The sequence below is a fragment of the Phoca vitulina genome, unplaced genomic scaffold (assembly GCF_004348235.1).
Source record: "Phoca vitulina isolate PV1807 unplaced genomic scaffold, GSC_HSeal_1.0 scaffold41, whole genome shotgun sequence".
In the NCBI taxonomy this organism is placed as follows: domain Eukaryota; kingdom Metazoa; phylum Chordata; class Mammalia; order Carnivora; family Phocidae; genus Phoca; species Phoca vitulina.
In genome coordinates, this window is record NW_022589744.1 from 11172247 (window position 1) to 11309448 (window position 137202).

The following is a 137202-nucleotide window of genomic DNA, read 5'->3' on the forward strand; positions in this document are numbered from 1 at the left end:
AAAAACTCTAGTTCAAAAAGATATAGGCACCCCCTATGTGTATTGCAGCATTATTTATAGCAGTCAAGACTGTAAACAACCCAAGTATCTATTCATAAATGAACGGATAAAGAAGATATGGCATGTATACACAATGGAATTACTCAACTACAGAAGAGTGAACCCTTGCCAGTTGTGACGACATGGGTGGACCTACAGGGTACTGTGCTAAGTGAAATAAGTCATACAGAGAAAGACTAATACCATATGATTTCACTTATATCTAAAAAGCAGAGCAAATAAACAAATAACAACAGCGACACAGAAACAGACTCATAAATACAGAGAATAAACTGGTGGTTGCCAGACGGGATGGTGGTCGAAGAGATGGGTAAAACAGGGGAAGGGGATTAAGAGGTACCAATTTCCAGTTATAAAATAAATAAGTCACAGGACTGAAAAGTACAGCAAAGGGGAAATAATAATATTGAATAAATTTGTATGGTGACACATGGTGGACAACACTTATCGTGGTGGGAATCTCATAATGTATAGAATTGTCCAATACTATATGTTGTACACCTGAGACTAATATAATATTGTATGTCAACTATTCTCAATTAAAAAAACTGAATATTTGTAGTAAGGTTGTCTGATGCACAAGGCAGCTGAAACAACCTGGTTGATGTCCCCTTTTAGGAGACAGCAAAAGACCTAACAGACCTTGCCTAATGGGCTTAGCTGGATATATTTACAAATAAGTTTAGAAGTGCATCTTGTTATTTATGTATTCAGAAGGCATTTCCATTTTTATTTCCAACAAAACTAAAAGTGGGAGAATAAACAGGTAAAAGTTAAGTTGATCAATTTGGAAACCCAAGGAAAGCTTATGATAGTCTCCTCCTGTCAGGGCGTCACCAGCGAACCCTGTTTATACACCTCTAAGGCACGCTGCGTTCTCACCAGCAAACATGAGGGACTAACCACAAGGAGGAAGTCCGGATGAGACACTGGTGGAAGACTCCCAGCGTGTTCGATAACCAGGCACCACTGGACACCCTCTATAGCTTTCCGTTCGGCAAGGAAACCCAGCACTGGCGCATTTCCAGAGCTTCCTGCCTCGGGTTGATCAATGTGTTCCCTCCCTGGAAAAACTCAATTTAACTTGTCATGTCACTGCTCAGAAAGAGAAAATGGACATGGTTTTACGGGAAGATTTTCTAACTACTAATTCTATTCCGTTATTGGGGACAGGAGTAGTCTGGTCTTCTACTTCTTCTTGAATCAGTTGGAGAAATATTTTTCTAGCAGGATGTCCATCTCATCCAAGTTCCCAAATAAATAACAAATGTCATTTGCAAATGATGCTCCTTACATTAGAAAGTAAAAATTAAACATTTATGGTGTAAATTCCCTTCTAAGTGCCCCTCTAAGGGCATTCCAAGTCTTGATTTTTTAAAATCTATTGTTGCATTTTTTTTTTAAAGATTTTATTTATTTATTCATGAGAGACAGAGAGAGAGAGAGGCAGAGGGAGAAGTAGGCTCCCAAGGAGCAGGGAGCCCGATGTGGGACTCGATCCCAGGACCCTGGGATCATGACCTGAGCCGAAGGCAGACGCTTAACCATCTGAGCCACCCAGGTGCCCCAAAATCTATTGTTGCATTTTAAATGTTTTCTCACTTCCATTATTTTCTTCTTTGGCCCATAGATTATTTAAAAGTACATTTATAAGTTTCCAAACATAGGGGTCTTTTTGGTTTATTAATTTCTAGCTTTTAATTATAACACAGACAACTGCCTGTATGACATGAATCCTTTGAAATTTGAGGAAAGGTGCTTTTAAGGCCTAATATGTGGTCAACTTAATCTATATATGTTTGAAAAGAATGTGTATTTGCCAATGTTCTATTGGTCTACTAGGATCAAGCCTGCTAACTGTGAGTTGTTCAAATCTACTGATTTTTAAGTATGTTTTTTCACTTAATGAGAGAATCTATTAACCATTCCTACTACAATGAAGAGTTTGTCAGTTTCTCCTCAGAATTCTGAGTTTTCTCTCAAAAAGACTCAAAAAGACTGCCACTGGGCACACCTGGGCAGCTCCAACGGTTAAGTGTCTGACTCCTGATTTCAGCTCAGGCCGTGATCTCAGGGTCCTGGGATCCGCTCAGCAAGGAGTCTGCTGGAGGATTCTAACCCTTTCCCTCTGCCCCTCCCCCCAATCACACGCGCACTTTCTCTTTCTAAAATAAATCTTTAAACAAAAAAAAAGAAGAGGGGTGCCTGTTTGGCTCAGTCAGTAGATCTTGCGACTGTCAATCTCGGGGTCATGAGTTCGAGCCCCATGTTGGGTGTAGAGATTACTTAAAAAAAGTATAAGAATCACAAGACAAAAATGGACAAAAGGTACTAACAGGCAATTTAAAAATATGGATAGCAGGACACCTGGGTGGCTCAGTCGTTAAGCATCTGCCTTCGGCTCAGGTCATGATCCCAGGGATTGAGCCCAGCATCAGGCTCCCTGCTCGGTGGGAAGCCTGCTTCTCTGTCTCCCACTCCCTCTGCTTGTGTTCCCTCTCTCGCTGTGTCTCTCTCTGTCAAATAAATAAATAAAATCTTTAAAAAATAAATTAAAATGAATTTTTAGAAAAGATTTTTATTTGAGAGAGAGAGAGACAGAGAGAGCACAAGCAGGGGGAAAGGCAGAGGGAGAGGGAAAAGCAGACTCCGCTGAGCTGGGAGCCCAACGCAGGGCTCGATCCCAGGACCTGGAGATCATGACCTGAGCCGAAGGCAGACGCTTAACCATCTGAGCCACCCTGGCACCCCAAATTTGTACAGACTTTTTTTTTTTAAGATTTTATTTACTTATTTGACAGGGAGGGACACAGCAAGAGCAGGAACACAAGCAGGGGGAGTGGGAGAGAGAGAAGCAGGCTTCCCGCGGAGCCCAGAGCCTGATGTGGGGCTCGATCCCAGGACCCTGGATTCATGACCTGAGCCGAAGGCAGATGCTTAACCACTGAGCCACCCAGGCGCCCCTTGTACAGACTTTTCTAAAGGATATTTTGATAGTATGTGTCAACTGTTTGCTTTTTATATGAACCGGCATTTCTACTTCCAGAAATTATCCTAATCAGATAACCAGATATATGTACAAGGGTACTCCTATAAAAATGTTAATCTGTAAATAAAATTGGGACTACCCTAACTGGCCCTTAATAGGGGCTTCGTTATCAAAGCATGTCCATACAACAGAAAGCTGTATACATTAGGGTCAGATTTACCTTCATTAGTAGATGTGAGAAGTTATTCAAAACACAATAAATGAAAAACGTTGGAAAACAAACATAAGGCCAATTATGTTTTACATAAAATGCTGTGTATATGAGATACACTTACCTAGCTGTGTGACCTTGGGAAAACTGCTTAACCTCTCTCTATGCTTTGGTTTTCTCTTTTAGAAGAGGTTCATGGCAGTTGTCTTGTAAGACTATTCTAAGGATATCCTATAGACTGTGCTTAGAACAGAACCTAGAACATAGCCATCATGGCTACTAGCTACTATCATCTGAACTAGACATAAATGCCTGAGAATATATACACACAATGTTATCCAGGGTTTGTGCTCTCAGATGGGGTTTCAGGTGAATTTCAATGTCCTTTTTCATACTTCGTATTTTCCTATATTGCCATTAATCTAAAATTCTTTTTTTTTTTTTAAGATTTTTTTAAAAAGTAATCTCTACACCCAACGTGGGGCTTGAACTCACAACCCCGAGATCAGGAGTCGCAAGCTCCACCAACTGAGCCAGCCAGGAGCCCCAATCTAAAATTCTTTTAAAGGCAGCTTCTGGGTCCCAGAATTCCCTGACAATGTTTCTTTTGACAATACTAGTTTTCCCACTGGCCACGGCATGTGATCATTCGTAGGTACCCATGTCCCCTTGCATCTTGCAACAGAAATCCCGGTCCTCTGCTCCGTCGGGTACAGGTGACACCCTGGCCTGGCCTCCCTACCACCGCCCCTTCGTACCTTGTCCCTGCTACCCACAAGCCAGCAGAAGCCTTGGTTAAGCCCAGGCAGGACTGAAGGAAACATGACTAACTATCAACGGGCCTCTCCACCTTATCTAGTTCTTACCTTCTTCATCAATCCAGTCCAGCCACTTTCTTCACCTTTCCCTGAATAGTTGGTTCATCTCCACTTTGGGGTCTTACTCCCATTCTTACTCAGGCCTAGAGCACTCTCTACCCTTTCCTCAAAGGCTCTTCAAAACCTAGCCCATCTCTTAAACCTCCACCTCCTCCATAAAGTCGATCAGTAAGTACAGAAACCTCCAGAGGCTCAAAGAATATCAGGCAGTACACGGAGGAAAGGGTGGCGGATCCTCTCCTTCTGGTGTAAAGTGCCCGAGAGCAAATGCTTTTGGCCTGTGGGTCATGCGGTCTCTTGCAGTTATTCGGCTCTGCCGTGTAACACAAAGGCAGCCCCAGACAACATGAAAACGAACGAGCGCAGCTCTGTTCAAATAAAACTTTATTTACAGACACTGCATTTGATTTTCATGTAATTTCCACAAGTCAAGAAATGAATCTTTTTTTTTTACAACCATTTATGAATATAAAAATCAGGCATCCGCTGCATTTGGCCCTTGGGTGATAGTTTGCTGGGCTCTGTTCTATCTGGTTCAACAGCCTCACTTTTAATGGCTCAGTTGGTTAAGCGTCCGACTCTTTGTTTCAGCTCAGATCATGATCTCATGGGTTGTGGGACTGAGCCCCATGTCTGGCTCCACGCTCAGCAGGGAGCCGGCTTGAGATTCTCTCTCCCTCTCCGTCTGCCCCTCCTCCCACTCACTTGCTCTCTCGCTCTCTCTCAAATAAATCAATCTTAAAAAAAAAAAGTGTGTCCAGGCATTTTATAAAGATGATTAATTGTAGGTTTGCTTAATTAAACTGTTTAAATCATAATTAAAGGTGTGTTATAAATTCTTAATAGGCTTTCTTTCATGTTAAAGTTTGAAGCAACCAGATTTTTATCCCTCGTTCCCCAAATCAACAAAGACACCTGAAATAAAATCAAAATTAACTTGCTTCATTGTCATCCCCTTCACTCCTTAGAGATTAGAATGATTTTCCTTTCCATCATAATTAAACTCTCATGAATTATTTTAGCAAGATGAAAATCTTCAGAACCCTAGCAGGCTGGGAAGTATTTTTTGGTGTTAAAAAAAGGGGGGGGAAAAAAAAAGATACTAGTACCCAAACACCAGCTTAAAAAGAAAGTCAAAGCTCTGAACACCCAACTTTTTAAAGGTCTGTGTTCCTCCCGCAATAGCAGGGAATACCTACTCCGATGACGTCAGTGTTGTAAAGCCCATTTGTAACAGTGAGACATCCCCAAACAAAGGATTTGGATCATAAGACAGAAATTATTTCAGTTTTATTTTTTAAGATCTTCCTATTCTTTCTGAACTAAACCAGGATTACATATTTGAGACCCAACAAAAATGTGCCCGAGTACTACGGATAGCAATTTTTTTTTTAAATTACTCTTTTTTTTTTCTTCTTTCTTTAAACCCCAGAGTTCGCATGTGATCTTTGCAGATCATCCCCTACCAGACTAAATGTATAATGTGCTTATGGAGCCAGAAGAATGTTACTGCAGAAACAAGTGAAGAATTCGGGTGAGCTTACAGAGGAAGGAGAGATAAGAAGTAAATACAAGGACAAAGCTCCAGTCCTGAGATCACAATATTGGAGGGAAATTGATGACAAAAGGTGAATGAAAACATTTATTCTGCAGAACCAAAAACCCTTCCAGTCTCACATTTCCAATACACATATCAAAAAACTAGCATGAGGAATTCATTTGACCCGGTTACTGAAATTCTTTATGAAGCACTAAACAACACTTAACCCCAAAAGATAAAACCTGATTTTTTACATAATGTGTCAATTTTCACATTCCAGTCACTACAGTCTAAGCAGCAGAAAGTTGACCGCATGGCACAAAAAGAAAAACCAAGGTTCAGTGTGTTCCAGTGTCCTCTGAAAAAAATGATCTCATTGCAAGGATGACAACAGAAGAGGGAGTGACCAGTATTTTCATAGGTCTGTCCTACTGAAGGTCCCCAACCTGCCAGTACCCACCAATTTAGTTTTATAAATCTTTCCCACTCTTTTCTACATTGTGTAAGGGAAAGGAATGAGTTGAAAAGGGATGTCATGTCCAACCTCCCGCCTAAGACTCACTGCTGAGGCCAGCTTTTTGTCCCCAAGTTCTCCAACCCCCGTGAGGCACTATTTCACAGCCGTCTTCTTAGCCCCACAAAATGGCTCCCTTTGTGCCACTTGCCCAGGACCCCAAGGCTGGCCGCACACGACAGCCGGTCTTGATCAGTGAAGAATAGATGCCCAGAAAAAGTGGACCTAAGCTTCCTACAAGCCTTGAGCAGGATCTCAGAAATGCCTGTATCCACCTTAAAAGAACAGTGTGCAATTAGCCGAGACAATGTGGACACCTTCCACCGGTTACAAACCCTTCCACCAAGTCAGGCAAGGGCTTGGAAAAGGGTTCCGGTCCAAACACCCAGTGCCCTCTTCCCCAAATGCAGTAGCCAGACTGGCCAGAAAGGCCCCGGCTTCCCAGGTGGAGATAGTACGGAAGAGACAATGGATGTCTCCGGCCCCGCCCAAGAACAGGAACCCTCCTCCAGCTCGGGAACCCGGGCCAGCGAAGAACTCGTTTGGCAAACGTCAAAGGGGGAAGGGGAAGAGGTGGGAAGCAAAGACCAAGGTCCGAAGGTTTGAGCGCAGAAAACCCACTCGGACTGGCTCACCCCCCCTTTCGTGTTCGGGGGTGGGCGCGGGAGGGGAAGGAGCAGGGGTCTTTCCTTTGTTAGCAAAGGGGAAGCACTTCGCAGAGGGCTGACGGCTGCGTCCTGACGGGCGTGGGGGTCGCGATGACCAGCCCCGACCGACCACAAATAACACCTGCCGGGCGGGCCCCAGTGGGTAGGAGCCCGCAAGACTCGATCGCTGCGGCCGCAAGAGGTGATTGCCGCGCCGGGCGCGGGGCCGCCACCTGCCCCGGGCCAGAGGCAGAAGCGCGTGGCCGGGGGTGGGACAATGGGGCCTGACCAGGGCGCCCCGGGGGCTGCCCGGGCACCTGGGGGCCAAGACCACCGCCCTGCGGCCGGGCCAGCCGCGCCGCAAAGGGAAGGAAGCGAACCCTCTCCGCATGGCCCGACTACCGAAAGCCCGCCGCACTGCGAGGGCGAGCGGCCCCGGCCCTCCCCGGCCGACCCCTCGTTCCGGGGGAGGAATGAATGGGAGAGGAGCGGGAATCGGGCGGGGCCGGCGCGCGGGCTTGCGGGACCGCACAAAGACGGAGCCGACGGCCGAGCCCCGCCGCCTGGCCGGGCACGAGCGCGGCGCCCCGGGCACGTTACCGCCAACGACCGGCCGCCCGGCCCCCGTGGCCCCGCCGGACAGCGGCCCTCCCGCCCCCACCCTCCCGAGCTCCGCGCGGGGCGGGTGCGGCCCCGCAGCCTCACCGGGAGCTATTCCTGCTGTTGGGATCGACTCCCTTGAAGGTGGTGGTGGTGGTCATGGTGCCGAAGAGCGAGGTAGGCTGGAGCGGGAGCAGAGCGCTGAAAGGGTCAGGTCCGAGGGGCGCAGAAGTGCTCCCCACCCGACCACCAGCGACCGCTGCAGGAGCCTCCGCCACCGCCTGCTTCACCGGCCGCAGCCTTTATAAAGCTCGAAAAACACCCGCCCCCACCCTGCCGGTATTGGCCAATTCAAATAGCTTTTTTGTTCCTATTGGCTCCCTGGAGTGCCAAGCATCGTGCGGGCACCTTGATGGGCTGCGGTGGCCCCAGCTCAGCCTAAACCCGCCCCCTTCCTGGTCAGGGTAGGTCTTTGGAAGTTCCCCCTCCCCCACCCCCAAATCTCGGTGATGATTGGACAAAGGACAAACCGGCCCCGCACTGGGCACAAGTTGTGCTCGCTGTCACTTAAGGAAGTTACCTGACCGAGGGAAAAGCTCGCCCTGGGCGAGTTGGAACCCACAAGCCGAGGACAGATTTGTCTTTACCATTCACTTACCATTGCCTTACTCATGGAGAGATATAGTAAGGCATGCTCCTCAAGGGATGAAAATTACTTCCACAAATTGACATTCATTGAATACCTACTGTGTGTCCCATTTGGAAACATGACCGTCTCGAAACAGCAGCACTATGAGTCAGCAACAGAAAGCAAGCCAAGATGATCCCTTTTAAAACGAGTCGAAATTCTTCACATTTTAATGTTATTATTTAGCTGTCATGGGTGGTGCATGTACTAGACCAAAATTACAGTCGTTCCGATTTGAGGGCCTGTTCTAAGGCTGGTTAATGCTCGGTGGTGGGGAACAGTCACATCCCTTGCTAGCAAGACTGTGGAGCAGCCCTGGCCTCTGCAGCTGTTTATAACCCTTAAGTCATGACTCTTCCACCTGTCTGGGTAAATCTATCCCTGCAACAAATGCAGACAACACTTGGAGGGCTCAAGAATGGCTGTTTACAAGATCCTAATAGGAAAGTCTTGAGCAAACAAGGATGGAGGCCTTCCCATGTCGTGCATGTTTCCTCAAGGCAGACCTTTTTCAACATTTCCATAAAAATTAATCAACATTCCTCCTCTTTCCTGGCAGTTGGAAGCTTGTATCCTTGGTTAACCACTCTCCTGGGTTTTCATGAAAAGCCAGAGAGAAGTTCTCTTCTAGAAGGCATGGATGATGTCTTTATGTGCTGACCACTTGTTTGGATTAAAATCTTCCCATTCTTACAGGCTGGGCCTAAATTTCCAAAACTTTTATTTTTAATCATTTTTTTTTTTAAGATTTTATTTATTTATTTGACAGAGAGACAAACTTTTTTTTAAGATTTTATTTATTTTTAATCATTTATTTTTTTTTAAGATTTTATTTATTTATTTGACAGAGAGAGACACAGCGAGAGAGGGAACACAAGCAGGGGGAGTGGGAGAGGGAGAAGCAGGCTTCCCGCGGAGCAGGGAGCCCGATGCGGGGCTCGATCCCAGGAACCTGGGATCGTGACCTGAGCTGAAGGCAGACGCCCAACGACTAAGCCACCCAGGCGCCCCTATCACAAACGTTTTAATAATCTGGGGGCACCTGGGTGGTTCAGTCGGTTAAGCGTCTGCCTTCAGCTCGGGTCATGATCCCAGCTCCTGGGATTGAGCCCCGCGTCTGGCTCCCTGCTCCGCGGGAAGCCTGCTTCTCCCTCTCCCTCTGCCTGTCACTCCCCCTGCTGTGCACGCGCTCTCTCTCTGTCAAATAAATTAAAAAAAATTTTTTTTTAATAATCTGAAATTGTCTTTTATGTGTTAAATGAGGGGTTTGGACAAATCTCCCGGTGGGTCCCTAAGTAGGCTCCACACCCAACATGGGGCTTGAACTTACAACCCTGAGATCAAGAGTCCCTTGCTCTATGGACTGAGCCAACCAGGCACCCCAAGGTGGGTCCCTTTTGGCCTAAATTTTTGAGTTCATACTTGACTTGCCCGATTTCCTCCCTCCCCTGTATTATAAAAGACAGGTTGGTATGGCAATACAGCACTAAACTGGAAATCGAAAAGCCTAGGTTCTGGTTCTGCTCCCATAAAAAACACTTCTCCCATGAAAGACACGTTTGGGTCATTTATGCTTTTTTTTTTTTTTTTCCATTTATGCTCTTGAGCCCAGTTTCCTTATCTGTAAATGGGGTTAACAACACCTATTTTAAATTGTTGAAATGAGATAATTTTAAGAATGTTGTACTTGGTAGGGGCGCCTGGGTGGCTCAGTCAGTACAGCATGTGACCCTTGATCTCAGGGTTGAGTTCCAGCCCCACACTGGGTGTGATTACTTAAAAAAATAAAATCTTAAGGAAAAAAAAAAAAGTTGTACTTGGTAAACTAAAGCTTCCTATTAGAGCTGCCCCATCCTGGCTGCACATCAGAATAAGCTCTGAGCTTATAAGGAATACAAATGAATGCCAGCCCTATCTGAGATATACTGAATTGGAATTTCGGTTCAGGGGGCAGGGCGGGTAGAGTCTAACCAGGGATATCTTTAAGAAGCTAAACAGATCACAAGTGGCTTGGGCTGAGAACCTTTGCTTTAAAGGTAAAGGATCAGTCCCAGGGAACCCTTTTAATCTAATGATTTGTAAAGAAGAATAAATTATGTAAAACAGATACCTGATTAAAGCCATTTTAGGCAGGCCTGTTTCCGAGCATTGTATTTTAATGTAAAATTGCCAGGGGTATCTGGCCGACTCAGTCGGTATGGCAAGTGATTCTGGATCTCAGGGTCATGAGTTCAAGCCCCACACAGAGCTTACTTAAAAATAAAATAGGGGTGCCTGGGTGGCTCAGTCGCTTGGGCGTCTGCCTTTGCGGCTCAGGTCATGATCCCAGGGTCCTGGGATGGAAGCCCTACATCGGGCTCCCTGCTCAGTGGGGAGTCTCCTCTGCCCCTCCCCCCAACTCATGCTCACTCGCTCTTTCTCAAATAAAATCTTTTAAAAAATTGAATAAAAAAGACGGGGCGCCTGGGTGGCTCAGATGGTTAAGCGTCTGCCTTCGGCTCAGGTCATGATCCCAGGGTCCTGGGATTGAGTCCCGCATCGGGCTCCCTGCTAGGCGGGGAGCCTGCTTCTCCCTCTGCCTCTGCCTCTCTCTCTCTCTCTCTCTCTCTCTCTCTGACTCTCATGAATAAATAAATAAAACATTTAAAAAAAAATAAAAAAAATAAAAAAAAAAAGGAATAAAAAAGAATCCTGCCTTAAGGTAAAATTGCCAGAAATTTCCAGAATAACAAGCCTTCCTGTTTACTTGTTCATGTCCTACAACAGTTTTGACTAAAATCACTATACTCCACTTTTTGCTACAAGTTGGAGATTTGGGGTAAAACAGATATGATAATGACCTTTGCTCCAGACGACCAACTCAACTGAAAATGGGACATTAATAAAATTACAGTCTGTTCAAAAGATCAACACAGATCAGATCAGGATCAAAAGATTCAAAAGGATGGCTGCTCTCAAAATGATGAAGGCCCATCATTGATTTGTAAAATACATATTGAGGACTCTAAATCAATACAAAATTTGTTCTGAACCCTTAGGTTGACCTAAAAACCTAATGAAATATTAGACAGATGAAATCTTATGACAAGGAATGATCCAACAGCTATTTCATGACTATAGCAATGTTTTTTGGTTTTTTTTAAGATTTTATTTATTCATTTGACAGAAATAGACACAGCAAGAGCGGGAACACAAGCAGGGGTAGTGGGAGAGGGAGAAGCAGGCTTCCCGCAGAGCGAGGAGCCCGATGCGGGGCTCGATCCCAGGACCCTGGGACCATGACCTGAGCCGAAGGCAGACGCTTAACGACTGAGCCACCCAGGCGCCCCTATAGCAATGTTTTTCAAATGTTTAGGAAGCAGGATCCAAATATATAAACTAGATGAACAGAGCAGCTGTGATTGAAACCAAGCGGAGGGTCCGGAATCCTGGCCCTTTCCGCTTCTCCGTCCCTGGCTGGCCGTCTCTCTACTGTCCTCTTTTGCACAACCCCATGGTTCCCGGCAATTTCAAAACCACTGCCCTATATGTATGTTCCATTTTTCACCTGCTTTTTAAATACAGCGAAGGGGAGCATGAGCAGTTATCCATACTCTGCATAACTTCTCATGTCTTTAAGCAGTAAGTGCCCCCTGATTTCACTTAGTCCCATGCTGCCACTTCCCTACTATATTCCAAGTACTAGTCTTCCATTTGTAATTCAATTCAGAAAGCCTAGTAATCAGCATTCCCAACAGGTTTTTGTAAACCCAGTATTCTCAGAATTTCCTCAGAACACAATGTATTTTCTGAAGCAGGTGGCAAGAAATTACTATTTAAAAAAGGTCAAAAAATGTTTAAAGCCTTAATAATTTTCCTTTAACACGGACAGAAATCCTGTTGGTTTTTAAATTTGTTGCTGGGTATGTGGAGAGTTTTATTCAAGAATGCAATGTACAGGGGCACCTGGGTGGCTCAGTCAGTTAAGCATCTGCCTTCAGCTCAGGTCATGATCCCAGGGTCCTGGGATCGAGCCCCGCATCGGGCTCCCTGCTCGGCGGGAAGCCTCCTTCTCCCTCTCCCACTCCCCCTGCTTGTGTTCCCTCTCTCGCTGTGTCTCTGACAAATAAATAAATCTTTAAAAAAAAAAAAAAAAAAGAATGCAATGTACAACTTACTCAGAATAATCTGGAAGTTGTTCATCTCTTGAAGCCTACTAAGGTAATAATTAAATTTAAACGAAACACAAAAATATGCACTGACATAGCGTCTCTTAGCTCTCAAGCATCTGTTTTTTTGCCTTGAATGTTACCAACTTTTTTCTGAATCTCCCATAATTTCAACCTGCCCCAATTTATTCCAGAATGCCAGAGGTTATGGGCAATCTCCAGGGCCTTATTATTGGGATTTACTCTACCTGGATTATGCAATCGGGTTTGAACCAATTTCTTAGTGTCTCTCATTCTGATCCAGAACACACATACTAGGCTGAACCCATATGAAACTGCAGACATTTGACTATTTCTGACCTACAAGAACAGTAATTGTTTATGTTCAACCATAGTTTAATGCATTTTCTTTCTTTTTTGTTTTCTTACATAATCTCTATGCCCAACGTGAGGCTCGAACTCATGACCCTGAGATCAAGAGTTGCGTGCTCCACAGATTGAGCCAGCCAGGCACCCCAATACATTTTAATATTTTCTATTCCTTCTACTGTTAAAATGCTGCTCTTGTGCTTTTGAACTTCACTAAGTAACTGAATTAATAAATGACTCACTGACAAGTATTTCTAACAAGCTTTTCAACCCCAGGACTGCAGGGTGCCCCATGTCACTTCTGTGTGACTTAACCATACATATTTACACATACATTCTGTATCCATCACTCCTAAGCCAAATTTAGTATGCATCTGTCCATTCTTTTCTTAGCTGTATCCTCACACAAAGAAAGGCAAATCAATGGCACAGAGAGACAACTGAAGGCATTTATTTTTTCTTGAAACTCATTTGCCGTAAAACAAACAAACCACCTGAGATAAGGAAAATGGTGGTCATGTTTTGCCTTCTCTTTGTCGAAGGTAAACAAAATGGCACCTACTCCCTACTAGGTCTGACATGCCACTCTCACATCCTTTTTAATCACTGGATTGTGGAGGGAGAGCATGATTCCTATCTCTCCATTCTTTTCCCCTTCTCTCAGACTGAGCTGAATAAAATGATGTGGATTAAGTTTGTTTGCTTTCCCCAATCCCATGCTACTATTTCTATATTTAATAAACAAGCAAAAAACTCCCCTAACTCACCTGTCCTGCTCTCCTAGAGATGAATTTGGCCTCCTTTGCAAAAATAATTGCTAAAATTACAAACATCAAATAATTTTAAACAGCATGCCCTGAAAAATGTGAGAAAATTCTTCCCTTAATATTCCAAATTCTGTAACTTGTGGCAAAGTTAGCCACATAATATGCCTTAAAAATACGAATTGCAAGAAAGCAAACACTACATGACAATTCTGAGACTTTAAACGGTTTCATAAAGGCCCCAGGGGTATAGGAAATCTTAAAATGATCTCATACATAGTCACATGTCACTGCTTACAGGGAAATGACACTCCACATTCCAAATAGATTAAATTCCTAACCTGTTTATATGCTCTATTCTAATTATGTTCCACTCTGAGGAACTCTTTTCTTTAGCTAACCACCTTACAGACTAAAGTCTCACTATAAAGCACATGTGTGTCCTACTACATGGAGGATCACCCCTCAAATCACCACCTACATAATCAGAATGCTGAAGCATGTTGTGGATGGGTCTTCTGGTTTTTAGAATATTGGAGAATCATTAAAATCCTGAGGACTGTTTTTCCTTAAAGACTCATTAGGGCACAATTTAGCATTAAACATTTATTAAAAAGCCTAACAAGACAAAGATTGAATTGTTTTAGAAATGAATAGAAAATTCTTGGCCTTTTTCATATATGTTAAGTACGAGGCATCGTCACAGATTATGGAATTCTGTTGAAGCCTCAGCATCCTATGGCAGAGCCTTTACTGCATGCTGAAAATAATAACTTTTATTTAAAGAGTTCCGTACGTGGGAGGCATTGTGCTAGGTGGCTGAAACATTTATTATCTCATGTAATCTTCACCATCCATAGGTGCTTATTAACTCTTAATAGTGGTGATGATGCATCCCAGAATTGCTTCTCATTCCATTGCTTTCAAAATACATTTCTAGGGGTAGGACTCAGGCATTGGTATGTTTTTAAAAGCTCACCAGAGGATTCTAATGCAAAACCACAATCCAGAATCACTGTTAGTCGGATTTAAAAGCAGCAGTATCTTAATTCAAAAATAACCCTCAGCAGCACAGCTGGCCCTCTCCGATACACCATAACCCCCACAAGGACGTTGGGAAGACTCTCCAACAGGCTTCCCTCATATCCAGGGATTCCACCTTCTGTTGACCTCCTGCTGGCACAATCTCCTCCAGAACTACATGCTATGACCATAGCCTCCCATTTCTCCTCAAACTATGCTACTCCTCACCATCTTCCATTCCACATTATCCCCTTTTGGGAGAATATAAACTGGGTGTTACAGCGCAACTAATGAATCATTGAACACTACATCAGAAACTAATGATGTACTATATGTTGGCTAATCGAATTTAAATAAATACAAAATAAAAAAATAAACTGATCATCAGGTTAAAATAATTTCCACAAAAACACGAACAAGCAAAAAAATGAACCAAACGACTTGACACTCCTATTTCTGAAAAGTTGCTAATACCTTTTGTTTTGGCCTCAAGCAGTGTGGATGAATAGGAAGGGTGCTTTGGAGTAAAAATTCTCTCATTTCCTTGTACAAAACAATGTTCACTTAGATACTATTTGCTGCTTTCAGGATATAAATATGTGGGGTATTAATGTGATGAGAGCAGCCAGAAAGAGTTTAGCTAAATTGTTCCAACAATTACTCAAAATGGCAGTATAACTCCCATCATTTGAACCTCCCCTCCAAAGGCAAAAAATTAAAATGCAAATATTACTTTCAGTATTTTCAACAATTCACTTATTTTCAAAGTGTTCTTTTAAAAGTGCACCTTAGGGGCACCTGGGTGGCTCAGTTGGTTAAGCCTCTGCCTCCGGCTCAGGTCATGATCCCAGGGTCCTGGGATCGAGCCCCCGCATCGGGCTTACTGCTCAGCGGGGAGCCTGCTTCTCCCTCTCCTGCTCCCGCTCCCCCTGCTTGTGCTGTCAAATAAATATAATCTTTAAAAATTTTTTTAAATAAATAATAAAGTGCTCCTTAGGGATGCCTGGCTGGCTTAGTTGGGAGAGGGGGCAATTCTTGATCTTGGAGTCATGAGTTCAAGCGCCACGTTGGGTACAGAGATTACTTAAAAAAAAAAAAACTCCATAAATTTTTGCATAGAAAAGGTCTTTATGATAGCAACGTATGTGAAATAGGGGGAGAACAATGAAGAACAGTTTATTTAACAGTGGTAGTTATACACTGACCCAACTATCAATAAGCTACACCACCATATTACCAAACAGTGCCCTTTCCACGCTCTTCCCTCTGGCTTTTAAAATTCCATCCAGTTTTTCTACTACCAAGTTTATATTCCCCCCAACATGGCAAAAGCTCAGACATTAGTAATTCCTAATTAAACAAGAACCCAATTCAAGATCCTTTATATAATAAAGTTCTCTGGCTTGAATTTCAATCCTAATTTTTAGGGCACCACCAAATTCCACCATTCAACAGTACCTAGTGCAACAACTCAAGAGATACACACTTACCTGATCTAAGATTTTTGGGGGGCAGGCTTCCCTCAGTTTCACAATATAAATTGTAAACAGAGATTGGTAACATACAGGAATAAAAGTCATTGGTTCAATATTAACTCATATATAGAGTGAAAAAACTATGGAACAGGCATGCCTGGTTGGCTGTCAGAAGAGCATGCGACTCTTGATCTTAGGTCATGAGTTCGAGCCCCACATTGGGTGTAGAGATTAAATAAATAAAACTTAAAAAACCTACAGAAAACCTGTCTGGGGAAGCTCATTCACCATAAAAATGGGGGATGTAAAAAAAAAAAGACCATATGCAACAGAATGAACTAAGTGAATGACAAGGCATGATAGTACATGGGGACTTGATCCCAAAAGGCCACATTGGTGAATAAGAGGAGTGGAAATTCAGTTTCTTGAGAACCAATATGGAAGAACTGAATTAACAGGGATCAGACCTATTCTCTAGTCCTAGTTTCATAATCCTCTAGCTGTGTGACAAGTAACAACCCTCAGGAACTCAGCTTCCTCATCTCTAAAACAGGGGTTAGAATTAGGTAATCTAAATCTCTCCAGCTCTAATATTCTGTTTACTAGTTCTAGAGCTGTTACCCTTCCCCACACATTTGAATTTAAAAACTGTGGTGCCCTGCATATTTAAGGCTGTCTAAGAGTGGAGATATGTGGATAAATATTTTCTGTCCTTCAACATCCTCAAGGAACGAAGACTCTATTTTGGGTTAGGGAATATTTATTCATCAAAGGAGGCTAGAATGGTTGAGTGATTTATCAGCAGAGTTAGCAAACTCAACTTTCTCTTAGCTGCATGTACTAACCCATTCTGCCAGGCAGTGGTTACAGAGAATACTTGGGAGTAAATCCACAACATTATGACCCAATTTTTGCTAGTAAAGTTGCGTATTTGGAACTGCCTAAACTGTTTAAACAAAGAGGCTGAAACATCAGTTGCTAGTCATTTATAAACTTTGTTATTCTTTGTTTTGTATCAGTCTGTCAGGAATGCAGTGTAGCTTTATTTCTTCCTTGAAATGTTACTTCTAGCAGCCTACTCATTTCATGGTTTTTTCTAAGCTTCTCAATATTCTTCAGAATAAAGAAAACAGCTCATTTTAAACAAGAAGTTTATTTAAACAACAAGACGCTTGACTTGAAGGGAAAACTATCTAGGATTCATTTCTTTTAGAGTAATTTATCCCTACTTAAAGACAGATTGCCCTACATGTAACAGCTACGTACAAAAAAGTTATAAAATTGTCCTTGGTTTTACAATGATAAATGAAAAACATTAAAATTCTCCAATCGAACAAGGTATGCAAGGATTTTTATGTTGTTCTTTTTTTGTTAAACAGTGAGAGCAAAATAACTTACTGGAATATAAAGATAAGAGCTGACTGAGCATGCCACTAATGGAGAGAGGGGGTATTTTCACAGAAGCAGTATTTTCCCCCATCCCATCTCCATTTGATGTCGATCAAAACATACCATTGGCCATTTAGTTAAAAAAAAAAAATGCAATATGCTTGTGCACATACACAGTTACTTTATGTACAATAAAGGAATGGGGAAGGGGAAAATGAAAGAATAGAGAAAACTATACTGTAGTAGTCAGGATGTGGTGGAACCAAATTGCGGCTTTCTAATTGAGAATGTCTTCTTGGTCTGGAGGAACAGAGTTCTGGAGTAAAGTAGCAGGTTCCCTTTTTAGTAGACACCTCCTGTCTGCTGCTGGAACACATCAATTGTATCTTCATCCTCCATTTCCAACTGGCATACGAGAGAAGAAAAACAAATGGAAGGCCACTGATTATCAGCTCTTAAGATCTGTAACTCTCAAGTACCCCGAAAACTGCACAAGTTCCACCCAATTTCAGTGTTCATTATTATGGACATCCCATAGCTTAATGTAGCACCAGTCTTAAATTAATTTTTCACTTGGTCTTCCTTATATGAAGATTATAGAAAACTTAGTTTTTAAGTGAAAAAGCTGGGGAGCACCTGGGTGGCTCAGTTGGTTAAGCATCTGCCTTCGGCTTGGATCATGATCCCAGTATCCTGGGATCAAGGTCCACATCGGGCTCTCTGCTCAGCAGGGAATCTTCTTCTCCCTCTCCTTCTGTCCCTCTTCCCTGCTTGTGCCACCCCCTCTCAAATAAATAAAATCTTAAAAAATAAGAATTTTAAGGGGCGCCTGGGTGGCTCAGTTGGTTAAGCGACTGCCTTCAGCTCAGGTCATGATCCCAGGGTCCTGGGATCGAGCCCCACATCAGGCTCTCTGCTCAGCGGGAAGCCTGCTTCTCCCTCTCCCACTCCCCGTGCTTGTGTTCCCTCTCATGCTGTCTCTCTCTCTCTCCCTGTCAATTAAATAAATAAAGAAAGAAAGAAAGAATTTTAAGTGAAAAAGCTGAATATGTGCACGAGTTAAACTGCCTCACTTTTAATTACTGAAAATAAAAATGTTATAAAAATGATAAATTTATCACTTATCATAATGATAAAAATAAAAAATTATATAAAAGGGCGCCTGGGTGGCTCAGTCGTTAAGCATCTGCCTTCAGCTCGGGTCATGATCCCAGGGTCCTGGGATCGAGCCCTGAATTAGGCTCCCTGCTCAGCAGGAAGCCTGCTTCTCCCTCTCCCACTCTCCCTGCTTGTGTTCCTGCTCTCGCTGTCTCTGTCTCTGTCAAATAAATAAATAAAATCTTAAAAAAAAAAAAAAAAAAGACATAAAAAACAAAATAAATGGAACTAAGAATATGTGTAAAGGTTCTCACTGCAATGTTGTTTAGATGAGCAAAAGACTGGAAATAACCTAAATATCAATAAAAACTCAAAGAAATGTGGTACACTCTTAACATGAAATACCACACAGATTTACATGTGTAGAAATGGAACTATCCCTAAGATATAATATTAGGCTAAAAACAAACTTAAAAACTAGGTAGCGGAGTGCCTGGGTGGCTCAGTCAGTTGGGCGTCCGACTCTTGATTTCAGCTTGGGTCATGATCTCAGGGTGGTGAGATCCAGCCCTGAGCTGGGCTCCGGGCTCAGCAGTCTGCCTGGGATCCTCTCTCCCCCTTTTCCCTCTCCCCTTCCCTCTGCTCATGCTCAATAAATAAATATATAAAATCTTAAAAACCAAAACCAAAAAAACAAACGAGATGGCAAAAGTGTTTACAATATGACTATATTTGTATTTCTAAAAGTGTGTTTGTGTATGCGCACGCAGGCATAGCATGAATGCATCCTGGCATGTGCAGGAAGCATTGCAGTTAGCTCTGTGCAGTAAGGGAAGGAATATGTGTAAGGACAGATTTATTAAAAAACTACTTTAAATTTTAAACTGTAACTCACAAACTAAGTTTGCAAGGCTCACTACCCACACATTATACATAAAAGAACCATCCTTCCTACCACAGTAGAAAAATCTTGGTACATATGGCAATCCTATGAAATAAATAACCTTTGTAACAGTTTATTATGCTGAGGGCGCCTGGGTGGCTCAGTTGTTAAGCGGCTGCCTTCGGCTCGGGTCATGATCCCAGGGTACTGGGATCAAGCCCCGCATCGGGCTCCCTGCTCCGCGGGAAGCCTGCTTCTCCCTCTCCCACTCCCCCTGCTTGTGTTCCCTCTCTCGCTGTGTCTGTCAAATAAATAAATAAAATCTTAAAAAACAAACAAACAAACAAAACCCCACAGTTTATTATGCTGATAATTACCCTCAAAAAACACATTCTAAAAACTGGTAATTTGGGGGGAGAAAAACAAAAACAAAAACCAAGAACCCTGGATACCTAAAGACAAGAAAGGGAATCATTTCTAACGAAGTTCAAATACACTAAAGTAGGACTGTGGCATTAAAATGTTAATGACTAAGTCTCAATTCCCTCTTTTGTAAATTGAAATAGCATTCAGTTATAAGAATTAAATGAGTCGAAGAGAATATTTAAAGAACGGTGGGCACTTAATTATATTACTATTAAAACTGGTCATTAAGATGTTCTTTTTTTTTTTTTTAAGATTTAATTTTTTTTTTTGACAGAGAGAGACACAGCGAGAGAGGGAACACAAGCAGGGGGAATGGGAGAGGGAGAAGCAGGCTTCCCGCCGAGCAGGGAGCCTGATGCGGGGCTCGATCCCAGGACCTGGGATCATGACCTGAGCCGAAGGCAGACGCTTAACGACTGAGCCACCCAGGCGCCCCAAGATGTTGTTCTAATTTATACTTCTATTTAATAAACATTGGGAGAATAATTCTAAAATGAATCAATTTCATTCTACAGTTAAATTCAATTTCAAATACTCAAAGGAGTTCGATTCCACATTCAATGTAAAGTTTTTTTTGTTTTTTTGTTTTTTTTAAAGATTTTATTTATTTATTTGATAGAGACACAGCGAGAGAGGGAACACAATCAGGGGGAGTGGGAGAGAGAGAAGCAGGCTTCCCGCTGAGCGGGGAGCCCGATGTGGGGCTCGATCCCAGGACCCTGGGACCATGACCTGAGCCGAAGGCAGACGCTTAACAACTGAGCCACCCAGGCGCCCCATCAATGTAAAGATTTTATAATGCAGTTCTGAACAAATCCTCCTCACAGTTTAATATTTGCAGCCGGCAATGTAGAGACAAGAACTTGTTTTTGGTGGTGGGTGAGAGCATCAAAAGACAGCAAATACATTCTAAACATCCAGGTTTAGCATAATAGGTTTTTATTCTTTTTAAACCATCAAAACATGTCTTCAGCCTATCTACTAAAATAAAACCCCCAGGATGTTACATTTATAGTGAAACTTGAAATGCCTTCAAAGGATAGAAGAGTTTTTCCTGTCTCTCATTCACCAAGAGAATTCAGCTCCTCCTTGTGGCTACCTACTATAACTGCTTCTTAGAGACTCATCACAGGAAATTACTTCAAAATATTCTTCCCTCAATTACAAACCAGACATTTAAAAAAAAAACTTTTTTTTTAAAGATTTTATTTATTTGACAGAGAGAGACACAGCAAGAGAGGGAACACAAGCAGGGGGAGTGAGAGAGGGAGAAGCAGGCCTCCCGCAGAGCAGGGAGCCCAATACGGGGCTGGATCCCAGGACCCCGGGATCATGACCTGAGCCGAAAGCAGACGCTTAACGGCTGAGCCACCCAGGTGCCCCAACATTTCAAATTTTTGAAGGTTATCAACAAAACCACAACCAGGGTAGGCTGCTTCACTCCTACCATATTTACCACTTTCTAGTTTTTATGGACTGATAAATTTAAAAGTAGAAAGGCTCCAATTTAAACTTCTATCAAAATATTTTTTCCCTAAACTAGAAGTCTTGAGTGGAACCCGAGAGGGTAAAAAGAAACAAAGACAAAGAGCTTCTGCCATAGAAGACCGCCCAGCTGGTATCTTACAAAGTGACATGTGAAGAGATAAAGGGATCAGACACAGCGTCACCTTTTGCAGAGGCTTTGGAAAGCCACCTATTATCAAGAACCCTACTGATCGAGCAAAACCATCAAGATACTTCCAGTTAGAGCCCCAAGATCCCTTTAGTTCACAAGGACAACTAAAAGAGATTTCAGCATGAGAAGTAAAAAGACTCAGGATCAACAGCCAACCAATCACCTGTGGGGGAACCCGGAGTATGATCAAGAGCTATAGCAACAAAAACAGCATTCTGAATTATTTTTCTCCAAATAATGCTGGCAATAGGAAAGAATGGATTAAATTAAATGACCTGTCAGCTTTACAAAATGATAACTGGATATTTAAAAACCAGTGACATATCCTGAAGAAATACTAATATTCATGATATTTTAGAGTTTTGCACTTGGGTGAAAAACTGTATTCCAATATCTAAAAGTTTACAAATAAAAACAAGGCTGTTGAGAAAATTACAAAACACTGACTTTTCTAGTTAGCACAAAGAGATTTTTACCTGTGCAGGTGTGTCTGTTTCATTGATTGGCTGCCCATCAAATCGGAATCTGATCTGCCTCATTGACAAACCCTACAAGAGAGTTTAAAAGCAGTAAAATGCAAAGAAACAGTAAGAACTAAAATTATATGCATACTTAGCCATAAATATATTAAAAGAGAAACCTAAATAAACAATCATCAACATGTTAACATTTCTGTGTGGATAAAAAGATTTGGCATGACTTTCACTTTCTTTGAACTATGTTTGAACTTCTTTGGAAAAATGATTTTTTATTTTTTATTTTTTTAAAGATTTTATTTATTTATTTGACAGAGAGAGACACAGCGAGAGAGAGAACACAAGCAGGGGGAGTGGGAGAGGGAGGAGCAGGCTTCCTGCGGAGCAGGGAGCCCGATGCGGGGCTCGATCCCAGGATCCTGGGATCACGGCCTGAGCCGAAGGCAGCCGCTTAACGACTGAGCCACCCAGGCGCCCCGAAAAATGGTTTTTTAAAAAGATTTTATTTATTTGAGAGAGAGAGAGAGAACAAGCTGGGGGAGGAGCAGAGGGAGAGAGAAAAGCAGATTCCCCACTGAGCAGGCTGACTTGGGGCTTGATCCCGGGATTCCAGGATCATGACCTAAGCCAAAGGCAGACGCTTAAACGACTGACAACCCGGGTGCCCCAAAAATGATTTTTTTAAAAAAAGGTCTTTTTACGGGCACCTGGGTGGCTCAGTTGGTTAAGCAGCCAACTCTTGATTTTGGCTCAGATCACGATCTCAGGGTCGTGAGATGGAGCCCCAAGTCAGGCTCTGTGCTCAGCACAGACTCTACTCGAGATTCTCTCTCCCTCTCCCGGTGCCCCTCCCTCAACTCCCACTCCCACTCTCTCAAATAAATAAATCTTAAAAAAAGGTCGTTTAAAAAAGCTGTAATACTTTGAGACCACAGCTACTCCAAGCTTGAATAGATTATAGCTTCAAACTACATTTATTTTTTTTTTTAAAGATTTTATTTATTCATGAGAGACAGAGGCAGAGGGAGAAGCAGACTTCCCGTGAAGCAGAAAGCCCGATGTGGGACTTGATCCCAGGACTCTGGGATCATGACCTGAGCCAAAGGCAGACGCTTAACAACTGAGCCACCCAGGCGCCCCAGTCAAACTGCATTTAAGTGAGTTAGAAAGATACTGAAATTTAAAGTAACATATTTGCACAGCGACATTCTTCTGTGCGTTTAAAGAGCTCTCCAAAAAGGGGGAAAAAACCCACCCTTAATAATGAAAACTGTAAGTCACCTAAATAAATGTAATGATTAAAATTTTGCCTTAAAGCTACTTAACCTTCATTTCTATCCAAACAATTCCTTTCACCAAGCAAGAGTAACCTATGTCAAAACCCAGCACAATGTTAGGCACACCACAAGAATTCAACAAGTTCTTACCCTTCGGTAATCAACATTTCCACCGTAACTGTCCTAAAACCATCCATAAGCACACAAGCTTAAAACTGTGGAATACCTCAAAAGAACCACCTGCTTTTTAAATTCCTTCTCAGTACTTACCCAGACCAGCAATGATTATTTGTCAACCTCTCACTAAAAAGCACGCTCCAGGAGGGACAAGAACCTAAGACTGTCGTGGTTATACTGCATTCCTTGCACACAGTAGGTGCTCATGGGTATGCTACTGATGGAATAAAATGGATGAAAAGCAGTATCTACCTTACCATGCTTCATTTTATTTAAAAATAAATCTAAAGCTACTAAGTTGAGGAGCAGCTTTATTACAAAAAGGGAATTTTAAAATTACATTACTAGAGTTTAGCTTCAAGAAATTTTTATATTTAAGGAGATAAATGAGCCTAAGTATGCCCCTTCTGCAAAACAGATTCCGAAGTTTTACTAATCATTACCTACCTGGGTGGGGAAAAGGGGAAAGGAACAAAGTAGCAAAGCTGGTAACTGCAGCCAAATGAAGACAAGAGAGGAAAAGAAAGTATCTTTGGAGATATGCTGTGAATATATTAACTGGAAAAAGAGCTTTTAAGGAAGCATCCTACAAAAAAAAAAATCACTCCTGTATCATACTCAAATCACCAGCTATAATTACTGTTACACAAATCCCTGCTTCAACTTAACTGAGTTCCTAGGACTAGAATACTGAAACAAAGTGCTCAATACTTATATGACACCTGTATTCCTTTATTTAACATGGATTCATTAAGTCTGTCTTTAAAACTACCTTTAACATGAAGATCCTATTACCTTCCTTTAAAACTCTAGTCTGTGACACGTAACACTTTCAGACTAGCCTTTGTCTTGAGGAATACAAGCAATTCCCAGACCAGATAGGGGACATCCACAACCTTAATTCATTCCTCATGACATCCAAATTTAATTTGTGATTATGCAAAGCAACCATGAATTAAATGCCAAGCCATTAACTACTAACTATACATTTGCAAACACTCCATTGAAGACCCATTGCTGTAACAAAATACTAAGCCATATGCTGGGTTCTTCCTCTACTATGTCCACTAGGAAGGTCCTAAGGTCAATGGCATGGCCGTTCAAAACAAGAGGGGAAAAAAACACAAGCCCAGAACACGCATCGTATTCCTTTATTACTACCTGTTTGCATGCTTTTCCTTAACAATAAAATGTTTTATTTTGCTACAGATCAAAAGTCCAAAATTCAGGAGACTTGCCTTTCAGATTCCATGAATCCTGTAAATTCAAACAATGAATTTACATTAAACCAGTATTTGGGTTCCACTTCTGAGTAAATTTTCTCTCTGAGCTTTAGCTTCAGAGTTGTACCACAGAAGAGCTCTGTGAGGTTATCTCTTTGGATCCCTATTTCTTCATTTCACAAAAATGAACGGGACTAAACCAATGAATCAGCCTGGGCTCTCTGAAGCCACTTAACATTCCATGAAAGAATCTGTTATAGTAAATGCACACTAGAGTGGAATAGTATGCCCTCAGCCAAAAGCTATACAGCTGACAAAGTGGGCAAACTCAATTCTACATGTGAATAGAAAATTTATTTACAAACCAACCTCTGGAGGCTGTTTGAACGTTCTCTATCACTTTATAAGCATTTATTGAACACACTCTATATGTCAGGTAGTGGTTTAAGCTCTAGAGAAATAGTGAACAAAAAGGCCCTATGCTCATGTAGCTTACATTTTAATGGAGAGACAAATACAGACAGTGATCAATACAAGAAAACAAAAACAGTGAGAGGACCGAGTGATGGGAGCAGAAGCACTCTGAATTAATCAGGAAAGTCTCTGAAGTTAGTAATCAACCAAGAGTGGAATAAAATGGTTGAGGGCTCAGCACTATCCAAGAGAAATATGTGAGCTACATATATAATTTTAATTTTTCTAATTGCCACATTAAAAGCAGATAAAATTTTAAATGTTGTAAATCAATATATTAAAAATCCTTTTGTTTTAACATGTAATTAACATTTGAAAAATTAAGATATTTTACTTTTCCCACTATGAGTTTTCAAAATCTGGCATATATTGTACACTTTCCAGCACATATTAATTTGGACTAGCCATGTTTCAGGAGGTAAACAGTCACACGTGGCTTGTGGCTTACTGTTTTGAACAGTACAGGTTTAAGGAGAGAACAGAATTTGTTGATGGATTTTATAGGAGTTATAAAGTATCAAAGATGATCCCAAGATTCTGACCTCCCAACTAAATGTAACCTAGTGCTATTTACTGAGAGGGGACACCAGAGAAAAAGATTTCTAGGAGTAGAATCAAGAGTCTTTTGCACATTTGGGGATGCCTGGGTGGCTCAGTCGTTAAGCGTCTGCCTTCGGCTCAGGTCATGATCCCAGGGTCCTGGGATCGAGTCCCACATCGGGCTCCCTGCTCGGCGGGAAGCCTGCTTCTCCCTCCCACTCCCCCAGCTTGTGTTCCCTCTCTCGCTATCTCTCTCTCTCAAATAAATAAATAAAATCTTAAAAAAAAAAAAGTCTTTTGCACATTCAATTTGAGATGCCTATTAGACATCTACTGGAACTCCTCCAAAGATCCAATGCCAACTGAGTTCATTAGAAAGTAAATATGAGCATTCAATTAATCTTGATATGAAATCCTTAGTCAAGAATCCTGAACTGTCAAAAAACCCCACAAAAAACCACCTTTAGCTATGCAAATTAGATTGGATAAATATTTTAGACTTTTGGGGCGCCTAGGTGGCTCAGTCGTTAAGCGTCTGCCTTCGGCTCAGGTCATGATCCCAGGGTCCTGGGATCGAGCCCCGCATCGGGCTCCCTGCTCGGCGGGAGGCCTGCTTCTCCCTCTCCCACTCCCCGCTTGTGTTCCCTCTCTCACTGTGTCTCTCTCTGTCAAATAAATAAAATCTTAAAAAAATTTTTTTTTAGAATTTTGAAAGGCGTTATACCTACATTTAAAAAGCAGGGATCAGCCCAATTAGGTGACACTTCAACTCCCTCTTCCTTAGAATGAGAGAAGTAAACATTTGAAAAGTAAACAGGGATCTTGTTTCATCAAAACTCTGAGGTTATTCCCAATTTAAAAAGAAAATGGGAACTAATCTTTCCAAATTTTCCTGAATCTTATCTTCAAATTCTATTTGCATTCCAAGTGATATGCAGTGGAATTATATTTTTTATGGATTACCAATACTTTTTCCCCTAGTGCAAATTAAGAGTGGTCCCAAGTTTAGTCAACTTAAACCTAACAAAAAATTTAAGAAAAACTTTATTTACATGAGTAATGCACTAAAAAAAATTTTTTTTTGACAGAGAGAGAGACAGTGAGAGCAGGAACACAAGCAGGGGGAGTGGGAGAGGGAGAAGCAGGCCACCTGCGAAGCAGGGAGCCCGATGCAGGGCTCCATCCCAGGACCCTGGGATCATGACCTGAGCCGAAGGCAGATGCTCAACGACTGAGCCACCCAGGCGCCCCAATACACTACATTTTAATATACCAGGAAAATCGCCGAATTCTTGATTGACCTACTAACTCAATCTTACAGAACAATCTCATAAAGACAATCTGCAATATGGGATGTGCTATGTGTCTTTGTTTTTCTGGCATATGGTATAAAGCCCCAGCACATGGTAGGCATCTGATAAATATCAGATAAGTAAAAAGTTCCTTTGGGTCCCCTACAAGAAATACAGGAAGTCTTAAATATGAACAGTCTAGGATTAATAGAGATTATCAATAGATATGTATAATAAAATGTTAATGGTTAAACTAGGTAGTAAGCACGTGGGTATTCAATGAAAAGTTTTTCAACTTTGCATTACAGTTGAGTTTCCATATTAAGTTTTGAAAAATAGGACTGTTTAAAAAATGTATGATCATCTAAAATCTAAAACTTAGTAACGAGAAAAGACAGGCAGAGAATTTTGTTGAAAACCACTAAATCTAGGGCGCCTGGGTGGCTCAGTTGTTGAGCGTCTGCCTTCGGCTCAGGTCACGATCTCGGGGTCCTGGGATCGAGCCCCACATCGGGCTCCCTGCTCCTCGGGAAGCCTGCTTCTCCCTCTCCCATTCCCCCTGCTTGTGTTCCTGCTCTCGCTACGTCTCTCTGTCAAATAACTAAATATTAAAAAAAAAAAAAAAAACAAAAACACTAAATCTAAGCATGAGTTTCTACTTTGTAAAAGGTATGCTATGTAAAAGTTCTACAAGATTACCTTTTAAAATTCCCCTGTAACCTGAAGGGGCACTAGTGTTCAAATATGGAAGACGCTAGAGTAAAAATTCTTTAGCACAAGTAGGAAGTACATATTTATTAGTGTGTAGAGGGATTTCACCAAAATTCTTCAAATAAGAGTACACTGAAAATCATTATCTTTTAAAGAACTATAGGGGCGCCTGGGTGGCTCAGTCATTAAGCATCTGCCTTTGGCTCAGGTCATGGTCCCAGGGCCCTGGGATGGAGCCCCACATCGGGCTCCCTCCTCTGTGGGAAGCCTGCTTCTCCCTCTCCCCCTGCTTGTGTTCCTGCTCTATCTCTGTCAAACAAATAAATGAAATCTTTAAAAAAAAAAAAAAAAGAACTTTATGATTAGTTTACATATGAAGATAAAAATCATATAAGCACAGTATTCTATTATAAATAAATTAGGCATAAAACAAAGTTTCAATCTCAAAATGAAGTTTATCCTCAGTTTCTTCCAAATGCCCTTAGAGCTCATGCAGGAAGTCCAAATATCAGCTCAAACTCAATCTCCCAACTTCTATAGGTTTAAGTCTTACTCTATTTGGAGCCTATTTTTAGGACAATTTGCAATGCAGACAACTTGTTTTTGTCTAAAAGAATGACTTTCCCAACTTTTATATGTTATACATTCAAAGTTGAATAAAAAAAATACTTCTGCCAGGTTACTATTGAATTAACTAATAAAGGTATCAGAGTTTTTGTTATACTTGCAAAAGTCATCTTTAAAGTTGCCTCTGTATTGTTACAGATTCAACCTCACAAAAGGAAGCTTCTTTGTCTTAAACTCTGCACTCACCTCCCAGCATCTATTCATCTCTACTTCCTCTTCTTGCTGTCCATTTACTAATTTCTGAGTAAAATGCAAATGTCCCTATAACACAGGAATGTTTCTGCCTGACTCAGGAGGTTAAATTTCTTGACATCTACCATTATTTAAGAAAATATTACAATTTTACATGCTTCAGGAAAATTGCAGTGTTGTTAAACTCACAATTTAATTTCCAAATTTGTTTAAATGCTCAAAATAAAATGTTTTGATGTGACACAAATTTTAAATGGATTAAAAAAAAAAAAAGAGCCTAACAAGAAATTTTATCAAGATCATTCTTATTCTCTTATAAAAGTAAAATCTCATCCCCTGAGGAACAAATTTTGTGTTGTGGCTATAATTTGATGAATTCTGGCATAGGACTAGAATCATATAGAATATTAACCAAACCATCCTCAGGACTTTCATGAAGCATCAACATACCAAGTGTAGGATAGAACTGATATGTCAAGTATATAAGTGCATTCATTCAACCAAAAGATAATTATAATATTATGCCAGCCTAGTTTCTATTCTCAAAAAAATAAGGTTTGTTTTCTCTTAATAAGTTTTATTGGAAGTGCGTATGTCAGTTCCTCACCTGTCGTTCACAATAGGCTTTCATTAGTTTACTAAGTGGTGTATGCCTCTTAATCTTAAACTGCACCACAGAACCATCCTGCCCCGCCACCTTCAAATTAATATGATCGTTGTTCTCAGTCTTGACTCCTTCCTGTTGAAAGAAAAATAAAAGTATAATTTGGAAAATGTGAAAAACAAACACCTTTTAAAGTAGCAGCAGCCCAACTTGCTTCAGAAATCAACAGGTTTCTCATTCTGTATGATAAAAGAGTATACAGCTGTTTTCAGCCGCTGAAATCAATCTGAAAGATGAAAAATCCTGGAGCAATGATATTAAATAGCTGTCACAGAAACGGAAAAGTAGCCTACATGCAATACCATCAGCGAAAACCATTGACTTTTATCGATGGGTCCCACTCAATTCACTGAAAGGCACTCCTGCATCTGAATTTTCTAAAATGGCATATTTTATCCCTCAAAATGTGTCATTTCCCTTAAAAAGATTAAAAATAACCATCCTTTCTCTTTATAAAGCGCTTTAAGTACAGAATGCAAGGATAAAAATCTAAAACTTGCAACCGAAAACTCATTACAACCGTCTTGTTAAAAAGTTACTAAACTCAATTTAATAACTTATATCTCAACTACATTTAAAAAAAACCTAACTGAGGAATATCCCTCGATTCTCTCTGAAGCAGCGGTAGTAACTTAGAACCACTATTCATGTTCGACTCTATTAGCAGCCTCACTTTTGTTTATTTTCAGTTAAGAGCTCTTATTCTCCCCTCCCCTTTGTTGTCATGGGTCAAATGCAGTTTTCTTCCAAGTCTTCCTTGTAGATTTCCACCCAACCTGAAGTTCACCAAAATCAAGGGCTGATGTAATTCTGTAGCCCCCAAGTCACTTCAGAAAGGAAAGGGGAGGGGGTGTCACAGAAGAAACCCTACGAAAGTCCCGTGTGCCAGGATTAGAAGTGTGTGCCTTAGTCCTCACGGGAAGAGCCTCCCGGTGCCTCAAAACCCGCGTTAAAAAGTTAAGCCCTACCAAGTCTTTCTGCTCGCACCTCTGCCTCCAACTTCTCGAAACCGCATGGTCTCCGCAGGTTAGGGGTGATCTGGCACCCAGGCAAAAGCCCCTGCCCAGCCCCCTGGGGACCCCGAAGCCGGGAAAGTGGGAAATACTCCCCGGGAATCCCCGAACCCCCGGCCCCTCACGACGGCCCGATGGGGAACCCATCGGCAGCCCATTGATTCTCCTCGAGCCCTCTCCAGGCCAGCGCGGCGCGGGGCAGGGGTCCCCAGATGCCCGCAGCCCCCCATCCCTGAGGGGGGAAGCCCGGGGTGGAGGGAACTCCCCGCCACCGCGGAGGCGGCAACACCCGCCGCGGCCAGGCGCGGGGTCCGCGGAGGGTGGGGACACCGCGCGCCCTAACGCCCCTCCGCACGCGCGCCCGGCCGGCCGGGCCGGAGGAGCTCCGCTCGCGGCCGGTGGGCCCGCGGGCGTCCGCGATTCGCCCGCCCTACTCGCGCCCGGCGCGCACTCCGAGGCGGTCGGGGGCGGGGGAGGGCGGCGGGGCCTCCTCCGGCGCGGGAGGGAGGAAGAGGGGAGGGAGGAAAATGGCGCGGAGCGCCCGGGCCTGAACCGCGGCCGGCCCCGTGGGGGGCCCAGGAAGGCGCGGGGAGCCCGGGGCTGGCTTGGGCCGGACCCCGGCCCGCGCCGTGACCCCGACCGCGCGGCGAGCCGAGGAAGCCAGCGCCGAGCTCACCTTGGGCTTTTCGTCGGCCATGGCGAGCGCCGGAGTCTCCTCAGCTGCCGCTTCACAAAAGAGGTACCAGGTCCGCACCGAACGAGCACACAAGCAGCACCAGGAGCGGCAGAAGAAGGAGGCGGCAGCGGTGGAGGAGGGAGAGGGCGCGCGCACGTCGTGCGCTCCCTCCCCCCACCCTGCGTGCGCGAGCACGAGTCGCCGGGGCTTCCCATTGGTTGCCGCCTCGCGGGAGCGCGCAACGCTTACATAACCACCCCCACCCCCCGCCTCGCACCGCCCTGGCCTGGGCCCGGCGCCCGCCAGGCCGGCGGGAAGAGGCGCGGACACGCGCACCCGGCCCGCCGCGGGGGCGCGCCTGGCTCTGGGCGGGGCTGTATTGTCCTCCTTCTGTGGGGGAGCTTAATCAAAATGGCTTCCAGCTGGTCCTCGGTGGGGACGAGGAGGCTTGAGGCCTAGACGTGAGACTCAGGCCGGGGAAGGCAGACTGAGTAGAGGAGGAAGGGGGAGCCTAAGTAAAAGCCCCAGCAGGAGGATCTGGGAAAAAACCATCTTGTTTGGTGACCCAAATGCAGCTTTCCACACGGTTGGAGGTACATCACACTCACTCAGCCTCTCATCTTTTGAATTTTAAAGCTTCAGCTTCAACCCGCTTCCCACCGGGCTCTTGCTTCAGTGCGGTGCCTCCTTGCTTCTTGCTGGTAAGCCCGTACTTTGCTAGCTGAGGAGAAATTTTCATCCTACAAACTCCTTACTCATGGCCTGGCTCCCAACCTCCAAGAGGAAACAGGATCTGTAAGAGTGAACCACTCAATATCCAGCTTCCAAACCAATCGGTCAGGGTAAAAAATAGAAGTAGGTCCCTCCTGTCTTAGGAACAATCCTGACTTCAATGCAGTGGATTCCTCCCGCTACTCTCGGTAGGTTTTATTATTTCCTTCGTCCTATGCTTTCTTCCACTCCTCCCTTAGCATAGAAAAAGACTCTTGATTCTGTTTCCTTCTTCTATCTAACTCCATTCTTGGCCAAACATCTTGAAAAACTGTCCATGCCAGCTGCCTCCACTCCCTCACCTCCCACTCACTCCTCAATCCACGCAATCTGGTGCTGTCCCTGGAGCTCCGCTAAAACTGCTCTCTGCAAGGTCACCACAGGCTTCTGTGCTGAATCCAGTGCGCCTCCCCGTTCCTCACTCCTCTGAACTCCCGCCCTGTGACTTGGGGCTGTTGACTCGGGCCGGTCCTTGATCCCTTTGCAATTCTTTTCCTCCTCAGCCCTTCCCTTAAATGTTCCTTGCATTCTGTTTTAGATCCTTTTCTCTTATCATTCTGTTCCCTCTCCTGGATGATTTCACCCACCTTCTATTACCACCTATTAGCTAATGATTCTCAAATATGTATTTCTAAACTAGAGCTTGCTCTGATCTTCCAGCCCATAAATCCAACTGACCTGTGAACATCTCCACCCGGATGTCCCAGAGGCACCACAAACTCAGCAAATTTCAACTAAAATTCCTCACTTCACCTTCCGGGAACTGCCCTTCTCCTTTGAGTTCTTGGTTCACTGAGTGGCACACCATGACAACTATTTCTCCTCCAAGCCGGAGAGCTAGGGGGCGTCCTTGACTTCCTGCTCTTTTTCACCCTCGCCGGTCCCCAAGCAAAGGATCTTTGAGTCTAGTCTATTCCACCTTCTAAATACCTACCAAATCTAGCTACTTCTCTTCAGCCTCTGTCTGGTCTCTGGGCTAGTCTCATTTGCTGGGCTTCCAGCTGATCCTTCATGGGGAAAAGGAGGCTTAAGGCGCTAGGTGTAAGACAGGCCAAGGAAGGCAGATTGATCAGGGCAGGCAGGTGAATGAAGCCTGAATTCAAGTCGGCTTACCCCAAGGCTACTGCAATAGCCTCCTGTTTTGTTATTATTTTTGTAAGGTATGTCCCTCTTGTGCCTATATATTTGAGTGGATCAGAATCATCTGGGGTACCATTTTTTGTTTGTTTTTGTTTGTTTTGTTTTGTTTTAAGCAAGCTCTACTCCCAACATGGGGCTTGAACTCACCTCCCTGAGATCAAGAGGTGCATGCTCTACCACCTGAGGCAGATGGGTGCCCCTAGGGTACCAGTTTAAATGCATATTCTTAGGGGCGCCTGGGTGGCTCAGTCGTTAAGCGTCTGCCTTCGGCTCAGGTCATGATCCCAGAGTCCTGGGATCGAGTCCCGCATCGGGCTCCCTGCTCTGCGGGAAGCCTGCTTCTCCCTCTCCCACTCCCCCTGCTTGTGTTCCTGCTCTCGCTATGTCTCTCTCTGTCAAAAAAATAAATAAAATCTTTAAAAAAAAAAAAAAATAAATAAATAAATGCATATTCTTAGAAAAATAAAATAAATGCATATTCTTGGGCAATGTGGCTCTGGAATCCCCCATTTTTAACAAGCTTGCCTGGTGATTCTTGCACACACTGGTCTGAGAACCACAAACCATTCTTTTTTTTTTTTTTTTAAGAATTTTTATTTATTTGACAGAGAGAGAGAGCACAAGCAGAGGAGTGGCAGGTAGAGGGAGAGGGAGAAGCAGGCTCCCCGATGAGCAAGGAGCCAGATGCAGGGCTCGATCCCAGGGTCCTGGGATCATGACCTGAGCCGAAGGCAGACACTTAACCGACTGAGCCACCCAGGCGCCCCACAAACCATTCTAAAGTAAAAACAAGGGCGCCTGGATGGCTCAGTTGGTTAAGCGACTGCCTTCGGCTCAGGTCATGATCCTGGAGTCCCAGGATGGAGTCCCGCATCCGGCTCCCTGCTCAGCAGGGAGTCAGCTTCTTCCTCTGACCATCCCCCCTCTCATGCTCTCTCTCATTCTCTCTCTCAAATAAATAAAATATTTTTTTATTTTAAATTATTTATTTTTTTAAAGATTTTTATTTATTTATTTGACAGAGAGAGACACAACGAGATAGGGAACACAAGCGGGGAGTGGGAGAGGGAGAAGCAGGCCTCCCTTGAAGCAAGGAGCCCGATGCGGGGCTTGATCCCAGGACCCTGGGATCATGACCTGAGCAGAAGGCAAACGCTTAACGACTAAGCCACCCGGGCAGCCCAATAAATAAAACTTTAAAACAAAATAATAATAATAATAAAAATAAAGTGAAAACAAGTTTTTGCCACTCCTTGGTTCAGTGGCAGTCCTCTGCCTTGAAGGGTAAAGTCCAAAATTCTTATAAGACCTACAGAGCCCATTGAGAGCTAATCCAGGCTAACCATTCTAGCTCTTTCTCATCATTTCCTCCTGGAAATGTCTGCTTCGGTCATATTTAATTACTTGGGGTTCCTGAATGTGCCAGCTCTCTATCAACTCTAAGCTTTTGTCCATTGTAGGTACTCAAAGATTCACTGAATGAATAAATAAATTGAAGCTATCCCTATGTGTAAGGTCATATGCTAGGCACTGGGCAAAGTCCCTGACTCAAATAACTTATAATCAGGCTGGGGGTGGGTTGGAAATACACAAGAAGTGAAAGGGGAAGAGAACCAACTGCCCTGCGTCAGGCACTGAGTGGGGCATTACTAATATTAGCTCATTTTCTCCTTACACAAACCCTTCCAAGTAGGTGTAGTATATATTTGCTACTGAGGGTCAAAGGAGTTAAGTAACTTGCCCAAAATCACACAGCTGGCAAGTAGTGTTGATTGAGCTTCTACTGTATGCCAGGGAATGAACAAGCTGGGTGCTATGCCAGGTACTATAGAGAAAGAGAGATGCTATCCTTGCTCTCCTGAACCTAGGTCTTCTTTTGCCATCACGTACCTTCCCAGCCTGATAAGACTGGAGAACCATCAAAAAGGAATATGTCATGTTAAACTTACCCTTATTAATATATGAGGGCCTCCAATAATCAAATGGTTGTTTAGTCATTAGCTTTTGGGCGACAGGTGTGTCTTACAATATCCTTCCTCTCCAAAGTTATGCTAAATTACAAAATCACCTTCAGGCAAAGGAGGAGCTCCTATAAAAAGTAGTTAAGCATATTCAAATGTGTGAGCATATATATTCCAATGGCAGCGGTGCCTGGGTGGCTCAGTTGGTTAAGCGTCTGCTTTCAGCTCAGGTCATAATCCCAGGGTCCTGGGATTGAGCCCTGCATCAGGATCCTCGCACAGCGGGGAGTCTGCTTCTCCCTCTCCTGCTCCCCCTGCTTGTGCGCTCTCTTTCTCTCTCTCTCTCCCTCCCTCTCAAATAAATAAATAAAATCTTTAAAAAAAAAAGAAAAAATATTTTCCAATGGCAGACCAGAATTCTGTGAGTTGAACCTAGGGAATCTACTAAAGTTGTATACTGAGAGTCTCTTTCCAATTTCCAAGGGGGAAAAATGTGAAAAGATAGAAATTTCCCAACATAAAATTTCTCCCTTCATCATTTTTATAGGGGTGGGAAGGGGGTGGCTGTGCACTGGAAGAGGGTGCTTTAGAATAAGAAAGTAGAGGGGCGCCTGGGTGGCTCAGATGGTTAAGCGTCTGCCTTCAGCTCAGGGCATGATCTCAGGGTCCTGGATCGAGCCCCTTATCAGGCTCCTGGCTCGGCGAGGAGTTTGCTTCTCCCTCTCCCTCTGCCTCTCTCCCCTGCTCATATTCCCTCTCTCTCTCTATCTCTCTCTCTGTCACATGAATAAAAAAAAAATTTTTTTTTAAAATAATAAGAAAGTAGAAGGGGTAGCAAATACAGAAAAGAACAATGGCAGATGTTCATCGAGTGATTATTATCTGGGGATTCTATGCTAAGCCCTTGATCCTCACAAAACCTCTATTATTGTCCCCATTTTACAGATGAAGAAAATGAGACAGAATGGTTGGGCAACTTGGTCACCCACCTTGAAGTAGCAGAGACAGAATCCTATGCAGTTCAGGCTTTCCAACTCAGAGCCCAGCGCTTAGTTATTGTAGGACCGCATATAGATCCATATGGAAGGAAGAGAAAAAACAGGCAGAAAAAAATCCTAGAATAGTGCCAGGAGCACCAGTTAAGTTGTTTTGACTTAAATTTTTGTTTGGTTGTCTCTCAGCAAAATGAAAATTCCATGAAAGCAGAGACCTGTCTGTCTCCTTTGCAGTTTTATCCCTAACACCTTGCATAGTTCCTGGGTGCTGAAGGATGAGAGAAGTGGTAAGTGAGGAGGGAGCTGTGTGGTGAGTAGGAACTTGGGCAAGAAAGGTCTCATTCCTCTGGAAATCTAATTAAATATCAATAATTGGCATAAGAAGGTAAGTAAGGGTAGGGTGAACCTGCCAGAAGGTACTCCTCAGGGCCAGCTGCCAAAGAAAAAACAATATTCCTACAAGTAGTAGGAAAACAAGAATCACAGAGTCTTGTTTAGAGCTTTAAGTCTTTGCCAAAAACCCCAAGAAACACATAACTGAATTTATAACACGGACAACTGAAGCGTGTAGTTTATAACATCAAATTTCCTTCACATTCTTTTTTTTTAATTTTTTAATTTTATTTTTTTAAAGATTTTATTTATTTATTTGAGAGAGAGAGAATGAGAGAGAGCACATGAGAGGGGGGAGGGGCAGAGGGAGAAGCAGACTCCCTGCCGAGCAGGGAGCCCGATGTGGGACTCGATCCAGGGACTCCAGGATCATGACCTGAGCCGAAGGCAGTCGCTCAACCAACTGAGCCACCCAGGCGCCCCTTCCTTCACATTCTAACAAAGGTTAGTTGAGTACTTGAGCTATCTCTGTGAACACTATAAGAACACTGAATACTGAATGCCTAAATACTGCAGGAAATCTGGAGGATTTCTGGAATGGTGATATAGAAAACTTCCAACTTTCTATCTTTGAGTCATGGCAAAGATAGGACTCGAGAAAAGTGCCAACAGTCAAAGCCAAGAGGCTGCTATATTACACTTTAAATGTGTCAGCTGGGGTATAACTATAGGGAAATATTGTCCCAAATCACAATACCATACATCACTGTCTAGTAATATATATACTGCACACACATAACTTAGAGGATGGCCCTGTAAGGGCCTTTTTGAGGGTGGGTATCATTGCTATTCACCTTTGTAGTCTCTGCAAGTAACAAAGTCCTGAGACCCAGTGATCAATAAATATTTACTGACATAGCGGGGTACCTGGGTGGCTCAGTCGGTTAAGCGTCTGCCTTCGGCTCAGGTCATGATCCCAGGGTCCTGGGATCGAGTCCCGCATCGGGCTCCCTGCTCTGTGGGAAGCCTGCTTCTCCCTCTCCCACTCCCCGTGCGTGTGTTCCCTCTCTCACTGTGTCTCTCTCTGTCAAATAAATAAATAAAATCTTAAAAAAGAAATTTACTGACATAGCAATAGTAACATAGTTCTCGTCATGAGAATACCAAAAATGCCTACAGTGGGTTTCCTGAATGCAGCTTCTACACTGGAATGACAATTTCTTCTAATCCCATTAACGCTCCAGTCCTACTTCTCTGTCCATTACTGGACTCAAGCAGGGCCCATTGATGTGAGGCTGTTTGTCTCATAAAATGAACAGATATTGAGCAAATCTCATATTTCACAGTTGTGCCAAATATAGATAATATCTACACACTTCAAGCTCCTGTTAGTGAGTGATTACTCTCACCCTGAGCTGGAGAACAGAACTGGGAGAATGGTTCTCAAAAGGTGGTCCCCTGGGCAACCACGTCACCTATACTTGTGAATCTGGTAGAAGTGCAAATACCTGGGCACCACCCTAGACCCACTGAATAAGAAACTCTGGTGATAGAGTCCATGAGTCAGTGGTTTAACAAGCACTCTAGATAATTCTGAAGCTCACTGAAATTTGAGAGCCACAGGGCTAGAACAGCTTTTACTCCTCCAATAGAGAATTTGTCACATTTATAATTTTATTTCTCAACTTGAAGTCTTACAAGGAGCTATAGAGCAAGTTTTCACAGATAAGGCCTTATTTGTGTATGTGCACATATGTATGTATCAATATATGTGTATATGTATGTGTTTAAAACATTTATCAGGAAATTATTTTTATTTTTTATTTTATTTATTTTTTTAAAAAGATTTTTTGTTTATTTGACAGAGAGAGAGAGAGTAAGCACACAAGCAAGGGGAGCAGCAGAGGGAAAGAGAGAAGCAGGCTCTCCACTGAGCAGGGAGCCCGACGCGGGGCTCGATCCCAGGACCCTGGGATCATGACCTGAGCAGAAGGCAGACGCTTAACCGACTGAGCCACCCAGGCGTCCCTTTATTTATTTTTTTTAAGATTTTTTATTTATTTATTTGACAGAGAGAGACAGTGAGAGAGGGAACACAAGCAGGGGAAGTGGGAGAGGGAGAAGCAAGCCTCCTGCTGAGCAGGGAGCCCCCTGCGGGGCTAGATGCAGGGCTGGATGCGGGGCTGGATGCAGGGCTCCATGAGGGGCTCAATGAGGGGCCTGATCCCAGGACCCTGGGATCATGACCTGAGCCGAAGGCAGACACTTAATGATTGAGCCACTCAGGCACCCCAACTTTTGAATTTAAAATTATCTGGTAAACATGCTAAAAGATGACTTTTTCTTCTTTCTAAAGTTTTTATTTTAATTCCAGTTAGTGTTATATTAGTTTCATGTGTGCTATATAGTAATTCAAAAGTTCCATATAGGGCACCTGGGTGGCTCAGTCGTTAAGTGTCTGCCTTAGGCTCAGGTCATGATCCCAGGGTCCTGAGATGGAGTTCCACATCAGGCTCCCTGCTCAGCGGGAAGCCTGCCTCTCCCTCTCCCACTCCCCCTGGTTGTGTTCCTGTTCTTGCTCTCTCTCTTTCTGTCAAATAAATAAATAAATAAAATCTTTAAAAAAAAGTTCCATATAAAAGATGACTTTTTTTGATGATAAGGTAATAATACTCCTGCTAGTCTTTTTTTTTTTTTAAGATTTTATTTATTTATTTGACAGAGAGAGACACAGCGAGAGAGGGAACACAAGCAGGGGGAGTGGGAGAGGGAGAAGCAGACTCTCCACGGAGCAGGGAGCCCTATGCAGGGCTCGATCCCAGGACCCTGAGATTATGACCTGAGCCGAAGGCAGACGCTTAACGACAGCCACCCAGGTGCCCCTCTTTTTTTTTTTTTTAAGATTCTGTTTTTAAGTAATCTCTACAACCAAAGTGGGGCTCAGACTCAAGATCCTGAGACCAAGAGTCACATGCTCTATCAACTTAGCCAGCCAGGCACCCTTCTCTGCTAGTCTTTTTTTCTACATAAATATTGATAGATACCTTTTATTTTTACAAAATTTTACTTTTATCTTCATAAAATTTTGGTACAGTTACCTTTTAATGATTGCATAAGGCTTTTCTGTGAGACATTTAGATTATTTCCTTTTTATTTTTGTCGTTATTCAAAATGTCCTTGATTATTTCCTGGAAGTCCAATCATAGGGACAGAGGCACCTGGGTGGCTCAGTCGTTAAGTGTCTGCCTTCGGCTCAGGTCAAGATCCCAGGGTCCTAGGATCGAGCCCCGCAGTGGGCTCCCTGCTCGGCGGGAAGCCTGCTTCTCCCTCTCCCACTCCCCCTGCTTGTGTTCCCTCTCTCGCTCTCTCTCCCTGTCAAATAAGTAAATAAAATTTAAAAAATAAAAAAGTATAACCCTTTCCATTAAAAAAAACCCAATTATGGGGACAAAAAAGGTGAACATTTTAAAACATCTTGAGAGACTTTTCCATGTTCTTCATAGTTCTTCGAAATAGCCGGGCAATTTCATTGCTGTTATACTTACTTAGTTGTTCCTCTGTTCCTCTAAGGTTGAACATTGATACCAGCAATTCTTAACAGAGGTGATTTTGTCCCCTACAGAACACTGGGAATATTTAGAGACATTTTCAGTTGTTACAATTGTTGAGGGGTATTATTGGCATCTAGTGGGTAGAAGCCAGGGATTCTGCTAAACATCCTGCAATGTACAGGACAGCTCTCACAACATAGAATTTTCTGGTCCAAAATGTCAATAGTGTGGAGACTGATAAATTTTTTTTTTAATTTTTTTATTGTTATGTTAATCCCCATACATTACATCATTAGTTTTAGATATAGTGTTCCATGATTCATTGTTTGTGCATAACACCCAGTGCTCCATGCAGAACGTGCCCTCCTCAATACCCATCACCAGGCTAACCCATCCTCCCAACCCCCTCCCCTCTAGAACCCTCAGTTTGTTTTTCAGAGTCCATTGTCTCTCATGGTTCTTCTGAGACTGATAAATTTTTATTGTTGTGTTATACATAGCACATACCAAAATATACCGTTTTTGTTTTGAAGTTATCTGAAATAAATTTTCTTTTTTTTTTAAGATTTTAGTAAATTTATTTATTTGAGAGAGGGCAGAGTGAGAGTGAGAGCACAAGCAGGGGGAGTTGCAGAAGCAGATTCCCTGCTGAGCAGGGAGTGGGGCTGGATCCCAGGACTCTGGGATCATGACCTGAGCCAAAGGCAGACACTTAAATGACTGAGCCACTCAGGCGCCCCTGAAATAAATTTTCAAGAGAGGACTTACAGGGTCAAAGTACATAAATATTTGTATGCTTCTCTCAATCTCTCTCTCTCTCTTTTTTTTTAGGGAGAAAGAGTGTGTGCTCAAGTGGGGGGAAGGGCAGAGGGAGAATGTTAAGCAGGCTCCATGCTCCAGGAGATCATGACCTGAGCTGAAATCAAGAGCTGGGCGCTCAACCAACTGAGCCACCCAGGCACCCCTCTATGTTTCTTGGTAATAGATTTCTTTCTTTTTTTTTTTTTCAAGATTCTATTTATTTATTTAACAGAGAGAGAGAGTACAAGTAGGCAGAGTGGCAGGGAGAGGGAGAAGCAGGCGCCTGCTGAGCAGAGAGCCCGACGTGGGGCTCAATTCCAGGACACTGGGATCATGACCTGAGCCACCCAGGCGCCCCTCTTGATTATAGATTTCTACCTTGTTTCCAAAATAGTTATGTTGCTTGATATATGTATTTATTTCTCTGCAGGCTAGGGAGATTTGATTTTACTAGGATGCATTAAATGCATCCACTTAGCACTTTATCTAGGCCACATCTAGAGATGTGCTAGAGCACAATTCTTCTGGCTTGATCTGAGAATGATTCTTAGTTTGACTTTGGAGTGACTGAAAGTGATTTCTGGTTTGACTTTTGGGCAATAATTATGTTTTGTTTTAGGAGATTTTTGATTCCAGAAGTATTTTATTCTGTCTTCCTTAGGTTCTGATATACCTCAGGTTGAAATTTCTCTTGCATAATTGAAGACTCTTCAGTATAGATACAGGAATTCAGGAGTTAAACCAACCAATATAAGGAGAGGAGGAGCCTATGGAGGAAAAAGAAGACAAAAAGATTTGTATACTGATTATTTGTTTTTCCAAAAGTATTCATTTATGATTATATGTAAGAAAAAGAGGATTTATAAACTATGTAATTGAAACCTCATTCTTGGAAGTATATCAAGAGGGACTAGAAGGAAGAAAAAGGTCCATAGATAGAATAATAATAACTCTATTAGCTTTAGTTTTCTTTTAAAAAAAAGTAAACGTATTCGAACAATTATGTAAAGTTGCTGGTGTGTAGTGCTCTTAGACCAAAATATGTTTCTTTTTTTTTTTAAGATTTTATTTATTCATTTGAGAGAGAGAGAGAGAGAGAGAGCACTCAAGAGCAGGGGGGGAGGGGCAGAGGGAGAGAGAGAGAAGCAGACTCCCCACCTAGCAGGGAGCCTGACATGGGGCTGGATCCCAGGACCCTGAGATCATGATCTGAACTGAAAGCAGATGCCCAACTAACTGAGCCACCAAGGCGCCCCCAAAATATGTTTCTAATACTTTTTCCTAGTATTCCCAGAATACTTATTCCCAGACCTAGTATTACCTAGTCCTAGGTCAGACAATTTCAATGCTTCTTCAAATGAGGGTCTTTTTTTTTTTTTATCTTTAAGTAATCACTACACCCAACATGGGGCTTGAACTCACAACCCCAAGATCAAGAGCCACATGTTCTACTGACTGAGCCAGCCAGACGCCCTTCAAATGAGTTTTAAAATATCAAGAAACTGGGGCACCTGGGTGGCTCAGTCGTTAAGCATCTGCCTTCGGCTCAGGTCATGATCCCAGGGTCCTGGGATGGAGCCCCGCAGCGGGCTCCCTGCTCGGTGGGAAGCCTGCTTCTCCCTCTCCCACTCCCCCTGCTTGTGTTACCTCTCTCGCTGTGTCTCTGTCAAATAAATAAATAAAATCTTAAAAAAAAAAAGTATGTTCTTTTATTTATTTATTTTTTTTAAAGATTTTATTTGACAGAGAGAGACAGCGAGAGAGGAAACACAAGCAGGGGGAGTGGGAGAGGGAGAAGCAGGCTTCCCGCGGAGCAGGGAGCCCGACGTGGGGCTCCATCCCAGGACCCTGGGATCGTGACCTGAGCCGAAGGCAGATGCTTAACGACTGAGCCACCCAGGTGCCCCAGAAGTATGTTCTTTTAAAAAAAAATAAAATATCAAGAAACTGTAGTACTAAAATTTTCCAAGGTCTTTTGTCATTCAAATAGTTTTTTTCTCAGGTCTCCCTTTGAGAAAGGTGGTTTTTCTTTTTGGTCTTTCATCCTGTTTTAAGATTTTATTTATTTATTTGAGACAGAGAGAGACAGAGAGAGAGAGCATGAGCAGTGCAGGGGAAGGATAGAGGAAGAGGGACAAGCAGACTCCCAGCTGAGCAGGGAGCCTGACTTGGGGCTCGATCTCAGGACCCTGGGATCATGACCGAAGCCGAAGGCAGACACTTAACCGACTGAGCCACCCAGGTGCCCCTTTATTATTATTATTATTATTATTATTATTATTTTTGAAGATTTTATTTATTTATTTATTAGAAAGCGAGCGAGAGAGAAACAGCATGAGAGGGGAGAGGGTCAGAGGGAGAAGCAGGCTCTCCGCTGAGCCGGGAGCCCGATGCGGGGCTCGATCCCAGGACTCCGGGATCATGACCTGAGCCAAAGACAGTCGCTTAACCAACTGAGCCACCCAGGCGCCCCCCTTTATTATTATTTTTAATTAATTTTATTTTTTGAGAGTGAGAGAGTGGCTGGGGGGAGACAGAGGGAGAGGGAGAGAATCTTTTTTTTAATTTTTTTATTGTTATGTTAATCCCCATACATTATTACATCATTAGTTTTAGATACAGTGTTCCATGATTCATTGTTTGTGCATAACACCCAGTGCTCCATGCAGAACGTGCCCTCTTTAATACCCATCACCAGGCTAACCCATCCTCCCACCCCCCTCCCTTCTAGAACCCTCAGTTTGTTTTTCAGAGTCCATCATCTCTCATGGTTTGTGAGGGAGAGAATCTTAAGCAGGCTCCATGCTAAGTGCAGAGCCCCACTTGGGGCTTGATCTCAAGACCCAGATCATGACCTGAGCCAAAATCAAGAGTCGGGCGCTTAACCCACTGCCACCCAGGCACCCCAAGATTTTATTTATTTATTTATTTATTTATTTATTTTAAGATTTTTTTATTTATTTGAGAGAGAGAATGAGATAGAGAGAGCATGCGAGGGGGGAGGGTCAGAGGGAGAAGCAGACTCCCCGCTGAGCAGGGAGCCCGATGTGGAACTCGATCCCAGGTCTCCAGGATCATGACCTGAGCCGAAGGCAGTCGCCTAACCAACTGAACCACCCAGGCGCCCCCAAAGATTTTATTTTTAAGTAATCTCTATACCCAATGTGATCAAGAGTCACATGCTCAAAAAAAAAAAAAAAAAAGGGTTGCATGCTTTACTGACTGAGCCAGCCAGTCACCCCCTGAATGTTCATTTTACTTTCAGAAAATATTAGGCCTCTTTTTACTCCCTGGAAAATGGACATGAATGCTTTCCTCATACTTCATAGCCACACCACTGGTATTAGAAACGCTCAGATCAGTGAAACTGTGAAACATTTGGAAAATGCATTAAGACGTAGATGGGGGCGCCTGGGTGGCTCAGTTGGTTGGGCGACTGCCTTCGGCTCAGGTCATGATCCTGGAGTCCCTGGATCGAGTCCCGCATCGGGCTCCCTGCTCAGCGGGGAGTCTGCTTCTCCCTCTGACCCTCCCCCCTCTCATGTACTCGCTCTCTCTCATTCTCTCTCTAAAATAAATAAATAAAATCTTTAAAAAAAAAAAAAAGACGTAGATGGTAGAACAGTGTGGAATTTTGTGCAAAACTGCATTAAAGTTCATCCTATGGATGGCTGTCTTCAGAGACAAAGATTTGGATGAAATTGTGATAGCCACAAGAATTTTTCTTCCTTTGCTTAACAATCTGTACCTCAAAAGAACGAACTATTGGGGTGACAGGATTTTCCTAACCACTCCAAGTCATCTTTTTCTAGCAATTCAAACAGGCCGTTCAGAAGAACCTCAGGGAAGGGGGAGTTTTGAAATTATGTCTTGTTTCCAGATCAAATTTCTTTTCTAAATGAAAGAAGCTGCTACACTTTCAGGCAGTATTTCCTAAGACTTATCTTTAAATTTCAAATTATCTTCAATTCGTTCGAGAAGTTGCTTATTTGTTAATTTAGAAACAGTCCTCTATTTTCTTCCCTGTATGCGTATGTATTTGTAAATATGGCATTTACAAAATAAATTACTCCTTTAAGTTATTGGAACACTTCTCAGTTTTCCATAACAAGGTCTGGGATTCCCTGATTTAAGTCCCCTTTTCTGCTTTGCTTTGGTGAGATAACAAACTAGTATTTGTATTTAATGAAGCAAGCCCAGCTGTCTCGATTTCACAGTTGTTTCAGCCGCTTTAATTTTGTCTGCGTGCCTTTTGAGCGTTTTGGGGTGGGAGGGGCGGCGACCGACGGGGCTTGGGCAAAGCCTGGATACCGCTCAGAGAAGCAGCTGCGACGACGTTAACTTGCAGACCACACAGGAGCGAGAACGGCCAGAGTCCGGAGACACCACGAGCTCGCTCACCCCGGGGCCAGACCCTGCACTCGCCTCGGAGCAGCCGCCCCATCTCGCGCACGCGCAACCGCACCGCCGCGGCTCCCGCCGTCTCCGGGGGCCTTTTCCCTGGCCGGCGCGGAGCTGTCCGCGGCGGCGCCTGACCCGGTTGAAGGGTTATTGTGAGGACAGGCTGCCCTGGCTCTGTTTTCCCTGTCGTGTTGTCGCCGGCCAGGAAGGAGGGACATGATAGAGTGTCGCAGAGGGAGGATCGTGGCCGAGAGCAGAGGCCCCTGTAGCGATGGGCGTTTGGGCCTGCAGGCAGTGCAGGAGGCGCTCCGAAGGGGGTCTTCTCTGGCAGCCGGCTGTGAGCGGGAGGCCTGAGCCCGGAGCCTTGGCGGCCGTGCAAGTTCCAGGGGACTGAGGCGAGGCGGTATGGAGGAGCTCGACGGCGAGCCGACCGTCACTGTAAGGGCACCCGCAACAGTCTTGCCTTCGCGGTCCGATGATTGTGTCTGCGTAGTCACTGTAGGCTTGTCTACCTCCCGCGAGGCTCCTGGCTCCCTCCCCAGCTCAGTTGCCACGGTTCGGAGGTCCCATTAGCTAGGTGCCCGTGTTTGGGTCGCAGTAGTGGTCGCTAGGTTTCTACTCTTTTTTGTATATTCAGAAATGCCTGGCTCGGAGGCCTCCCTCCTCACTCCATCCCTCACCCTTTCTTGTCTTCCCGACTTTCCCATCCCACTTCCCTCGCTTTTCCTGTTGGACTAGTGCTCTAGTGAGCGGGCTCCGACCGAGCAGAGGTCGAAGGAGCTTTTGTCTTCCGCAGATCTAAGCTTCATATCGCAACACCGTGAGCTTGGGTTCTGCTCCTTGTGCCGTGCTGGCCCAAGATTTACTAAAAGTATTCTCGGAGACTTCTTGTTCTTATTGCTCTGTTTGCTTTCAGTTCTGTCTGGACTTTCAAGAGAGTGTCAAATGTGAATGATCTATAATGTTCGTAAAGAGATTCGTGGCTTTTAGATACGAGATACCTACCGATCCTCCTACCTGGAAAACTCTTTTTCTCTCCGGTTTATCTCCTCATTTTTCAAATGCAAGAACCACACCCTCTTTCTCAGGAAAGCTTTCCCTTACCTCCCTGACTAGGGCAAATATTTCTGTCCATTATTGGCTTGTTCTGCACCTCCCAGCTCTTAGTAAGTTGTAAGCTTCACTAAACTGCAGGTTGCCTGATCGTATATTTATTGCTTTTGAGAAAGTTGAGATGCCTGCAGTTTTCAGCTAAATCCATCAGATGGAAAAGCAGTGTTTGACAAAAGCAGAGATTAAAGATGAGGGTCATTTCAAAGCCAACTGGACAAAATGAGACACGAGATCGTAAATAGTTAATGTGGGTTGTTACTCTATAAAACTTACTACTGTAGAGTGTTAATTTTTTAAGACTTGTGAGTTACTTTAAATATTATGTATCAAGGACTGTGTCAGTGTCAGTGAGAAGAAAAATTAGAATATCAGAATCACTGGAACTTTTTCAAACTACACATCATCTTGCCTTTCCCTCCTTCATTTATGTCAGAATCTTTCGATGGGGGCATCTTTCCAGTAACCTGCACAACCCTGGGGAGTCACTACTTTGATATTGAGCCATAAAATCTTTAAAAAAAAAATTAAAAAATAATATTTTTTGAAGAACAGAAGTTTAATTTTGATGAAGTCCCAATTTATAAATTGTTCTGTAGTTTGTGCTTTTTGTGTCCTATCTTTGCTTACATTAAGATCAAAAAGATTTTCTACTATGCTTTTCAAATTTTACAGCTTTTTCTCTACATTTGTGTCTAAGTTTTATATTGTCTATGGTGTGAGGTTTATTTTCTGCTTATGGATACCCATTTGCTTCAGTACCACTGTGTATAACACTTCCCCCTTGTGTGGCCTATTCATCCATTAAGAGTCTGCTAAAACATCCTCTTTTGTGTTTATCTCTGCCTTAGCATTTCTCCACTTTTTTTTTTTTTTTAAAGATTTTATTTATTTATTTGACAGACAGAGATAAGGAGAGCAGGAACACAAGCAGGGGGAGTGGGAGAGGGAGAAGCAGGCCTCCCACCGAGCAGGGAGCCCAATGCGGGGCTCGATCCCAGGACCCTGGGATCGTGACCTGAGCCGAAGGCAGACGCCCAATGACTGAGCCACCCAGGCACCCCTCCACTTTTCTTACTGCCTTTTTTTTATTGGACTTCCTCAGTAGACTGCTAGCTTTTGGAGGGCAGAAACTGTATCATACATTGTTGTATTTCTAGAGCACAGTACAGAAAAAGGCTTACTAGACATTGCTTAGTAGTTAAATGACTGCATTAGCCCTTCCTAAGAACTGACTGCACTTGTCTTGAGACCAGATTACTTCCAGCCAAATTTATTCTCTGCCAAAAATATTTATGGAGTGCCAACTTTGTGCCAGGGTCTCTTCTAGGCAGTGAATGAGAATCCCGGAATCCCCTGCCCTTGTGAGCTTTTATCTATTTACAGGGCAAGGTAATAACCATGTAGGAGAGTCATTTCAGGCACTGAGAAATGCTGTTGCAGTCATATGAGAGTTGGTGGCTTGGGTTAGACTGGTAGACATGTAAGTGGTTGGATTCAGGCTTATTTAAGAGTAGAACAGGATTTACTGATTGGACAAAGGTGGTAAGGGAAAGAGAAGAATCAAAAGATTACTCCTAACAGTTGGGGAAGGCTTTATCCCAGTGGGGGAATGGAATGAGACTTGGAGATGAGCATCAAGAGTCCTTTTTTGGTTCTGATGTTATGGATATAGCTCTAGAGGTTAGGTAACCTATAAAGGTGTGGATTAGGTAGTTGGATATATGAGGCTGAGGCTCAAAGGGGTTGATCTGAGTTGGAGAGAAAAATTGAGAGTCCTCATCAGAGATGGGACAGAAGCCATGGTATTGGAGGGCTCCTTTTAGTAAGTAACAGTTCATTTTATTTTTTATTTATTTATTTATTTTAAGATTTTATTTATTTGACAGAGAGACACAGCGAGAAAGGGAACACAAGCAGGGGGAGTGGGAGAGGGAGAAGCAGGCTTCCCACCAAGCAGGGAGCCCGATGCGGGGCTCCATCCCAGGACCCTGGGATCATGACCTGAGCCGAAGGCAGACGCTTAACGACTGAGCCACCCAGTGCCCCAACAGTTCATTTTTTTTAAAGATATATTTATTTATTCATGAGAGAGAGAGGCAGAGGCAGAGAGAGAACCGATTTGGTGGAACTCGATTCCAGGACCCCGGGATCACAACCTGAGCTGAAGGCAGACGCTTAACCAACTAAGCCAACCAGGCACCCCAGACAGTTCGATTTCTTTTCTATTTTTTAAAAATTCCCTTTTTCTGAACTATAGATCGTTAAATTACAATATAGTAATTGATTAAGGATACCTCTCCTTTTTATCAACACTTGCAAAGTGGCAGGCTGAGTTGAGGTGCCCAGGAAAGCTCGCTTGCTTATTCAGGGTTTAACAGACTGGGCTGACCTCAGCCACACTCAGCTGTATACATAGATTAGCACTTAACTTTCATGGCCACTTATTTCTAGGGTTCTACTTGGAAATCATTTGAAAGCAAAGCCTTTAGTAAAAATAACAGTGTCTGTGCCCTTTTTAAAAAAAATTTTTTTAACTAGTTGATTCCAGGAGTGAATTCAAAGAAGCAAATGTGTTTTGACTGGGGTCCAGGGGAGATGCTGGTGTGTGAAACCTCCTTCAACAAAAAAGGTAGGTTTTTATTTTATTTTTTTTCTTCCAGGTTATCCATCTTGGCACATTTGGTTGTTTTTCTCCTTTATTCTCTCAGATTTAACTAACTGAGGCAAGAAAGAGTTGAACTTACTTTGTACCATTTTCATTTTTGAACCTTTAGCTGTTTAATATTTTCATTAATTTATGGGATCTGGAAGATGTTGAATCCAGGAAAAAAATTAATAATCTTTGTGGTGTTCCTTTGTATTTAAAAATTTCAGGTTTTTTCCCTTTCTTGTCCAGAATGACTAAATTCCCTTCACAGCAGCCCCCTTACCTTGAAACTGCAGCTCTCATAGCCCTTACTTTTGTAGTATTATGAACTTGATGAATTCTGTTAGCTGTTGATATAAAGCACAAAAGATCTGGAGAGGGAAATGACTCTTCCTTTTTTTCTAAGCTCCTTCAGGTTTTGGACATGGATCTTTTCTTTCTGTTACAGACTCCTCTAGTAGCAAGATAAAACTAAATTTTGACATTTGATTTTGCTTTCTCCATTTCAAGAGGAGTCTCAGGAAATGTTGAAGATATTTTCTTGCAAATCTTTGATAGGTTCTTTATCCAAATGTGGAGGTTTTCCTCTTTTATAAAGAGGGGATTGCTCTAATGGAAGTCTTATAATTTTGGCAAATCATGTGGTGTGCAGTTCATGCAATTTTGAAGTGATGTAGTTAAAAATTTTTTTTCAATGTAGTTTTTCTTGATTTTATCATTAACAATTGTACCTGATGTTGCCAAAAGTTTATGGGATATTTTAGTATTAAAGATCTCAAGCTTGGGGTGCCTGGGTGGCTCAGTCAGTTAAGCATCTGCCTTCAGCTCAGGTCCTGATCCCAGGGTCCTGGGATTGAGTCCCGCATCAGGCTTCCTGCTTCAAGGGGGGGGGAGCCTGCTTCTCTTTCTGCCACTGCCTCTCTGTCTCTGTCTCTCATGAATAAATAAATAAAATCTTAAAAAAAAAAAAAGATCTCAAGCTTGGCAGAGCTCTAGAAGCTGCCAAAGGGACAATTGCTTAGAAGAGAACTTTCTTTGAATATGTCTGCCCTCTTTTCATACTTAATGGGAAAGCTTATCAGGATTTTTAGTTTGTCCTTGATTGTTGGAAACATGAGATTTTCTGTTTGTTTATGTCTATTGAAATCTCATTAGAGACAAGCCATTGAACATCATCACAGCTTGTTCAAGAAGCTGTTATATAAGAAATTTCCACAAGTTGCTGGTTTATAATTTATCATTATAGAGCCTTTTTATCACTGTTGCAAAATAGTTTAGGCAACTCTTGATTCTTTGTTTTAGGGGTAATGGCAGTACAAAGTAATATAGAAATATTATTTATTTGAATTTGAGGTTATATAAAATTTTGGCTGTAGGTTTCTTTTTTCTTTTAGATTATTTATTTATTTATTTATTTTTTAAAGGTTTTATTTATATGAGAGAGAGAGTGCGAGAGCACGCATAAGCAGGGGAGGGGCAAAGGAAAGAGGGAGAAGCGGGCTTCCCGCTGAGCAGGGAGCCCGATGCAGGGCTCGATCCCAGGACCCTGGGATCATGACCTGAGCTGAAGGCAGACGCTTAACGACTGAGCCACCCAGGCGTCCCAGATTATTTATTTATTAGAGAGCGAGAGTGTGCGTGCACCAGCAGGGGGCAGGGGCCAAGGGAGAGGGAGAAGCAGACTCCCTACTGAGCAGGGAGCCCAACATAGGGCTCTATCCCAAGACTCTGAGATCATGACCTGAGCTGAAGGCAGACGCTTAACTGACTGAACCACCCAGGAGGCCCTCAGCTGTAGGTTTATCTTATGTATTGAGTTATACATAGGCTAATATTGACTTTAATGTTTTTCAGCATATTTCAGTTGATGGAATCAAAAGGTAGTTCCAAAATAAGATCAAGTCACATGTTGGGCCTAGAGCTTTTATTTTTTTAAAAGATTTTATTTTTAAGTAATAGCTACACCCAATGTGGGGCTCAAACTCACATCCCTGTGGTAAAGAGTTGCAGTCTCTACCCATTGAGCCAGCCAGGCACCCCAGACCTAGAGCTTACTTTAAAAAAATAAAAGAAAAAGTAAATTAATTTTAAAAAATAAATGATAATTCATACTTTTTTTTTTTTTTGGATAGAGAGCAGGCACGCGAGTGGGGAGTTGGGGGCAGAGGGAGAGGGAGAGAGAAAATCTTAAGCAGGCTCCATGCCCAGTGTAGAGGCTTACGCGGGGCTTGATCTCATGACTCTGAGATCATGACCTGAGCCAAAATCAAGAGTTGGACGCTTGGGCGCCCGGGTGGCTGAGTTGTTAAGCGTCTGCCTTTGGCTCAGGTCATGATCCCAGGGTCCTGGGAGCTAGTCCCACATCGGGCTCTCTGCTCTGTGGGAAGCCTGCTTCTCCCTCTCCCACTCCCCCTGCTTGTGTTCCCTCTCTTGCTGTGTCTCTCTCTGTCAAATAAATAAAATCTTAAAAAAAAAAAAAAAGTTTAGGGTGCCTGGGTGGCTCAGTCGGTTAAGTGTCTGCCTTTGGTTCAGGTCATGATCCCAGGATCCTGGGATCAAGTCCCGAATTGGGCTTCCTGCTCAGCAGGGAGTCCGCTTCTCCCTCTGCTGTTCCCCCTGCTTGTGATCTCTCTCTCTCTCTCTCTCTCTCTCTCTCGAATAAATAAATAAAATCTTAAAAAAAGTTTAAAGTGAGTTCTTGTATGAGGGTAGTGGTGATTGATGTTAAATTTTTTCTGTTTTAGAAAAATCAGAGACCGAGCCAGGCTGCCCCTTTATCTATATCATCCGAAAGGATATAGATGTTTACTCTCAGATCTTGAGAAAACTCTTCAATGAATCCCATGGAATCTTTGTGGGCCTCCAGAGAATTGAAGAAGAGTTGACTGGAAAATCCAGAAAAGCTCAGTAAGTAGGCTGCTGATAGGTGCTGAAGTCCACAAGTAAATTGTGAAAACCAAATGAAATGCATTGTTGTCCTTTTTTTTTCCTTAAGATTTTATTTATTTATTTGGGGAGGGGGAGTGAGCACAGGGGTGGGGGGGAGGGGTAGAGGGAGAGGGAGAAGGGGACTCCCTGCTGAGCAGGGAACCCAATGTGATGCGGCGCAGGGCTCCATTTCAGTACCCTAGGATCCTGACCTGAGCTGAAGACAGACGCTTAGCCAACTATGCCACGCAGGCGCCCCTAGAACTGTTTTTCTTGCTAAAGATTACGTCTTAGTAACTAAACAAATTGCTTTCTTGTGGGTATTTGTTTAGTTTCGTCATTTCCTTATTTATTTATTTATTTATTTATTTGAGAGAGAGAGAGAGAGAGAGAGAGAAACAGCATGAGAGGGGAGAGGGTCAGAGGGAGAAGCAGGTTCCCCGCTGAGCTGGGAGCCCGATGTGGGACTCGATCCCAGGACCCCGGGATCATGACCTGAGCCCAAGGCAGTCGCTTAACCAACTGAGCCACCCAGGCGCCCCTCGTCATTTCCTTTTTTAAAGACTTTATTTTGAACTAATTTTGGACTTAAGGAAAAGGTACAAAAATAATAGATTCCTGCACATTCCTCACCCAGCTTTGTTACGTTAATATCTACATAACCATGTTATTGTTACTTAAACCAGGAAACTTACATCAATACATTATGATTCAAGACTTCATTTGAATTTCACCAGTTGAAAAACTAAGGTCCTTTTTTCTCCTCTACAACTCAGGTTGCATTTACTCTTTAATGACTTTGACACTTTTGAAAAATATTGACCAATTATTTTGGTGACTATCCGTCCATTTGGGTTTCTCTGATGTTTTCTCATGATTGGAGAAAAGTTACATTTTTTTTTTTTTTAAGTTTTTTTTAAAGATTTTATTTATTTATTTGAGAGAGAGAGAATGAGAGACAGAGAGCATGAGCGGGAGGAGGGTCAGAGGGAGAAGCAGACTCCCTGCTGAGCAGGGAGCCCGATGCGGGACTCGATCCTGGGACTCCAGGATCATGACCTGAGCCGAAGGCAGTCGCTTAACCAACTGAGCCACCCAGGCGCCCAAAGTTACATTTTTTTTAAGGTTATTCATTTTTAGTAAGAATACCACAGAACTGGTATGATGTGTCCTCAGTACGTCATATGGGGTTCATGATGTTGATGTTTTATACTGGTTTTGTTGACCTTGATCACTTGGTTAATGTGGTTTCTATTGGGTTTCTTCACTATAAAGTTACTGTCTTTCCCTTTGTAACTAGTAAGTATTTGGAGCAGAAACTTTGAGATTATGCAAATCCTATTTCTCCTTAAATTTTCAACCACTAGTTTTAGTGTCCATCAGTGGATCTCATCTGCAACAATTAATATCAGTATGGATTCATGGATATTTATTTTACCCCCTGGGTTATCTCATGTGTTACTTATTTTGATGCTCAAGTTGTTCCAGCTTTGGCTGTTAGGAACTCCTTCAGGTTGGTTCCTGTCTTTGAGCAAGCTCCTATCTTCTATTGAGAACTTCCTTGCTTTTTGTCACCACAAGATGCAGCAGGCTTATCTTGTATGTCATTTCATTTTTTGTAGATTGGTCCGAGTGAGTAAGAACTACCGATCAGTCATAAGGGCATGTATGGAGGAAATGCACCAGGTTGCAAGTAAGGATTTTATGTGTGTACATGTGATAGTAATTGAAATGTTTATCTGGCTGTAAATACTGCAAGGTAGAATCTATTTGACTTTCCAGTTTAAAACTCTTACTTCCTGTCTTACATAATTCTTTTTTTTTTTACAAATTCTTTTTTTTTTTTTTTTTTTATTTTTTTTTTTTTTTTTTTTATAAAGGAGTTACTGCAAACAAGGGAACACAAGCAGGGGGTAGTGGGAGAAGGAGAAGCAGGCGTCCCGCAGAGCAGGGAGCCCGATGCGGGGCTCGATCCCAGAACCCTGGGATCATGACCTGAGCTGAAGGCAGACGCTTAACGACTGAGCCACCCAGGCGCCCCTGTCTTACATAATTCTTAATTTTTTGGCAGTTTTCTTTTTTTTTTAAAGATTTTGTTTATTTGACAGAGAGACAGCCAGAGAGGGAGCACAAGCAGGGGGAGTGGAAGAGGGAGAAGCAGGCTTCCCACCGAGCAGGGAGCCCGATGTCGGGCTTGATCCCAGGACCCTGGGATCATGACCTGAGCCGAAGGCAGACGCTTAACGACTGAGCCACCCAGGCGCTTCTTTTGGCAGTTTTCTTGAGTACATTTTTCTTTTTTCTTTTTTTTTAAGATTTTATTTATTTGACAGAGAGAGACACAGCGAGAGAGGGAACACAAGAGGGGGGAGTGGGAGAGGGAGAAGCACGCTTCCCGCGGAGCAGGGAGCCTGATGTGGGGCTCGATCCCAGGACCCTGGGACCATGACCTGAGCCGAAGGCAGACGCTTAACGACTGAGCCACCCAGGCACCCCTTGAGTACATTTTTCAAGTTAGAGCGTATTGAGTCGACAGGTGTGAGACTAAGGGCCAAATTAACAATCTTTGAAAATCACATTCTTGGTTCTTTAACCTTGGTGATTTCTCTTTTCTTTCTTTCTTTCTTTCTTTCTTTCTTTCTTTCTTTCTTTCTTTCTTTCTTTGTTTCTTTCTTTCTTTCATTTATTTAGAGAGAGCATGTGTGAGTATTGAGGGAGGGGCAGAGGGAGAGAGAGTCTTAGACTCTGTGCTGATCGCAGAGCCTGACTTGGAGCCTGAACTAAAGATCCTGAGATCATGACCTGAGCTGAAACCAAGAGTTGTTCACTTAACCAACTGTGCCACCCAAGCACCCCTAACCTTGGTGATTTAAAGTCACTATAACCATGAGAGCCCCGTGACTCCTGGATGCTGAGTAGAGTCTTTTATAACCTGATGGTCTCTGTTTGCAGTTTGCAGTTGAAAGTGTCACTTGTAACTTGAGGGTGTTGGGTTTGCAAATCATTTATCTGCAACAAAGAGATATTAAGCATTTTTAAAAAAATCTATAGTGAAGGGGTGCCTGGGTGGCTCAGTCAGTTAAGCATCTGACTCTTGGTTTCGGCTCAGGTCATGATCTCAGGGTTGTGAGATTAAGCCTTACATCGGGCTGAGTGTGAGCCTGCTTAAGATTCTCTCTTCCTCTGCTCCCAACCCCGCCCCCCCCACCATATACGCTCTTAAAAAATAAAAATCTGTAGTGAAAATGGGTGGTCATTAGCGGAAACAAAGGCATAAGCCAAAGAACCTGGTATATGAAGGTATAACTATGAGACTAAAAGTTTCATTCCTCATTTAAAATGTTTGTGTGTTGTTAGTTGCTGCTAAAGATCCAGCCAGTGGTCGCCAGTTCAGCAGCCAGGTAAGGGGGGCCACCTTTGTTGTCCAGCTGGCACCATTATGTCCTTCTGCGTCCTTAGCACCCACCTAGGGTGACTTTGCAATCATTATTTTTGTTGTTGTTTGTTTTGTTTTTTAAAGATTTGAGAGAGAGAGAGAGAGAGTCTGAGCAGGGGGAGGGGAAGGGGGAGGAGGGGAGAGAGAGAATCTCCAGCAGGCTCCCAGCTGAACAGTGAGCCCGATGAGCTAGATGCAGGGCTTGATCCCACGACTCTAATATCATGACCTGATCTGAAATCAAGAGTCGGACACAACCTACCTGAGCCACCCAGCTGCCCCACAATCATTGTTTTTGCAGAAGTCTTTTCTTTCCAGCTAGATAGACAACTCTTTGGGGGTGGTAAGGATCATCTTGAACTTCCTGGTGCCCCCTTCAAGGCCATAGCACATGGAAGACAAGGGTGTGCTTGATAAGTACTTGTATGAGTTTCTAGTTTCTTTTTTTTTTTTCTATTTTATTTATTTATTTGAGAGAGAGATCGAGAGAGCACAAGCAGGGGGAGGGGCAGAAGGAGAAATGGACTCCCCGCTGAGTAGGAAGTCTGATACGGGGCTCGATCCCAGGACCCTGGGATCGTGACCTGAGCCGAAGGCAGATGCTTAACCGACAGAGCCACGCGGGTGCCCTGAGTTTCCAGTTCTTATGGGAAATGTCAATCCTAACCACATAGTGTCACCTGAGATAGTGAGCTGAGCTTTTGGAATCACTAATTATTTTTATAAACTGTACTCAGCTCATGAACCCAGTATTTTTACTGAGTTGTTTACTTTAGTTGGAGCTGGAAGATGAGTGAAAGAATTCTCTCTATTCGGTAGAATGTTGACAGTGTTCAGACTCCGTAGTGAATAGGGCCTAGTGCACTGTGTCTGTTGCGGTCTAGTGCACAGTCAGCAAAGCATTTGTTTTCCCTTATGAATAAGGTAGTCTGTGTTTGTGTATGAAAGGATGATGGGGAAGAGGAGACTGCATGTTCCTAAGGGCAGGGTCCAGACCTGATGTATTTTTGGGTCTTATATTGGGTTTGACTTTTAATAGACTTTCTTAAACTTTAGTCCCTTGAATATCAACTTCACAGTTTTTTCTGTATCTGTAGAATTTTTAATATTATTTACTGAATATTTTTCTAAGAATCATCTCCCATTTACTTAGAGCCTCTTTCTAAATCAAAATATTCATGAAGACCTTGGGCGTGATGAGCTAATTATATTCTTCTATAATGTACATTAAACTAAAACAAGAACCATTAAAATAAAAAAAAATGTTAGTCTGCCTACCACCCCCTAAAATTCACTCACTGGCTTCCCTGTGGGAAACCCTGCCATAGGAATATTCAGTAATTGTTGAGTTAATAATGAGTGAATGTCATATGATTCAAGCCCTGCTTCTTCATTCCTTTGCTCTAAGAGAAATGTCAGGAATGTTTTCAGTTAAAACTTTGTCTCCGTTTCTTCCTTAGGTCTCCATTTTGTCAGCAATGGAGCTCATTTGGAACCTTTGTGAGATTCTTTTTATTGAAGTAGCCCCAGGTGAGCATGGAATCACCCCTTCACAACATCAAAGGCGTCCCCCTGCCCTTTCCTTTGTCTTTCCTGCGTGTTGTGATGAGCGAGCGCTTTATTGCCAAGGATGCTCTTTTCCTCACTTTTCATCAGTGTAATCAGTAGAAAGCTGTACATAACACCAAGGAAGTCTGCCGTTTTGTCAGATACTACAAAAAATAGTGAGAAAGAATGTCTTCTGAAAACCTAAGATGTTGGTCAGGTGACCCCTGAAAAACACCAGGAAAGCATACTGGACTAGTGTGTGACAGGGGTGGTCAAGATTCATATGGTGGACTGGTCAAGCTTAAGAGTTTTTGGAAAGTCAGGGGAGAGGCATGGAATGGGTTCTCCCTCCCAGCCTCAAAGAACCAACTCTGTCCACTCCTTGATCTCAGACTTCAGGCCTCCAGAAATGTGCAATAATAAATGTTGGTTGTTTAGAATTAAAAATAAAAATTAAAAGAAAGGAAAAATGTTTTAGGGATGTGAGGAGGGATTAGATGGTGGGAGGCAAAGTCACTGGGAGAATTCTGTCTACAGTGATTGGGGAGGGGGCAGCCCTACATGTGAACTGTCCACTCTGAATTATTCCATGTTCTTGAACTAAATTGTGGTCGGTATGGTATCCTGGCATGAGTGGGCTCTCTGTGGACGTGCTGCAGGCTTTTTTTCATTCTCTTGATGGTTTATGTTTGCTGTTATCCATAAATGAGTGTTAATAATCTCTGTGCAGTCATAGGTTTTTACTCATACTCCCGCTAAAGCCCTAAGCAATGTGAAATTAAAATTAGTTGTTTCTATGTTTACCTCCTCCAGTATATTTTGAGGGCTGTTGCTATGTTTTTAGCATACCTAGCACCTAGTCAGTAGCAATCCCTAAGTGGCCATTCCTTACATAGCCATAGAGTACTGCATAGTCATGAAGAATTGGGGGTGGAGGGGGAGGGGAGATTCAGCCCTTTCAAAAATTCATGAAAGGTGGAGCTGCCTGGCTCAGAGGAACTATTCGTAAAGGTCCATTTGCTAGTCCAGTCGTTTATCTAGGACCATATGGGTGCCCACCTAAGTGGGATAAACTACTTCCTATATAGCCATCTTGTTTGCCCTACATTTTCTGTCTGTACATTGGGAAAGTGGAATTTGCTGCAGATGAAACTGAGGTTTTTGTGTGTAACAAGAGTCTTTCCTCCCAGCCGGCCCTCTCCTTCTTCACCTCCTTGACTGGGTCCGACTGCATGTGTGTGAAGTGGACAGTTTGTTGGCAGATGTCCTGGGCAGTGAGAATCCAAGCAAACATGAGAGCTTCTGGAAGTTGGTAAGCATCTCCTGCAGGCCGGGCCTTCCTGCCTTCTACCTCATGGTCTGTTTTTCCCAGTGCTTGCAGGCGGGCCTGAGGATTGCCTGCTGAGCCTGCTCACGCTCGGACTGGCTCCTTGGGTCTGATTATGGAGATGCTCTTAGATCTTTTCTTCCCTGCTCCACAGGAGAGTTTAGAACTAAGTTGTTTTATAAGAAAAGTAATGCTTTGTAGACTTTCCAGTGAGCAGGGACATTTAATTTCTTTGTGAATCTAAGGAAGAGAAGACGTGATAAAACTGTTTGATAGAAGCTGGAGGGGGTAGGAGATTAAATGAGCAGGAGGGGTTTTGAGGTGATAGAAATGTTCTAAAACTGGATTGTAGTGATGGTGCACAACTCTGTAAACTCACTACTTAAATAGATGAATGTTTATAGTGTATAAATTATAGCTCCGTATAGCTATTAAAAACAAAAAGATTGATGATCCTGGAGTCATTTTGGATTATCAGTTTGGAAGTCAGCATGTGTATTGGGGTTGTGACTGTGTGTGGGTGGGTAGATACGTATGTATTCTGTACCTACTGATCTGTGACCCAATTGGTAGGGACTGGGGAGAAGAGTGCTAGTTGACCTGAATAATGGAAAGTTGATTAGACTATAAAATCTGGAATTCCAGTAAAGAATTATAGCCTTTGATGCTATTTCTGGGCGTTGCTGGGAGATCTGTGCAAGTGAGGGGAGAGTCTTTGTTCAGGAAGTATTGGGCCCAGATTTTGAGTCTCTGATTCATTCACTGAGTATTTATCGAGTGCTCCTGTTTGCAAGGCAGTGAGGAAACAACCATGACCAAAGTGGGCAAAGATTACTGCCCTTAGGAAGTTTACATCCTGGGTGGGGAGACAGGAAATAAACGCAGCAACAAGTAAAATATGTAGCATGCCTAACAGGGAGGCACTGTGGTATGGAGAGCAGTAAAGCCAAGCTGGGGAATTGGCAATTCTAGAGCTGGGGAATCAAGGAAGGCCTCCCTCATGAGGTGATGTGGGGGGAGGGGCACTGGGCCAAAGGAGGGGAAAGTGTTGTAGACAGTGAGACCTGCAAACGCTCTCACCTGGAGGCTCAGTGGGATCAGGAGCAGCGTGAGCAAGGGCAGGAGTTGGGGAGGTAAGGGCAGAGTCACAGGGTCAGATCGGAGGGGTCCCTGGACTGTCCTAAGGACTTTAACTTTGAGAGAGGCGGTAGAGCAGAGTGGTGAGACATGGTCTGCAGTGCCAGACTGCCAGAGTTAGCATCCCAGTTCTGCCTCTTTCTAGCTGTGGGGCCTTAAATGTGTTACTTAACAGCCTTTAGTTTCTTTTTCTGTATAGTGCAGATAATAATAAGATTATGTTTAAAATTATGATTAGGGCGCTTGGGTGGCTCAGTCAGTTAAGCCCGATTTCAGCTCAGGTCATGATCTGGGGGTCCTGGAATTAAGTCTCACGTCAGGTCTCCCCACTCGTGCTCCTCCCTCTCCCTCTCCTTCTGCCCCTCGCCCCACTCGTGCTCTCTCTCAAATAAATGAAATCTTGAAAAAAAATTGTTATGATTAAAGGACATATATGTGTGTAAGCTAGTTGATGGACACAACCCCTGAGTCATATGGGGTGAGGGGGCATTAGAGAGCTGAGTATTCCCACTGTGATTGGATGTAGGTGTTCAAGGCTCTCTGGCTGCCCTACAAAGGATGGAGCAAGGGTGGAAGCAGAGACCAGTCTAGAGGCTATGGTACTAAACCAGGCAAAGATGGTGGTGACTTGGACAAGGATGGGTGCCGAACAGAGGAGGTGGTGAAAAGTGATTAGATTCTGGATGCAGTTTATGGATACCGTTGATGGGATTTGCTAATAGATTAGATGTGTGTTTGTAAGAAATAGGAGAATGTGGGAAGATCAGGTTGGTGAGTTGGAGGCAGCCGGGTGTTTACTTTTAGACATGCTACGTTTAAGATGCCCATGAGGTCCAAGTGGAGACACTGTGTCGGCAGTAAGGTATACAAGTCTGGAATCCAGAGAAGGAAGTGCAGGCTAGGGAGAAGTTGGGGATTTGTCAGCATATATATCTTTGGCTTTTTTGAGCATGACTTAGTACGGGAAAATGTTACTTTGTATGTTTTACGTATTTGTTAGTGTGTATATACTGTTGGTTGTCATTATTCATGACCGTTAAGGTCTATAAAGTTGTCTGGAACATTGTTATTACTGGTTACTGTAATACAGGATTCTTCCAGCCTCTGATCCCATTTTTGTCAGGCGATCAGTATATAACTTTGTTTTATGTATGGTTTTGCTTAGAGACACCTTATTTAGTATATACTATTGACTCATTAACATTGATCTGATGGCCAACAACACTGTAGTGCATGCCTGAATGAAGCTTATCTAACACACATTTTCTCCCTGTGGGCCATCATCCCTTCTTAGCACTTAGCACTTAGTATAGCACTTCAGCACTATGCTTGGGGCTCAGCAAAAAGCACCACAATACAAAAAAAGTGGCACTAGGTAGATCCTTAGAAAGACACTTGTTTAGTGTGAGAGTTGATACGAGAAGGTAGAGTGCCCCACCTTGTTCAACCTCAGCTGGGAACGTGCACATCAAGTGACTCAGTTTTTGCCACTCTGCACATGTCCACAAGTAATGAAAGTACCTCACGTATTGATTTTGGGGTTACAAATGTTAACAAGTAGGCAAATTCACAAATATGGAATCTCTGAATAAAGAGGGTTGACTATTTATATTGAGTGTATGTGTGTGTATGTATATTTATTTGAACTGAACCAATCTTTACTTGATGTACTATGTCATTTTCTGTTTTCTATTTCATTCATTCATTCATTCATTCCGTAAATTCTACATCCAGTGTGGGGCTTGAACTCATGACCCTGAGATTAAGAGTTGCATGCTCTACCGACTGATCTAGCCAGGCGTCCACATTTCATTTATTTTTTAAAAAGTTGGTTGCAATCTGTAATGGGTTACAACATGCAGTTTGAAAAGCATGGTCCAGGTTAAAACCCTTAGACTAGGTGACTTAGATTACTGCTGGAGGGAGGGAACCATCACACTTCCATAAGGCTAGGAAGCCCAAGTGTGGATTGAAGAGACTGGCTTCCGGACCTCCGTGAATTTCATGCTCTTGTGTGTCCTCCCAGGTGACCATCTTGGTACTACAGGGCCGGCTGGACGAGGCTCGGCAGATGCTCTCCAAGGAAGCCGACGCCAGCCCCTCCTCTGCAGGCATGTGCCGAATCCTAGGGGACCTGATGAGGACAATGCCCGTTCTCAGTGTATGTGGGAGCAGCCCTGCTCTGCTGGGTCACAAGAGAGGGGTTCGTTCATTAAGCACAAGGGGTTTCTATGGCGATGGCATCTCACTGTGTCTCTCCCCTTAGCCTGGTAACACCCAGACGCTGACAGAGCTGGAGCTGAAGTGGCAGCACTGGCATGAGGAATGTGAGCGTCACCTCCAGGACAGCACGTTTGCTGCCAGTCCTCACCTGGAGTCTCTCTGCAAGGTCTGTGGAAAGGAAGTCTAGGTTGGGGTCCAAGTTGGGGCTGTGACATCCAGCACAGCAACGGCAGGGACATGATCCTCTTTGGACAAGGCTATCCATCAGCTCTGCCAGGAAGGAAGAGCTTTCAGATCAGATGCTCTAGTTGAGATCAGGAGAGATTTTTTGTTTTATTGTTTAGATTTTATTTATTTATTTGAGAGCACGCATAAGAGAGCATGAGTTGGGGGTGGGGGTTGGAGAGAGAGGGAGAAGCAGGCTTCTCGCGGAGCAGAGAGCCTGATGCAGGGCTCGATCCTAGGACCTCAGGATCATGACCTGAGCCAAAGGCAGGCGCTTCACCGACTGAGCCACCCAGGCGCCCTGAGATCAGGAGAGTTAACAGAGAAGTTGGCTCTGGAACTGAGGTAAAAAATCTCTTTCCTTAGATCATGCTGGGAGATGAAGCTGCCTTGTTGGAGCAGAAGGAGCTTCTGAATAACTGGTATCATTTCCTAGTGACCCGGCTCCTGTACTCTCATCCCACAGTAAAACCCATTGACCTGCACCTCTATGCCCAGGTGAGCCTGAACTCCCAAGGGATGGTGGTGGGGAGTAGGAATCCTGTGGGCTAGGTCATTTTCAGTGTGCGGCCTCTTTGAGTTGAACCTCCCTGGAGAACAGGAAGGGTCTTCCCTTTGCCCCTCCCTCCTTCTTTTAAGTTTATTTTTTTTAGTAATCTCTACCCCAAACGTGGGGCTCAAACTCAAGACTCTAGAGATCATGAGTCGCACGTTTTTCCAGCGAGCCAGCCAGGTGCCCTTCCTTTGGCCCTTTTTGAAGGACCCCATCACCCTTCTCCAGGGTTCCCTACACAGCAGCCCTGCCTGCCCCCTTGAGTCTCTGCTTCCGTCTGGGAATTGAGTGGGTCACCACCTTTCCACAGTCCAGCCTTGACCTGTTTTTGGGAGGTGAGAGCAGCCCAGAACCCCTGGACAACATCTTGTTGGCAGCCTTTGAGTTTGACATCCACCAAGTGATCAAGGAATGCAGGTAGGAATTGCTGCGCCACCACCTTTTCTGTCTTTACGTGTGCAGTTCAGTGACACAAAGTATAGTCAGAGTGTTTTGCACCCGTCACCACCATCCTTTCTTAGAATGTCTTCTTCCTTCTTACTGGTGTCTTAACTTTCTTCCCACACACATGCTCCCCTCCTGAGCCACATGGAGGTAGATAATGGCTTCTCTCTGGACAAGCTTGGGGACCTTCCTGAGGCTTGAGGGCTACTGTATTTATAACAGTTTTCATTTCAGGGGTGTTTACTTGAACAACGTTGCAGTAAATTACTTTGATACTTATTTATTTATTTATTAAAGATTTTATTTATTTGAGAGAGAGAATGAGAGAGAGAGCACAAGAGGGGGGAGCGGGAGAGGGAGAAGCAGACTCCCCGCTGAGCAGGGAGCCCGATGTGGGACTCGATCCCCAGACTCCAGGATCATGACCTGAGCCGAAGGCAGTCACTTAACCAACTGAGCCACCCAGGCGCCCTACTTTGATATTTAAAATCCAGAAAAAGCCAGCAAGCCTATTTCTTGGAACTTGATGGCTATGCAGACTGCCTTAAGGTAGAGCACTTCTCAGTAGTCTCACTCTCTAGTGAGCCACGGCCTGCTACCCCAGCAGGCTCCGGGCTGAGTCTCTTTAGAGCAGGGATTCTACACCACCCCTCTCCTCAAAAGGGTGTCTTGTCAGTGCATTGAACCTTCAGCAAGGCGGGAAAGGGAGCGTCAGACATAATGAATCAAAGGTACAGCTTGTCAGGAATTTCCGTATATAGTAAGTCAGACACAGTTTGGCGTCCCTTGTGCAGCCCGGACAAGTGGGTATTGCATTGAAGACTCCTGGAAGGGAGACTGTTGGGAACTACAGCAGACGGCCTTGCTCAGTATCAAATTCACTGACCTCTACTGGATCTTTTTCAGTAGATCTAGGCAATGGGAAGGGATCCCCTCCTGCTATGCTCCTCCTGTTTGAGCCAGCGCAAAACCAGAGCTTGAAGAAAATGGTGCTAGATTTGGAGAAAGAAAACCAGGTTTTGTGTCCATATTCTTTTCACAGATGTGTAGCTGGAGCTGGAAGATGACTTACGGAATCCAGCTGGTGGGGGGTGGGGCACCTACACAGAGTGGTTAGAGTAACTTACAAAGGTGCACACATACATGTTGTTATTTGGCTTTGTCATTATCTCTGCCTATAATTCGAAGTAATGGGCATTCCTAAATACACTGTCTGTTATAGCAGTGGGTTATTTCCACCAGGGCTTCCTTCATAAGCCACATCTGAATTTTTGGAAACAAATCAGATTTGAGCAAAACCAGGAGGAGGGATAACGAAAGGGGAAAGCACACTGTTCTCTGCAGTGACAGTAGAAAAAAGAGAGGGGTGCCAGTGAAGAAGAGTGACTTTCATGAATGCCACAGAAAATGGCATCACCCTCCTGCCAGTCACACATAAGGAAGGATCAGGCTCTCAGTCCCTTAGTCTGGGCATCTCTTTGTCCTGGCAAGCAGGAAAGGGTGTAAAGTATTTCCGTTTCCTGTAAATTTTGGAGCTTGGGTTTTCTTTCTTTCTTTCTTTCTTTCTTTCTTCCTTCCTTCCTTCCTTCCTTCCTTCCTTCCTTTCCTTTTCCTTTTCCTTTTCCTTTTCCTTTTCCTTTTCCTTTTCCTTTTCCTTTTCCTTTTCCTTTTCCTTTTCCTTTTCCTTTCCTTTCCTTTCCTTTCTCCTTTCCTTTCCTTTCTCCTTTCCTTTCCTTTCTCCTTTCCTTTCCCCTTTCCTTTCCCCTTTCCTTTCCTTTCCCCTTTCCTTTCCTTTCCCCTTTCCTTTCCTTTCCCCTTTCCTTTCCTTTCCCCTTTCCTTTCCTTTCTCCTTTCCTTTCTCCTTTCCTTTTTCCTTTCCTTTCCTTCTTTTTTCTTTCCTTTTCTTTCTTTCTTTCTTTCCTTTCTTGATTTTATTTATTTATTTGACAGAGAGAGAGAGCGAGAGCAGGAACACAAGCAGGGGGAGTGGGAGAGGGAGAAGCAGGCTTCCCGCCGAGCAGGGAGCCCGATGGGCTTGATCCCAGGACCCTGGGATCATGACCTGAGCCGAAGGCAGACGCCTAATGACTGAGCCACCCAGGTGCCCCAGAGCTTGGGTTTTCTGATCAGGAAGCTACTTCCTACTCTATTTTGAAAGTGGTACCGTAATGCAAGTCCTGGGACCTTATCTCAGGTATTGGAGGAAAGGCTGAAGTATTTTCAGAGAGAGTAGCAGAGTTTTAGAAATGTGCCCTCCTGGGTGGGGAAGGATTGGATTTGAGGTCTTGTGAGCACTTGGTTTCTCCTGAGTTATACCACTCAGACCCAAGCTGGGTTCCTGGGAAAGTGGTGAACATCTGGAATTGGGCCAGTGGGCTGGTGGTGTAGGGAAGTCTTGCTACTTTCTTTGGGTATGATGTCAGTTGGGTTCATGACTACCTTGTAAAGGGGAACGAGGGGAATACTTTTTAAAGGTGCTACAAGGGAGGTTTTTTGTTTTTTTTTTTTAAGATTTTGTGTATTTGACAGCACAAGCGGGGCAGTGGCAGGTGGGGTGAGAAGCAGGCTCCCCACTGAACAAGGAGCCCAGTGTGGGACTCGATCCCAGGACCACGGGATCATGACCTGAGCCAAAGGCAGAAGCCCAACCCACTGAGCCACCCAGGCGCCCTAGAAGGGAGATTTCTAAATGGGCACCTGGTGATCCCCATGTTAAGTCAGCCAGACCGTTTGGGGCAGAAGGGGCAGTGAAGCGTTCTGAAGTAGAGCATAGGCCATAGTTCATCAGCCCCTGCTGAAGGGCCACATGTTTGCCTGTTATCTCCACAGCTCAAAGGAGAAGTCGGGAATCCAAGTGTTCATCTTACCTGCCCCGCCGCCATCCCCGCAGCTTACAGCTTCCCCTAAAAGCCAGTTCTGTGCTATCTGGCAGAAGGAAACAGGGAGCTGGCACACAGGCACCGAGAGCTGAGCAACATGGCAGTTTTCTGGTGCCCTTGAGGTCCTCCCAAAATAATGAACTAGAAGGAAACAGGCTTCCTTCAAAAACTAAGAAGAGGTCCAGTTTAATGTTTTCCTGAATCTAGAATTTTCTTGCTGGAACTTTGGCCTGGCCCATAACTTTGGCTGCCGCGGGGCGCAGACAGACCTTCACACGCCATCTGCAGAAGGTCCACGGGCGCCCGAGCTCAGCTAGGCAGTGGTTGCTGTAGAGCCACCGAAGCGAGAGAGGAGTTGGGGTGAGGGGGCAGCGGTGGCTCCAGTGCAGGGCAGACAGTCCGTTGGAGAGCTGCAGTCTTCCGGGTAGGACCTTCACCTGGCTGGTGTCCCCAGCTCCAGAGTTCTCTCTTTTCTAGCAGAGGCCATCCCAGAGCTGTTAGTTGAGCCTTCCTCAAACATCTTTGAATGATGGGGCTGTTTGCCTGGCCTACATAGAGCTTGCTTTTGGGGTTCTCCATCATAGTGTGAAGCTCCAAAATTTGTTGAGATTTATCTAGCTCTTCAGGGAGGGCGAATAGGCCTTGTTCAGCATAAGCTTGTCTTGGTCACTCGAGCTGTGTCATTAGCTCTCTGCCTTCGGTGGTTGCTGCCCTGCAGCCTTAGAGGCTGCCGTATCCCCTCAGGGAGGTGCTCGAGGGCTGCCAGACTGGGGCGTGCTGTCACTGGCTGGCTGTCTGGCCGTCACCGTCAGCATCAGTCTGAGTAACAGCAGCTGTGTAGGCCAGATGTTGTGGAACCCCTTAAGAGAGGACCTTACATCAGATTGGAAGGTGAGGGAAAAATTCTTGGAGGAGGCTCCATTCAAGTTGAGTCCTGAAAAGTTCAGCAAAGAAAGTTCAGCAAAGAACATCAGAAAAGATCATTTTAGGCAGAGAGAAAAGCATGGGGAAAGGCACAGGCAGGAAAGAAAGAAGGCCTGTTACCTGCTGAAGGAACTGCCAACGTCTCTTAGAACCGAAAGACTAAGGGAGGGCTTGAGGTGACAGAGATCAGAAAGGAGTCAGATTAACAAGGACCAGAAGCCCGTGTGACTCAAACTATATATCTTACATCTTCTTTATCCACTCATCAGTCGATGGACATTTGGGCTCTTTCCATAGTTTAGCTATTGTAGATAAGGCTGCAATAAACATTGGGGTGCACGTACCCCTTTGAATTAGTATTTTTGTATCCCTTGGGTAAATACTTAGTAGTGCAATTGCTGGGTCATAGGGTAGTTGTATTTTTTTTTTTTTTTTTTAAGATTTTATTTATTTATTTGACAGCGAGAGAGGGAACACAAGCATGGGGAGTGGGAGAGGGAGAAGCAGGCTTCCTGCCGAGCAGAGAGCCCGATGTGGGGTTCGATCCCAGGACCCTGGGATCATGACCTGAGCCAAAGGCAGCCAATTAACAACTGAGCCACCCAGGTGCCCCAGGTAGTTGTATTTTTAACCTTTTTTTTTTTTTTTTTTTTTTTTTGTAAGTAAGCTCTGTACCTGGTGGTGGGCTTGAACTTGAGACCCCGAGATCAAGAGTTGCGCACACTACCAACTAAGCCAGGCGCCCCTTCTATTTTTAACTTTCTGAGAAACATCCATACTGTTTTCCACAGTGGCTGCACCAGTTTGCATCCCCACCAACAGTGCACAAGGGTTCCCCTTTCCCCACATCCTTGCCAACATCTGTTGTTTGTGTTGTTGAGTTTAGCTATTGTGACAGGTGTGAGCTGATAGTTCACTGTGGTTTTGATTTGCCAGTGTTTTCAGTGTTAAACCATATTTTCCTGCTTTCTGTCCCAGCAGCTTCCCCTCACAAGGCCCTAAGTGAGCTGGCCTATGCTTACCTCGAAGTTTGAGTCACACGGGCTTCATTCTGAAGTAGGAACAAGACAGAGTTTCTACTGCAGGGCCTTTACACTGGCTGTTGCCCCTATTTTGGGAGGGCTCCTTTTCCTTGTCTTCCTTTGTCCTCCCCTCCTCCTCCAGCCCTCTGTTCAAATAACTACTCCCTCTGGATTCATTTTCTATATGGAGCTTATTCTAGGAGGGTGGACTGTCCATGTAGTGTATGTGGGAAGGCAACTTGTTTTTATGTCTTGTAGGTTTATTTTCTTTTTTTCTTTTTTTAAAGCTTTTTATTTATTTGAGAGAGAGCAGAGTGAGCGAGAACACAAGTGGAGGGGAGAGGCAGAAGGAGAAACAGGCTCCCTGCTGAGCAGGGAGCCTTATGCGGGGCTCGATCCCAGGACCCTGGGATCATGACCTGAGCCGAAGACAGACGCTTAATTGACTGAGCCATCCAGGCGCCCTATATCTTGAAGGCTTATATTTGCTCACCTCATTTAATATTTTTCCCTAGGACCAGCCATTTTTTTTTAAAGCTTTTCTTTATTAGTTTAAAATGCACGTGCCTGAGAGCGGGGGGGGGGGGGGCGGCAGAGGGAGAAGGAGAGAGAATCTCAAGCAGACTCCTTGCTGAATGTGGAGCCTGATGGGGGGATCAATCCCATGACCCTGAGATCATGACCTGAGCCCAAATCAAGAGTTGGATGCTTAACCAACTGAGCCACCCAGGCACCCCATGGGACTGGCCACTTTTGATTTTATCTGTTACTTTTTTTTTTTTTTAAGATTTTATTTATCTATTGAAGAGAGAGCGCACAAGCAGGCAGAGCAGCAGGCAGAGAGAGAGGGAGAAGCAGGCTCTCCACCGAGCAGAGAGCCCCATGTGGGGCTCCATCCCGGGATCCTGGGATCACCACCAGAGCTGAAGGCAGACACTCAACCGACTGAGCCACCCAGGCGCCACTTATCTGTTGTTTTTGAATTTTTCATAACTTCAGTTTCTAAAGATGGCTTCAGAGTCTCAAAACACGGTACTGGCCATTTTAATTCCTCCACTTTGGCAATGAAGCTAAAGTTAAAACGGTGACTGACCAGTCACTGAGTAGCAGAACTGGATTTGAACCACTTTGCAGTGCTGCTAAAGCAGGTCCATGGTGCTCAGTAAGCAGTTTAGTAGGGGATTAGTTATATGTTAACCTCAATCTCAGATTTACTGATTTTTATATTTATAGAGTGCTATTCAAAGGAATCTTTTTTTGAAGATTTTATTTATCTGAGAGCGTAAGGGAGGGCACAAGTGGTGGGAGCACAAGTTGGGAGGGGCAGTGGAAGAGGGAGAAGCAGACTTCCCTCTTTGTAGGGAGCCCGATGTGGGGCTTGATTCCAGGACCCCGGGATCATGACCTGAGCCGAAGGTAGACGCTTAACCGACTGAGCCACCCAGGTGCCCCTAAAGGAATCTTTTTAAAGCAAATTTTATATCCATTTTCTTATTTTCTTTTTAAAATAGTGCAGCAGCTCCTGGGTGGCTCAGCGCCTGGGATCGAGCCCCATGTTGGGCTCTGTCTGCTCAGCAGGGAGCCTGGTTCTCTCTCTCCCTCTGCGTGCCGCTCTGCCTGCTTGTGTGCTCTCTTTGTCAAATGGATGAATAAAATCTTAATAAATAAATAAATAATAAATAAAACAGTCCAGGTAGGCAAAAGTTAAAATTACTTACATTTTTTAGATGAAGGGGATAGAGAAGTAGGGACTGACTGAAACTGTGGTCTCAAGGACCATTTGTGGTACCTTTTTTGTTAAACCACTGTCTAGTTGGTCATGATCCCAGGACCCTGGGATCGAGTCCCACATCAGGCTCCCTGCTCAGTGGGAAGTCTGCTTCTCCCTCTCCCTCTCCCTCTCCCCCCTGCTTGTGCTCACTCTCTCAAATAAAATCCTTTTTTTTTTTTTTTAAGATTTTTATTTATTTGAGAGACAGTGATAGCAAGAGAGAGCACACGAGTGGGGAGGAGAGGGAGAAGCAGGTTCCCCAGTGAGCAGGGAGCCCGATGTGGGACTTGATCCCAGGGCCCCGGAATTATGACCTGAGCCGAAGGCAGACGCTTAACCGACGGAGCCACCCAGGCGCCCCTCAAAAAGAATCTTTAAAACAAAACACTGTCTAGGTAACCAAATGACAATATTCCATTGAATTACTGATACACAAAGACCTATGATGAAATTAGAATAATTAAGAGCAACAACAGTATCCAGTGAGTTGGGGTTTGTTTAGGGGCCTGCCATAAAGAGATATCCTATTTATAGGGACTAAGGTCAGGAAGTAACAGAGCAGAATTGCAAAATTAGGAAAGCCATAGTTAAAGGAAAACCTGGACCAACGAAGTATCTTTAAAAACCTGAGGGGCGCCTGGGTGGCTCAGTCATTGGGGGTCTGCCTTCGGCTCGGGTTGTGATCCCAGGGTCCTGGGATCAAGCCCCACGTCGGGCTCCCTGCTCTTCAGGAGGCCTGCTTCTCCCTCTCCCACTCCCCCTGCTTGTGTTCCTGCTCTCACTGTCTCTCTCTCTCTCTCTCTCTGTCAAATAAATAAATAAATCTTAAAAACTTGAGCATGATCGACTTTGTGTAGCACATAGTGAATTTACAGAACTCTTAGTATTCGAGGATGTAGAAATACAGGTGTTTTTGAAAATCGGCAGAGATTATTTTTTTATTTTTAAAGATTATTTATTTGAGAGAGTGAGCGAGAGAGAGAACACAAGCAGGGGGAGTGGCAGACTCCCCACTGAGCAGGGAGCCCGACTCTGAGCTCGATCCCAGGACCCTAAGATCATGACCTGAGCTGAAATCAAGAGTCAGACACCTAACCGACTGAGCCACCCAGGTGCCCCAGTTTTCTTTTAAGTAATCTCTGTGCCTAATACAGGGCTTGAACTCATGGCTCTGAGATAAAGAGTCACATGCTCTACCAATTGAGCCAGACAGGCGCCCCAGCATATGTAATTTTTTGAATGTCATAGATACACACAGTTATTAATAAAGTTTGAAAAAGGGATGCCTGGGTGGCTCAGTCGTTGGGCATCTGCCTTCGGCTCAGGTCATGATCCCAGGGTCCTTGGATCGAGCCCCGCCTCGGGCTCCCTGCTCAGCGGGAAGCCTGCTTCTCCCTCTACCCCTGCTTGTGTTCCCTCTGTTGCTGTGTCTCTCTCTGTCAAATAAATAAAATCTTTTTTTTTTTTTTTTTAAGATTTTATTTATTTATTTGAGAGAGAGAGAGTGAGAGAGAGAGCCCAAGAGGGGGTAGGGTCAGAGGGAGAAGCAGACTCCCTGCTGAGCAGGGAGCCCGATGTGGGACTCGATCCCGGGACTCTGGGATCATGACCTGAGCCGAAGGCAGTCGCTTAACCAACTGAGCCACCCAGGTGCCCCAGTCAAATAAATAAAATCTTAAAAAAAAAAAAAAGTTTGAAAAAGCTAATCTTGAAAGTGAATGTTAGAGAAGGCCAACAAGGACATTCCCTAATGGTGGAATCCTGGAACAGATGGAGTATCTGAGGATCCATAGCCCTAAGAACAAGGCAGAAGTTTTATTAAATTTTTTTTAAAGATTTTATTTATTTATTTGACAGAGAGAGACACAGTGAGAGAGGGAACACAAGCAGAGGGAGTGGGAGACGAGAAGCAGGCTTCCCACTGAGCAGGGAGCCCGATGCCGGGCTCGATCCCAGGACCCTGGATCATGACCTGAGCCAAAGGCAGACGCCTAAAGACTGAGCCACCCAGGGGTTGTGAGATCAAGCCCTTACCCTGCCCCCCTCACTCTGTATTCTCATGCTCTCGTTCTCTCTCTAAAATAAATCTTTAAAAAAATAGTCAAGCATTATATACAAACAGGTCTATGCCAAGTAACAAATGGATAATCGGAAATGATGTATGCACACTGACAAGAAGTGCATTGGCATACTTTGTACAAAATGATGCTAGGGAGCTTACATACAACTGATGATGTAAAATAGTGATTTCCAAGGAATTAGACACTAAGGGCCCTAGAAACTGTACTTCATTTTTTTTTTTAACAAGGGTCCCAGAAGATTTTTTTTGTATTTTAAGATTTTATTTATTTGACAGAGTACAGGCAGGGGAGCAGCAGAGGGAGAGGGAGCCCGATGCGTGGCCCAATCCCAGAATCATGACTTGAGCCAAAGGCAGTTACTTAACCAACTGAGCCACCCAGGCGCCGCATGTTTTGTTTTGTTTTTAAGATTTGATTCATCCATTTGACACAGAAAGAGCACAAGCAGGGGGAAGGGCAGGCAGAGGGAGAAGGAGAAGCTGACTCCCTGCAGAGCAGGGAGCCCTACATGGGGCTTGATCCCAGGGCCCTGAGATCATGACCTGAGCCGAAGGTAGATGCTTAACGGACTGTGCCACCCAGGTGCTCCAGATTCTAGGTGTTTTTTGTTTTGTTTTTTTTTTCAGATTCTAGGTTTTGGTTAAAAATATGGTTTGGGGGAGGACTTAATCTTCATTGTGGTCAGATTGTATATACAATAATATTATAAATCTTGTAATTTTTTTTTTAAAGATTTATTTATTTGACACAGAGAGACACAGTGAGAGAGGGAACACAAGCAGGGGGAGTGGGAGAGGGAGAAAGCACGCTTCCTGCGGAGCAGGAAGCCCGATGTGGGGCTTGATCCCAGGATCCTGGGATCATGACCTGAGCCTAAGGCAGACGCTTAACGACTGAGCCACCCAGGCGCCCCTAAATCTTGTAATTTAACAAAGGTTTCTTTATACAAAGCACTCATAGAAACCTAAACAAAAGATGGTTTTTAAATGTTCTATGTTTATAGTCATATTCGTAAAGTAAGTATACTAATCAAAAGCTGTACAACAGAGAAACATTAATAGTGAAGCCGAATGCAAATAAAGATATTCCTCTGAATTCCATTTTTTTTTTTTTAATTTTATTTATTTGAGAGAGAGAGACAGAGATAGTGAGAGAGGGAGCCCGATGTGGGTCTTGATCCCAGGATCCCGGGATTGTGACCTGAGCCAAAGGCAGACGCTTAACTGAGCCACCCAGGCGCCCCTGAATTCCATGTTTCATCAAGCATCAGAAATCACCTATCTTTTAGTCTTTTTCTTTTTTTAATTGCTGTATAGTTGATGTGTTAGTTTCAGGTTTCCAACATTTGATAATTATGTACATTACAAAATGCTCACCACCAGCAGTGCAGTTACCGTGTGTTCCACATAAAATTATATTATTGACTATATTCCCTATGCTATACTTTTCATCCCCATGATCTACTCATTTTATAACTGGAAGTTTGTACCTCTTCACTTAGTTCTCTCATCCCATCCCCCCACCTCCCTCCCCTTCGGCGACTACCAGTTTGTTCTTTGTGTTTATAAGTCTGTTTCTTTTTATTCTTTTTCTTATATATTATTCTGTATCCACATTTTTTGCATCGGATTGGATCCCTGAATTTTATTTTCACTGTGACATTCTCCAGAGATCTAGATCGTTGGCTGCCACTTTGAGGGTTGACCATCCTGGGTATCCACTGTCAGTCCCCACATAGCACAGAGAAACTTCTCACTATGTGCTTCCAGACAGATTTGCACTTGTCACTGTCCCTCCCATCCTTTTATGCAAAGGATATGCAGGGTCCCTGTTCACATGGACCACAGTGTCACCCTGACTCTCCTCCTTGCCCTGGCATTTGAACCCACAGCATTGCTCTAAGCAACTGGTGGTTTGTGGCCCATCTGACAGACCTGCTGGATCACTGCAAGCTCCTCCAGTCGCACAACCTCTAGTAAGTGTGTGGCAGCCATGCCAGCCGTCAGGGGTGGGGCTGCGGGAGGGCCCCGAATGCAGCAGGCCAGGGGTTTTGGTCTCCTGTTATGTTTTATTCCAGCTTCGGATCTAACATGAGAGAGTTCCTCCTGTTGGAATATGCCTCGGGACTGTTTGCTCATCACAGGTAGGAAGGCCCCAAGGGTGTGAGGCGGCAGCACGGTGTTTTTCAGCATGGAAGTACCCCTGGATCTTGGATTATGTTCTTGCTTGTCTGGTTCCCTGAAGGCTACAGGGGTCTAGGGGAGGATTCATCTTGGTACCAGGCCCCAAGCTGCAGGGCAGCACGTGGGCTCACCAGAATCTCCTGTCTGTCCTTGGACGGTTGCAGCCTGTGGCAGCTGGGAGTGGATTACTTTGACTACTGCCCTGAGCTGGGCCGAGTTTCCTTGGAGCTGCACATTGAGCGGATCCCCCTGAGCACTGAGCAGAAAGCCCTTAAGGTGCTGCGGATTTGTGAGCAGCGGCAGATGACTGAGCAAGGTGAGCCCGCCCTCCCCCTGGCATACTTCCTGCTCATGCTGCGTCAGCCGGACTGGAGAGAGGCCGGGCAGTGGGTCCCAAGAGATAAGCCAAAACAGGAAAATTATTGAGGAAGGACAAACAGCTAGGGATCCATCAGGACTTAGAAGCAATGGAGCGCACTGCCTTTTAAAAAGATCCTGACCCACGTCCTCTCTTCTACTTACTCTAGGAAGGTCAGGACTGGGGTCAGCTTGGAATTTACTTCTCGCAGGTGCATTGCTGTTGCCAGCTAAGGCTGGCTCAGTGGGGAAGCAGGACCAGAGGCAGCTCAGGAAGAGCACAGAAAGAAAGCAGTGATATTTGCCCTTTCTCCCTTCACTGTTGAGTGATAAAAACCTAAGTTGTTCTTTCCAGAGGCAGTTGCTTGCTTATGACCATCTCTGAAAGCATAGGGCAATTCAAGACCCAAAGGATGTTTTTTGGCACCTGGACAGATAATGAAGAAGCCGATCTGTGGGGAGCAATAAAATCTTTTTGCCATCCCTGAAATCAAACCCAGTCACAAAGCCAATCCTGTCAGGGTGGGTCCTGGTGTAATAGAGCCAGGAGACAATCTGTAAACCCCCAAGTCCCCGGTGTTGCCAACCAAGTTGTATTTGGAGCCTGTGGAGAGGCTGCACAAAGCTCAGAGGAGGTGGGAAGCCTGCTCCTCTCTGGCAGAGTTCAGAAATGGCCTGATTGGAAGAGTGAAGAGTTCGCCTTTTCTCTTTTTCCCTGCCAAGTTCGCAGCATTTGTAAGATCTTAGCCATGAAAGCTGTCCGCAACAATCGCCTGGGCTCTGCGCTGTCTTGGAGCATCCGAGCCAAAGATGCTGCCTTTGCCACGCTGGTGTCAGACAGGTGGGTTCAACCGCTCCTGGCTTTCTGGGGACTGGCTAGGAAGTTGGGAGGCTGAGGAAGGGGTCCTGGGATCCCTGCTCAGACCTCTGGGCCTGGCCTTGCAGGTTCCTCAAGGATTACTGTGAGCGAGGCTCCTTTTCTGATCTGGATCTCATTGACAACCTAGGGCCAGCCATGATGCTCAGTGATCGACTGACCTTCTTGGGTGAGTCTCTGGGCTCTCAGCCCCGGACCTTTGGCATAGTGGTGGGTTGTGCAGATGGGACGGACTGATCTAGGCTTCTCCAGTGTTCCCTCCTGTTGAGCCCAAACTCCTAGAACCATGTGTGCCAGACTCTGCAAAGCATATTTTCTAACATTTCCCAGTAATTTCAAACTTAAGAGAAAGGTGCAAAAGCAGTATAAGGACTAAGGAACTCCCATGTACACTTTCTCCAAATTTACCATTTTTATTTTGCCTCGTTTATTATTCTGTCAGGTTTTTGGGGAAAAATCTGAAAGTAAGTTGGAGACTTTGTTCCCCTTTCTTCATAAATACTTGAGCATGTGTTTCCTAAGAACAAGAAGATCATCTTAGAGACCCAGCCTCCGAATGTACTACTCTCATCAGATCTGCAGTCCATGTTCTGGTTACATCAGTTGTCCCAGTGGTGTCTTTTATCGTGTCCACACTCACAGATTCAGTTTTCCTGTCTCTTTCGTGACTCTGTCTCTCTCGGTGCTTGTGCACCTTGACTTTTTTTTTAAGATTTTATTTGACAGCGCTCACAAGCAGGGGGAGCGGGAGAGGGAGAAGTAGGCTCCCTGCTGAGCAGAGAGCCCAATGTGGGGCTCGATCCCAGGACCCTGAGATCATGACCTGAGCCGAAGGCAGATGTGTAACTGACCGAGCCACCCAGGCGCCCCTCATCTTGACATTTTTTGAGTCTCTTTTGCTCTCTTATAGAATGTCGTCAGTTTGGGTTTATCTCCTATTTCCTCATGATCAGATTGAGACTTATGGGTTCTTCAATCTGTTACAGTCCAGATCTCTTGTTTGGTTTGATGGTTACATTCTCCCAGGTTTGGCTCTTTGGAGCCCCTTCAAAATGTGTTTTTTTCAATCCTGTTGGTCTCATTGGTCCCTGAGTTTGGAGACAGTTCTGGAACAATCTCCCTGCTTTGGAGTGGCTGGTCTGGGGTGTCTCTTGTCTTGTTTCGGGCCAGAGGTGACCTAGTGCTCTGTTTCTCAATAGGAAAATACCGCGAGTTCCACCGATTTTACGGGGAGAAGCGTCTTACTGATGCAGCTTCTCTTCTCCTGTCACTGATGACTTCCCAGATTGCCCCGCGGTCTTTCTGGGTAATACTACTAATAGACGCCCTGCCCCTTTTGGAAGAGAAAGAGGTACAGTTTGAATTCAGAATGATTTTCTTCTCTGTGTTTTGTAGTCCCTGACTGTGCTTCATTCCATAGCTGTTGTAGATGCACATCCGTAAGTCATCTCCCAAGTAGGGCCCTGCACGTATGTGTGGATTCCCCCATAATGCCCACTCTGGAAATTCAGTATCTACACAAGAAAAGCTACTTAATTTGAAAGGAGGCAGCTGTCTGTTGACAGTATTCAGCCTAGGCCCCTGACGAGACGGGCTGGGAATGAGCATTGGGGCTCTCTGTCCTCCCAGGGTTGCACATACAGAGCCCACTCCTTCAGAGGGCACATACGGAAGGCCATCTCTGAACCTGGGCGCATGTCCGAACCAGTGCAGCCCTTGGCTGGGGAGCAGCTAAGCAAAGCAGCCTCTCTTCTCTCTCCTAGGTGGTTTTTTCAGCAGAGCAAACATATGAGCTGATGAGATGTCTAGAGGACTTCGCCTCAAGAAGGCCAGTGTGGAGAGAGCCTGGTGTTCAGCGACTCCAGGTTATTTTAGCTTTCAGATTGTTGATTCCATAATGGCGATGAGAAAAGGCTCCTTCTATCTTGGACTCCCCTGCTTCCCTCCAGAAACGCTGGCCCCTTACAAACTTGTGCTTCTTGAGTTACTTCTTAACCTGTAATTGACACACCCAACTTCTTTTAGGACGAAGCTGGGCGGTTCTAGGTGTTCTGATCTCTACTTTTCTGGCACTTGGTCGCAGTGGGCCTTTGCATGCGGTTCTCGTATCAACTTGCTGGAAGCTACTACTAAATGTTAAATGCCTTCGGTCTGCATTTGGGTCAGATAGAGCCTTGCAGAGCTTTAAAGAAGGAACACTTCCTGCTGTACCTCATGCTGGTTCTTTGCTTTTAGGAGGATGTTGAGAACACCAAGTTGGAAATGCTGAGACTTGCTCTTGCACGAAATCTTGGCCGGGCCATTATAAAAGAAGGCTCATTGGAAGGCTCCTGAGACCAGCCGAGAGCTGCTTCAACGTGGCACCTTTGTATGGCAATGTTTATATATTTCTGAAAGAATAAATTTTTCCCCCCCAAATAGAAGGCAAGTTCTTAGAGTCCAGCTAGAGAGTTTTCCCTGCCTCTCCTGTGAACTTGAGGTGGTAGAAATTGAGAAAGTGCTTGTTATGTTTTCCTTGGATGGGACCGATTTCCCTGTCTCCCAAGAGAAAAAGCCACTCCTAGAAGTTAGGATGGTGAGTGCAGTGCCCTCCTTTCCATTAGAAATGCAAACAAGAGCGGTCAGTGGTTTACGTATGCTTCTGAAATCTAGCCTTTAGAATCAACTGGAACATTTATCCGTTTTTTCCTTTAGAAAAGGAAAAGGTCCAGGAACCTGTACTTTCATCAACAAAAACCTCAGGTGATGCCAGGATATCTGTCTACATTTGGAATTTGTTAAGTGGCACTTTGCCCACAGTGGGGTGGATGGTGTCTGTATTAGGATTCCAAGTAGGGCAGAAATGATTTTATTTAACATGCAGCAAAACAAGGGCAGCAGAGTTGGTATACTGTATACAGCCATTTGTCACAAAGCAGTGACCTCAGTAGTAACACTCAGATATTTTTAATGTCTAAAGCTTATTATAAAGGTGTATTTCCATATAGTAATCCCACAAACCTTCCCAGGGCTGCAAGCAGCCGGTCTCTGGAAAGCTCTTGGATTTTTTCCCTAAGTAGTGAAACTGATTCACTTTTGACCTGTCCTAATGAAGCAGTGAAACCTGCTTGCTCGAGATGGAGGGGGAAGGGCTAGAGTAAGGAAACCTGGCGAAGTGCAGGGAGGGATTAGGGAGTGTGGCCTATGCCACCTTTCCCCAGAGATGGCTCGGTGCCATCCAGCTGAGGTGAGCTGTGTGCCCTTTCCTCAGCTGGTGATTCTCACTTGCCTGGTGCCCTGTGAGGCCTAGAGTCCCTGGCCCAGTTGTACCTGGTGGATGGAGCAACTGGGACAAGCTTTTTGGAGCTGAGCATTGTCGAAGCAATAGGGTCTGGTGACTCGATTCAGGCATGACCCCTAATCTCACCACCTCCAGACCCCGTATCTCACTGGCCGTGCCCCTCAGCAGCTGGGGATAGTCAAGGTTCCTGGGCAGCAGAAGTCTAGTGCAATCTGCCTGACGCTGGGGCCTCCAGTTCCCGAACATATGCCACACCACAGGCCATCTTGTGGGAAGAGGGGGAGGCCCAAGCAGGAGGACGCAAAGGGTGATGGGAGTTGTTCTCCCCTTCAGAGACTCGAAGGGCAGAAGAGCAGTTTATTTCATGCCAAGCAAGAGGTAGTGAGTAGGATGGCCTGTTCCCAAGGCAGGAGGCACACTTTCCTCAGAAAGCTATGAGTACCTGCTTCCAGAGAAGGGGAAATAATGGTTCTCTTCCATTTTCTTTCATATCCCTAGTTTTGACTGCCACAAGGCCAAGTTCTGTTTCTAACAGGCTAGTTCCCCATCCTGCTGAGATGTCCATAGGACACAGCCTGCCACCACCAGAGACAAGCACACAACTCATCACCCAGCAGCCGTTCCAGGATGCTGCTGCCCACGGAAGGCAGAGTTGGAGATTCAGCAGTACACAAACTTACTCAATGCCCAGGGCTGTTCAGGAGCACTGGGCTTTGCCTACCTCCCTGGAGGTGGGAGCAGGAGCCTGCCAGCAGGGGAAGCAGAGAGTAGTGATGGGGGGCTGAGGCCTCCAGGGGTGTGAGGATGTGGTCCCTGAAGGAGTCCCAAGTCTCTTTAGAGACCTCCCCCCCTCTTACGGCATCAGAATGCCAGCATGAGGGGAAAAGCCTGCTCCCGCCTTGGGTCCATGTTCCCATAGTGCAGAGTCTGGGGCCACTCCCCACCCCTGACAGTACATGGCCAGTTCAAGTCACACAGGTAGACAAAAATCAGGTCCTTTTAGGGGGCCAAAGGAGAGCGCATCACAGCAGAGCTCGGCTCCCAGCAGCGATGCCCACAGCCCCTGTTCCATATCCAAGCTCCAAGCACTGCAGTCAGGACGTGGAGGATGACTGGACCAGGGAGCCCTCCTGTCTTGTGGCAGCCTGCCTGGGCTTCAGTGTGGTGACACGGAGTCCTCTGGGGTCATAGGTTACCCCACTGCTCCACGGGAGGGAACTGGTCCACCTCGCCCACCTCTGTGCTCAGCTGCTCTCCCAGGGCAAAGGTCAGCCTATACCGAAGCCTTGCCTTCTCCTGTGACGGAGGGGGCAGCGTGTTAAGGTGTGGCCCTGGGGCCCTTTCTGTGCCACTACCACCACCCCGTCCGCATTCAGCCGCTCAACCCCAGCAGGGAAGGGACACTGCAAGTGCTGCAGGACCATGGCACCTCCGGCGGGGAGGCCGAGTTCGGAGCCCGGAGCTAGCTCACCTTCAGCGGGTTGGCCAGCAGCATGACCTGGGTGATGGCTGCGGGCGGCTGGACGGGGCTGAATGGAGACAGCTCTGTCCCAGAGGGTGGCTGTAACTTCACCTTCATCGACTGAAGAGAAAGAGAAGCTCCTTTGAAGAGAGATGGCAGGTGCCCCTGAGCGGAAGCCCACTAGAATCACGACGGACACATGCTGCTGCCTGCTGGCCTCGGGGTCCCTCAACACAGTGGGGTTCAAGAGCAGGTGACCTCTGCCTCCAGAGGCCTCAGGAAGCCGGGGGTACCTTTGGCACTGCGGCCTGCAGCACGATGCTCTTGATGGGCAAGGGAGCCGTATTCAGCATGGATACCACCACCACCAGCACGTCAGGCCGTCCAGGCGGACACTCCTTGGCAAAGTGGAAGAGGATGCGGAAGCCGTTTTTATCATAGGCTGTCACAGGAAGGGCGCTGCCTGCAGGAAGAGGCCAGGTGGGTGTGGAGGGAGAAACCCCAGAGCCCGGAGGGGAGGGCGGGGCGACCCTGGGGCCAGCAGGCTCCCTGGAAGAGTGTGGGGATGAATCTGTCGGAACCACCCGTGACTGCACAGTGGCAACTAGCGGAGGCCGAGACAGCAGGAGAGCTGGTCACATTTGGCTCTAGGGACCCGGGCAAGGACAGCCTGGGCCCACCCCTCACTACCCATATCACTGCAAGCTGTGGGCCCCGCCTCGCCCTCCCACCCCAAGCTTCCCACACCTACTAGGCTTGATAGATTCCAGGGGGACGTGGACACTGGCCAGGGAGAGCTCTGGCCCCTTCACGGGGCTGCCCTGGGACTGGAAGGCCGGCGGCTGGAAGAGAGGGCTGCCAGGCCCTGGGGAGAAGGGGAGGAGAGGCCTAGCAGTGGTGCTGGTGGGGATCAGAGGGGAGGTGGTGGCCCCAGGGAAGAAGATGGAAGAGACGGGTTTCACCAGGCCTGAGGTCCTGAGAGGCAGGAAGGAGGACAAGGTAAGTCAGAGATCAGGGATGCTGCTGGGCCAACCCACACGTCCTCCATGGCACGGCTGGTTCTTACTACCACCCCCACCCCAGTTTCCAGATTCTAACATCAGTAGACCAAAAAGGAACACCCCAGGCCCTCCGGAGCTGCCTCCGGTTCTGCCAAGCCCAGGCCCAACCCTCCGCACCCTCACATTTCCCACTCATTACACTCTGGTCTCTTCAAGAAGATGATCAAGGGCATCCAGCTGGTGTAGGGTGCTGTCGCCCAAAGCCGAGCCATGGTACCCGAGGGCTGTGGACTCAGCCTTTGGGGCCGGGGCCGGGGCCAGTCCAGTCGGGAACAAGAAGGAGCCTGCTCTGGGTGCAGGCACGCTGGCTGGAAGCACAGGAGCTGGGAAGGGAGAAGGCGGCGGGGCCTGGGAGCTGCCTGCCGAGGGTGCTGAGGGGCCAAGAGGCCCGTCTGAGGGGCTGCAGGCAGCACTCCCGGGCTTGGGGCTGCAGAAGTCCAGGTCCGACTGCTCGTTCTGTTAGGAGGGGAAAGTGCGAGTGAGCAAAGGGCAGGAAGGAGCTGTTGCAGTCGGTGGGTTTCAGGTCTCCAGCTCTGGCCCCCTTGGCTGGGGGGCCTACTAGGACCCCACTGGACTAGCAGCTCTCTGCCCCGGGCCTGCCGTTGGGTGGGATCTGTGTTCTCGAGCGCACCTGGGGCAGTGCCGGGGCGAGTAAGGACCGCCAAGACCACAGCCAACCGCAGTAGGGAACGAGCTGGGAAAGAGGAAGCCCTTGAAACTGGTCGAGCATTTCAGCGATGCCCCTACCTGGAACACGGGCCACTGGCTGTTCGCAGCTGACTCTGTGGGAGGAGCAGTGGGGGCTGGGTCAGTGAGGCCTGGAGAGAGAGAAGACGACGGTGACGAGAAGGGACTCTGGCCTTGGGCAGCCCCACTGACTCTAGAAGGGTCACATGACGAAAGTCGCTGACGAAAGAGTGACAGGTGGGGACAAGGTATTTTTTCAGGCAGCCTCCAAAGGGAGAGGGGGCAGAACAAGACGCTCAGTCCACCATGTCTGTTCCGGAGCTTATGTGCACACTGCCCTGGGGGCCTGAGGGCACGGAACTTGACTCTCTTTATACCTGAAGTCCCCTTTCCCACCCCTGCTAAGTACGTGGGGCACCCCAGGGCCCTCTTCCCCATTCCACACGCCCTTCTGCTTTGCTGGCCCTACCAGGAGAAGCCCTTCACAGCCTCGCTCCAGGACGCACCCAAGCAGAGCAGCTCCTCGTCCAGCAAGCAGAGGGCGTTGCTTGTGCTGCTGGGTCCTGGGGGGGCCTCAGCCTGGCTGGATGAGTGGCTGCGCCCAGGTCCTGAGGTCTGGGGGGGTGGGGGGAGAATAGGGATGCCAGAGGACGGTGGGGCAGGGGCTGGGGCCAACACTGAGGATGAGCTGCTTGGTGTGTCCAACTCAGCAAGGTCGATGAGAGTGCCTTGGTTCCTAGAGCGGTTTCCTGGATGGGCGAATGGAAGGCGACACGAATGATTAGGGGCCACTCTAGTGGCTGCACAGCAGGAAGCAGAACCCTGAGTACATCGTCCAGCCTAACACTGAAGAAAAGCAAGCAAAGAAAACGCTACCCATAGCTCCTGGTCCCTGGGAAGCTGGAGGAGCACTTGGAAGGGCTTAGAATCCCCTCGGGCCCCGTGGGATGACATGCAGGTCAAGCACTCGGGGCTGGGTGGTGGGGCCTGGGGCTGGTCTAGAAGGGTCCAAAATGGGGAACTAGAACATTTTACCTTCAGCGTCTGGCATGGCTGATGTGGCTACTTCACCATTGATAACTTGTCCTTCAACAATTGTTTTGTAAGAGTTGATGACCCGGGAAAGGTTGTCACTGGCCTGGAGGATGTCCCCTACAGCAGAAAGAGGTACTTCTGACTCCTGGCCATGACACTCCCCCCACCCCCCGGCCAAATCCAAATTCCTGGGTCATCCTTGTCAACTACTCTTTGACTCACCCAAACTATTGTCGTTGTCCTCTGTCTCACTGGCTAGTTTGAATAATGTCCGCCTCTTATTCTCACACCGATCAAACAGCTCCTGAAAGAGTCCCAGACCTAAAAGTGAGAGCTACAAGTCCCCTGCAATGATCTAATTCAGTGTCCACGTCCAGAAAGTCAGGGGCTCCCCCAGTGCCATGGCCACCGGCGGAACGGGGCTCCGAGCACGCCTCTGCCTGCTGCCGCTCCCACCGTGCTGCTGCAGCACCTAGGACGTCAGCTCGGGACGAGGGGAGTAGGTCTCTTCCTGTCCCCGAGGCCAGCACATGCCTCAGAACTCAGAGTATCTGCGTGATCAAGGACTGAGGTGCAGCATCAGGGGCACATGGTGGGTCTCTGCCCAAACGTTCCTGAGGCAGAAGGTGGGGCAGAGAGAAGTGAGCCCCGAGGCTCGGTCTGCAGAGTCCCCCCGACTCGGGCGTACACACAGCTCTTCCTTCCGGGGTGGGTAAGCCATAGCGTGTGTAAAATGGGGGTACCACCCCAGACCTGGTCGCTATGCTGACTAATAAGGAGCAGCAGGTGTGTGGCGAGTTGGCTCTCAGGACAGGTACTGAGCAAAGGCTGCCTCCCTTTCCTGGAGCCCAGCTCTCCTGGGGACGCGCCTACCTTCATGAGCTCTTTATCTGCCTCCGAAGAATCCTCTTTGCTGTAATGAAGCAGCATCTCATTGAGCAGCTTTACGTTGTTATTAACCTCCTCTAAAGTGTGCAGACGCTTGGTCACCTTCTGGATCCGCGCCTCATCCTACATCAATGACGATCAAGGAGAAAAAGCTTAACTAGACTCATCCACTGCCCCCGAACGCCCCACAGCAAGGATCGCACCAGAGAACAGGGGCAGACACTAGTCCCGGTGGAAGCTCCTTTTAATGAGCGGTTCTTGGGAGCTGTAAGGCCTGAGTCCCAATCTAGTTTTTCTTTTAAAATAATGGCCTGCCCCCACGCCTCCACTGGCCCCATCCATGCTTGCTCCTCTGATCCATTCTCCCCCGGAAGCTCCAGTGCGCCTCCCGCTCTCTGGCCTCACGACAGGGGAAGGGACTCTGGCTCTGTGGTCACGGGTTCCTCCGCCCCAAGGCCCTGGGCCCACTTACTTCCTTCACCATGGACTTGATGAGCTTGTTGGCCTCTTGTAGGTCATCCGGGTTTTTGCTTTTCAACAACTTGGCTAAAAGCTGGAAGAGGAGGTACCAAAGGTAAAGGGAAAGGTAGCACCCCACCTGGGGAGACCACGGAGGGCCCGAAGCTCCTGCAGCTCTGAGCGAGCCACCACCTCACCCGAGGACCACTGGCTGGGTGTGCTTTACCTTAGATTTCTCCTCATCATCAAAAACAGGATTCTTGGGACGAGGTGGTGGAGAGGGGATCAGTGTCCTGTCCACAGGGATCAGTGGGTCAGACTGCACGATGCCTGACAGGGAACACAAGGGGGCAGAGCGTTGGCTCACGCTGGGGTCACCTCGATGCCCTTCCTCACACAGCAAGGTGGGGCCCAGCTCTGGGATGAGGGCCTGCAAGGGGTCAGCCCGTCAAACCGCAGCTGAGCCCTTCTCGTCCTCAGGAGGAAGGAAGGGACGGCACATATCCCCTCATTCTTCCCGGCCTTAGCCAGCCTTTGGGGCTGATGTGAGGAGGAGGGAAGGTAAGCACATACCCTGTCTCTTCAACATGTGGTAGGCATCCTTGATCTTGGTTTCTTCTGGCAGGGCCAACGTCCAGCTGTAAAGCAGCTCGATAACCTTGGTCTTCACTTTCTCAGACACCCTGTCCCCCAGGTACTAAGAGGCAAAAGGAAATGAGAAAACCTCATAACTGCCGTCCGGAGGCAGAGACCGTGGGAACGCTCTCTTCACAGCAATGGGAAGTTGCTAGTTAGCTCCAGTCTTCAGGCCTACCCCAAACCAGCAGGTGTTAGGTGTGTGGGACATGGCGCAGGGAGGGGAGGAAACCACCCGTGGCAAAGCTCTCTCCGGGGTACAGTCCATGGTCAGGCAGGGAGCTGGGAGCCTGCCACTGCGTTTCCACGCGCCATCTCCCAGAAACAATGGCATTTTATCTCAAAGGAATGAATGAGAATGTCTTAGATATGAAAAATGGCTCCCTGTGCTTTACGTGGCACCCAGAGCTTAAAAGCCACACCAGTGTGCCACAGAAGCTGAGCAGCTGAGCCTAACTCCTTAGATCCACGTAAGATAGACCCAAGTGACCGCTGTCCGCAGGAGCCTCCCCCGCCCCCGCCCACCTGCTGCCGCATCACCTCTCACATTCAGGCCCGGAGATCGTCAGAGGGCTGCCCGTCCCTGTGGCCTCTGGCCCCCCTGCGGCCCTCAGGGCCTAGTCCCTAAGGACAGGACACAGACAGCTGTCTAAAGACAGTTCTGTGGAGCTGGCAGGTGCACCGTGAAGCCACTGAGACGGGAGAGGGGGAGGAACACAGAGCAGTTCCTAGAATGCGGAGACTGCCCGACTGACCTTCGGAGAGACGACTTTGATTAATTCATTCAAAAACCGGAACTTTCCCACTTCATTATGAAATCTCCTCCCACAGTTCTTCATGCACGCCTCCAGCACCTGCAGCCACATGAAGGGGGGCGCTCAGTGCGGGTGGTCTGGGTCGGAGCCTGCACACAGGTCACGGTGACGATTCACCCGAGGAAGGAACTGCGCAGGAAGCGGTGTGCACGGCCCCCGGGAACGTCGGGGCAACAGGATTACTGACACCTCCTGTCCCTCGAATTGCAAAGCTCTCCCGGGGAAGCTGAACAGGAACTAAAATAAGAAATACTGAGACCCAGATACCAAGACAGTGCGTGTCTGTCCTAGAAGGTGCCTGCCTGCCACCCTCTGCCCTCAGAGGTACAAAGTTTCTCTGACTCGGGTCTGGGGCTCTTTCCACCAGCAGATCCACACTGTGGGGAGACGGGAGATGATGTTTCAACGGTTTTCATTTTTGATGACATGATCTTTTCCCTCCTCCTGCTCCCATTGATTTTCCTTCTGGGGCACACAAAACTGCCTTAAGCTTTCTGTGCTGCCCGTGGCCCTGGTGCCGGGGGTTTACACCGAGGAGCGCTCCACCCCCGTGTTCCCTCCCTTGGCTTCTGACTCTGTCAAGCTGGGTTTTTCAACCGCGCCCCTACTGACATCCCGGGCCACTCCTTCCTTGTTGTGGAAGCCTGTCCTGTGCATGAGAAGATGTCTACAACATCCCTGGCCTCTACCCGCTAGATGCCAGGAGCACCCCACGACGTGACACACGGAAGTGTCTCCAGACCCTGCCAAGTGTCCCCTGGGGAGCAAAAGCACCCCCCGGCTGAGAACCACTGTTTTAAGGCCTTCGCTCTGCAGTGAACACGACAGAGGCGTGCACGTGGGCCACCTGAGCACCCTTCCCATGACCCGGACGAAGTCAGGGGAGACCCCGGGGAGGCCTCTGGACGCGTCTGCGCTCTGAATCCTCGCAGTCTGAATAAACGCTAAGATCCGCCGGTCGGTGTGATGCCTTGAATAGGAACTAGCATTACTTTTAGCTACAGAACAAATTGTACTCGCCACACTTTTCTTTACTTGGCCAACTCTTAACCGGCAAGACAGCCCTGTCAGCATCTCTTCAAGAAGCTGCCTCAGGGCTCCAGCCCGGGCTCAGGGCCCCGGCCTCCGGCTCCCTCGCTCAGCCACTCGGCCTCTCCCATCGGACCGGCGGGGACTGCACTCCGGGCCTCTCTGCAGCCTCGGGGCCTTGCACAAGGGCACACACACTTGTGGGGCAGTTCACGGAACACGTTCCGGACATTTCTGGTATCAAAGGACTTTTAGCTGCCATAGGACGTGGGCCCTGCAAACCTCAGAGAACCCAGTGGGCACATGAGGAAAGGCCCGGGCTCATTAAAATTCGCTGGTCAGAGTGAAACAACCTACCGTCAGGGCCTGGACCGCCTCCCATTCCTGCGGAGACTGGATCTTATGGGCCAGCAATCGGACAGCGATCTGCGGCCTGGGGGACAAGCAGACCACGCTTTCAGGCACTGACCCTGGGGCTACGTGGCTGGCCCTCCTTGGCCAGTTTGGACTTCTCTGCTCAGCTCTCTCCCGCTTGCCCCCCAGTGGCTTTGAGACTCACCCTTCAAGCTCTTTGTTGATCTGATCACAGAAGCCAATTATGTATTCCCAGTCCTCCTGGCGGTTGGAAGGATTGGTGGCCTTATCTTGGGACAGAGCAAAGTGGAGGACAATTGTTATAAAGAGAAAGGAGGACATAATGGAAGGTTTTCCAATAATTTTTTAGGCACTGACGTGAAGCTAAGTTTGTTTCCAAATTTCTTCTCTGATAAACCCTCAACAGATCAGTCTAGTGTTTTGAAAGTCACAAATGAAAGAAAAACAAATTCTCAGCCTTGTGAAGCTTAGAGTAGACCACAATCAATAGGACAAATAATTATAAACACAAACAATAAAAATCTTCAAAGATACCTGTAAAAATGTTTAATATAACCAATAAGTATAAATAACTCTAGTTATATAAAAATAAGCTATTAAGCAAATAGGGATGAGCAAGAAGCGTCTCCTAGACAAACTGAAGCCAGGTGATACTTGATAAAAAAACATATATACTTAAGAAACTTATTTCCTACATACCCTTCAAAAACTTTTTCAAGACGTAACTTTTCTTAATGCTTTAAATGTTATTTTCTTAGCAAGAGTGAGAAGGGGGGGAGGGAGGGAGGAAGGGGCAGGAGGGGGAGAGGGAGTGAGAGAATCCCAGGCAGGCGTCACGCCCAGTGTGGAACCCAATGCAGGGCTCAATTCCAAAACCCCGAGACCATGACCTGAGCCATGAACAAGAGTAGGTCGCTTAACCGACTGAGCCACCTAGGCACCCTCTGCTTTCCATGTTTTTTAAATTGCACATTGTAAGTTAAGCTGATATTTACTGTGCCCCTACTAAGCACCAATCATTGTGCTATCTGTCCACGGGACTGCAGAAACAGACTCTGAATTAAGCATTCGGCACCCTCAAGTTTAAATGGTCTCCTATGATTAAGGACAAAGGCAAGTGTTGGAGAGTTCTCAGAGGATCACTGAGGGATTAAAATCCAGGTGCTAAATGTCAAGGCTCCTAACATTTTGGTGTGGGTCCTCTTTCCCCTGTTATCCCAGAGCCTGTGCTAAAGAGGACGGCCCCCGCTGAGGGTGGTTAAACGTGTTCCCATATCTGATTCACATCTTGGGAGTCTGCCTCTTCCAGAAAGCACTCTCAAGCTGTTTGCTAAATTTAGGGCTTCAGGTTCAGAAGACAAATGGTAGGCTGAAGGCGTAGATCCTTTTTAAATACCCATGCTCCTGCAGATTTCCCCCAGCGCCAAAAGCAGAGCAACAGAAGCTTGAAAAAGCCCCTCCACATAAGGGGTGTTGTAGAAGTTCCTGAATTCTGATTTCTCGTGACTGTGTTTTCTTAACTTCCTTTTTCCTAACATTAAAAATCACTAGCTCCATGAACAAATCCTAACAAGGGCTCCCAGCATCCTCCCTACCCCCACGGGGCTCTGAGGCACAAGGAGTCAGCAGACGCCACCCTGAGGCAGAGGGAAGGCCTGCAGTGTTTCCGCGCCGGGTGCAAGAAGATTCTGACGGTTTAGGTTCATATTTGGAGGAAAAGGAAAAATGTCTGTCCTCAGTCTTGAAAAAAGAATTAGCAGGCCCTTTAAAATGTCAAGCTAGAGGGAAGCAAGATTAATTCTATCAAGAGTGGCTATTTATTGCCACAGTGACCTACAAGCTGTCACCTTCCAGAAGCCCCGTGTTTCTCCCATCAGTTGTCTGGTATCTTCTCAGGTGTTAGCGCAGCTTTGTTACTAATCCCTATCATTTGAGATGCTTAAAGTTCTCACATGACATCAAGAGGCTGAAGGATACAAAACACAGGGTGGTCTGAGGGGCCACACCCCTCCCACTGCTGCTATTACTATTTTGAGAAGAGTCACACACCTCGTGGTATAGGAGTAACACGCTCGCCTGTACTGCACGCAACCGGAAAAGGAGGAAAAGGAGGTTCAGGGGACAGCACGGAGGCGCCTGCCCCCCACACGCACACAAGCAATGGGCGCTCACCGGAAGTGCTCTCCCCAGGCCTCTCCTAATTCTGATAGCACTTCTGCTCCCAGGAATATGCCCACTTCCTTCTCACTTGTGTTCAACTTCTCTAGAGTCCCATCTTGATAGACCTTCCTACTGCAAATCTGCAGGGAGCTCTCTGCCTACACATGGGCACAAAAAGCCTGGTTTCAGCAATGCCCAGTCCCTGTTTTGAGCATCTACTCCAGCTCTCCAGTCCACAAGCACCCTCAGGAACAGGAGGAAAGTTCTGGGGATAATTCCAGGTAACTCCATCTCTCCATCTGCCCATTGCCTCCCTCCTGCAGATGCACACAACCTTCTACCCACTCCACATGCTCCATCACCTGGCACAGAGGGGATACCGCCTCCCCTGTAAGCCCCACCTTCTAGAGCTGGCTCTGGGCTCTACTCTGACTCAAGGTTTCTATTTTCAGGTCTCTCCTGAAAGCCTCATCCTCTTATGTGTCTGTGCCTCTAGATTCCCTCCTCTCATTTTCAGCTTAGTTCCATCATTAGCCTTGACTGTGGTGGGGCCTCAAAAGGTCAAGTAGGGATGCCTCCAGTAGGGGCAGCCCTGGCTACCCAATCCCGACACAGCTCAGACATTTCACAGATGACAGATTCTATGTATCACATGACTTAGAGATGAGCAGAGGCAAGAACACAGGATGGAAAAGAAATCAAGAGTCAGCCTTCGGGGCGCCTGGGTGGCTCAGTCGTTAAGCATCTGCCTTCGGCTCAGGTCATGATCCCAGGGTCCTGGAATCGAGCCCCGCATCGGGCTCCCTGATCCGCGGGAAGCCTGCTTCTCCCTCTCCCACTCCCCCGGCTTGTGTTCCCTCTCTCGCTGTGTCTCTCTCTGTCAAATAAATGAATAAATAAATAAACTTAAAAAAAAAAAAAAAAGAGTCAGCCTTCGGTGCTAGGGTCTTGAATTAAGAGAGACTTTATCACCAAGTCTTTGTTAAGCACCCACAGAAAATTAAGTACACAGGTGAACTATACTGATACTATTCAATCAATAATATAACTAAAAGAAAACGAAGTACACAGCATGCTAGGCCATGGAGGGACTACATAAAGAGTCCAAGACTCAGAGCCTACCCTTGGGGAGCTTATGTTCTTCTGATGCAACTTGTGCGAAATAACCAGAGCAAAAACTTGAGTGTAATTATATAATTTGATACAGAAATGAGTTTAAAAACAAACTCATCACTTCTCTTTCCTGACTTCCCCATTTCTATAAATGGTGCCATCTTTCAAAAGCTCGCTGTGCCCCCACGCCCAGGCATCTGGATTTGAACCCCCATTGCTGACTCCTTCCTTCTCACCCACTTCCAGCAACCCAGGGTCCCTTCCTTCTCAACGTCTTTTTAAATCTCTCCCTTTCTTACCCCTGCCCCCACCCCACCTCCTTACTTCTTCACCTGCTTCCAGAACTTCTGCTTCTTGCCATCCTATATAAAAAAACCCCTATACTAATCCTCCTAAAACACTGACTTCACCAGCTACGGTAAGAACGGGGACCTGATAACTGTTGAAATTTGAACTTCTTGGGCTGTAATTCAAGCTCTTCCAGAATTTAGTTCTAACTTCCCAGCTTTCTCTCCAACCACACTCCTACAGGAGCTCCCTGCCTGAACCAGACAAACACCTGTTCCTGTATGCCCCAAACATGGTTTGCTCTATTTACATCACTGTCCAGTGTTTTCTTTTTTTAAGATTTTATTTATTTATTTGACAGAGACACAGCAAGAGCGGGAACACAAGCAGGGGGAGTGGGAGAGGGAGAAGCAGGCTTCCTGCTGAGCAGGGAGCCCAAGGCGGGGCTCGATTCCAGGACCCTGGGATCACGACCCGAGCCGAAGGCAGACGCATAAATGACTGAGCCACCCGAGTGCCCCTGTCTAGTGTTTTCTTAGCCAATTGTCCCCAGTCTTCTGGGCATTCAAGGCCTGGCTTGACTGCCACCTCCTCACTGAGAGAATCATCTTTCCATTCCACTTACCCCCAATTTCCTAAAGAAATTACAGCTTACAGCTTACAGCTCTCGCCCCGTACCTGTATCTTTTTAAGAATGCTTTATCCACCCCAGCATCATCTTCATCAAACTGAAGGCAAAGACAGCTGGAACTTAATTTTCATAATACCTCATAGAGTAGGTATTTGTTATGGACTGATTGAGATGAGAGGACTTCAGAGAAGGCTGAAGTCATCAAGAGACAGTCTGTGGGCAAGGAAAATCTGGGATGGGTCTTAAAGCATTTAGTTTAGCAAAGGGAAGGAGATTAGTGTGTGCCGGGGGGACAAGAACACCTGACCTGGCACAGCAAGGAGACTCTTGGGAAGCCACAAAGAGGTGGCAGTAGGTGTGCAGCAATGGAACGACCTGATTACACAGAAGAGGACGGAGGGGAGGTGGGGAGACACTTGAGGCACGGGGCCCAGCAAAGGCTTCTATAATAATTCTGGCAAACCATGGAGTGACAAGGACCTAGACTAAGACAATGCTAAACCCCAAACACTGGTTCATTTGATTGATAAGGTCACACCAATAAGTCATAAGAACTGTGAAGGTGAACAAGGGAGAAGAATGGAATCTAAAAAAAAAAAAAAAAAAAGAATGGAAAGAATCTTAACACCGCCCCTAATGTCACTCTAACCAATGGGAAAGATCAAAGGCCAGTCTTAGCTCTATTATCTACAGATACCATCCCATTGCCCCACTCACCGTTTCCACTCTCCCTCAAAAACAGGTCTGTCCCTCTCCTATTTCAAAATATAACTTTAAACCTAGCCAGTTAAACTCAGCTTAGGTCAAATTACTCCAATGTCCCCATTAGTATCTATGAATCAAATCGATTCCAGCGTAGTTATATCTGGTTGGATGGCTCTGGGTAAGTGGTGTGATTAGTCAGTGTGTCCTCTTTTTGTGAAATTGTGACAGTAGTACCTGCTTCGCTAGGATACTTGATAAAGGAATTAAATGAATGTCTTTGGGGTACTCTGAGCTCCCTGGAGAACAATTCCCTGCACACAGAGGACTTTGCGACCTGCCTGCAACTGCAGATTTTGCAAAGGTAACCTAGGTTCAACCACCTGAAGGGGGTTTCTTATTAAGAAAGGTCAGGCCAGGGGCACCTGGGTGGCTCAGATGGTTAAGCATCTGCCTTCGGCTCGGGTCATGATCCCAGGGTCCTGGGATCGAGCCCCATGTCTGGCTCCTGGCTCAGCGGGGAGCCTGCTTCTCCCTCTGCCTCTCCCCCTGCTCGTGCTCTATCTCTGTGCCTCCAATGAATAAACAAAATCTTAAAAGAAAAGAAAAGAAAGGTCAGGCCATTGGAGGAAACAGCCATTACCTCCAACAGCCTGGAGGCTCTAGTAAATAAGAGATCTTGCACAAGGCAGTCTCTAGGCATCCTGTCTTATCACTGTCCAATTTCTGCCTTCACTTAGAGGCCTCCAGGGGCCTCTTCTAAGCCCACAGGAAAGTTAACTTATTAACCTTTCAGCAGAATACTATGTGCTAACAAGGTTAACCCGTATTTCCTTAATAGCAATATAAATTAGCAATTAGAGCAATAGGCCGCTATAACTACAGCACTAGGCTGTGCTCCTCTGCTCTGCTTAGAGTATGTTACCTACGAATGACTCGTTAAGATGTTCAAGTGTGTGTATCTCCAACACGGACATCACCGAGGTTTGGGCACTGCAGGAAAAGGGTAGAGCTGCTCTTTATCCCTTTTTGGATTCTTCTCACTTCAAACATTCTGCCTGCGCGAGGCGGCCACTTCTCAAATACATGGTCGCAATTCTGAAGCTGTGTGTGTATGCTCAGCGGCACCCACCGCTCCCGGAGTTTCAGCCCAAATCCGCAGCTTTTCCCTTCGACTAAGACTGAGGCCAGGGGTCCCGGAGTCACGGCGGCGCGCGGCCCCACCACAATCTCCCCAAATCGCCGATGCCATGCCAGGCGGCAGCACCTGGCTGCCGCTTCCCCGGAGCCCGGGCCGGACCCGAGCTCACGCCGCCGCGCGCAGAAGTGGGAGGAGGCGCCGGTCGGGGGCCCGGGCGCCCTGCTGGGGAAGGGGCGTGATCGCGGAATGCTCGCGGCCAGGGCGAGTCCAGGCGCGGCTGCCAGGCGACGCCGCCGCGGACCCCTGGCAGCGGAGGAGGGCGGGGTGGGGCGGAGAGGGGCGGAGGGGGGCTCTAGGGCAGACAGAAGCGGCCGCGGCTACTCACTCAGCCAGGACTCCAGGCTCTCCCCTTCCGCCTCCGCCATATTGCAGCCGCCCGGGCCGGCCCAGCGGCCTCAAACCTCGCGAGAACCTGTGAGAGACGGGTCGGGGCGGGGCCTGCATGGGGGCCTGAGAAGAGAGAGCGCCGCCGAGGGTGGCGTCAGACTGCGGCGGAAAATGAGACGCCGAATGTTTCCTTTTGACTCTTGCCTTTGGACCTCGGAGTGAGAGACTCTTAACGCCCGGATTAATGGAGTGACGCACAGATTTAGGACCCTGCGGAGCTTTTCCCCCCGTCTCCTGTCACTCGCTCAGGCACGCCGAGGGCAGCCTTCGTGGGGTCCTTGTGGCCAGCCAACATGGCTGCCCCCGCGGTGAAGGCTGCGCGAGGGTGGTCGGTCCTGGCGCTGGGCCTGCGGAGGGCTGTCCCGCGGCTTCCAGGGTGAGAGGGCGGCAGGAAGCTGGGGTGCCGCTTGGGACTTCACGGAGAGACCTGCAGGGAAGGAAAGGGCTATAGGCAGAACGCGCAGGAACCTGGAGAGAACCTGGGGGCCAGGATACCTCGGTCCAAGCCTCTGAATTGGCTGCGTGACTTCGAGCCAGTCTGAAGGCTTAGCGATTGTCCCCAGCCCAGTGGGGTTCTGAGTCGAAGCTGAAAGCGCGGTCTTAACCGAAGAGCTCAGAGCTGGGATTTTCGGGGGGCGGGGGGCGAGATGCTTAGGCGGGGCGCCTATCCTGAGGTTCAGGAACCTCGCCTTACCGTTGGCACTTGACGAGGAGGAGACTTTCCTGGCCTGTTTGGGGGAGGCCCACCCACCTCTTAGGACAAGAGCCAGAATTATTGCGTTCAGGTTTGCCTAGCGGTCTCCGTGCCGCTCTCACTCGTCGGCGGGTTGGCAAACAGGCCCATTGTTAAGTCAAGCCTTTTCACTTGTGGAGTCAGCTTTTGCCGGCCTCTTCCTCTTCCCTCCTCTCAGGCTAACCCAGGTGAGGTGGAGCCGCTATGGTCCTGAATACAGGGATCCACAGATTGACAAGGAGTATTACCGCAAGGCCTTGGCCGAGCTGACTGAGGAGGAGAAGTATGAACAGGAACTCAGGAAGACTCAGCTTATCAAAGCTGCCCCAGCAGCGAAAACAAGCTCTGTGTTTGAAGACCCCGTGATCAGGTTAGATGGAAGCAAACACTTTTGTTCCACGGACTGGGACTGTACCAGGGAGGGTCTACAGTAAGGATTGTGATAGAGCCTGGGAAATCTAAACATTTTGTTTTTCTCCTTGAAGTAAATTCACCAACATGATGATGAAAGGAGGAAACAGAGTACTGGCCAGATCCCTCATGACGCAGGTAACACGTCTCTCCTGTCTCCTTGCTTATGTCTTTGTACGTGGCTCTTTCAGTTTAGCTTAAAAAAAGAACAGCTTCATATATCTGCCATTAGAATTACCTTCCCTGTATGGGGTGCCTGGGTGGTTAAGCGTCCAACTCTTGATCTCACCCCAGGTCTTGGTCTCAGGGTCATGAATTCGAGCGCCATGTCGGGCTCCACGCTGGGCATGGAGCCTACTTAAAACAAAAAAAAATTACCTTCCCTGGGCGCCCTGGGTGGCTCAGTCAGTCAAGTGTCTGCCTCCGGCTCAGGTCATGATCCCAGGGTCCTGGGATTGAGCCCCGCACTGGGCTCCCTGCTCAGCGGGGAGTCTGCTTCTCCCTCTGCCTCTGTCCCTCCACTCATGCTCACTCGCACTGTCTCAAATAAAATTTTTTGGAAAAAAAAAAAAATGACCCCGTGTATATGGGTGGAGGTGGCGGCTGTAATGAAGTCCTACAGGAGTCAGCAACCACCATGCACTCCCCCAATCACAAATCTCCGTCTACTGCCCTAGTCCTCCTCCAGGAAAGAGGAGGCATTTAAGAACTTTGCCTTAGAGGTGCCGAGAGAGGGGCCACACTGTTGTAGAAGAACAGGATGACAGAGGAGGAGAGGGCAAGGTATTAGCTCAGCTGGGGATAAACCCTTTAGGGAGCCTGGGGCAGCATCTTCCAGTGTATCCCTTTGCAGACTCTGGAAGCTGTGAAAAGGAAGCAGTTTGAGAAGTACCATGCTGCTTCTGCCGAGGAACAAGCAACCATCGAGCGCAACCCCTACACCATCTTCCACCAAGCACTGAAAAACTGTGAGCCTGTGATAGGGCTGGTGCCCATTCTCAGAGGCGGCCATTTCTACCAGGTGAGCCCGGAAAGTGGGGCTCCCCACCCATGGAACAAGCTGGTGGTGGTGGGTTGGGGAGCACTTAGGAGTGGGAAGGCCCAGAGTTGGGCCAAGATTGATAGTTTTATCGGGAGCAGGTTCTGTCCACGATGTTGTGTCGTAAGTTGTCAGCTTCTCGTGGTGAGGGACTGTGTATAACTCATCTTTGTACACCAGCGTCTAGAGTAGCACTTGACCCATAACTGGTGTTTCGTTGCCATTTCTTGAACTGAACGAGGTTCTGTCCTAGCATTTAATTCTGTGTTATTGCCATAAGCCAGTGTTCTCGGCTTTTGATTTTTAACGTAAACTTCGTAAGGGTGGAGACTTGTTAATGTCTGTATGCCTAGGGTCTGGCGTGTCCCTAGGTACCTGGCATATAGTGGCGGTCTAGCAAATGATTGTGGACAAGAGGGTCTTGTTTTTAGGCACCCCTGATCTGAGTTGGCTAAGTCACCCCAGCTTGATGGGGCTTTTCCCAGTTGATGCTCATATCAACCTGGCTGAGCTTCCATTTAGAGGTGAGAGAGGTCTCTGCCTAATGAGCTTTTGCTCAATGAATGCCTCTATGTCTGCTACACTGAGGGCACCCAGGGGTGAGGGGGCCTCAAAGAGGAGAAGCCAGGCCCCTCAGGAGTGTTGTCACAGCTGGCCCACAGGGAACCTGTGGCTACTCCTTAGAGCTCAGGGCAGGAGGAGGCTGCCGCCCCGACAAGGTCTTGGACTAACTTGCCCGGGGTCTTGTCCCGTCCAGGTCCCTGTGCCACTTCCCGACCGGCGTCGTCGCTTCTTGGCCATGAAGTGGATGATTACTGAGTGCCGGGAGAAGAAGCACCGGCGGATGCTGATGCCGGAGAAGTTATCACATGAGCTGCTGGAGGCTTTTCACAACCAGGGCCCTGTGATCAAGAAGAAGCATGACATGCACAAGACGGCGGAGGCCAACCGTGCCCTGGCTCACTACCGCTGGTGGTAGAGGGAGGCTGGGGGCTCTCTGCTGCCGGATCGTGGGAGCCACTGTCACAGCGAAAAACCCTTGTGGGTTAATAGTTCCTTTTTAAGGGGGGGAGCAACGTATTTATTGCTTGTTAGTCCTTTCTTTGGGGGCTAGAACTTGCTTTTCCTGTCCCATCTCCTTTAAAGAGGAAACGTATCAATTTGGATTTCCCCCAGGAACTTAGGGTCCATCCAGCCTCTCTTCCTCAATTTGGGGTAGAACTTTGGGGGAGGATATGAAAGGAAGCAGTTTTAATATTGGAAAAGGTTTATTAGAAAATTCTCGCCCTGAACTGGTGTCGCATGTGAGGTGGTACTGCCATTTACTAAAACCGACTGGAAATATGTTTGTTTCCGAAGTGGTCCTTGTATAAAATGTATAAAAAGCAGTTTCTGGTGTGCCCTGTGCTGTGCCCCTCGAGATCCCAAAGTACCCCACCAGTAGCTATGGGGACGGGGGAGCCGAGGCCCCAGGATGGCTGTCGCCCCAGCGGTTACACAGTGCACTGGGTGTTAGAGGCTGCCTTTCTCTGCCTGGCCCAGGCTGGAGGTGCTGGGGGCGAGGTCGATGGGATGGTGTGGGCAGCTCTGTTTGGTGTCTTCCCCGGTCCCTGAGGTCCCTGAATCCGGGAGGGAAGGTGCTCAGGGCAGGACCACTGCGTAAGTGGGAAACCTCTCAGGAGCTGGTGAGGGTCTGGAAGGGATGGTCTTTGGGAGGGGCAGGGAGTTGGGCAGGTAACAGGCCGGTGCTGCTGGTGACGCCGCGTGAGCCGGAGGCCTAGTCGGAGACCTCGCTGTAGTAATACTGGTGGGCAGCCGGGGTCGTCTTCCAGCCGGCTGCCCGAAATTCGATGATCTCCAGCAGCAGCAGCTGGGCCAGGGAGCTGAGGCCACTTGGGAGCAGGAAGCCGTCCCGGATCAGGACAAAGAGCTCATCCATGCGCTGTCGGTTCATCTTCTCCAGCTGCTCCCCCACGCGGTGCAGCTGCAGCACCAGGCAGTCCACCTGCAGGGGGCAGTTGGAGGTGACCCCGGGGCACACAGAGCAGCCATTCAGGGAGCTTGAGCGGCAAGCTCGCTCGGCCCCACACACTTGTTTCCTCCTGACCCGCTCACAGCACCTGGTGGGTGTTCGCCACATCTTAGGTAAAAGGAGACAAGTTCAGGACTTGCCATAGGTCTTGCCGGCCAGGCTGGATGCAGGGCCTGTCTTCAAGCTGCCGCGTAACCCCACCTTCCTCCCCCTCCCGCACCCGGCCTGACCCTGTTTCTGGGCCATGTGTAGCCACAGCTGGGTTCCTATCACAGGTTGGCTTTCCTACTGGGAAGAAAGCCTCTGAGCCTGTAGGTCTTGGCTGCTCTCTGTTCTGAATAAATTCCAAGCCTGGCAGCTTGTCCTGCTCACCAGGCTCCTGCCCTGGGAAGTGATGCTCTCGGATGCTCTTCATGGACAGTGTGCTGGTGTTCTGAGCTGAGCCAGGGACCACCCACCTCCACAGTTGTCTGAACCGGGGTCACCCACCTCCTCCTCCTTGCTCAGACTGTCAGGCTGGGCCAGCCGGAAGAGGCAGTCGTAGACGGGGTTCACGAGGGCCATCATGGGCATGTTGTTCACCTGTGGGGGGACAGCGGGGGCCAGAGCACTGAGTGGCTGAAGGAGACAGGCTGTCTCTGCCGCCCAGGGTGGCTACCGGGGCCTCACCCTCAGGTAGTCAAAGATGTTGCAGATAAAGGTGACATAGCAGACCCAGCCCTGCAGGGACCGGGCTCGCAGCTGCTCCCGAGCCTGGTACTCCTGCTGCAGCCGGTTGAGGAGTCCCCGTCGGAAGACACTCTGGCCTGCTTGTTTGCTCTCAGCCTGTGAGCCAGGGAAAGGATGGTGAGCTGGGGGCGGTGCCATGGCGACCCCCACTCAAGCTTTGGTGGCTGAGGACCCTCCTGTCTGACTCTCCACCTCTTCCCTGCTGGCCAGGCCTCCTGCCCTTTGCCACGGCCTTTCCCAAAGTGTCTCCCCGCTTCTCTACCAGTCCCAGCCCACCTGAATGATGGCATAGCACATGCGTCCTGCTTCTTTGCTGAACACACAGTCCTGCAGAGAATGGTCCACAATCACATTGGCCACCTTTTCCAAGTCCACGGCACCTGGATCTAGGGTAGAGATTGGGGAGTCTAGAGCTGCTGAGTTAGCACATTTGTTTCCATTTGCTTCTAAGGATTTGAGATGTTTCTACAAAAGAGCACTCCCGTGATACACTTATGTTTTAAAAGACCAGAAAATAACCAGGAGAAGTAGCCCTACATCAGAGCAGCTCCACTGGGCGACTGATGGCCAGGACAGGTGGCCGTTAGAGACTAGTCAAAGAATGCTAGTTTTTTAGGGCACATGTTTCTTGGCACTAGGTTGCGGAAGGAGCACTGAATAACGATGTATTTGACAGCAATTTCACAGAAGAAAGTGTTCTTACAATACACACACATGAACACCTGACAAGGCGGGCCAGGCAGGGCCTCCCCAACAGGCTTAGCTTGGCATGTGATGGGCATTACTAATTGTTAGCTGAGTCGAACTTCTGAGTGCTGCGGAAGGCACTGATCCAGGACAATGACTGCATCTTCTCTGCCAAGCAGAATGCTCCATCCTCTGTCCCAAGTCAGCCCTCTCTGCACATGCAAGACCACCTGCCGTGGCAGTACAGAAGCCAGGGCCAATGCAAGGGCTCTGGAGACGATTCTCTGTGCTCCACCCCGCTCTCATGGGTACTTTAAAAAATGGCTTTACTGCCCGAGAGGTGACTCTATGATTCATACTTTCAATTATTGGCCTAAATGTAACTTGTCCTCCAGTCCAAGAGCGATGTTGCTGACTTTTATTCTCAGAAAGCAAAGGGACAGGGTTGGGCATTCCCTGGCTGAGGCTCAGGCCTCCAGGCCTGTCCCCTAGGCCCCTTCTCTGCAGCTCAGGAGGGCTCCCATGCTCACCTTTGAGTGCTGTCTTCAGCAGCTGCTGAGTCTCCGCATCAAAAGACTGAATTTTATACTCCTCTCTACCAGGATCCCCCATGACCATTCAGCCCCGGCAGCTCTTTACTGAGGTGGGACTAATGACAGCACCTGGGGAGGAGGAGAGGCGAAGAGAGAGGCCTCAGGTGTGCAGCGTGGGGTCAGGGTTTCTAGTCCTGCAGGCCCCGGCCAGGGCTGGCCAGCGCTCGGACAGGTGCTCCCAGCCAGTCCATTGCCTTGGGTGGTTGGCTGAGGGCCCAGCAAGCTTGGCTTCTGGTGGAGACTGGGCACCAGCCAGGCACCTGCTGCTCAGTTTAGGAACCCTTGGAGCTTCTGGGATTACACGGGAGTAGAGACGTAAAGGTGAACGTGCCGACCGTCCAGTCTCCATAGTAGGCAGGGATATTCTTCATTGATACTAAGGTTGGGGTGCGATGAGCTGCACTGGGGGTGTGGACAGGGGCATATCAGACACTTGCCCTGCCTATGTAAACCGGCCTGGAAGCTGCTGGCCCAGCACGACTTCAGGCGAGTGACAGGGCTGGGGGCTCCGGAGAAGTCTGTCCCAGCAGGGTTCCAATCCCCTGGCCCCGATCCCTCCCTCGGCTTTAGTCAGAGTCCTTCTAAGTCCCAAAACCCGCCCCCCCCAACCTCTGGCCTGGCCTGTGTGGGCGGGTGCGGGGCCCGAACTGCTCCTGTCCAGGCCAACTTCTCCCCGGGACGGACTGGTTAAACTGGCCTCCCGAGCGGCAGAAACCCGGCCTTGCCCACTCAGACTCCTCTAATTCCTGAGCTCCATTCTGGAGCCTTTCCCTTAAAGAAGAGGGGAGCCGGATGACACGTCGCCCAGAGGCAGCCCCTGCTGGAGTCCCCTCTCCGGACGCCGAGCCCCCCCCGGTCAAAGGACGACCTCGGGGAATCTCCAGAACCAGGCAGCTTCCCCAAGCCCGGAATGCCCTTCCGGGCGGGGCAGGGGAGCCGTCCCGGGTCCCGCGGGCTGGAGAGGCGGTGCGGTGCCCTGCGAGCGCCGGGACCCACCTGCCGGGCCGGCACCGCGCCCGCGTGCCTGGAGGCCGCTCGGCGGGCATGGTGCTCGCGGCCCCCGTCCGCCGCGCTGCAGAGCTGGAGCGACCCGCCGGGCCTCGCCGCCGCTTAGGTCATTTCCGAGCGCGGCGCCGGGGCGGGGCCAGCGCGGAGGGGCGGGGCCGTCTCGCCGGCGCCACCTGCCGGAGTCCCGGCGACGCTCTCCTCGCCGCGCGGGCTCCCGAGGTCCGTGGCGGTCGCGCCGGACCTTCCTCGGCCCGAAGCCCTCGGTCGCCAGCGGTGGCGGCCCCGTCCCGCTCTCACGCCCGGGGCTCGGGTTAAAACGGGATCCAAAGAGGAGACTGGGTGGGGCCGCGCGGCGTGGCTGGAGGGACGGGAACGCATAGGTGGCGGCCGCCTGCCCCCCACTCCTCCCCCCCCCCCCACGCGAGAGAAGGCCGGGGGGCCTGTAAGGGCTGGATCAACCCCCTCTACCCCCTCTCCTACTCCAAGTACAAACGGTACTGGTAAAATAAGTTGAAAATCAATGGGCCAGCTCAAGAATAAGGACCCCCCCGCCCCCCGCCAGCCTGCCACCGCGAGATGCCGGGAGTGACAAGTTGGGCAAGCCCCTGACTTGGTCGTGGCTGCGGCTGGGGAAGAGGCGCGGGCCCAGCAGCTGAGGGCCTTTCCTGACGCCGGCCCTGGGCTGCAGGAGGGCAGCCAGAAGGGGCTGGAAAGGCGCCTCTTCCGGTTGCACAGTCAAATGTCCATGGCGGTTTCCTGTTGCCAGAGTAGTTCTTCTGTCAAAAGGGCTGGCCAAAGTGGTCACCAGCAAATGGATGAGAAAGAGCAGCTGCAGCAAAATAATGAGTAGGAGAGATGAAGAGAACAAAGTTTACTTTATTCCACTAAAGTGGAGTTTCTTAAAAAATACATTCAGGCAGCTTTCCTGCAGCCCCAAGCCCAGTGCCCCAAACTCTGTGGGTGTTGGAGCACCCCCCTACCCACAGCCTGGATGTTCATAACCCGCAGCCGGGAGTAGGGAAGCTTCAGGATTCAGGGTCCCAGACACGTCACAAAGCCCCAGGCCAGAGCCAAAACCACTCTGATGACGGAAGGGGTCCAAGGGCCGTGACACCCACACAGGCCTGCTCCCCGCCCCTGCTCTCCCTCCTCCTCAGTGGGTGCAGAGGCTGGAGCCAGAGCCCAGACTGAGGGCCGGGTGAAGTCCTGCAAGGGGCTCTGCGGCTCCTCCATCCTGGCTCCCCTGAAGGGTCGGGGGGCAGAACTGGGTGGAAAGGGTGGTGATTGTGTTCTGTCGATTTCCTGGTCTCACCCCCTTACTGCAGTTTCTCCTCTGTGCCCAGACGAGTAGCTGTTGTGAGTTCTTGTGCTGACAAGCCCCTGACACCACTGCCCTCGGCAGGCTGGCTGCCCGAACCTTTCCTTCTCCCACCCCCTTCATGAGGCTGCTTCAGAGCTGTGGCCCTCCTGGGGTGACAGAGGATACACGCAGCACCACGCTGATCATGGAGGGGGACGCTGAGCGGGCAGCTGATGCCAACAGGCCCAGCTGTAAGGCTCCCGCCCCCACCCCCCGGAAGAGGAGTGACCCCAGGCAGACTGGGGGAAAAGGCCGCCACCTTTACCCACAGCTCCTCCCCATCAGCACAGCCCCCACTTCTTGTGGGCCGCCGGGATCTGTTTTCCCCAGAGGCCCTCTAGCCACACTCTGTCCCACCCAGGGGAGAGAACAGCCTGAGCGGAACTTCACAGACAGGGGACCTGGGCATGGGGGGCGGGGGCTATAAAGTGACTAATTCTTCCCCTCAGAACCAGAAGCAAAGCTGCATGAGGGATGCAAGTATTGAGAAAAATGGAATCTGAGGAAGCCAAGGGTTCCCTCCCTCATACCCTGTGAGGAGGGACGTGATGTGGAAGGGAAGATGGAGTGAAATAAGGAATGTGCTTGTAGCTTCGGTGTGCGTTAAATTAGCTGGTGGGAGTAAGAGCGCACACGAGAGGACCAGGCCCCCGCGAAGGGCCCAATCCCAGCCCTCAGGCTCCAGCCGTGGCCCCCCACCCCCAGAGCCCGGACAGTTCTGGGCAGAAGGTGCTGAGAAGTGCAGGGGGGTCGCTGCCGCCCTTCCTGCGAGCCAGGACCACACAGAGAAAGCACCTCAAGCTCCTTCTGACCGACATGGCTGTGTCCCCACAGGCCAAGCCCTGCATCCCCCCGAGAAGGCCCCTACCCTTCTAGTGATGCCAGAGCCGCCCGGCAGGCAGGGAGCGGGCAGCAGCTCTCGGTGCAGCAGGAGATGGTAGGGGAGTCTGCCTTCCTTCCGGAGGCCGCCCTTCCTGCCCTGGGGGCTAGCTGTCCGCCTTCTTCATGGGGTGGAAGAAGCTACAGAAGAGCTCATACCAGAAGAACACAAAGCCGGTGGAGAGGGCAGCCTTCAGCAGGCTCGGGGACAGGCCCTTGAAGAGGCCCGTGGGGCCTTCGTCCTGCAGCACCTGCTGGGCACAATCGAGGAGGCCCCTGTAGCTGCGAACCTGGGCAGAGGAAGAGATTAACACTCGGATGCTGGCTCTTTCTTCCGTCAGCCCAGCACCTGGCACATCACAGCTCCCAGTCAACACTGGCTGGACAAGCAACGAAGGCAAAAAGGACAGAGCAGTTAACCTTTTCTTTCTCTTCCAAGTGGACTAATAATTCAGACTGAACAGAGGCCGTGCCTGGAAATCAGCACTGGACAGAGCGCCTACCGACTGGGCCTCTTAAGGGCCCTTTCCCCAGCCCGCCTGGCCCGCCTGGGGCAGCGGATCTGAATCTGGCCCTTGTTCGCTTGGGCCTCTAGTCCGGCCTTCGCAGTTTGCCACACGCCGCCGCCAGACTCGCGTCCCCAAGACCCAACTCCCCTCAGCCCCGCTCTCTCCACATCTCCACTAACTCCCCGTTGTGACGACAATGACATTATAAAGAATCAAGGGGCGCCTGGCTGGCTCGGCTAGTGGAGTGTGGGACTCTTGATCTCGGGGTCGTGAGTTCAAGTCCCACACTGGGCGTAGAGCTTACTTTAAAAAAAAAAAAAAAGGAAAAGGAAAAAGAAAAAAAAAGATCAAATCCAAGCTCCACAGCCTGGTGTTCTTCCCTCCCTGATCTGCCCTCACCCTCCACTGGTCCTCCCAGCAAACTGGCCACAAAATCTGTTAGGAACAAGGCTCTCTCCTCTGTCCTGGGCTCTCAGCAACTCTCCCTGTGCAAATTCAAACCATTCCTTCAGGACAAGTTCGTAAGTGGAAAAAGGAGGTTATAAAATCTTGTATTCCACCCTGTGTTAAAACATACACGTATATGTTTATGCAAAGAAACAAAACTACAACCAGTGGTTCTGCCTGATTATCTCTGCGGGGGGTGGTGTTGGGAGTTACATGTCAGTTTTATCTTTTTGTCTCCAGGACTTCTCTGAATTTCCTACAAAGATGGATTACAACTAACTCAATACTTTCCCCTCCCCCAAGTAAGGAGTGCTCCCTCCCTTCTGTCTCCAGTTGCAGGCCACTCTTTTCTTTTCTTTTTTTTTTTTTTTTTAAATGTTATGTGCTTTTTTTTTTTTTTTTTTTAGGTATTTTTTTTTTTTTTTTTGACAGAGAGAGAGAGAGAGAGAGAGCACGAGCAGGGGGAGTGGCAGGCAGAGGCAGAGAGAGAAGCAGGCTCCCTGCAGAGCAGGGGGAGCCTGATGTGGGACTCGATCCCAGGATCCTGGGATCATGACCTGAGCCGAAGGCAGTCGCTTAACCAACAGCCACCCAGGCGCCCGCAGGCCACTCTTTTCTGACATCTGTCGGGCATGTTTCTTCCTGCGCAGATGTCCCAGGTTCCCAGATTCCAGAGGGGAAAGTGCTGGAGTTACTCCCCCCTTGCTCCACCCCTAGCCCACCACTGGATGGTGCCCCCAAAGCAGCAGGTGAAAATCCAGTTTGCAAAATCCAAGCCGACTAGGAATGACTATTAACATTACAAAATCACCTACAATGGGGGCTTCTGCGAATGACAAAGCTTCTAGTGCCTTTAAAATATAATTTAGAGGGCACCTGGGTGGCTCAGTTGGTTAAGCAACTGCCTTCGGCTCAGGTCATGATTCTGGAGTCCCGGGATCGAGTCCCACATCGGGCTCCCTGCTCAGCAGGGGGTCTGCTTCTCCCTCTGACCCTTCCCCTCTCATGCTCTCTGTCTCCCATTCTCTCTCTCAGATAAATAAATAAAATCTTTAAAAAAATAAAAAATAAAAAATAAAATAAAATAAAATATAATTTAGGGACGCCTGGGTGGCTCAGTTGGTTAAGCGGCTGCCTTCGGCTTGGGTCATGATCCCAGGATCCTGCTCAGCGGGGAACCTGCTTCTCCCTCTGCCTGCTGCTCCCCCTGCTTGTACTCTCACTCTCTCTCTAGCAAATAAATAAATAAAATCTTAAAAAAATTAAAAAAAAAAAAATAATTTAGTTGATCAGATTTCATTCACCCCTCTCCAGGAACGCCTACAGAATAAAGCAAACAACCGCATGCACCAGTGGGAGTCTCCTCAGGGTTCTTTAGTATTTTGGGGACCTATCTCTTCTTAAGACTTATTTGAGAAAGAGAGAGCATGCACTGAAGCTCGAGAGCAGGGGAGGAGCACAGGGAGAGGGACAAGCAGCCTCTACACCAAGCACAAAGCCCAATGTAGGGCTTGACCCACGACCCCGATTTCACGACCTGAGCCCAAACCAGGAGTCAGACGCTCAACCAACTGCACCAAGCAGGCGCCCTGGGGACCTTTCTTATACGATTATATTCTTTGTCCCAAACTGAACTGAACACTTTTCTTTTTTTTTACTTGAAGTAGGCTCCACACCCAGCATGGACCCAACACAGGGCTGGAACTCACGACCCCGAGATCAAGACCTGAGCTGAGATCAAGAGTCAGACGCTTAACCGACTGAGCCCCCCAGGTGCCCTGAACTGAACACTTTTTAAGAGCAAACACTGAACCCTCCTTCGCCTGGATCATCCCACAGTGTCCAACATGCACAGGGCTGTGTGTGGCTTTCCTATGTGTTTGGGGATCCCCAGGGACGGGCTGTGGGGGCTAATGCTGACCAATGGGCAGGTGAGGGGCAAGGCTCGGAGCTCTCTGCAGTGGGACAGCTCACCTGGCCAAAGGTGACTCGGGCCCGTTCAAACCCTCCGACCTGCAGCCGTTTCTTGAAGAGGTCCAGGGGGTATGTGAGGGTCTTGCTGAGGACTCCAGCTCCGCTGCCACAGAGCAGGTTTCTGAGGTTCTCTGAACCAAGTGGGATTGAGGGGGGAAATGAGGAAAGTGCAATCGGGGGAAGACAAGCCTCCACTGTAAAACTAAGACCCACCAGCACCCTGAATCTCCGAGGAGAACCACACACGCCACTCTGGGTCGAATGGCAGTAAGGAGGGAATGGAAGGAGGAGCTTGCAGGCTCTGCGGTGTGACTCGGTTCAAGGCTTGGGAGGAGAATCAATGTTGACAGTGCCACTGCTGGGGTGGCAAGGGCTGAAAGGGTCTGCCAGCTGCTGGCTTGGTTGGTTGGTTCGCAGTGCGACAGAGCAGGGTTCAGAGAACGGGGATGTCCTAGCCTCTGACAGAAGGCCTTAGCTCCTACAAGGATTAGAAAGAGATGCTCTGGCTTGGGGGAGGGGGACAGTGGAAACCCAGATTCTCTTCGTGTGAGGGCTTCTCACCGTTCTTCCTTCCCTCGGCGGGCAGGACCCACTTGTGCATGTGCTTCAAGGCGCTGTAAAAGGAGAACTGGAAGCCGGCGTAGGGGAAGATGGCGATCAAGGTGGGGTTCAAGCCTTTGTAGAAAACCAAGGGGCCTTCAGTCCGGTACATGGTCACCACGGCGTCTCGCAGGGTTTTATACACCTGGACGGCACACGGGAAGCTCAAGTGAGTGCGCGGGGCGGTCTGGCCCTGGATCGCAGCCCATCACATGCACCTCCCCTCGGCCAAAATCCCAGCTGCCAGGAGCATGACTTCTCCTGCCAAGGGCACAAAGAAAATGCTGGACAAAAATCCTAAGGCGGGGTTTTCCAGCAACTCCCCTTCTAGCTATTTACAAGACCAGTATGTCTGCACAAGTGCACGAGAGTACATGTCCGAGGACAGCTGCCACCGTGTCCTGCGGAACAGCAAAGACGCAGCGTCCGCCCTTGGGTGACTGGTTACATACATGATGACACACCCGTTCCGGACACAGAGCAGCCGTGGAAAGAGTATCGCGCCATCTACACAACGGATCGGGACTAATCCCCCAAACACAGAGCTGAATGAGCACAGTGAGAGGCTGAAGAGCAGGTTTAGTGCTTGTGGAGGAACAAACCATGAAGGGATTTACTACCCCCCCCTCCCCGCCCCCAGGGATACATGAGAAATGAGGAAGGGCGAGCGTGACCTCCATGGAGGGAAAGCCGGGGCAGGGGAAGAGGGAGATTTACTCTGACCATTTTACGCTATTTGGATTTTTTTGCCAGGTGCATATATTTAACCTTTTGTAACCTGTCGTCAGGCGATCTCCATGCAGGCAGACCACCGGGCATTGGTTTTTCTTAGTACCCTTCCCTTCGACGCATTCTTTGCAGTGGGCGCGGCGAGGCACCGCAATGACAGGGCGGCTGGGGGAGGCACCCTGCACCGAGAAGGGAGGACGCTGGCTACCTCCTCGCCTCTTGGCTCCCGGACGCTGGCAGCCACACTGAAGGATTTCACCCTGGGGACCTCCAAGAAAGGGCTAGGACTCGGAGAAAGGCCACTGGGCCACAAGCCCGCCACGCACCCACAGTCCCACTCTGCTTCCCTGTGCCCCCTTTAACACCAGGCTGGCAGCCAAGGGTCACCAGACATCTGAGGAAAGCCTTCATAAAAAATGGAGACCAGGGGCGCCTGGGTGGCTCAGTCGTTGAGCATCTGCCTTCGGCTCGGGTCGTGGTCCCAGGGTCCTGGGATCGAGCCCCGCATCGGGCATTCCCTGCTCCGCGGGAAGCCTGCTTCTCCCTCTCCCACTCCCCCTGCTTGTGTTCCTGCTCTTGCTATCTCTCTCTCTCTGTCAAATAAATAAATAAAATCTTTAAAAAAATAAATAAAATAAAAAAGAGGTAAGATTCAGAGAACAAGACAAACTCTTGTTTTGAGGGAAAAAATCTTTGTGAGTTTGGGTTAGGCAGATTTCCTTTTTTTTTTTTAAGATTGTATTTATTTATCTGAGAGACAGAGAGAGAGAGCAAGAGTGGGAGGGAGAGAGAATCTGAGGCAGACTCCACGCTGAGCACAGAGCCCCGTGCAGGGCTCAATCCCATGACTGCGAGATCATGATCTGATGCAATACCAACAGTTGGACACTTAACCCACTGAGCCACCCAGGCGCCCTTAAGCAAAGATTTCTTGGATAAAATACCAAAAGCAAAATGCATAAAAGAACAAATTGATAAATTAGGACTTTTTTGGGGCACCTGGGTGGCTCAGTTGGTGAAGCGTCTGCCTCCAGCTCAGGTCATGAACCCAGATTCCTGGGATCGAGCCCCGCGTCGGGCTCCCTGCTCAGCGGGGAGCCTGCTTCTCCCTCTGCCTCTGCTGCTCCCCCTTCTTGTGCTCTCTCTCTGACAAATAAATAAAATCTTAAAAAAAGAAAATTAAAAACATCTGTTCTTCAAAAAACAGACTATAAGGACGTGAAGACAGCCACAGCCATGGACTCAGAAAAAATGTGTAAAACAAAAACAACAAACCACCAAAATGGGAAAACAATTTGAACAGATTGCTTCAGCAAAGAAGGTACACAGAGGGCAAATAAGCACATGAAAATACATTCAACATCTCTGTGGTAAAATCATGATGAGATACCACTATTCACATCTAGTAGAGTGGCTAAAATTTAAAAGAATAAAATAAAAATAGGGGCGCCTGGGTGGCTGAGTCAGTTAAGCGCCCAACTCTTGGTTTCGGCTCAGGTCATGACTTCAGGGTCATGAGACTGAGCCTTCCATCAGGCTCCATGCTCAGCGGGGAGTCTGCTTGGGATTCTTTCCCTCTGCCCCTCCTCCTGCTCACAAGCACACTCGTTCTCTCTTTCTCTCAAATAAATAAATAAACCTTTAGGGACGCCTGGGTGGCTCAGTTGGTTAAGCGACTGCCTTCGGCTCAGGTCATGATCCTGGAGTCCCGGGATCGAGTCCCGCATCAGGCTCCCTGCTCGGCAGGGAGTCTGCTTCTCCCTCTGACCCTCCTCCCTCTCATGCTCTCTGTCTCTCATTCTCTCTCTCTCAAATAAATAAATAAAATCTTTAAAAAAATAAATAAATAAATAAATAAATAAATAAATAAACCTTTAGAAAAGAATAAAATTGTTGGTGGAACTAGAGGGTATTATACTAAGCGAAATAAGTCAGTCAGAGAAAGACAATTATCATATGATTTCACTCATATGTGGAATTTGAGAAACAAGGCAGAGGACCATAGGGGAAGAGGGGAAAAAAAAATGAAGACGAAACCAGAGAGGGAGGCAAACCATAAGAGACTCTTAATCATAGGAAACAAACTGAGGGCTGCTGGAGGGGAGAGGGGTGGAGGGATGGGGTAACTGGGTGATGGACGTTGGGGAGGGTATGTGCTGTAATGAGCACTGGGTATTATATAAGACTGATGAACCACAGACCTGTATGCCTGAGACAAATAATACATTATATGTTAATTAATTGAATTTAAATTAAAATAAAAATTGAAATAAAAAAAATTTTAAAAAGAATCAAATAAAACCAAAAACCAGATAATACGAAGTATTGTGAGGATAAGGAACAACTGGAAATGCTGGTGGGAATGCAAAACGGCACAGCCATGTAGGAAGCAGGTTGGCTTTTCCTCAAAATTAAACATTTTCACCGTACAACTCAGCAACCCCATGCCTAGGTATTCACCCAAGAGAAACAAAACGTTCACACAATAATCTGTATGTGAATGTTTGTAGTGGTTTTAGTCATAATCACCAAAAAACTGGAGAACAACCGTGACATCTCCCAACTAACAAATCATGGTAGGGCCACACGACAGAATACTATGCAGCAAGAAAAAGGAACCAACCACTCACACATGCGGCATGGATGAATCTCAAATGCAGACGCCAAGTGAAGGGTGCTACTCAAACAACTACGTAAGACCTAATTCCCTGTATCTGACATTCTGAAAAAGGCAGAAGACAGACCAGTGGTTAACAGAGGCTGGCAATGAAGAGGGACTGACTATAAAGGGGCAGGAGGACATTTGGGGGTGATGGAACTTTTGTTTTATATCCTGATTATAGTAGTGGTTATGTGCATTCATCAAAGCTCAGAGGGGCGCCTGGGTGGTTCAGTTGGTTAAGCAACTGCCTTCGGCCCAGGTCATGATCCTGGAGTCCCAGGATCGAGTCCCGCATCGGGCTCCCTGCTCAGCGGGGAGTCTGCTTTTCCCTCTGACCCCCTACCCCGTGTTATCTCATTCTCTTTCTCTCAAATAAATTTAAAAAAAAAAAAAAGTGTCTGACTTGGGCTTGGGTCATGATCTCGGGGCCCCGGGATGGAGCTCCATGTCGGGCTCCAAGCTTAGCAGGGCCCGCTTGTCCCTCTGTCCCTTCCCCCACCCCCTCGACCCCACTCGTGTTCTCTCTCAAATAAATAAATTAAATTAAATCTTAAAAAAAAGTCAAGAGGGGCACCTGCATGGCTCAGTCATTGAGCGTCTGCCTTTGGCTCGGGTCATGATCCCAGGGTCCTGGGATCGAGCCTCACATCGGGCTCCCTGATCAGCGGGAAGCCTGCTTCTCCCTCTCCCACTCGCCCTGCTTGTGTTCCCTCTCTCACTGTGTCTCTGTCAAATAAATGAATAAAATCTTTAAGGAAAAAAATTAGTTCCAGAAGTTTAAAAAAAAAAAAAAGTCAGAGAGGTGTATACTAAAGAGTGAATTTTACTGTGTATGTAAGTGATGTTTCATTAAATTAGACTAAAGCAAACCAAAAAAGTGCTCTTAGGAATTAACATACATTAGCAAGCATTTTTAAAATTCAATAGAGGGCCCCAAATGATAAAAGCAAGGAAACCTCCCAGAAAGTAGGACAGAAAGAGAAAGAGCTAAACAATAGTAGAGAAAAGATAAGTCAACCAGAGGATAGACCCAGGATGTCTAATACCCAACTGACATGAATTACAGAAAGAAAAGAAAAAAATGGAAAATAGCAATTGTGAATAAATCATTCATGACCATTTTCTAGGCATGAGGAACAGGAGTATTCAGACTAAAGGGTCCAGAAGTGCCCATCACAATGAATGAAAGAGACACAGACCAGTGCACATCACTGGTAAATCTCTAGAATGCCAGGAATCAAGGAGGGATCCTGAAAGTTCCCAAGGCAGGAGGGGTGATAGTTTCATATAAAGGATCATTAATTGGAGTGGTTCTGGACTTCTCTACAGCAACACTGAGAGCTACCTAGAATTCTATACCCAAATCATGAGTCAAGTGTAAGTAGGCATTTTCTATCAAGGCTTCTCTAAAGAAGCTGTTATCTCTGGAAATCTCCACCAAAATGAGGGATTAATCAAGAAAAAGAAGACACAGGACCCAACAAGAGAATTCCTAACAGAACAGCTGGTAACAGTCCTAGAGCAAAGAGTCCATAATGATGCCAGAGGGTGACGGCTGCTAGAGCTGGGGGCTCCAGGAGAGGCTCCCTAATAACGTGGGACTGATGACCACAGGCTGACCCTATCAAGACTGTTTGAGGGTAACTTTTTTTTTTTTTTAAGATTTATTTGAGAGAGAGAGAAAGGGAGAGAGAACGAGTATGAGGATGGGCAGAGGGAGAGAGAGAGAGAGAAGGAGGCTCCCCACAGAGCAGGGAGCCCGATGTGGGGCTAGATCCTAAAACCCAGAGATCATGACCTGAGCCAAAGGCAGACGCTTAACGGTCTGAGCCACCCAGGCGCCCCGAGGGTAACTTTGTGATAAGCATGCGAAAAGCTGTTAAATAAAATACAAGGCAATCACTAATTTCAGGTAAGACAAAGATAGAAAATGTAATCATAATGTATTTCAAGGCTCAGCAGTAACATTTACATAATCATAACAGCATAGACACCCAGTATTGATTTAGCCAAAATCTATAAACCAGTCATACTGAAATCAGAGGAAGTGCAAGCACACGTGAGAGTTATGGTAGAAGAGGTAAACTCTCATCTTCCACAGTAGCTATTGATAGCTAATGTCTACAATTTAAAAATTAGAAAGAAAAAGAAAGAGAGAGAACTAGTAGTATAAGCATGTTACTAAGAATTAGGAAGTAAATAATAGAAGAAAGAGCCACCAGTATTAAAAGTGCCTGGGTGGCTCAGTCGGTTAAGCAGCTGTCTTCGGCTCAGGTCATGATCTCAGGGTCCTGGGGTCAAGCCCCACATCGGGCTCCCTGCTCAGTGGGGTTTGCACTCCCCCTCTGTGCACGTTCTCTCTCTCTCTCTCAAATAAATAAAATCTTAAAAAAAAAAAAAAAATCTTAAAAAAAAAAGTGGTTGCCTCTGGGGACTGGAATCGGGGTGGCTGTTAAGTGTTTCTTTGTTATAATTCATGCAGAACCACATGTCTTTTTAACTTTTATACACCTTATAGATCACTCATTAAAAATCACTTTAAAGATTTTATTTATTTATTTAGAGACATAGAGAGAGCGCACACAAGCAGGGGGAGGGACAGAGGGAAAGGGAGAAAGAATCTCAAGCAGCCTCCATTCTGAGGAACCCTGATGCAGGGCTTGATGTCACGACCCTGAGATCATGACCTGAGCCTAAACCAAGAGTTGGATGCTCAACCAACTGAGCCACCAGGCACCCCTAATTAAGAAACATTTTAAAGATTTTTATTTATTTATTTGAGACAGAGACAGCAACAGAGATAGTGAGAGAGAGAGCACAAGTGGGGAGGAGAGAGGGAAGCATGCTCCTGCAAAGCAGGGAGCCCCGATGCGGGGCTTGATCCCAGGACGCCGGGATCATGACCTAAGCTGAAGGCAGACGCTTAACCGACTGAGCCACAGAGGCGCCCCTAAGAAACATTTTAAAGGTGAGGACTGACACCATGGTTGCTACTGATCTACGAAAGGTGGAGGGTCTACAGCTTTTAAACAGATCTCTTTCACTCACTTTTACACACAGATGATTTCCTGATTATTCCAGAATCTAGAATCCCTATCTCAGTCGTCTAAGCCAGAGAGATAATACGTTATTCTCTTTTCTCTTATACCTTTCCTTCTCACAGACCTCTTTTTAAAATTTATTATTGAAGTAGAATTGACATACAGTATTATATTAGTTTCAAATATACCTTCTCATAGATTTTTTTTTTTTTCACTAAGGGCTGGGAAGTCATAGAAGAGGACTCCAGCAGCCCAGAGCAGAGAAGCTGATGGAGCACCACCACTCATTTTTTTTTTCATCCCAGCAGCCACCATGTTGCTGAAAGCTGTCTGTCTTCTCCAACTACAAACACCCTTCCCCCCCATCTCTCTGCTCAGTGCCCAGGGCCCCTCATCTCATTTCACCACCAGGAGAAAACTCTATTTCCCATTGAAGTGCCATACAGAAGGATCTAGCTCTCATGCCCCATTCGTTTGCTTGCAGACTGTTCCCAGGACACTCTGCCCTTTCTAAACCAAAAAAGCCATCAGGATGTCTCCTAAACAAAAGGGCTCCACCAGCCCAGGATCTCCACCCCAGGCAACTGAACTGAACTGAAACCACAGTTATTCTAAAGCACATCAAATTCTTTTTTTTTTTTTTTTTTTTTTTTTTTATTTTTTATTTATTTATTTGAGAGAGAGAGCAAGCACATGAGAGGGGGGAGGGTCAGAGGGAGAAGCAGACTCCCTGCCGAGCAGGGAGCCCGATGCGGGACTCGATCCAGGGACTCCAGGATCATGACCTGAGCCGAAGGCAGTCGCTTAACCAACTGAGCCACCCAGGCGCCCCCTAAAGCACATCAAATTCTTAAGCAGTGTCATTCCCCACAAAAATACCCTAAAGCAGAAGGGAGACAGAAAAATTACTCTTTCTTGGTTGAGCGCGCGCGCGCGCGCGCACGCGCACACACACACACACACACACACACACACACACACACACACACAGCTATTCTTATGTATGTCCAGGAAACAAAGATTATGGTGCAGAGGTCTATTTCAGGATTTAATCCCTCCCTTTCACTCAGTAAGTTCTTCCTGGAATCTGACTCAACTATCCCATTTCCTCTATCCATTCTTTGTGGAAACCAAAAACACTCTCACAACAACCCAGAAATATGATCTCCAGTCTCACTCTCCCGGATGCCTTTACTGTCCACCTACTGTCCATTACTTGTTCTGTTTCCCACCCGTAGGTTCCGCCTCCCTCGTGAGGCTGCGAGCACCTGGCATGGTGCTCAGCACAGTCACGGTCTTACAGATGGACCGACGGAGGGGATGCAGACCCCAGCACGCCTGGGGGTTTTGTTCCCTCTAAAGAAAAGAGCCCCAACTCGTGGAACACCTTCTGTTACGCGGGCACCCCTTCTCTGGCCCGGCCACTCACCTTGGGCTCACCCTGAGCGGCAAAGCGAGTGCGCAGCACGTCCACGGGGTGCACGGCCAGGGTGGCAGCGCTGGCGGACAGGCCTCCACACACAAAGTGCACTGAGAAGTCGCGGGCATCGTACGTGGTGGCTTTGTGCACCAGCTCGGTCAGCAGTTCAAACGACAGAAACTACAAGAGCACGTGACAAAGTAATTGACAAACACCCCCCCAAATACACCACCACGACCCAGGTGGGGCCCGGTTCTATGGACGAGGGAATACTCTCCTTGAGCAGTCACAGAATATAATGAACATATAACTTTGTGCAAAGCGCAGACGGCATTTTATACTCTATTTGAGTAGAGCCAAATACCCAGAGGGTTAAGAAAATAGAGGGGAGGGGCGCCTGAGTGGCTCAGTCTGTTAAGCATCTGCCTTCAGCTCAGGTCATGATCCTGGGGTCCTGGGATCGAGCCCCACGTCGGGCTCCCTGCTCAGTGGAGAGTCTGCTTCTCCTTCTCCCTCTGCCTGCCTCTCTGCCTACTTGTGCTCTCTGTCAAATAAATAAATAAAATCTTAAAAAATAATAATAATAAAATAAAATAAAATAGAGGGGAAAACTTTTATATCAGAAAGCTGTACTCAGGGGCGCCTGGGCGGCTCAGGCAGTTAAGCACCTGCCTTTGGCTCAGGTCATGATCCCAGGGTGCTGGGATCGAGTCCCGCGTTGGGCTCCCTGCTCGGCGGGAAGCCTGCTTCTCCCTCCCCCTGCTGCTCCCCCTGCTTGTGCTGTCTGTCAACCGAATAAATAAAATCTAAGAGGGAAGGGAGGGACGGAGGGAGGGAGAGAGAGAGACAGAGAGAGAGAGAGAGAGAAAGAAAAGAAAAGAAAAGAAAAGAAAAGTTAAGTTCTACTCATTAGCTGCGCGTCCCCGGAGCCGGGAGGGGAGAGCCGCTGTGGTTCGGTGCGGGCCCCCCTCCAGGACAGCGGTGACAGCAGTGTTTCACAGACACTCTCTCGGGACAATTCCACGTGTTCCGTACTGTACGGTACAAAGCCCCCGACGCGGAGCTCTTCTGCGGGCAGCTCGAGACAGCTGGGCGTCCTGCGAGCACGCGGTGGCCACGGAGGGCTGGCCACACGGGCAGGTCAACCCATGAGCGCCTGACCCGAGCCATCGCCGGGCTGTCACAGGACAGGCAGGCAGGGGCTATTCCGGCTCCAGCCGTCCGGGTGGGAATCCTGACCCTGCCGGCTTTCGAGCTGGTGCCTTTGGCTGGCTCATTACCTAGGCTCTCTGCCTCGTCTTGTCGGTAACACGGGAGCGACAACAGAGCCTCCGCCGGGGGACCGCGGTGAGGGAACACACGCCAGGTGCCTGCCGCGGGGCCCGGCTCACCACAAGCACCGCACCCCGGCCGGCAAGTGCCGCGGCGCCGGCGTCCGCCCCACCCACCAGGAAACCAAGTGGTGCCGGGGCGCCGGGGGGGCTCAGTCGGTTCTGCGTCCGACTCTTGGTTGGAGCTCAGGTCATGATCTTGGGATCGTGGCATCGAACCCTGAGTCGGGCTCCGTGCTCAGCGGGGAGTCTGCTTGTCCCTCTCCCTTTGCTCTTCCCCCTGCTTTCGCACAGGCTCTCTTGCTCGCTCTCAAATAAATAAATAAATAAAATCTTCAAAAAAAAAAAAAAAAAGGAGAAATTAACTGGCGCTGAGCGGCATGAACATGCGAACCAAAGTTAAGGAGCCTGCATTCTCATCCTGGTCCCACCACCTCCAGGCTGTGTGGCCTTTGGCAGCTCATTTCCCCTTCTCTGTGACCCACGAAACACCTGTTCTACCTTCCTCACAACGTTGCTGGGAGTTCAGAGGAAGTACAGATGTGAAAATGCTATTCTGAAAAATGAAAGCATTTGTATCACCGTTTGCCAAGCCCACTGGGGGCATGACGTCAGGACAGTCTCCTCGGGACAACATCTAATTAATAATCAGTTGGGGCTAAGTCCCCGCGGTGGGGGGACGCGTGGAAGGGAATGCCCATATGGTACAGCTTGGTCTAACTCTGTCTTCATTTTCAGACTTCGAACTTCATGTAGTTCCCCAGTTAAGACGAGTAGAAGTGTGGTGACCATCTCCCATGGGCCCCACCTTCCCTGTGTTCCCCTGTTGAGCAACACGAACCCAGAGCCCTGGCCCATTCCCCTGCCATCTACCTGGACAGCTCCATAGCCTATAGAGAGAAGCTGCGCTGGGACGTGTCCTTTCCAGAATGCTGTGGGGCCTTCTTCCTGCAAAATCTGTCTCCCAGCCTGTAGGATCCCATGGTATTTTGCAGCGGGGTCGCTGCGAGACAAGCGCTCAATCTGAAGCTAGGAATCAAAATCGAAAAGGTCAGGACAACAGGGACAGGTGTGGGGTGAGAAGAAAAAATTTTGGAAAATGTAACAAGGGCAGCAAAGCGCTTCTCCTTGACAAAACTCCAAGATCTGGAAACTGCTTTAACAAGAAAGAGAGAACTTGTCCTCCAGCCCATTACATGGGGAAAAAAGGGGGAAAGGGCACCTGGAAACGGATCTTGATGACATCCAAGGGGCTGATCATCACCCGAGTGACAAGTCCAGACACAGACCCAGCCGCAGCCACCTCAAAACTGGAGATATTCCTGCCATCAGCTTTGGGGTCATAGCCAACCATCCCTGCCTCTGGCCCATACAACGTCCATCAGTTTCAATCTAAAAGGAAGAGACACGGAGTTAACACCAGAGCAAGTTCTTAGGGTCTCTGCTCACAACCACCTCCTCAGAGCAGCCCTCCCTGACCACCCCATCTAAAACAGCACCCACATCCCCTTTTATCCCCTTGCCCTGCTTTATTCTTCTGCATAGCATTAATATACTGGACATTTACTCTGGACATCTGTTTCTTGCCACTTTCCCCCACTAGAATGCGAACTTGTGAAAACACGGCCTTGCTCTCATTTGCCCATCCCTTTATTTCCAGTGCCTGGAACAGAGCCCAGCGTGGTGAGTGCTCACATTTGTTGACTGAATGAACCAACAGCCTTGGTAGGAAATCGTTCACTTTCAGAGATCAGCTTGCTTTCCAAGACACCTGGTTTTATGGCAAACTCCTGCCTGAGGTAAAGTCCCAGTGTGGGAGCAGAGCCCACTGCAGCTGAGCACCAAGGGCGACGTCCGACATGCAGGCTCCAGGAGCACTCCATGGGATTCCCCAACAAGCCCACATGATCCAAAGGAAGAACCCAGCAACTCCTGGGCCCTCCTGCATCCTCTCCCCACTGTTTGCACACCTCAGGCCCAGCTGCAGCCATGGAGCTGTGCTATGCTTTGAAACGATGTTCCCTGGCCCACCTGATCCCCACCGACCTCTTCAACCACTTCAACTACGGTGGGCTCTGCTCCTGACCAGTTCCTAGAAAACACTGCTTGAGGTCCTATCTGCCAACCTTAATTCTGCACCTACTATTCCCCATGTCTGAAATGCAGGGGCTCTCCCTCCCCCCCAACTCCCCACCCCCCCGCCCCATATAGCCCACTCACTCTTCCCCAGGCTAGCCCCTCCCATGCACCAGGGCTCAGCTAAAGAGCACCTCCCCTCCAGGGGTCATCCTTATGTCCTCTCTAGCATTCACAGCACTTGCTCCTGGTTGGGAACCACTGTTCTAGAGAAACACTACCATGGATGTGTAAAATGTCATGGATTATTATGTCACTGTTTGTAAAACTGGATTATCACACAAATGCTTATCAATAGAGCATTTGATTAGTGTATTTATCCTCCATCAGGATAAATACACTAAGTCACATCCAAGCAATGGAATCCTATGCAGCCATTAAAAAGAACAAGCCAGAGCGATACACACACTTGAAAAGATGTCCACAATACACTGAAACGTGGGAAAAACGTTTCAGGAACAGTATGTCTAGTATAACCCCATTTTTGCACAAGAAAAACAGCAATATCTATATACACTCCATACGGTAGTAGAAAGCATAGGGGAAAAGTCTGTTATCAGCACACACACCGACAAGTTGGTAAAATTACCTCTGGGGAAAGGGTTGGCAACTAAAGCACCCCAAAACAACTAAAACTAAATATAAAATGATTTTAGAAGGGGCTGCAGAGTTAACCTAGTTCTTGGATACCAATAGTAACAGGAAAGTCATTGCCCACACAGGGCCAAGTTCCACCCCACCACCGATTTTTTCCTCTGGAATTCTGTCTGCACCACTCCCTCAGCCCCAAACTCACTTTCTGAGAGTACAAAAGTAGTGCTCCAAGCCATCCTTAAAATTAACAAGGCACTTCTACATGGCTATACCAGCAAAGTATTCTAAAATCACAGCGCCTGGGTGGCTGAGCAGCAGACTCTCCGACTCCCGCTCAGGTCATGATCTCAGGGTCGTAAGATCGAGCCCCACAACGGGCTCTGTGCTCGTGGAGGAGTCTGCTTGAGATTCTCTCTCTCCCTCTGCCCCTCCCCCTCCTGCTCACATGCAAACTCTCTCTCTCCCTCTTAATAAATAAACAAGATCTTAAAAAAAAAAAAAAATCTCATGGTATGAAACCTCCCCACCCCTGCCAGGAATGTGCCCATTTCTCGGCAGCTTCCTCCTCCACACTCTCAAAGGAGGACACCCGGCCTTTTCCGTCGACTTCTCTGTGACATTAAGTCAAGCTGCTCCTCTCCAGGCACTTGTGAGAAGCAGCTTAACCATGGGGCAGGTGATTGAGAGGCAAAGCCTCTCCAGAGGCCACCCAGGAACAGCTGAGGTCACACTGAGCAGGGTGGGTGCCCTGCCATCAGGGAGGGAATGAGGCGTTTCTATAAATAAGCAGATCTGCCTAGCTGGACGTATCAATAGGCCTGAGTTCAAGTTCTGCCTCTCCCTAATACCCTGGGAGTCTTATTTAACCTGGGTTCCTCTCTCTCTTCTGGAAAATGAGAATGATGTCTGCCTTACCTGGCCCAGACTGCTGGGATGATCATGCAAGACACCATACGTGGCAAGCTTTGTAAAAAAGGTAAAAGTCTAATATACATGAAAGGGCTGGTTAAATATAGTTCCATAGTTACCTTACTTCTTCCACTTGTTCTAATTTCCTTCTTGTACCAGTAAGCCTTGTAGTAACCTAAAGAGACAAAATAAAAATGAAGTATGACTGTATATGCATGATATACAGAACATCTAGAGATGGGGACCCTGGAGTGAGTAGCAGGGTGGGCGGGGTGTGGGAGGGAGTTTGCCTACGCCATCCCCCTTCTCTTACTGCGGAAACCCTTGGCGTTGGGCTACGAGCGGTGAGCTCGCGTGCCCGTGTGCCCATGTGTTCAGCTGGGGGTCCCCGCAGACGTCCCCGCGTGTGGACACACGTGTCCAGCTGTGCCTCGGGGCGTTTTCCCCCCAAGTCCGAGAAGACGCCCGCGAAGCAGGCACCCACGTGTCTGGGTGTCCCGAATGTGTGTGAGGTTTTGCGCCCTGCGTCCCTGAAGATGCTTCTCAGGTCAGGCGTGACACGTGCGCGTACAGACCCTGCCCCCACGTGAGTACCGGCGCATGTGTGCGACCCCAGTCCCCGAGCGCACGGCGAGGAAGGAGAAGGTAGAGGTCACTCACCCGGCACGAAGGGCGCGGCCCGACTCCGCGCGGGCTTCTCTTCCTACCTCCTCATGCAGCAGCAAAACTAATTGCGCCCGGCAGTAACTGACGGGCTCCCGGACCAGTCACCGTGCAGCTTCCGACAGGGGCTGGACCAATAGTTGTATAGTCATAGATGGGCAACACCTCTTGCAAGGCGTCACTGGGTAATGTAGTCCACCGCTACTAAGGCTGTCCCCGTGGTAGGCGCAGAGCCTTCTGGGAGATGTAGTCTCACTGCGGGCGCGTGCGCGAATGTTATTCACGCGTCGGAGGGTGGCGCGTACCGAAGTACGGCTGTGGCCCTTGGGAGGTCGCAGCGCTAAGTGGCGTGTGGCTTCTGTCCTCCTTCGAGCGGAGGGAAGGTTGGGTGCGGTGAATTTGACCTGCTTTCCTCAAAACCCTCGTAGTCCCAGAACCCGGATAATCTAAACTTGGGAAAGATGGCGGGAAGTTTAGCTAAAGCCTGGAGGACTTGGGAGAGAGAGTAGATGGGTTTTTGGGAAACCAGGAAGAGGACGGCAAAAATGTAGAAGTTTTGTTTCCCCCTAGGGTTTATTATGCATAATTTCTCATAAAAATAATACAAAAATACATTACAGACGCTACAGAAAATGTAGAAACGAAGGGGGAAATGACTCATCCTATCGCTCTCACGCCAAGTAGCATCAGTGTTTTGCAGGACAGTATTTCTTCCTGATTTTTTAATTGCATTTTTCTCATTAGTGCAATCACTTTGACACACAATTTTATTATTTTTTTTATGATTTTATTTTATTTTTTTCTCTTTTTTTTTTTTTAAAGATTTTATTTATTTTATTGAGAGAGAGAGAGCACAAGAGGGGGGAAGCGGGAGAGGGAGAAGCAGACTCCCTGCCGAGCAGGGAGCCCGATGCGGGACTCGATCCCGGGACTCCAGGATCATGACCTGAGCCGGAGGCAGTTGCTTAACCAACTGAGCCACCCAGGCGCCCTGATTTTATTTTTTTATTTGACAGAGAAAGACAGCGAGAGAGGGAACACAAGCAGGGGGAGTGGGAGAGGGAGAAGCAGGCTTCCTGCTGAGCAGGGAGCCAGATGCGGGGCTTGATTCCAGGACCCTGAGATCATTACCTGAGCCGAAGGCAGACGCTTAACGACTGAGCCACCTAGGTGCCCCTGACACACAATTTTAAGACATCATTCCCCCCAACATGATTTTGAAGTAAATACCAGACATCATATGATTTCACCAGTTAACATTTCAGAATGTATCCTTAAAAGACAAGCATTACCCTTTTAAAGCATATGCCCCAAACTATCATCCCGCCCCCCAAAAATTAACAATGATTTTCCTAATACCATCAAATATTGAATTAGTGCTTACATTTCCCTGGTTGGCCTATAAATGTCATTTTTTAAAGTTTGTCTAATTGAGATCCAGACTATATATTGCAACTGGTTAATATATCTCAAGTCTTTTCAAATCTATGGTTTCCGTCTTCTTTTTTTTTGCTTGCAATTTCTTTCATGTTCTTCTCATTTCTTTTCCTTTCTTTCTCTCTTTATTTATTTGTTTTTTAAGAAAGTAGGTGGTTTGTCCTGTTGAGTTTTCCCCAGGCTGGATCTTGCTGGTGGCATCTGCATGGAATTGTTTTAACATCTTCCTCTGCCTCCTGTGTTCTCTGCATATTGGTAGTTAGATCTAAGGGGTCTCATCAGATCAGGTTTGATTTTTTTTTTTAAGATTTTATTTATTTGACAGATAGAGACATAGCGAGAGAGGGAACACAAGCAGGGGGAGTAGGAGAGGGAGAAGCAGGCTTCCTGCCGAGCAGGGAGCCCGATGCGGGGCTCGATCCCAGGACCCCGGGACCACGACCCGAGCTGAAGGCAGATGCTTAACCGACTGAGCCACCCAGGCGCCCCTGATTTTTTTTTTTAAACAAGATTACTTATGTGGAATTGTGTACCTCCATAAGGAGAATCACAATGAGTGCTCATGTCTCATTTTGTGGTGTTTGCAGCCATTAATATTATTGCATTGATTAGGGGCTATAAATGGTGACATCACTTCACCATTTATGCTGGAATACCTGTAAGAGGAACATCCCTTCATTGATTAATTGATTACATGAGGTACATGTCATAGAAGAAAGGCAGGATAAACTCGTGACTCTATTTTTAGCAGTTTTCAAAATAATTAATTGGTTCCCTAGTATATTCCAAAGGTTATTGATCAATGAGATTTTTTATTGTTATTATCATTATGACCACAAAATATTTTACTTATTTTGTTTTAATTTTATTTATTTTTAATTTTTTTAAAATAAGTTCTACGCCGAACATGAGGCTTGAACTCACAATCCTGAGATCAGGAGTTGCATGCTCTGTGGACTGAGCCAGCCAGGTGCCAACATAAAACATATTTTATATCTATCATTATGAACACATGGATTTAAAGTATTTGTTCTCAGGGCATGTGGCTGGCTCGGTTGATAGAACATGCGTCTCTTGATCTCGGGGTTGTGAGTTCAAGCCCCATGTTGGGTGTAGAGTTCACTTAAAAAAATAAAATTGGGGTGCCTGGGTGGCTCAGTAAGTTAAGCATCTGCCTTTGGCTCAGGCCATGATCCTGGGATTCTGGGATTGAGCCCCGTGTTGGGCTCCTTGCTCAGTGGGGAGTCTGCTTCTCCTTCTCCCTCTGCCCCTCCCACTGCTCATGCTCTCTATCTCTCTCATATAAATAAATAAGATCTGGGGTGCCTGGGTGGCTCAGTCGTTAGGCGTCTGCCTTCGGCTCAGGTCATGATCTCAGGGTCCTGGGATTGAGCCCTGCATCGGGCTCCCTGTTCAGTGGGAAGCCTGCTTCTCCCTTTCCCACTCCCCCTGCTTGTGTTCCCTCTCTCTCTGTTAAATAAATAAATAGAATCTTGAAAAATTTTTTTAAAAAATAAGTAAGATCTTGTAAAAAATAAAATAAAGGGGCGCCTGGGTGGCTCAGTCGGTTAAGTGTCTGTCTTTGGCTCAGGTCATGATCCCAGGGTCCTGGGATTGAGTCCCTGCTCAGCGGGGAGCCTGCTTCTCCCTCTTCCTCTGCCTGCCACTCCCCCTGCTTGTACTCTCTCTCTCTGTGTCAAATAAATAAATAAAATTTTTAAGAAAATAAAAGAAAATAATTAAACCTATTTGTTCTCTTTCAATCCATTCTAGTTAGTATCCTAAATGACACTTACATTTCCCATTTTTGGCTAGTGGTGCCTGTTCAAGTTGGCACCTGAATCCTTTTGACAAAATGACTAGCCTTCTCACTTTCTGGTGTAACAAGATATTCTAGGCTCATCACAATTTTAAAACAGCTTTATTGAGGTATAATTGACACAAAACTGACAACATGTATTCAAAGTGAACAATTTTATGTTTTTTTTAAATATTTTATTTATTTATTTGACACAGAGAGACACAGCAAGAGAGGGAACACGAGCAGGGGGAGTGGGAGAGGGAGAAGCAGGCTTCCCACGGAACAGGGAGCCCGACGTGGGGCTCGATCCCAGGACACTGGGATCGTGACCTCAGCCGAAGGCAGACGCTTAACGACTGAGCCACCCAGGCGCCCCAACAATTTTATGCTTTGATGTGTGGTGCACATTGCCACACAATAGTGAACATATGCCTGTGGCTCCAAAAGATTCCTCATCCTCCTTTACCATCCCACCTTCTTCTTCCCTCTTTCCCAGGCAATCAGTGATCTGCTTTCTGTCATTGTAGGTTACTTTGCATTTTATAGAATTTTATATACATGGAATTATACATGATGTTCTTTTTGTCTGGCTCCTTTCCCTCAGCATAATTATCTTGAGATTCATCCATGTAGTGTGTATCATGAGTTGATTCCTTTTTCTTGCTAAGTAGTATTCCACTGAATGGATAGACAACAATTTGTTTATCCATTCACCTGTGGATGAATATTTGGGTTGCTTCCAGTTCAGGGCTATTACAAATAAAGCTGCTGCAAATATTCATTCATAAGTCTTTGTATGGACATCTGCATTAATTTCTCTTGGGTATAGACCTTGGAGTGGAATGACTGGATCATAGGGTCAGTGTATGTTTAACTCTTTAAGATACTGCCAAACCTTTCCAAAGTGATTGTACTGTTTCACCTCCCTGCCTGCAGAATGACATTTCTAGTTCCTCCACATCCTTGGTGAGGTCATTCTTTATTAATCTATCCATTTTAACAGATATGTAGTAATATCTCATTGTGGTTTTAATTTGCATTTCCCTAGTGACTAAGGTTGAGTATCTTTTTGTGTGCTTACTTGCTATCCTTATATCTTCTTGGTGAAGAATTTGCTCAAATCTTTTGCCCATTTTTAATTGGATTGCTTTGTTTCTTATTGTTGAAATTTGGGAGTTTTCTGTTTTCTGGATCTAAGCCCCTTATCATTATATATGTAGCTTATCTTTATATATGTGGCTTGTGTTTTCACTCATGTCTTTCAAAGAGCAGAAGTTCTTAATTTTATCTATTTCTTTTTTTTTTTTAAGATTTTAGGGCGCCTGGGTGGCTCAGATGGTTAAACGTCTGCCTTCGGCTCAGGTCATGATCTCAGGGTCCTGGGATCGAGTCCCACATCGGGCTCCCTGCTCCTTGGGAGCCTGCTTCTCCCTCTGCCTTTCTCTCTCGCTCTCTCATGAATAAATAAATAAAATCTTTAAAAAAAAAAAAAAAAAAAAAAGATTTTATTTATTTATTTGACAGAGAGAGAGAGAGACAGTGAGAGAGGGAACACAAGCAGAGCGGAGTGGGAGAGGGAGAAGCAGGCTTCCCGCTGAGCAGGGAGCCCTATGCAGGGCTCGATCCCAGGACCCTGGGATCACGACCCCAGCCGAAGGCAGATGCCCATCGACTGAGCCACTCAGGCGCCCCAGAAGTTCTTAATTTTAATGAAGTCCAGTTTATTGATTTTTTTTTCTTTATGGATCATGCTTTTGATATCATACCTAAGAGTTCCTTGCCTAGCCAAAGGCCATAAAGATTTTTCTCCTATGTTTTCTAATACAAATTTTATAGTTTTAGGTTTTACATCTAGGTCTCTGATCCATTTGGGGGTTTTTTGTTGTTGTTGTTTTTAAGGTAAGCTCTAGGCCCAACATGGGGCTTGAACTCATGACCCCAGGATCAAGAGTCACAAGCAAGATGTCTGGGTGACTCAATTGGAAGAATGTGTGACTCCTGATCTCAGGGTCATGGGTTTGTTTTTTTTTTTAAGATTTTATTTATTTATCAGAGAGAGAGAGACAGAGGCAGGCAGAGGGAGAAGCAGGCTCCTTGCTCAGCAAGGAGCTGGATGTGGGACTCGATCCCAGGACCCTGGAATCATAACCTGAGCCGGAGGCAGACGCTTAACTGACTGAGCCACCCAGGCGTCCCAGGGTCATGAGTTTGAGCCCCACATTGGGTGTAGAGATTACTAAAAAAATAAATAAACTTAAAAAAAAAAAAAAGTTGCATGCTGTACCAACTGAGCCAGCCAGGCATCCCTGGGTTCATTTTTGTGTATGTGTGAGATATGCATTGAAGTTTTTCTTCCTTTTTTTTTTTTGCATTTGGATATTTCATTTTTTCAGCACCTAGAAGTCACTATTTTTTTTAGTATTTTATTTATTTATTTATTTGAGAGAGAGAATGAGAGAGAGAGCACGAGAAGGGGGAGGGTCAGAGGGAGAAGCAGACTCCCTGCTGAGCAGGGAGCCCAATGCCGGACTCGATCCCGGGACTCCAGGATCATGACCTGAGCTGAAGGCAGTCGCCTAACCAACTGAGCCACCCAGGCGCCCCTAGAAGTCACTATTTTTGTTGAAAAGTCTATTCTTTTTCCCCTGAATTGCCTTTTGCACTTTTGTTGAAAATCAGTTATTGATCTGTGCACAACATTTTGACTTCTGCTTCTCTTCATTCAGCATAAGTGCTGATAAGCATTTTCCACATGAGCAAAGGATAGTTAAAAATGTTAAGGTGGGGGCACCTGGGTGGCTCAGTTGGTTAAGTGTGTGACTCTTGACTTCGTCCGACTCTTGATTTCGGCTCAGGTCTTGATCTCACGTTCGTGAGTTCAAGCCCCGCGTTGAGCCTGCTTAGGGAAAAAATTGTTAAGGTGGCCCACAGTGGACAGAACCAGGTACAGAAATTTGACTTTCTGTCCTTCTTGAAAATGTCCCCCACTTTGTCCTCACTCATCTCCTCTGTCTCTTTGCTTGGGCATTGCCTTATTTCCCCAAGAAACTCAGCCTCTGTGTTGTATCTCTATTTTCATCAGTTTTGTGGACTGACTGCTACCTCTCCCACACAATCTCCTCAGCTTGAGAGATCTTTGGTTCTATTTTGTTCTGGACTAGAACAAGCCCACATTTTATTTTTATTTATTTATTTATTTTTAAAGATTTTATTTATTTGACAGAGAGACACAGCGAGAGAGGGAACACAAGCAGGGGGAGTGGGAGAGGGAGAAGCAGGCTTCCCGCGGAGCAGGGAGCCCGATGCAGGGCTTGATCCCAGGACTCTGGGATCAAGACCTGAGCTGAAGGCAAACGCTTAACCGACTGAGCCACCCAGGCACCCCACATTTTAGAAGAGACCTCCTGATGGTCACTCCACAGCTAAGCCAGCAGGACTTTGGCTACTGGCTAATCGTGGAGTAAGTGAGACTCGGAACGACAGATCATGAGAACTGGAAAGACTCATGGATATCACTTAGTCCTGCCACGGCCCAGAGGGGCTAGGCCATGTGCCCAAGGTCCTTCGAGGTCAGATGGCAAATTCCTGGCCCAGCTGAAATGAGATCCATGGCAGGTGCCAGTTTTCCTGGGCTTCCACCTTGGCTCCAGTTTTTGCATATTTAAAATCTGGTCATTTCATTTTCAGTTAAATATACTAAGTAAGTCCTATCATGTGAAAAGAGAAACCAGAGAAAAACGTTTCCCGTCAGCTTGGGGAAGTGAATCCTTCTGTAACCTCATCAAAAATTTACCCTAAAGAGACCTATTAAAAGCTTCTTTGGACTTCCCCTGCCTCCTCAGAGGAAGTAAATACTTCATTGGCCTTGACCAAATAGAGTTGGTATTTATCAGCTGCCTCACTGATAATCTTTTCAATCACAGGTGAAAGAGTCTCTTACTGGCCGAGGGGGCTGGTCAGCCATGCCGTCTGGAAGAGCCTGAGAGCCAGGAGGTGACTTGCTCTGGTTCTGTGGCAAAGCACTCCTTTCTCTGGGATGCAGGTTCTCCACCTATGAAGATGGAGGCTTTGGACTAAGGGTGTCCAAGCTTTGCTACCTCTATCCCTCCAAAGGCCTAAAATATCTGCAGTTTTAGTGGGCATCCAAGGGTTCTCAACTTCAGCTAATCGTCTGGGATGCCTATTTAAAAATGCAGATACCCCTCCATAGGGACACTCATCCCGATCAAGCAGGTCTAGCATGTGGGCCCAGGAATAAGCATTTTGGTTGGTGGCCCATATTTGGATGGACATTGAATTAGGGGTACACATCTTAGCTGATCATCCTAGGCTCCCCTTGTTTCTTTCCTCTTTCTTATGACTCAGGATGAGATGAAGCACCTCTATGTCCCATCATTTTTTTCCATCAAATATTTATTGAGGGTCTGCATGGCTAGACACTGTTTTAGATGCTAGGGATATAGCAATGAACAAATCCGAATTTCTTCCCTTTTGGAGATGACTTTCTTTCACTTAGAAATATGTATCTAAAGTAAAAAAAAAAAAAGAAATATGTATCTAAGGTCCCTTCATATCTCTCTGTGGCGTGATAGCTCACTTCTTTTTAGCACTTAAGTAATTGTCCACAGTCTGGATGTATCACACATTCACCTACTGGGAAGGACATCTTGGTTGCTTCCACATTTCAGTGATTATGAATAAAGCTTCTGGAAATATCTGCATGTGGGTTTTTGAGTGCATATAAGTTGCCATCATTTTTACATGCTTATTTTTTAAGCTTTGGGGCTGTTAAGTTTGAGAAAATCATGAAAAAGCAACAACTGTTAAGAGGGTTCTGGAGGAAGCTCTGACAGCGTACATGGGACCAAAGATAGAGACATGTCTGATCCAGTTCCCTTTTCTGTCCTTTCAGATTTACTCAGCAAATGACTCAAACACCAGTAAACTAACCAAAGGGTGAGGAAAAAAAAAAAAAACCAAGAAAGAAAGAGGATTCACTGTCCAGTAACTTCCAAGAGCTGATTTCTTATGCATTTCAACTTTCTTCTGCTGCTCTTCTCAGCAGAGCCAAACGTCAAGAGGCTATCAGGAATGTCAATGTCAGCCCAAAGAGAAAGCTTTCCAAGTTTGCTGGAGGGGTCTCTGGGCTTCCGGTTTTCTGGTTTTCAGCATTTGGTTCTCTCTGACAAGATCATCCACCTTCGTGGGTGACAACACCTCACCTGTCACCCATTTCTGAGCTCCCCTGAGAAGGTGTTTCCTGGGGTATCCGTGGGAAGCTAGTCTTCACCCACCAGCCGGTGCTCAGAGGGAGAGTGCGTGCAGCTCTATCACGAAGGACGGGCTGGCGTGCCCCAGGTCAACTGCAGACCACCTCTTCTTCCCCCATGACTTCCGATCTCACCAGACTCAAGGATGACTGCTTCTGGGAACGTCAAACTTGGATGTAAAGTTGACAATAAAAAGATGAACAACCCGATAAGCAAATTAGGCATGAGAGTTGAACAGACATTTCATAAAGAAAGATACAAATGGGTAATAAGCAAGCAAATAAGCACTCAACATCATAAGCCAAAAGGAAGTGCAAATTAAAACTGTAATGAAATACCACCACACATCCACCAGAATGGCTGAAATTTAAAAGACCGATGACACCAAACGTTAGCAAAGCTGTGGAGCTCCCACACAGTGCTGGCATGATTATGAAATGGTACAAACGCATGAGAAGAGGTCAGGCAGTTTCTTATTAAGTTAAACATCTATACACCTGTGACCAACAATCCCACTTCTAGGTTTATCCAAAAGAAATTAAAACATGTTTACAAAAAGATTGTGTAAGAATGTTCAGTGCAGCCCAGACTGGAAAGCTCTGAGATGTCCATCAACAGAATGCATAGGATGTAATCCATCCACACCATGGACTGCTATTTGGTGATAAAGGGGAAAGAATGATACACACCACAAGACACATGTCTCAAAAACACCCATGTCGGGAAGCCTGGGTGGCTCAGTTGGTTAAGCCTCTGCCTTCAGCTCAGGTCACGATCCCGGGGTCCTGGGATCGAGTCCCACGTTGGGCTCCCTGCTCAGAGGGGAGCCTGCTGCTCCCCCTGCTTGTGCTCTCTCTCTCTCTGACAAATAAATAAATAAATTATTTAAAAAAAAACAAAAAAAGCACCCATGTCTTTTGTTACATTCTGCTCTATTCATCCAAACCTTCTGAGAGCAGAATTAGGTTATCCAGAGCTTGGAGTGGAAGAAGATAAAGTGGTAAGATAGAAACCATCGTGGAAACCCGAACAGTCCTGATCCTATAAGAGAAAATCATGTAATCGTGCCCCTAAGCCTCCAGCCTCGGCAGTAACCATTCCTCTGCAATGCCCTGCCCTTGATCTGGTGGGCATGTTTGCTCCTTCTAGAATTCAACATCCTTTGTTTATATGTGTGTGTGTTTAATTTGCCATTTCAACCATTTTTTTAAAGATTTTATTTTTAAGTAATCTCTACACCCAACATGGGGCTTGAATTCACAACCCTGAGATCAAGACTCACATGCTCTACCGACTAAGCCAGACAGGCTCCCCATTTTCAACTTTTTTTTTTTTTTTAAAGATTTTATTTATTTATTTGACAGAGAGAGACACAGTGAGAGCAGGATCACAAGCAGGGGGAGAGGGAGAAGGAGAAACAGGCTTCCCGCAGAGCAGGGAGCCCGATGCGGGGCTTGATCCCAGGACCCTGGGATCATGACCTGAGCCGAAGGCAGACGCTTAACGACTGAGCCATGCAGGCGCCCCTCAACTTTTTTTTTTTTTAAAGATTTTATTTATTTGACAGAGAGAGACAGGAATCGCAGAAACACAGGGGGAGTGGGAGAGGGAGAAGCAGGCTTCCCTTGAAAACATTCTGCTAAGTGAAAGAAACCAGACACAAAAGGACAAATATTGTATGGTTCTACTTACATGAAGTATCTAGAATAGGTAAATCCATAGATATGGAAAGTAGATTAGGGGTTTCCAAGGGCCAGCAGGAAGAGGGAATTATTGTGCAATGGATACAGAGTTTCTGTTTGGAGTGATGACAAACATTTTAGAAATAGTGATGGCTGGGGCGCCTGGGTGGCTCAGTCGTTAAGCGTCTGCCTTCGGCTCAGGTCATGATCCCGGGGTCCTGGGATCGAGCCCCACATCGGGCTCCTGCTCAGCAGGGAGCCTGCTTCTCCCTCTCCCACTCCCCCTGTTTGTGTTCCCTCTATTGCTGTCTCTCTCTGTCTGTCAAATAAATAAATTAAAAAAAAAATCTCTAAAAAAAAAAGAAAAGAGGGGCGCTTGGGTGGCTCAGTCGTTAAGCATCTGCCTTCGGCTCAGGTCATGATCCCAGGGTCCTGGGATCGAGCCCCGCCATCGGGCTCCCTGCTCGGCGGGACTCCCCCTGCTTGTGTTCCCTCTCTCGCTGTGTCTCTCTCTGTCAAATAAATAAATAAAATCTTAAAAAAGAAAACAAAACAAAATGCTCAGTAGTTGATACTGTGGAATGCAGGGATGGAAGAAACAGTACCCTGCTCTGGCTCAGAATGAAATGATTTCCCTCTTCCACAGCCTTCAGAAAGTATTTATAGATAGGGGAATGTGGGTGTGGAGGGGAATTATACATGCAGGAGAGTTGAATGGGGAGAGACTGTGGGGCATCTTTGGATGACTTTTTTTTTGCTCACCTTTGGTGTGTCCCGGCCACGCCGCACCCCCCCACCCCCGGCCCCCCCACCTCGCCCTTGAACTCTGGAGAAAAAGGAGATGCCAGGGAATGTGGGGAATGAGCCCTTGGTAGGCATGCATGAATGGCAGGGTATGAGGATTAGATTCAGCCACAAGCAAAGTGACAGAGCCCTACAGTAACAGTGGTTAAATTCATCAAAGTCCAGGGTAGGCTGTCCAGGGCTGGTTTGGCAGCTGTCTTCACAAACTTCCCAGGGGCACAGACTCCTAGTTCACCACGCCAACATCCTAGGTGTGGCCCTCCCTGTCTGACCCAGGCTGCAGCTGGAATTCCAGCAAGAGGATGGAGGAAGGACTGAATTAGGGGATTCTGGGAGGTTACCTGGAGTTGCCACATGAGACTTTCACTTGAATCCTATTGGCAAGAACTTAGTCACAGGGCCACACCTAAAAGCTAGAGTGGCTGAGCCAAATGGTCTTTATTCTGGCTAGTCATGTACAAGATACAAATTGAGCATCCTGTTACTATTGAGGAAGAGAAGAGGATAAAACGGCGGCTAGCCAGCCTCCACCGCAGATGGACAGAGAAAAAGAGGTATTGAGCAAATACCATATTTCCAGCATCATGCTTGACGTTGTATATATTACTCACTTCTCCCAAAAACCTAGGAGGCAGACACCATCTTCCAACATATTGATGAGGAAACAAGGTCAGAGGCGTTGGGTAATTCACCCAAGGTTACACAACTGTCCAGAGCTAGGACTACAAACTTTGCCATCGACTGAAAGTGGGTGCCCCCGCAACCCTGCCAAATCCAGATGTTGAAGCCCTAACCCCCGGAGTGATGGTATGAGGAGACTCTCTCCCTTTGGGAGAGAATTAGATCTAGGTGAGATTATGGGACCAGGGCCCTCATGAGGGATTAGTGCCTTTATAACCAGATCTCTCTTTCCACCTTGTGAGGAGGGAGCAGGGTGGCAGCGTCTCAAGCCAGGAAGAGAGCCTTTACCAAGAACTGAATCTGCCAGCATTGTGATCTCGGACTCCCCAGTCTCTGGTATTTTGGTATAGCAGCCCCGGGCTGAGACAGACTTCAAACTCTTCCCACCACATCTAGCTACCTTGGGAGTCATAGAGGGTGGAAGGTTGGGAGAGAAGTTCAGCCATTTTTTGCCGGAGTTCAGGCCAGCTTGCCAGGCCAGGAAAGGCAGCAAGGGTTTGGGGGAAACACAGTAATATTTTTTAAATGCATTTGCCCCTTGTTTTCACCTCTTAGAGTAAGGGGTAGAGCTGGAGAGTAGGAAGACAGTGTTGTCACTGATCTGGTCCTCACAGCACTGAAAACAGGACGACTGTACAAGGAAGAAGTAAGGCTCTGAGCGCTTGAACAAGTCCCTCAGTACTGCCTCTGGGCATCCAATCCCTCACCCATCCTATCTAAGGAGGAGGGTGGGCTAGAGCAGGGCTCATCCTGCAATAGAGGATGGGTGCTGCAAAGAAATTTTTTTCTTACATGTGTATTTCCTACTTTCCCTTTTCTGTGAGGTTCCAGAACCAGCTATTATAGCCAACAATGTTTATTTCTTTTTTTTCCCTTTTTTTTTTAAATTAAGTAAGCTCCACTCCCAATATGGGGCTTGAACTCACGACCCTGAGATCAAGAGTCACGTGCCTTACTGACTGAACCAGCCAGGCACCCCTGTTCATTTCTTTTTTTATTTTATTATGGTAAGAACATTTAGCATAAGATCTACCCTCTTAAATTTTCATGTGTACAATATGTTGTATTGTTGACTGTAGGTCCCATGTTGCACAGCAGATCTCTAGAACTTCTTCATCTTGCTTAACTGAAACCCAATGCCTGCTGATTAACCACCATTTTAGTGTTTGATTCTGTGAACTTCACTATTTCAGACTCACGTGAGTAGAGTCAGGCAGTATTTGTCCTGTAACTGGCTCGTTTCACTGAGCATAATGTCCTCGGTGTTCACTCATGTTATCCCCGTATTGCAGAATTTCTTTTTTTAAGGATGAATAGTATTCCAGTGTGTGTGTGTGTGTGTGTGTGTGACATCCTTTATCCATTCATCTCTCTCTTTTTATTTTTATTTTTTAAAGATTTTATTTATTTATTTGACAGAGACAGACACAGCGAGAGCAGGAACACAAGCAGGGGGAGTAGGAGAGGGAGAAGCAGGCTTCCCGAGGAGCAGGGAGCCCGATGCGGGGCTTGATCCCAGGACCCCAGGATCACGACCTGAGCCGAAGGCAGATGCTTAACAACTGAGCTACCCAGGCGCCCCAAGAGTCGGACTCTTAACCAATTGAGCCACCCAGGTGCCCCACAATTTGTATCCCCACCAACAGTACATGAGGGTTCTGATTTCTTCACATCCTCGCAATACTTGTTGTTTTTGCCTTTTTTTTTTTTTTTTCTTGATAACAGCCATCCTGACAGATCTGACACTCTGTTCTGGAAAAGGAAACCTCTCCTCACAGGTTACTTTTCTCAGGCTACAGAAGTGTTTGTAATTTTATGGTCAAAAAGCATTTGTAAAAGAACTTGTATCCCTTACTCAGAACAAAATGTTTTGAACTAAAAAAAAAAATGTTTAGAATTTTGTGCAAATCAGATTTTGGCACGGAGATAGCCAGATTTCATGACCGGAGTCATCAAGCATCTCATTTCGCCCTGCATCTCGTAGACACAGTCACTTGCTTATTAAATTAATTCCGTGTGTGTGGGGGCGCCTGGGTGGCTCAGTCAGTTAAGTGTCTGACTCCTGCTTTCGGCTCTGGTCATGATCTCAGGGTCATGAGACGGAGCCCCGCGTTGGGTTCCATGCTGAGCATGGAGCCTGCTTAAGATTCTCTCTCTCGGGGCACCTGGGTGGCTCAGTCGTTAAGCGTCTGCCTTCGGCTCAGGTCATGATCCCAGGGTCCTGGGATCGAGCCCCGCATCGGGCTCCCTGCTCAGCGGGGATCCTGCTTCTCTGTCTCGCTCTGCCTCTCCCATACGCTTGTTCTCTCTCTCAATAAAATCTTTAAAAAAAAAAAAAGATTCTCTCTCTCCCTCTGCCCTTAATTCCCCACCCCCAACCCGCTGCTTATACTCCCTCTCTAACATAAATAAAATAAAATAAAATAAAATAAAATAACATAATGCTGTGGGGCCAGTCCCAGTGCAAGGAGATCTAGAAGCAGTGGAAGACCCTTCTCAGAGCTGGCCTAGTTGTGGGGTTTAAACTTGAGTTTAAACACAATTTTGTCCCTATGAGACCAACTGCCAAACCACTTCAAACAGTCGGGGAATTCAGTAGGAAAGTGAGATCAAAACCTGTCTCAAGAAATCGATACCTTCCCATATACAAACACCCAGCACTGAGATGGCCTGACGGAAGAGGTCTGATTTCCAATGTCAACAAAACAGATAAAGTATCTGGGAATAAACATTACAGGAAACGTGCAAATCCTCCCTGAGGAAAACTCTGAAACATTCCCAAAGGACATGAAACTGAAAAGAATGTGCTGTGTTCTTGGAAAGGAAAACCGAACATCATAAAGATGTCAATTCTTCCAAAGGTAGTTTATAAATTGAGCATGATCCAAATAAAAACATCCAAAGCCTTTTTTTTTTTTCTAGAATTAGAGAATCTGAAGTTTACATTGAAAGCATGAAGAAGCAGAAGAGCCAGGAAAACTCTCGAAGGGAGAGAGGTCGGAGAGGAGTGGCCCATCGGACACCCAAACCTGCTGGGAAGCCTCAGGAATGAGCGTGGTGGGCGTGCCCAGAAAGAGGACCTCACCATAATGGAAACTCAGTGTGTTAAATGCATCCTCTCAAATCTGAGAGCTGACAATGGACCTTTTTTTTTTTTTAAAAGATTTATTTGTTAGAGAGAGAGTGAGCGAGCGAGCGCGGGGGGCTGGTTACTGATGCAGGGCGCTGCACTTGGTGGAGTGGGAGGGCGGGGCCGCAGGTGGATCAAGGAGGGGTCCTGCCTTCATGGAGTAGCTCCTCAGTTGGACAAAGAGCCCAGCGACACCTCAGCTGGAGCAAGGGCAGGCATTTGGGGTTTTGAGGCCGCGGCGGACCAGGAGCTCGCTAGCAACTGGTCAGGAAAGGCTTCTCAGAGGGTGTGAGGTCTGTGGAGTCAGTTCTCCGTCAGGCTGAGGGTAAGTAGACGGCAGAGAGGGAGAGAGCCCTTGGCCTCGGATCAGAGAGAGAAGTGGATGCTGGCTTAAGCCGGAGACACTCAGAAGGGACGAAGGGGGCCAAAGAATTGGAGAACTGGCCCAGAGAACCAGGCTCAGACTATAAAAGGCCTTGAATGCCAAGATCGTAATCAGTATTGGTCCCTGGGCACCTAATAGTTTGAAAACACCTACACACAATCACGTTGGATCCTCAGGCCAACCTGGTGACAGTGGCTTTTTTTTTTTTAAGATTTTATTTGAAAGAGAGGGAGAGATAGCAAGAGAGCACAAGCAGGGTGAGCGGCAGGCAGAGGGAGAAGCAGGCTCCCGCCGAGGAGGGAGCCTGATGCGGGGCTCGATCCCAGGACCCCGGGATCATGACCTGAGCCGAAGGCAGACGCTTCACTGACTGAGCCAACCAGGCGCCCCACAGCTTTTTTTTTTTTTTTTTTAAAGATTTTATTTATTTATTTGACAGAGAGAGACACAGCGAAAGAGAGAACACAAGCAGAGGGAGTGGGAGAGGGAGAAGCAGGCTTCCCGCGGAGCGGGGAGCCCGATGCGGGACTCGATCCTAGGACCCTGGGATCATGACCTGAGCTGAAGGCAGACACTTAACCATCTGAGCCACCCAGGTGCCCCAGCTTTTTTTTTTTTAAAGAGCTGGACAAAGGGATTGGAGTTTAAGGCCCTGCCCAAGGTCACACAGCCTGGATTAGAGCCCTGGGCCTCCGACTCTGTCTCGCGCTTTCCCCTACATCACACGGTTCCTGAGGGTCAGGAGTCTGCCCTGCGTCCTGGAAGTTGGGGAAGGTTTCTCAGCAGGTCAGCCACAGTCGGGTTGGGGTGGAGGCTGAGGGGCCGGCAGAGGATGGCCTCGTGTCTTTGCGCCTGCGGCTGCCTCCTACCTCTTCCCCCCTTCCTCTGCTGCTTCCTGCTCTCCCCTTGTCCAGCCCTCAGGGCCCGGCCTTCCGCGGGCTCCGCCACATCCTGCCCTGTTCCCTCACCAAGAGTGGTGAGTGTGGGGTCTCAGCTAGGGCCGTGGCTTCGGGGCCACCTCCATGCCCACAACCCCTCATGCCGGGTCCCCTGCTCAGATTTGTGTCCCTGAGCCACAGGTGAAGACGTCCTGCTGCCCCAGGACATCTGTCCGCCGGCACCTCCAATTCCCCACCCCACCTCTGCTCCCCCTACTCCAGGGCTCCCTGTCTCAACCCACAGCAGCCGCCAGCCCCCAGTGCTCAAGCAAGGATCTTTAAGGTCATTGCCACCCCTCTGAAGTGTGAGCTCCAACAGGTTCCCACTCTTGTTTCATTTTTGTTTTTTGAAAGAGAGTGCGAGCAAGCGGGGAGGGGCAGAGGGAGAGGGAGAGAGAATTATCCGCAGGCTCTAGGCCTAGCACGAAGCCCGATTCGGGGCTCCATTAACCCATGGAGGCACCGGGGCGCTCCTCTCTTATAATGCAAGTGACTGGTTTGAGCTTTGATTGCTGATCCACTTTAGAGGGTTCTCTGGAATAAGCACATTGACAGCCCCATGACCGGATAGAAGGAGGTAAAGAGCCTGCTGCCCCCCCAGCACGGAGGCTCCTTTCTTTGAACGATCTTGGTTGATTTCCATGACTGATTCCAGTCACTTGTTTTTTTCTCTTCCTGGGCTTTAAATTCCCACTCCTTGAGATCCTAGGCCTCCACCCTTGACCCCAATTAAAGCAAAACCCCAGGCCCCTGCCCCCTTCTCTCTCTTCCCGTGCCCTCACTATGTGGCCCCAGGTGTGCTGTGGGATTTCCGGGTCCTGTAAGTGGCAAATCGTTATTTTTTCCAAGTTTCCTGATGGTTATTGCTGAAGGGTGCCTTGTAATAAACCACGAGGGCCTGTCCAGCCACAACACTGGTTACCGATGGGCTGAGACCTGCACACAACACCCTCCTTCCCTTCCCCCACCCCAAGTCTTGCCAACCTGTCCTCCTAAATACGGCTAAAATCAACCAGCTTCTCTTTGCTCTTCCTGCCAACCCCCTCTTGTCACCAGGATAACTGCAAGTGTCTCTTACGTTGTCCCCTTTCTCCACTGTCCAAGCCAAGCAGGACCATGGCTACTCCTCTGCTTAAAATCCCTCAGGGCATGTCCTCATAGGACCTTGCACACGGATGTTCACAGAAGCATTGTTCGCTGGAGTGGAGACAACCCCAGAGGTCCACGGGTACGCATGGATAAACAAGATGTGTGTCCATGCCACGGAATGGTATCCGGCTGTCACAAGGAATGAAAAACTGACACGTGCCCCCACACGGATGAACCCTGAAATCACAATGCTGGGCAACAGCCACCAGACACACAAGGCCGCATATGGACTGACCCCGTTTGCTCGAAATGTCCAGAACAGGCCAATCCATGGAGACAGAAAGTAAGTCCACTTACTGGTGGTCGCCAGGGGCTCAGAGGGGTTGGGTGAAGTGGCAGGTGCCTGAGAAGGGGTACACGGTTTCTTCTTGGGGTGATGAAAATGTTCTAAAATTGATTGCCTAATTCCGTGAATAATGCTAAACACCATTGAAGGGGATACTTCCAATGGGTGAGAAATGAGTTGTATCTCAATAAAGCTGTCCTTGGAAAACCCCCCAAACCTCAAGCCGCTCGGGCTCCCCGCTCTCCGCTCCTGCCTGTGGCTTCCACGGCCCTGCTTTACCTGACCTCTGCCCCTCCACCAGCTTCCCCCTTGGGCCCCAGTCTCCCTCACTCCCCACACTCAGCTCTTTCTGGAACTTGACTTGTCCAAGGCTTCCTCCCTGGAATACATCCCTTCCCCTCTCCACAGAGCAGTCATCCCATCCAGCTTTTGTCTGCCTGTCTGGTCTTCCCCGAGCTCTAGACAGGTGGGAGCCGCTGCTGAATGTCCCCGCCCAACTCCTACACTCCCCTTAATCAGGCCACTCCTCCCACTGAGTCACTATTTGGCTGCCTCCCCCCCCCCCCCCCCCCCCCCCCCCCCCCCCCCCCCCCC

At 47.2% G+C, this 137202-nt stretch overlaps 7 protein-coding genes and 1 long non-coding RNA gene across 11 annotated transcripts in view; 3 read left to right on the top strand and 5 right to left on the bottom strand.

Moving 5' to 3' along the window:
• Positions 1-6954, top strand: part of LOC116647883 — a 19900-nt gene extending 12946 nt beyond the window's left edge. Inside the window, exon 3 of the long non-coding RNA XR_004302412.1 lies at positions 5571-6954. This is a non-coding gene — a long non-coding RNA (uncharacterized LOC116647883). The remainder of the gene's footprint in view (positions 1-5570) is intronic.
• The window catches only part of JPT1 (Jupiter microtubule associated homolog 1), an 18281-nt gene extending 10541 nt beyond the window's left edge, over positions 1-7740 (bottom strand). The window contains exon 1 of the mRNA XM_032429486.1: positions 7545-7740. Coding sequence (XP_032285377.1) covers positions 7545-7600 — 56 coding nt within the window. The 5' untranslated portion in view covers positions 7601-7740. The remainder of the gene's footprint in view (positions 1-7544) is intronic.
• A 9300-nt stretch (positions 7741-17040) lies between these two features.
• SUMO2 (small ubiquitin like modifier 2) lies at positions 17041-30910 on the bottom strand. The gene is made up of 4 exons (XM_032429487.1): positions 30723-30910; positions 28977-29108; positions 21857-21928; positions 17041-17700 (listed from the first exon to the last, which is right to left on the bottom strand). Exons 1-4 carry the CDS (start codon positions 30741-30743, stop codon positions 17638-17640), a joined length of 288 nt encoding a protein of 95 aa, XP_032285378.1. The 5' UTR covers positions 30744-30910; the 3' UTR covers positions 17041-17637.
• A 13858-nt stretch (positions 30911-44768) lies between these two features.
• Positions 44769-77088, top strand: NUP85 (nucleoporin 85). Its single transcript, XM_032429455.1, has 19 exons — positions 44769-45113; positions 48327-48417; positions 51180-51342; positions 52986-53056; positions 54721-54764; positions 56260-56329; positions 57538-57659; positions 60838-60972; positions 61078-61200; positions 61626-61757; positions 62123-62229; positions 72825-72908; positions 73011-73076; positions 73281-73432; positions 74197-74314; positions 74419-74519; positions 75550-75701; positions 76114-76215; positions 76586-77088. The coding sequence occupies exons 1-19, from the start codon at positions 45081-45083 to the stop codon at positions 76682-76684; spliced, it is 1965 nt and encodes a 654-aa protein (XP_032285346.1). The 5' UTR covers positions 44769-45080; the 3' UTR covers positions 76685-77088.
• A 93-nt stretch (positions 77089-77181) lies between these two features.
• Positions 77182-92588, bottom strand: GGA3 (golgi associated, gamma adaptin ear containing, ARF binding protein 3). Its single transcript, XM_032429454.1, has 17 exons — positions 92498-92588; positions 86262-86346; positions 86060-86135; positions 84614-84712; positions 83796-83919; positions 83449-83552; positions 83236-83316; positions 82749-82886; positions 82098-82179; positions 81876-81992; positions 81347-81589; positions 80901-80971; positions 80293-80609; positions 79844-80067; positions 79386-79555; positions 79102-79212; positions 77182-78926 (listed from the first exon to the last, which is right to left on the bottom strand). The coding sequence occupies exons 1-17, from the start codon at positions 92535-92537 to the stop codon at positions 78816-78818; spliced, it is 2193 nt and encodes a 730-aa protein (XP_032285345.1). The 5' UTR covers positions 92538-92588; the 3' UTR covers positions 77182-78815.
• A 42-nt stretch (positions 92589-92630) lies between these two features.
• Positions 92631-96083, top strand: MRPS7 (mitochondrial ribosomal protein S7). Its single transcript, XM_032429456.1, has 5 exons — positions 92631-92935; positions 93471-93662; positions 93778-93841; positions 94557-94724; positions 95500-96083. Exons 1-5 carry the CDS (start codon positions 92853-92855, stop codon positions 95719-95721), a joined length of 729 nt encoding a protein of 242 aa, XP_032285347.1. The 5' UTR covers positions 92631-92852; the 3' UTR covers positions 95722-96083.
• Positions 95992-99880, bottom strand: MIF4GD (MIF4G domain containing). 2 transcript variants are annotated; one of them, XM_032429458.1, is made up of 6 exons: positions 99780-99880; positions 98721-98852; positions 97780-97889; positions 97444-97599; positions 97264-97356; positions 95992-96747 (listed from the first exon to the last, which is right to left on the bottom strand). In XM_032429458.1, the coding sequence occupies exons 2-6, from the start codon at positions 98806-98808 to the stop codon at positions 96520-96522; spliced, it is 675 nt and encodes a 224-aa protein (XP_032285349.1). In that variant the 5' UTR covers positions 98809-98852; positions 99780-99880; the 3' UTR covers positions 95992-96519. The 2 variants fall into 2 exon arrangements, with proteins under 2 accessions (XP_032285349.1, XP_032285350.1); XM_032429459.1 differs by lacking the exon at positions 97444-97599 and having other exon boundaries at positions 96146-96747.
• Positions 99881-100326: 446 nt separating this feature from the next.
• SLC25A19 (solute carrier family 25 member 19) lies at positions 100327-119114 on the bottom strand. 3 transcript variants are annotated; one of them, XR_004302438.1, is made up of 9 exons: positions 119043-119114; positions 118502-118557; positions 115966-116135; positions 115617-115772; positions 113422-113592; positions 105522-105705; positions 104961-105091; positions 102020-102320; positions 100327-100620 (listed from the first exon to the last, which is right to left on the bottom strand). XR_004302438.1 is itself a non-coding variant. In XM_032429845.1 (8 exons), the coding sequence occupies exons 3-8, from the start codon at positions 116095-116097 to the stop codon at positions 102138-102140; spliced, it is 957 nt and encodes a 318-aa protein (XP_032285736.1). In that variant the 5' UTR covers positions 116098-116135; positions 118502-118557; positions 119043-119114; the 3' UTR covers positions 100668-102137. The 3 variants fall into 3 exon arrangements, 2 of the variants coding, with proteins under 2 accessions (XP_032285736.1, XP_032285737.1); XM_032429845.1 differs by lacking the exon at positions 100327-100620 and having other exon boundaries at positions 100668-102320; XM_032429846.1 differs by lacking the exons at positions 100327-100620; positions 119043-119114 and adding an exon at positions 118867-118990 and having other exon boundaries at positions 100668-102320.
• Positions 119115-137202: the final 18088 nt, after the last annotated feature.

Coding starts and splice junctions, on each gene's coding strand:
- SUMO2 (XM_032429487.1), bottom strand. CDS start 30,743: ATGGCCGACGAAAAGCCCAAG. Junction 29,109..30,722: donor TGGCCGACGAAAAGCCCAAG/GTGAGCTCGGCG, acceptor TTCTTTCAACAG/GAAGGAGTCAAGACTGAGAA. Junction 17,701..21,856: donor AAACAGACACACCTGCACAG/GTAAAAATCTCT, acceptor CTCGTATGCCAG/TTGGAAATGGAGGATGAAGA.
- NUP85 (XM_032429455.1), top strand. CDS start 45,081: ATGGAGGAGCTCGACGGCGAGCCGACCGTCACT. Junction 53,057..54,720: donor GGAAATGCACCAGGTTGCAA/GTAAGGATTTTA, acceptor GTGTGTTGTTAG/TTGCTGCTAAAGATCCAGCC. Junction 74,520..75,549: donor TGATCGACTGACCTTCTTGG/GTGAGTCTCTGG, acceptor GTTTCTCAATAG/GAAAATACCGCGAGTTCCAC.
- MRPS7 (XM_032429456.1), top strand. CDS start 92,853: ATGGCTGCCCCCGCGGTGAAGGCTGCGCGAGGGTGGTCGGTCCTGGCG. Junction 92,936..93,470: donor GCTGTCCCGCGGCTTCCAGG/GTGAGAGGGCGG, acceptor CCCTCCTCTCAG/GCTAACCCAGGTGAGGTGGA. Junction 93,663..93,777: donor TTTGAAGACCCCGTGATCAG/GTTAGATGGAAG, acceptor TTCTCCTTGAAG/TAAATTCACCAACATGATGA.
- MIF4GD (XM_032429458.1), bottom strand. CDS start 98,808: ATGGTCATGGGGGATCCTGGTAGAGAGGAGTATAAAATTCAGTCTTTT. Junction 97,600..97,779: donor TGTGCTATGCCATCATTCAG/GTGGGCTGGGAC, acceptor CCTGGCTCACAG/GCTGAGAGCAAACAAGCAGG. Junction 97,357..97,443: donor ACATCTTTGACTACCTGAGG/GTGAGGCCCCGG, acceptor GTCCCCCCACAG/GTGAACAACATGCCCATGAT.
- GGA3 (XM_032429454.1), bottom strand. CDS start 92,537: ATGGCGGAGGCGGAAGGGGAGAGCCTGGAGTCCTGGCTGA. Junction 83,553..83,795: donor CCACATGTTGAAGAGACAGG/GTATGTGCTTAC, acceptor GTTCCCTGTCAG/GCATCGTGCAGTCTGACCCA. Junction 83,317..83,448: donor ATGATGAGGAGAAATCTAAG/GTAAAGCACACC, acceptor CTCCTCTTCCAG/CTTTTAGCCAAGTTGTTGAA.
- SLC25A19 (XM_032429845.1), bottom strand. CDS start 116,097: ATGGTTGGCTATGACCCCAAAGCTGATGGCAGGAATATCTCCAGTTTT. Junction 113,593..115,616: donor TAGGCTATGGAGCTGTCCAG/GTAGATGGCAGG, acceptor GTGCTCTTGTAG/TTTCTGTCGTTTGAACTGCT. Junction 105,092..105,521: donor CGCCGAGGGAAGGAAGAACG/GTGAGAAGCCCT, acceptor CACTTGGTTCAG/AGAACCTCAGAAACCTGCTC.